Consider the following 132,577-nt stretch of genomic DNA (forward strand, 5'->3'; position numbering starts at 1 on the left):
CTGGTTAAGTGAACTGGTGTTGATCCTGGCTTAATTCTCTTTCCTCATAGTTTCTATCTAAAGGTTCCAGCAGGGTGTGGTATAACTCCGTAGTCTCAATCATCTAGAGGTGGGAGGACAGACATCATATGTTCAGAGCAATTTTCAGCTACAGAACAAGTTCTGGGCCACGAGGCACTGCGAGCCTCTGGAGTACTCTGGCATAAATTCCAAACCAAACCCAAATAAAACCCATATGGTGTCAGAGGCAGTACTCTTAAATTCGAGGTCAGCCTGGTCTACAGAGGGAGTTCTTGGACAGCCAAGGTTACACAGAGAAACCCTCGCTCAGAAAAACCAAAACAAAAATCCACACAGGCAACTAGCCATGACTGAAAACTTTCTCATCACAAAGCTTGAAAGAGCAAGGAAAGTTATCTCTATCCAGCTTGTTGCTCGGAGTGGGAGTGGGATTAGGGGACCATTTCCATGCTGCAAGTGAAACGAAACAGAACATAAAGGAAGCCAGGACATAGAGTCCATGAAGGAAGGAACTTGCCGAAGTGCAAGCGCCTGGTAGTTACTGTCTATTTATAATTATTATGTGGGATTATGGTCTTTACCACTGAATTACAGTCCCAGTCTTCGGATCACTTAAAAAAAAAACCCACCTTTTTTCGCTTTTATTTCCCCTGCTCCTAAGAAGCGTAGGATCAACTCCCGACACGGCACGTGTCTCTTTGGGTCTAAAACTTTTTAGCATCCGAATAAAGAGACTTCCCGAGAAACTGGGCGACCGCAAAACTTTGGGTTCGCCGCTTGCCGTAGCGCGCTCATTGGTGCCCAGGTTACCGCCCCATTCTCTGGAATCACGTTAGTCTCCACGCATGCGCAGCGTAAACCCACGCCTCCTCCTGGGTCTAGGACGCAAGCGCGCGCACGCTCCCCCGCAGGGGTGGGCGGAGAATGGGGGAGAGTAGGAGGGAGGGGAGGAGCCTACTCCGGTGAGTAGAAGGCGGTGGGACGCTGGGATCGTCCGGGCCTGGCTGCCTGGTGGGGGGAAAACGCTGCGCCAGCATAGAACCCGCGGAAGGGAGCGGAGCCAGTCAGCGGAACACTCGCGCGGCACGATCGGATCGCTGAACCCCCTCGATCCTCAGGGCGCGAAGCCCTGGCCTAGGCCCCGCGGAGATGTCCAGTTGCGGCGCTTGTACCTGCGGCGCTGCGGCCGCCCGGCTTCTCACCACCTCGCTCACCTCCGCGCAGAGAGGTAACGAAGTAGTCCCGAGCCGGTGCCCGCTCTGGGCTCTCGGCGAGTGAACCGGTGGGGATCCCGGGGGGAGAGGAGGGCTTGAAGGCTGCGAGGCGCTGCGAGCCTCTGGAGTACCTGGCTGTCGGATTGGAAGGAAACCCGGTGGGCTATCGCTCGCCTGTGAGCTCTCGGGCCTTCGGAGTTTGGGGGCTGGAATGGGGCCATCTCGCCTCAACTCAGGGAGAAGAACCGAGTGCGACTCAACACTCGTTAAAAGTGTCCCCCGTGCAGCCCTTCTTGGGGCCTGTCACTTTTGGGGAGTCTGTGTGCCCGGTTGTCGGGCTAGTCGCCTGGATCGGCAGGGCAAGGGTGTCACTGACATTGTGCGGTCGGGGACGACAGGACGTAAACACAGCTCGCTGGCCTTCCAGATATTTGGGAAACTTGGGGTCCCAAGAAAGCAGCGGGGAGGTGGGGGGAAAGCGACCGCTGGAATTCCTGAAATACTTAAATTTAGCAACAGTCATTCGCCCGCTTACCCAGTTTGACAGCTGGGATCAGCCTCTAAGAGTGGAGTGGCTCTTGTTTACTTTGCTTCTCTATTCATCAGGACCTGTGACAGAGTGCACACCTGCCAAGAGATTCCGGGAATGAAACCCGTTTTTCTTTCCCACAAGTCTATGCATATCAGATTGTAAGGCTAGGTCTTGTTAGGCTCTGAACTTACAGATGTATTTTCATGACGATCTTTGGACCAATACAAGCAGTTTTCCTTTTTTTTTTTTTTGACTAATTCTAAAGTCATCATTGTCTACTAACTGTATAATTGGCAGTTTAAATACACATGAAATGGAGTAACATAGGCGGAAGCATTTAGTATTGACATGTAAGTGTAAGATTTAGTCTTAAAACATTGCCACACCTCAAGTAGATGTCCCAGTTCCAGAGGTTTGATTTGTAAACACTGGAAAGAAACATAATTTTAATGTATTGCTTGACCTACATTCGTTGAGGGCTTAAGGTATTACAGTTTGGTACTAGGGGTATTAAATTCGTCATGCTTAAATTTGGTTGACAACATCATTGAAAAGGGTATGTGTTTTAGACAGGAGGGGTTCTTGATAAGATTTAGTCAAAGAATTCTAGAGTTAGCCCTGAGGTTATAGCACATGACTTTAGTTCCGGCAGTCTTTAGGCAGGGGCAAGCCAGGTCTCTGGAACTCTGTAGACCAGTCTTGGCCTTGGATTCAGATTAAAGGCCTGTGCCACCATGCCCAACTGATGTATATATTTTTTAAATGGACTTGACAATGGGTTGGAAAGATAGCTCAGCAAATAAAAGTATTTGCTGCCGAGTCTGACAACCTGACTTCAACCCTGGGCCTATAAGGTAGAAAGAGAGAATAGAGTCCTGCAAGTAGTGAAGAGCGGACAGACAGACTTTTTGTTTTTTTCACAGCAGGGTTTCTCTGTATAGTCCTGTATAGTCCTGGCTGTCCTGGAACTCACCTTGTAGACCAGGCTGGCCTCTGCCTCCTGAGTGCTGGGATTAAAGGCTTGCACCACCTCAGCCAGCAGACAGACACATTTTAGATATGCTTGGTTTGTATGGGGTCCCTTTGCATTTTAAATATGTACTTTCAGAAGTGCTTCAGCATTTCACTTCTCAGGGACACAGTGGACCCTAACTTTGAGTAGGAGAATTGTAGAATTGATGTAACTTCTTCAATTTCTGACTTCCTTCCATTCAATCTTTGTACAAAGATGTCACCTTAGTCAGTCTGTCATGTCACGCCTTTCATCCCAGCACCCAAGGTGCAGGCAGGTGGATCTCTGAGTTCCAGGCTAGTCTGGTCTACAGAGTGAGTTCTAGGACAGCCAGGGCTACACAGACATCCTGTCTTCAAAACCAAGCCAAACCAACCAACCAACCAACCAACCAACAAACAAGAAAGATAAAGAGTGTTTGTCATTCCATAAAAAGGTCTGAATGAAGAGGTCAAACGTGTTGGCATCCAGTTTTCTTGATTATATAGTGCACCTACCTTAATTTTTAGTCCTATTTCTCCTTCCTTCCTTCCTCCCTTAATTTTTGGTAGTCAAATATAATAGATTAGATAGGTCAGTGTGAATAGTTGACACATTTTTATTTTAGCAATTTTGCTGGGTAGACCAGGCTGCTTTGAACTTGAAGTGATGGAATCAGCCCTTCACAGGCAGGCCTACTTCTTCAAACGTCTTTTTCTGTACTGAGGATTGAATCCAGGGACTTGAGTGTGCCAGGCTGGTGCTTTTCCCTTGAGCTGTATCTCTGGCTGTCAAAGAATTTAAGATTTCATTTTTTCTTGATTAGCAGAATGGAAAAATGAATTAAATATTTTTAAACTTAAGGAATATTACAGTAATGATGTTATGTGTTCTTATTAAACAGTATTTAGAACTCAAGAAACTATAGTGCATAAAATAAAAATCTAAGCAAAATTAATAAATGTAGTAAGCACTTGTTAAGTTGCAGTTTCAGGCTCTTTTTTTTTTTCAATTTGTGTTAGAAGTTAGAGGCTGCCGGGCAGTGGTGGCTCATGCCTTTAATCCCAGCACTTGGGAGGTGGATTTCTGAGTTGGAGGCCAGCCTGGTCTACAAAGTGAGTTCCAGGACAGCCAGGGCTACACAGAGAAACCCTGTCTCGAAAAAACAAAAAACAAACAGAAGTTAGAGGCCAAACTTGTAAGAGGATATAGCTTTATTTTCTATTTCAACATTTTTTTTCTTTTATTGAATATTTTCTTTATTTAATTTCACCAGTTATACACATTTAAAATACTGTTACTAAAACAGATAATTTTTCGTCATTTTTGGGACTGTTCTCTGCTATTATTTATTCTTTCATGCTAAGTAATATAGATTTTTTGTTTGTTTGTTTGTTTTTGTTTTTCAAGACAGGGTTTCTCTGTGTAGCCCTGGCTGTCCTGGAGCTCACTTTGTAGACCAGGCTGGTCTTGAACTCAGAAATCCGCCTGCCTCTGCCTCCTGAGTGCTGGGATTACAGGCGTGCTCCACCGCGCCCGGCTAGATTTTTTTTAAAGCTAGATTATTTGTAAAGTTTTGTAGACTCCTTAGTTCAAAATGAAGAATCCAGGGAGGATCTGGGACCCAAGGCCAACATCAGCTGCATAGAGAGTTCACATTAGTCTGGATGACATGAAAACCTGTCTCAGAAAACAAAAAGTTAGCTATGGTGTTGGCTCATGCTAATAACCTCCACACTTTGGAGGGTTGCCATGGTATTTAAGCCAGTTTGGGCTATAAAGTGAAAGCTTATCACCCAAAAGAAAAAAATCATTTAAATATGTTATATATAATACACACACACACACACACACACACACACACACACACACACATATATATATATATATATTTTTTTTTAAAGCTGAATAAGTTGTGACTGGAGATACTGCTCCAAAGAGAACTGACTGCTTTTCCAGAGAACCTAAGTGCAATTCACAGCAACCTTATGGTAACTCACACCATCTTTACACTTCTAGGGATCTTAACACCTTCTGGCCTTCACAGGTACACATGTGGTAACAGATATGCATGCAGATAAAACACCCATATACAGTTTATAAAATTTAAAAGTAAATTACATCATTGTTTCACTATGTAGCTGATGCTTTCCTGGAACTCTCTGTGTATTTGAGTTGCTGTCAAACTCGTGGTCTTCCTGCATCAGCTGTGGACCACTCTTTATATTTCTGTTTTTGCCATAGCGGGACATTGAACCAAGGGCCTTACCCATGCTAGGCAGGTGCTTAGCCCTTTAAGAATATTTTGTTTTGAGACAATGCTTCACCAAGTTCTCTTTGTATCCCTTGCAGGCCTTGAACTTGCCATTCTCCTACCTCAGCCATCACAGCAGCTGGGACTCAGTTCCAACTTTCTTATACTTCCTAACAGCCTTAAAATAGATGTTCATTATTTTATTATTTTAGAAGGCAGCTGCTCTGAAACTCAAAAGGCTTTATCTGTATGACATGTTCATAGATGGTTTAACTTTCTTGTGTTTTTGTTTTTGTTTTTTGAGACAGTTTCTCTGTGTAGCCCTGGCTGTCCTGGAACTCACTCTGTAGACATGGCTGGTCTCGAACTCAGAAATCCACCTGCCTCTGCCTCCCGAGTGCTGGGATTAAAGGTGTGCACCACCACTGCCTAGCTAATGGTTTAACTTTTAACTGGCATTTATCATTACTGCCAAACAGTGTTGCAAAATGTACAGAGATATCTCCCTAGCTTTCAGGGTTTTTTCACCTGAAGTTCACAGGTCCTTCAGGGGTCAATAGGTAGGATTCAGGTTTCTTAAACCTTATTTCCACTAATCTTTAACTAGAAAATGGCATTTTCTTTAATTATCAAAGTAGACCATAAGTCATAACAGTCTTTCAAGTGTCTGTGACTTTGTCACCAGTCAGAATCACACATTTTCATATTACAGTCTGGGCTGGTTTAGACCTAAACATCTTGCATTTTTGCCAGCATTTTCTTTTTTCTTTTCTTTTCTTACTTTTTTTTTTTTTTTTTTTTTTTTTTTGAGATAGGGTTTCTCTGTGTAGTCCTGGCTGTCCTGGAACTCACTCTGTAGACCAGGCTGGCCTTGAACTCAGAAATCCGCCTGCCTCTGCCTCCTGAGTGCTGGGATTAAAGGCATGCGACACCACACCAGGCCCTCTTGCATGTTTTCATCTTGCCTCTTCATGGTCCATGATTCCAACAGAGGTTGTCAGCACAATGAAACCAAACTGCCGTGATGGGAGCAGTTTTGCTCTGCCATTTCTCTAGGTCTTTGAGTTGGACATCAAATCTAGGGCTTATAACTCCACTCTTGTTGAACCTTCCTGTGAGGTTCACAGCAATCTTCCAGCTCTGTGATCATCAATGATCTCAAATTCACCAGTGTAGCAGTGCTTCACCATCACAGTTAGGAACCGAACGATGATTCTGGAGAGCATCTGCCAGAACATTCATTTGCTCCATGGTGATGGCGAGGGAAGATTACAGGAAAAACATAGGCTTTTTAATCAAAGGCCATTCACCTCTTTGTTCAATCTCAGTTTGTTCCCTGAAACTGAGCTAAAGTCAGGAGGGCTGCACGGAGTTGTCCTCTGACCCCCACATCCACACCATAGCATATGCACCCCCACATACGCATCACACACAGATACACGGCAATGATCCACACCATAGCATATGCACCCCCATATACGCATCACACACAGATACACGGCAATGATCCACACCATAGCATATGCACCCCCACATACACATCACACACAGATACACAGTAATGATAAATGAAGAAAAAGGGAAAGATAGGTGTAGCGGTCAGGTGTAGCCATGCTTCACCATCACTGTTAGGAACCAAATGATGACTTTAGAACAAAGCCTGATGAGGACCTGGCATTTGCCTTCTCTTCTCAGTGTAGCAGAAGATAAACTTGAGTTGATCTGCCTCTATCTCCCAAATGTGGAGAATGCCAGCATATGCTATCATTTTAGTTTTTGTTGTTGGTGGTGGTGGGTTGTTTTTTTTAAAGATTTATTTATTTTATGTATGTGAGTACACTGGTGGTCTCTTCAGATACACCAGAAGAGGGCATTGGATCCTATTACATACAGATGGCTGTGAGCCACCATGTGGTTGCTCGGAATTGAATTCGGGACCTCTGGAAGAACATCCAGTGCTCTTAACCTGCTGAGCCATCTCTCCAGCCCTTTTGTCGATTTTTTTTTTTTAAAGATTTTTATTTATTTACTTTGAATATTTTGCTTGCATGTATGTCTGCATCATATGTATGCAGTATCCTTGATGACCCGAAGTTTCAGATCCCCCGGAACTGAAGTTACAAATGATCCTTAGCTTTGAACCCAAAGTTGGTAAGTTAGTACTCTTAAACTCCTGAGGCATTTTTTTCTCCCTTTCTTTTTGAAATATCCACACACACACCCACTGTTTGTGCATGTGTGTGTGTGTGTGTGTGTGTGAATGTATATGTCTGTCATCTGTGTCTGTGTGAGTGCATGAGGTGCCTCAGGCTAGAAGGAGGGTGTTAGAGCTCCTGGAGTTACAGACAGTTAGGAACTGTACTTTGGATCTTCTGGAAGAGGAGCAAGTCCTCTTAATCATGGAGCCATTGCTCTCTAGCCTTGTTTTTAGTTATTTGAAACAGTATTAATATAGCCAGGCTGACTTCAGACACAATATGTATCTGAGTATGACCTTGGGCTGATCCTCTTGCAACACCTGAATACTTTAGGATTATAAACCTGTGCTAGGATTCTAGCCTGCTTTTATTTTTTTCTCATTGTATAGCCCAGGCTAATCTCAAGCTACGAATTCTCCTGCCTGGTTGCCTGAGTGCTAGAATTACAAGCTACAGGCATGTGCCACCTTGGCCTTGCCTGGATCGGGGAACTCCTGTGTATATGTGTGTTTCTGAGTGTGAGTGTATGTGTGAGTGTGTGTGTTGTGTTTCTTTGAGATGAAGTATTAAAAGTAGCCCAAGCTGGCCTTGAACTGTGACAAAGACTGGGATTAAAAGTATGCACCACTTAAAAATGTATACTCTAGTAATATTAAATACATATTAAATATTTTTTAATTATTATAATTTGAATGTATCTGTGATGTGTGCTTATTATGGGTTTAGATGCCATAGCACATCTGTGGAGTCCAGAGGACATCTTTGTAGAGTCAGCTCCTTTCTTTCTTTCTTTCTTTCTTTCTTTCTTTCTTTCTTTCTTTCTTTCTTTCTTTCTTTCTTTGTTCTTGTTTTGTTCATGCTGGCCTTGAACTCTGAGATCCACCTGCCTCTGCCTCCCTAGAATCAGTATTCTCTCATTTTCATGAATTTTCATGAAGGTTTCAGGAGCCAACCTGAAACCTCTGTTCTTCAGGCTTGCACATCAAATACCTTTATCTGCTGAGCCATCTTGCCAGCTGTACATTTTACAGTGTTCTTAAACCATTACCACCATCCATGGTCTATAGCTTTCTTATGTAAAACCAAAACACTGCCCAACCAAAACTGTCATTCCTCCACCCCTCACAACCTCGTTAAGATTACTGTCTTAGATTCTTGACTGAGAACCCAACAACCATATAAGTGGAGAAGCATGCAAATTTTGAAAGAAATGATTCGATCTTCAGGTAACCAAAGAGACAAAAGCTGTCAGGATATATTTATCTTCAAGGTACAAATAGTACACAAAAAATATATAGTACGTGAAAGACCTTTTTTTTTTTTAAAGATTTATTTATTATTATACATAAGTACACTGTAGCTGACTTCAGATGCACCAGAAGAAGACATCAGATCTCATTACAGGAGGTTGTGAGCCACCATGTGGTTGCTGGGATTTGAACTCAGGACCTTTGAAAGAACACTCCGTGCTCTTACCCGCTGAGTCATCTCGCCAACCCGAAAGACCTTTTTTAAAACCCCGGCAGGTACAGTATGTTTAAATCCCTGTCATGTTTTAAAAGAGCCACAGGTGGGTATGACCTCTATGATCTTGCTGTTAAAGAATTGATCTGAGCCGGGCTTGATGGCTCACGCCTTTAATCCCAGCACTTGGGAGGCAGAGGTAGGCGGATTTCTGAGCTAGCCTGGTCTACAGAGTGAGTTTCAGGACAGCCAGGGCTACACAGAGAAACCCTGTCTCGAAAAACCAACTCCCCCCCCCCCCCCAAAAAAAAAAAACAAAAACCTTTTTCTCTTGGTGTGTAGCTTTTCTGGGAAAGCCAGTATGTTTCAACCTTTTTGTGTTCAACCTTTATTTACCAGGACTTTGTTCATTTTAAGATTTTATTTTATGTGGGTAAATATTCTTGACTGAATGTATGTGTGCCATATACTTGCCTAGTGCTTGCAGAGAGTAGAAGAGGAACTCTTGGAACTGTGGTTGCTAGGACTCCAACACAGGTCCTGTGGGAGAACAGCCAGTGCTCTTAACCACTGAGCCTCCTGGGAATTTATTGAGACATGCCAGCATGGGCATGAAAACTAACAGACTTCCTTCTCCCTGCAGGTATTTCGTGTGGGCGCATTCATGTGCCAATGTTAGGAAGACTGGGGACCTTGGACACTCAGGTTCTGCGCAGAGCTCCTCTTAGAACCTTTTCAGAAACACCAGCATACTTCGCCTCAAAAGACGGGGCAAACAAGGATGGTTCCGGAGATGGAAATAAGGTTATTTTTGTCTTATTGGCATCTATATATTCCCCATCTTTAAAGAGCAAATATAATAATAGTGTTCTGTAGTCTTGTTAGTTTAAATGTGCTCTGTAGGAAATATGAGTTACATAAAGTGATTTGAAGAGTCTGGGTTGATCTTATTTTGCATTTTGTTGGTTAGTTTTGTTTTTTTGAGGCAGTTTTTTTGTGACTTAGGCTGCCCTGCAACTTGCTGTGTAACCTAGGCAGCACTAGAGTGGGATCCGCTTACTTTAGCCTCCTGAGTGTCCACCATGCCCAGCTTATTCAGTGCTTAACTTGTATTATACTTATATACTCATTGTACTTTTTTTAAAAAAAAGATTTATTTATTATATGTAAGTACTGTAAGTACACTGTCACTATCTTCAGACACACCAGCAGAGGGCATCAGATCTCATTACAGATGGTTGTGAACCACCATGTGGTTACTGGGAATTGAACTCAGAACCTCTGGAAGAGCAGTCATTGCTCTTAACCTCTGAGCCATCTCTCCAGCCCTACTCACTGTACTTAGTAAGCAGAGAGTAAAGTGCTAATATCCTAAGCATCAACTATCATTAAATAGTGGCATGATTAGTCAGATGGAGTGAGGAATACCCATTTTTATACACAAATCTAACTGCTACAAGTGTTTAAGAAATGGCTGCTGGTGGTGGTGGTGGTGGTGGTGGTGCACACCTTTAATCACAGCACTTGGGACATAGAGGCAGGTGGATCTTTTAAAGTTTAAGGCCAGCCTAGAACCACAGAGTGAGTTCCAGGATAGCCAGGGCAACACAGAGAAACTCTTGTCTTGAAAAACCAAAAAGGAGGAAGGAGGAGAAGGAGAAGGGATAGATGGATGGATGGATGGAGCTTCAATTCCCAGCGTCCACATGGCAGCTCACAACTATCTATGACTCCAGTCCCAGGGATCTGATGCCTTCTTCTGTCCTCTACAGGCACTACACATATGTGGTGTGCAGACAAAAACGCCAATACATATAAAATTTTAAAATAAAGATTTAAGCTGGGTGGTGATGTGCATATCTTTAATCCTAGCTCTTGGGAGGAAGAGGTAGGTGGCTCTCTGTGAGTTCAAAGCCAGCCTGGTCTATAGAGTGAGTTCAAATATTTGGTAAGTCTCCTGATCCAACCTTTTGAGCATTGAGATTATAGGTATGAACCACCAGCCTGGATTATTCCTGTAAGTAACTTTTTAAAATCTCATTGAAAATGAGACTCATGAGCTGCACAGTGGTGGTGCACACCTTTAGTCCCAGCACTCGGGAAGCAGGGTAGGTGGAGCTCTGTGGTTTCGAGGCCACCTTAGTCTACAAAGTGTGTTTCATTGTGCTACACAATGAAACCCTCTCGAAACACCAAAGAAATATTTGTGTGTATATGCACCATACATTATATATATATTTTAAATATATTTTTAAAAAATGGCTTTAGATAAATAGTAACTAGGACTGATTTGATTTTTATGGTAGATCTTATAACACCAGTGGCTATAGATACAAACCATACTATTATTTCCAGCATGGAAATTGTAAAAAAAAAAAACTTTTTTTAAGATTTATGTATGTATTTATGTATGTATGTGAGTGCACTGTAGCTGTCTTCAGACACAGCAGAAGAGAGCATCTGATCCCATTACAGATGGTTGTGAGCCACCATGTGGTTGCTGGGACTTAAACTCGGTTCTCTTAACCACTGAGCCATCCCTCCAGTCCGAAATTGTAAAAATTTAAGATTAATACAACTTGTTGTTTACAGCTAAACTCCATGGAACAAATGATTTACTATCTTTTTCTCCTAAATGAACATTAGAAATCGGTGACTGAAGGAAGCAGTAAGAAATCAGGCTCTGGGAATTCTGGGAAAGGTGGAAACCAGCTTCGCTGTCCTAAATGTGGTGACTTGTGCACACACGTGGAGACCTTTGTGTGTAAGTATTTTGATTTTCTTTCCTCTTTTGCAATAGGCCATTGAATGTATAGAAATCGTATATTATATAAACCAGAATTATTTTTGCCCGACATTGTGATTCTCTAAGTGTTCTAAAGACACTAAAAATTCCTAGGACTGGTAGCACTTTGCATTCTGAGAGGAAGAGAGAAAATATTTGCTTAAATATATTCATTTCAGATTTGGATTTTGTGAGTTTTCCTGAGTACATTCACTGGTTTTTAGAAAATCTAAGATTTATTTATACTATATTGCTACATCTTTCAAATGCTTTTGTCTTGGTTAGGGTTTTATTGCTATGAGCAGACACCATGACCAAGGCAAGTCTTATAAAGGACAATATTTAACTGGCTGGCTTACAGGTTCAGAGGTTCAGTCCATTATCATCAAGGTGGGAGCATGGCAGCATCTAGGCAGGCATGGTACAAGCAGAGCTAAGAGTTTTCTACATCTTCATCTGAAGGCTGCTAGCAGAAGACTGGCTTCCAGGCAGCTAGGATGATGGTCTTTTTTTTTTTTTTTTTTGGGTTTTTCGAGACAGGGTTTCTCTGTGTAGCCCTGGCTGTCCTGGCACTCACTTTGTAGACCAGGCTGGCCTCGAACTCAGAAATCCGCCTGCCTCTGCCTCCCAAGTGCTGGGATTAAAGGCGTCTGCCACCATCCCCAGCGATGATGGTCTTAAAGCCCACAACTACGGTGACACACCTAGTCCAACAAGGCCACACCTTCTAAGAGTGCCACTCCCTGGGCCAAGTGCATACAAACCATCACAACTTTGTTAAGTAACTCATATGCCAGGAAGATCAGCCATTTATGTAATAAGGTAATTTCTTCTGGGCCCTGATGTACCAGAAGCGAGAACTCTCAATTATTGAAATTGTTTGGTGATTATTAATGGTTCAGGCTACTTCTGATAGTGCTCTGAACTGTAAGACCAAAGTGCATTACACCAAATGACTCATTGCCTATGAGCTTTAGAGCTAATTATAATCAAGGGAAATTGCACTGTACCACGTGCCAGCCTTTCCGTGCCTCTGTCAGGTTTCTTTCTTTGATTTTCTTTTTCCCTCCCACCTCATTCCTTTATTCCTATTGTTTTTCTTTTCTTTGCTCCTCCTTCCTTTCTTTCCCCAAGCTTTGAGAGAGTCTTGCTGTATACTCAACTGCCCTTGATCTCCTCCTCCTAAGTACGAGGATGACAGGCATGCCTCACTGTACATTTTAATGTCAATACCTTAGTTACATTTGTATAGTTTTGGGAAGCCTTTTTTGAGACAGAGTCTCTACATAGCTCCTATTGTCCTGAAACTTACTATGTAGACCAGACTGGCCTCAAACACACAGCTCTGCCTGCCTTTGCCATTTGAGTGCTGGGACTAAAGGTATGCATGCATCACCAGCCCTGCTCATAAAATAATTTTAAAGTAACTCTACTGGACAGTTTGACTATAAGAGGTATTCTGCATGGTTTACCTGGTGAAAGAAAGAACCAATTAGAATATATTGTAATTTGGATTACCATATGAAATGAAGGTGGTAGGTAGACCTGAACATATTCTAGACAAATCTGACATGATGAAGTAAAATTCTAGAGTCTGGGAATTTTTGTCACCCCCCTCTGTAAAAGCATTAAAGTTTTAATTTGTGTTTGGCCAGTAACCTATATATAATGTCATTTGGCCATTCGTGAATGTCCTGTGGCTAGATGATTATTTGAAGGCTTCCTTCATTTCTAACTGAGGTATCTAATATTGAAGAGCTCCATATGTATTCTGGGTACTAGATCCATGTCTTCACAGTTCTTTTAAAAACAGTATAGCAGGAGTCTGCAAACATTTGCTGGAAAAAGCCAAACAGTAACTATTTCAGGGTTTGTGGACCATGTGGCCTGTTGCAGCTATTGTAGGCTGCACTTGTGTCAGGTACTGTCCTTGTTTTTGTGACGCAGTGCTGACAGAACAACTTAAAAAGAGGAAGTATTTATTTTGGCTCATAGTTTCAGAACATTACTTGGCCTTGTGTACTTGGACAAGAACACGATGCCAATGGGAATGTGGAAAAGAACCGATCTTCTCATGGCCCAGAAACAGAAAGGGAGTACCAGCAGCCTACTGACTCTCTCTCTTTCCTTCTCACTACATTACATTCATCTCTCTCTCTCTCTCTCTCTCTCTCCCTCTCCTCTCTCTCTATCTCTCTCTCTCTGTGTGTGTGTGTGTGTGTGTGTGAGAGAGAGAGAGAGAGAATTTGAAGGAGGTGGGTCTCTCCACTTTTATGTGGCTCCCAGGGATCAAACTGCGGCCATCATTCTTGGCAGCACGCACTTTTACCCTCTGGGTCACCTCACTGGCCCACTTTTCTCCTTTTTGCTCCACCCAGGCCTTCAGTCCATGGAAGTGTGTGACCCACTTTAGGGTATTTTTAAGAGTTAAAAATTATGCCTTATAAATTCATGTCACCTCTATAGTATTTCAATAAATAAAACTGAGTCATTGAATTTGAGTATATACCAAACCTGCTTCATCATAAACTCGCATTACAAATCCAGTATTCAAGTTAAATTTAAGCTGCCCTTCGGTATCAAGTACAGATGAGACATGGTGGTGTTTAATCTCTTTCCCTTTGACCTAATTTCCTTAGAGAAATATTTTGGTCTTCTGTTTTCAAGCCAGCTTTTCCTGTCACACAGCCTGAACTAGACGAGAGGCGTCTCTGCCCTTTAATCCTTGCCCTGTTTACCATCAATAACAGCTGTGAACTTGTACCTCATTAGAGAATAAAGACGCTCACTGTTCACTCTTCAATGGGAAATGGTGGTTACATATTTGAACTTGTGTTAATTTTTTAATTTGATGGCTTGAATTTTTTTCTTTTAGCTTAAGTGATTAGTAAATACAAAGCATGCAATAAGTCAGTCCTCTTGTCATTTAAAGTTTGCTCCTAGGTCATCCAAAATGTGTGTTTATGTGTGCTCATTCACGTGTGTATGCTTTATTGTTTCCATAGAATATCTTTTTAAAGTTTTTTTGAAGGTTCATTTTATATTTTGAGAATAATTTTTAAAAATTACTTTGTATGGATATTTTGCCTGCATGTGTATCTGTGTGCAGTCCCCACAAAAGCCTGAAGAGGGCATTGGATCCCCCAGAACTCAAGAGTTAAAGACGTGTGGGTGCTGGAGAATGGAACCTGGGTCCTCTAGAAGAGCAGGCAGTGCTCTTAGCTATTGACTCGTCTCTCCAGCCCATAGCATTTTATCTTAACAATGTATAGGTGTGTATGTATCTCTGTGGGTGATGCCTGAGAACAAGTACCCACAGAGGACACAGGCATTGGGTCTCCTAGAGTTGGAGTTACGGGTGGTTGTGAGCCCTCCTGACATGGGTTGTGTGAGCAATGTCAGTTCCACTATTAAGAGATTATATTCTCCTGTTCATTGAGCTGGCTCTCCAGCTTCTAGAATAACTTTTTTTCCTTAATTAAAATTATTTCCATCAAATTTGTTCCCCTTCCCCAGTTCCTCTCAGATTCTTCCTATCTTTCTACCCACAAAACAATTTTAAAAGTTTTTTAAAAAAAAAAAATCTCCATAACAGCACTTGGGAGGCAGAGGCAGGTGGATTTCTGAGTTTGAGGCCAGCCTGGTCTACAAAGTGAGTTCCAGGACAGTCAGGACTATATAGAGAAACCCTGTCTCGAAAAAAACAAACAAACAAACAAAAAATCAAGAAACAAATATATTGGGCTGGAGAGATGACTCGGCGGTTAAGAGCACTGACTTTTCTTCTGAAGGTCCCGAGTTCAAATCCCAGCAACCACATGGTGGCTCACAACCATCTGTAATGAGATCTGACGCCCTCTACTGGAGTGTCTGAAGACAGCTACAGTGTACTTAAATCTTTCGGCTGGAGCGAGCAGAGGTCCTGAGTTCAATTCCCAGCAACCACATGATGGCTCACAACCATCTGTACAGCTATAGTGTACTCATATACATAAAATAAAAAAAATCTTTTTTTTTTTTTCGTTTTTTGAAACGGGGTTTCTCTGTGTAGCCCTGGCTGTCCTGGAACTCACTCTGTAGACCAGGCTGGCCTCGAACTCAGAAATCCGCCTGCCTCTGCCTCCCAAGTGCTGTTATGGTGATTTTTTTTTTTTTTTAAAGAACTTTTAAAAATGTTTTGTGGGTAGAAAGATAGGAAGAATCTGAGAGGAACTGGGGAAGGGGAACAAATTTGAACTCAGAAATCCACCTGCCTCTGCCTCCCGAGTGCTGGGATTAAAGGCATGGGCCACCATGCCTGGCTAAATAAATAAATCTTAAAAAAAAAAAAAGACAAAATAATGCCAAAGCAAAACAAAAGAAAAGGCCACAAAAACCCTGTTGAGTTTGTTTTATGGTTGTCAACTTCTCCTGAGTGGAGAAAACTGGTTCTCCTTTCCTAGCAGGTACCAGTCAGTTACAGATAGCTTCTTAACCCTGTGCCTACTCTTACCTTTCTGGTTAAACCTGCACAGGCCCTGTCCGTGCTGCCACACTGCCTCTGAGTCACTGTGCATCCATCCTGTTGTGTCTGGAAGACACTGTTTCCCTAGAGTCATCCAGATTCTATTTCCCAGCTACATGAGGGAGGGCTCACAGATGTCTGTAACATTGAGATCTGGGAGATCCGATGCCCTCTAAAGGCTCTGTGAGGACCGCACACATGTAATGCACAGACAAACATGCAGGCCAAATACCCATACACATAAAATAATTTTTAAAAGTTATTCTCAAAACGTAAAATGATATTCTACCAAAACAGTAATAAAGTTGTGCGTCTGCCTCCCAAGTGCTGGGATTAACCTAACCAGTTAGTCTTTGGAAATGTTGACTGATCTTGTTGGCTCTATAGTGTACAGGTAACTAAAGTTGTAGTGGATTCACAAGTACAGTGGTAGCTATGTCATGTTCTAAAGACAAGACCCTTCCCCGTCTTCTGCTTCCCAACTTTCTTTCTGCCCCTTTTATTCCATCCTTGTTTGGGGGCTGGAGAGCATTGATGTAAGTGTCTCATTTAGTGCTGAACACTCACTAGGCCTTTGTTCTTAGCACTTTGACCATTAACTGCTGACCACCACAAAGAAGCGCTTCCCTGTGAAGGTTGAGGACAGCAGTCATCTATCTATAAACATAGTTAGAAAGCAGTTTGACAGCATGTCCATTTAACCAGACAGAAGTAGCAAGTTCTGCCTCTCCTACCCCAAGGACCTTTGACCTCTGAAGTCCTGGGGTTCTGACCTAGTTTAGAGGACCTGGCATGAGTTCCGTCCTGTGAACAGGCTTAGTCAAGTTGGGCAGAGTTTGCTTATTACCATCACCTTTGAGCCACTGCTGCACCAGCGGCTGCATGTTCCCTGGCAGCAGATCAGTATTGTGGCTTGCAGTTTGGCCAGGGTGGTGAGTACCCCAGTGGCCTACATAGCACCTTTTGGCACTATGAAAGCTAGCCAGTAGGGAGGAAGATTTCATGTTAGTTCCAGCTTGATTCCTCTATGTCCTGCAACCCAGTGTGCTGTGTTCTCAAGCATTACGGCAATATCCTCTTGTTTTCGTGGTTATCCAAGAACAGTGGCAATGGCATGTGTTATTTTGGGGTCTTCTGGGCTCTCCCTGACCAATTCATAGTGGGAGGTAACCCTCCACCTGGCATTGAGATACCCTTTAAAAATTATACTTAAGACTAAGATTTTAAAAAATTGTATATGTATGTGTGTCTCCTTGGGCTTATGTGTGACACTAGTATACAGGAAAGTAGAAGAGAGTCTTAGATTCCCTGGGAATTTGGTTATAGACTGCTGTGGACTGCCATGTAGGTGCTGCAACTAGAACTTAGGTCATTTGCAGGAGCAATAAGCATTTTTTTGTTTGTTTGTTTGTTTTTCCGAGACAGGGTTTCTCTGTATAGCCCTGACTGTATGGAACTCACTTTGTAGACCAGGCTGGCCTCGAACTCAGAAATCCTCCTGCCTCTGCCTCCCAAGTGCTGGGATTAAAGGCGTGCACCACCACTGCCTGGCGGTTATGGAGGAATGTATGTATATCTTACATTTTTAGCAATTAAAATCACTTTCAGTACTGAAAGTTTTCATAAAAATAATAGAAAGTCTACTCATAGCTTTGTCACAGTTCATTCAGGTAAGGTATTTCAGTAAAGTAGATGATTCCATTTGTATTCTCAAACTAGGTTTAAAATTATCTTTAGGAGCTAGAGAGCTGGCTCAGTGGTTAAGAGCACTGACTGCTCTTGTGAAGGTCCTGGGCTCAAATCCTAGCAACCACATGGTGGCTCACAACCATCTGTAATGGGATCTGACACCCTCTTCTGGTGTGTCTGAAGACAGCTACAGTGTACTTCCATGGAAACTGGATTACAACCAGGTCTCTTAATGAATATTAGGTCAGGAAAAGAAATTAATAAAATGTTTTAACTGCTTTTTATACATTTATTTATATGTATGCATGTGTAGAGATCAGAGAATAGTTTTTGGAAGTGCAATCTCTCCTGCCATGTGGATTCCAGGATTGAACTGGGCTTAGAAGCACATACCTTGACCTATTGACCATCTCGCTGGCCCAGTTTTCCTGTTGGGTTTTTTTCCCCCGTTTGTTTTTGGTTTTTAGTACAAGGTCTTACTTTCTGGCTTATGCTGGCCTGTGACTATGCTCAATATGACCTTGAATTTTTTTTCTTTCTACCTCAGCCTTACAAGGGTCGAGATTACAGCCATGTACTGCCACATCCAGTGGACAAAAAGTCACATCCCCAGCCCTACAGTGAGTTTTAAGATGAACACTATTGAAATTATTTGTAAAGTTTTCCTCTTTGAACCTCTTTTTCAGCTTCCACTCGTTTTGTTAAGTGTGAAAAATGTCATCATTTTTTCGTTGTGCTGTCGGAAGCAGACTCAAAGAAAAGCATAATTAAGGAGCCCGAGTCCGCTGCAGAGGCTGTGAAGTTGGCATTCCAGCAGAAGCCACCTCCACCCCCCAAAAAGGTAGAAACAAGCCTTCTCTCCTGCAGACATTCCATTGCCGCCCTTCCTGTTTGTTAAATCCTGTCAGTGTCTAGATAAGCTCATCCGATGTTTACCTTCTTTCTTGTTTTGTTATGTTTTATTGAGACCCATGTCCTGAGTAGCCTGGGGTAACCTTGAACTCTCCAAGTAGTTCAAGATGAACTCGGGATCCTCCAGTCTTCACCTTTAAAGTGCTGGCAGTGTGGCCATATGCTACTGTTATATTTTCTAAATATGCTTTATACGTTTGTAATTTTTAATTTAATTTAATGTGTGTGTGTGTGTGTGTGGAGTGATTATGCACATACACATGCTCTTGGTATGTGTGTGGGGATCAGAAGACAACTTCTAGGTCTGCTCTATGTGTGCTGCCATGGCTCTGATGGTATGAACTCTTTGTACACGTTTTAGGTAGTGGGATTTGGTCTTGAGAAGGAATGACAGTGTGCACTGGTTCCTCTGACAACACTGTGTATTTTTGAGAGCCCAGAAGCCAGTACTTCTTGGCCGGTGTTCTCTGTCCTGGCATGTACTGGTAGTCTGCCCACTTGGACTCTTGTCCTCTGTGTTCAGGGTATTCATGTGTGTCTGACTCCATGCCTATTGGGGCAAATTTAGTATTGCTGAGATAGAAAATGTGAGGACTGAGTAAGATCTGAAAAAAAAAACCTAAGGCTAAAGAAATGATCATGTAAAATAATTTAATAGTAAGTTTTATATCTTTGCTAATTTGTGAAGATTTTAGACATTGGATCAAAGTTCTAGAAAATACATAAGTGATTTAACTTCTTAGGAATTGATCAATAATAATAGCTTGTGCGTGTGTGTTTTTATTACAGAGACAGGGTGTTACTATGTCACTCAGGCTGGCCTTGAACTTGATCCTCCTGCCTCTACCTCCCACATAGTAGAATTAAAAGCATGGGACACCACGTGCAGCTCCTTCTTTATACAAACCCAAGAAATTGATGCTGGTTCCAAACAGTTGGTAATATGAAGTGTGAAACAGCTTTAATCTTATTAACAAAAGTGAGTTGAGGGTGTGGTTCCAGGGCAGAACACTGAAAGCAACAATCAAGCCCTGGGTTTGATCCCAGGCACTGCCCTCCCCTACAAAACAGGAAAGAATGAAATTAAGTTGCTGCTTGGGTAAATGAATAACTTTTTAAAAAGATTTCTTTCTTTCCTTCTCTTATGTGTAGGAGTGGGTGTGCCTGTGTCTGTATCTGTGTGTGTTTTGGGGGGTGGGTGCCTGCCCAGTCCAGAAGAGGGTGTCAAATTCCCTGGAGGTGGAATTAGAAACAGTGCTGAGCTGTGGGTGCTGGGAACTAAACTCTAACCCTCTGCAGGATTAGATGCAAGCACTCTTAGCCACAGAGCCATCTCTCCAGCCCCAGACACTTCATTTTTAATGGGAACTTTTTTTTTTTTTTCAAATTTGACACTCTAAGAAAATTTGTTTAACTTGTAGTTTCGAAATGTGCTTGTTTTTATGATGGCTCATAGTAAATTGTTAATGCCTAATCACTTTTCAGATTTATAACTACCTCGACAAGTATGTTGTTGGCCAGTCGTTTGCTAAGAAAGTGCTTTCAGTTGCCGTGTATAATCATTATAAGAGAATATATAATAATATTCCAGCTAATCTGAGACAGCAAGCAGAGGTTGAGAAGCAGACATCATTAACACCTAGAGGTCAGTGTTTTTGGTAATTGACCACAATGCAGATTACTATGCCTAATCTTTATGTGTAACTCTTGAAATCTTCTTACCATAGTACAATATTTAAATTATCTCACAGTAGATTATGAAATTATTTTGGTGCCTTACCAGTAGCTTTTTTTGTTGTTGTTATTAAGTAGGTGAGAATAAAAAATGTCAAAGTACATTAACTTTTGTTTAAGTATTGTTTCTTAAAACAAAGTAAAATGTGGGGTTTTTTTTGTTGTTGTTGTTAAAAAATATTTATTTTTATTATTATATGTAAGTACACTGTAGCTCTCTTCAGACACCAAAAGAGGGATCAGGTCTTGTTACGGATGGTTGTGAGCCACCATGTGGTTGCTGGGATTTGAACTTAGGACCTCCAGAGAGCAGTCAGTGCTCTTAACCACTGAGCCATCTCTCCAGCCCATAAAATGTTTCTTTAAGATCTCTTTAGGAAGCGTGTGAGAAGCTCAGTTGTGGCAACCCTGCTTGGCCCTCCCCGCTTGCCTTTGCCTTTGATAAGGAGCATCACAGAGCCAACAAGACCTTGAAGGCTGCTGGAGGGGAGGTTGAGTGGCTTTGAAGGCTTGATTACTGTGGACAGATCACTGCAGCGCTCTGGACAACTCTAGTTTTTTGGGTTCAGGATACAGAATTTGATTTGCCTAAGTCAGAGGTGATAACTTAAGAGCATATTTAGCATTTTTTTGGCAAGGGAATTGGATGCAGCTACAGAATATGAGGTTAAGGGCAAATTTGTAAGTAATTTTCAGTATATTTCCTATTAGTCTGAGGTTCTAATATATAATTGTACTACACAATGTCAATTTACTGTAGGCAATAAAGTATAGCAATATAATTTATTTTTAAATATAAATTATAATACAAATAAAATATAAATATTTAGGTTTTTATTTTATTTTCTAGGGAGCCCTGATTTCTGATCTAGATCTAAAATCCAACAGTTTAGGTTCTTTTAGTCATTATCCTACAATTTGAGAAACTTCTACTAATGCTTTTAAGTAGCTACTAAAAATATAACTGCTTTAATGAAGACAGTGTTCACCTGTTGAGCTTTTTGTAAGGGAGTTATGTGGTAATATGAGTTGACCTTATTTTTAGAAAGTGGAAGTCATACCTAATGGTGGTCATAGGACCTTCAGTTTTATAAGCTCCAAAGCGTACAGTCTTGTCATTTAGCAACTATTTTCTAGTTCTTTTATATTAGCCATTAATATCTAAATCGTAGGAGATGCTAGAAGAGCAAAAAGTTTCACATTTATAGTATGAAGAACTTCAATTCATGATGCATAGTTTATTATTCTTTTAAAATAGACAATAGTTTTAATAGATAATCATTTAAAATTCTACTATGTGACTATGAGTACCTGGGCAACCATCATTAAGCTTGGTTTCAGGTTTTTTGTTTGTTTGTTTGTTTTTGTTTTTTTTTTAAATTTATTTATTTATTTATCTATCTATTTTATGTATGTGACTACACTGTAGCTGTCTTCAGACACACCAGAAGGAGGCATCAGATCCCATTACAGGCTTCAGGTTTTTTAACATAGAAAGGATGTTGTACAGAAATTGTTTCATAACATAAAAAATGGAAAACTGAATACATCCTTTAAATGAATTTGGAGGAAGGCAGGAAGTAAAGATTCATTCTTACTGCCCCAAACTAAACACATATATAATATTTCATATTGCCCTTTTTATCTCCTTTCTTAGAGTTAGAAATAAGAAGACGGGAGGATGAGTACAGATTTACAAGTAAGTCCCCTCCCTCAGGCCCTGGCTGTACTCTGTTCTGAGATGGCCTCAGTGACGCAGCTCAGTGGGAGTGGTGATCTGCTCGTCTGTGTGTTAGGTACCAAGAAGGGTTATTTAACTCTCTTGTGCATCATTGAAATGTCTCTTTTATATGTAATATGTAACTTTGAAATAAGGTTTTTGGTTTTTTTTTTTTGTTTTTTTCAAGACCGGGTTTCTCTGTATAGCCCTGGCTGTCCTGGAACTCACTTTGTAGACCAGGCTGGCCTCGAACTCAGAAATCCACCTGCCTCTGCCTCCTGAGTGCTGGGATTAAAGGCGTGCGCCACTGCGCCTGGCTGAAAGGTTTTTTGTTTTTTTAAGATTTATTTATTATTATACACTGCAGCTGTCTTTACGTGCCAGAAGAGAGCATCAGATCTCATTACAGGTGATTGTGAGCCACCATGTGGTTACTGGGATTTGAACTCAGGACCTTCGGAAGAGCAGTCAAGTGCTCCTACCCAATGAGCCATCTTGCCAGCCTTGGAATAAGTTTTAAAAAAGATTTTGCCAGGGGAAGGTAGTGGTGTACACCATTAATTAATCCCAGCTCTGGAGAGGTAGAGGCAGGCAGATCTCTGAGTTCCAGGCCAGCCTGGTCTACATAAAATGAAGTTCAGGACAGTCAGGGCTACACAGAGAAACCTTGTCTCAAAGCAAGCAAGCCAACACACACACACACACACAAATGAGAACAGGTATCCATGGAAGCCAGGGGTGTTGGATCCCCTGCAGCTGGAGGTCCAGGTTGTCGTGCACTGCCTGTTGAGGATGCTGGGAACCAAACTCAGAAACAAATTTCAAGAGCAATATGCATTCCTAACTCTTGAGCCATCTCTCTAGGCCCTTATCTTTTGTGGACCAACAAGATGGCCAAATGAATAAAGACACTTGATGTGCCAGCTTGGTGACTGAGTCAGTCAGTACTTACATAGTGGCTCCACACAGTGGACGAAATGGTCTCCCACTGTGCCTTCTAACCTCAGCATGTGTGTTGTAACACAGAGGGAAACCAATCTTATACAAAAATCAGTATGTCTAATTAAAATTTTTTGTTGCTGTTTTACTTTTCTTTTTTTTTTTTCAAGACAGGGTTTCTCTGTGTAGCCCTGGCCGTCCTGGAACTCACTCTGTAGACCAGGCTGGCCTTGAACTCAGAAATCCGCCTGCCTCTGCCTCCCAAGTGCTGGGATTAAAGGCGTGCGCCACCCCGCCCAGCTGTTGTTTTTCAAAACAGGGTTTCTCTGGGTAGCACAATGGCTGTCCTAGAACTGGCTCTGTAGACTAGACTGCCCTGGAATTCAAAGATCCGCCGCCTACCTCCTTAAGTGCTAGATTTAATGACGTACACCACTGACACCCGGCTAGATTTAATTTTTTTTTTTTTTTCCCCGAGACAGGGTTTCTCTGTATAGCTCTGGCGGTCCTGGAACTCACTCTGTAGACCAGGCAGGCCTCGAACTCAGAAATCCATCTGCCTTTGCCTCCCGAGTGCTGGGATTAAAGGCGTGCGCCACTGCACCCGGCTAGATTTAATTTTTTTAAAAGAGAAAATTATATTGTCTCTGGTGTATGACTGCATAGGTCTGTGCATGTCTATGCTTGATACAGTGATCTAATTGTGCAGCCAAGGCTGGCCTTGAATTGTAGAGTGTTGAAGTTATAGGTGTGTGCCACCATATCTTGACCAAATTATTTTTACATTTATGGAAATACTAATATTCAATAAGTGACACAGTAAAATTAAGACATACTCTCAGATGAGCTGGAGAGATAGCTCAGTGGCTAAGAGCACTGACTGCTTTTCATTGGCAGCTCACAACTATCTGAAACTTCAGTTGTAGGACATCCAGTTCCCCTTTTGGCCTCCAAAGGCAATAAGCAGGCAAGTGGTGCACAGACATACATGCAGGCAAAATACCCACACACATAAAGATTTTTTAAAAAGACATACAGTTAATGCAATAGAATTAAGTTATGTAGAAGAATATAAGATCTAAACCAAGTGTGGTCTTACATGCTTGTAATCCCAGCACTCAGTGAATTTAAGGCCACTTGAGTTATACCAAAAGTCTCAGGCTAGTTTGAATGTACATAGATTCTCAAATCTAAAGATATAATCAACTATGCAATCAATACTAATAATTTAGGCTGATACCTAGTGAAAGTAGTATCAATTAGTAGAAGAAAGTCTATAGTGATTAGTGACACAGACACATGTTTGTTGAGCTGCGTGTCACTGATCATCACTGTAACCTCTCTGCTCACAGCTGTCATTGTGGAGAACGGCTTACAGAGTGAGGCCAAGCAGAGATGGAGGGCTACCTGAAAGTAGACTCCTCTCAAAGGATAATCTAGGACACTACTCCTAAAATAGAGTAATCCACATCACCATTGCCAGCTTGTTGTGTATGCGGCCAACACAGCACATGGAGGTCAGAGGACAACTGCCAGGAGCTGTACTTGGTTGATGCTGAGTCTTTCTTGTTTCTGCTGCTGCACTGTGTATACCAAGCCAGCCCTGCATCTCTGAATAAAGGCAATAGATTTCACATGCATTCCAGGGATCAAATTCAAGGTTGTCTCGTTATCCAGCTAGGGCTTTTACCTGCTGGACCCCCTCTGTAGCTCCCTGAATAAATAAAACACATGTGTATCATATAGCTTTATTGTAACTTATTTTTCTCTTGTAATTTAAAAAAATTATCTAAATCATTTTTTCTATTGGACAGAGATAAATCAAAGTCACGACCTTTTTTTACTACAGTTCCTAATTATATTTCCCAGAAATTAAAAATTTTGCCAATAGCAGCTAAATTCAGACATGCACATTCCCTAATGTGGCTAATAATAATGTGAATTACCAACTCTGATGTTTACAGCTAAAGTTCTGTGTATCGCACTACTGTTCTTAAGACTAGACTAGCGTTAGCTATAAGCATTAAAGTGATGATTGATGATAGACTAGGAGAAATGATAACTGGATGACTGCTGAACTGTTATTCTGTCTGTTGGCTTGATTAAATGGTCACCAGACAGCACGATGATATCCTTAACTCATTTCTTAGAAGCAGCTTAAAAGGAAACCCAGGGCCCCGAAGATATGTCTCAGTGGCATAGAACAGTTGATGCTTTTGCAGAGGACCTGCGTTCACTTCCCAGCACTCACATGATAGCTCACAACCATCTGTAACCCCAGTTGCAGGGAATCTAATCCCCTCTTTTTGACCTCGTGGTCCACATATATGCAGGCAAAACACTCATACACATAAAATATAGTATAAAATTCAAAATTATATACAAGTAAAATGTAGTCACAAATACCTTAAATGATGAGACCTGGGAACAATTTGGTTATTTACCAAGGCGGAAAATCTTTAAAGACTCTGAGTTATTCTAGTCAAGTGGGAAAAAAAAGAAATAAGCATTCATTTTTATAAACTAGTTAGATATTTTGTTTGTTGAAGGGACTAGAAGGATCCTGTTGATACCCAATAAAATTGGTTATTCAGATAAGGCCATTGATAGTGAGATTTACCACACTTGGTTTCCTGCTGCACTAAAAGAAACATTTTTACAGGAAGATGAGACTAGAGAAGGCCAGTGTCACAGTATTTTCATAGTGTAGCTGAAGTTAGGAACTTTCCATGCTTCCATAAGCAGGAGGCAGCCAGACTAAGACTAGAACTCGTTCCTAGTTCCCTGTTCCTCCTCTTCCTCCTCCCCCTCTTCCTCCTCCTCCCCTCTTCTTGTCCTCTTATGTAACTCTGGTTGGCCTGGACACCCACTATGTAGTCCCGACTTCCCTTGAAATCAGAGATTTGCCACCCTTTGCTTCCTGTACTTGAAAAGTGTGTTCTCCAGTACTTGGTCTCATTGTTTTTGTCTATAGTCCAGCCTTTCATTTATACAGAAAGTAAGAAAGATGGACAGATAGATCTTAATTTTACATAGTATTTTAAAATCAACTATGATTATCCTTAGAATATCCAACTATGTGTTTGAAATTAATAGGACAGGTGATAATGCTGTTTTATAGACAGAGAACAGAATCAGCAAGTTTCTGTGACTTGTACAGGGTTATTCAGCTCTTTAGTGGCAAGGGGAGGCTGGCAGCTGAAGCACTGTTGTGTTGTACGATAGTCTGAAGAGCACACTTGCACACTGATGTAACTATGGACAAGAGTTCTCTTCTAGTTCCTTTTTTTTGAAGCTCATTGCTTTATAATCATGTATTTATTAGCATTTGCCGCTAGTCAATTTGAAATTCTCTTTTTTGGGTAAAGCAGTGCTGAAATATTTGAGTTGTTTTTCATTAAGTGCTTCTTGTTTCTGGATGTAGGATTGTATGGAACATTTTTCAAGTAAATTCAGGTGCAGCTCTTGTAACCCCTGTGTTCTTTTGCCCAGAGTTGCTTCAGATCGCTGGGATCAGCCCACACGGCAATGCCTTGGGAGCCTCTATGCAGCAGCAGGTAAACCAGCAAATGCCTCAGGAGAAAAGAGGAGGTGAAGTGTTGGACTCTTCTCACGATGATATAAAACTGGAAAAAAGTAATATTTTGCTGCTTGGACCAACTGGGTCAGGTAAATAACATTTTGGGAAACTTTACTATGCATTTTTAAAAATAGAGGATGATACTATAACCTATACCTTGTAATAATAGTAGATTCTGGCTCTCATGCCTGCATGTAATCCTAGCAGTTGGGAGGCTGATGCTAGAGGATTGTCACAAGTTTGAGGCCAACCAGGTGTACAGCATGAAAACCTGTCTCAAAAAAACAAAACAAAGCAAAATCTAAGATTGCTCTGGTTGTATGATTATTGTTCACTGTTAGACTGTAAACTGAATTTGAGATATTAGAATACCCTTTGGGCTAATACCTAACTTTTTAGTTAACATATTAATCACATCAATCTATAACTTTGTAAAAGGAATAATAGAATAAGGTCTGATTATAGTAGAGAACATACGTAGCATTTCAGTTTCATTATATACTTTATGATTTGGTGGATTTTTGGTTGTTGGTTTTGTTTTTTTTTAAAAGAAAAATTGTAAGACAGTATATTTTTAGTTACTATTTTTTTGTTTGTAGGTAAAACCCTGCTGGCACAAACTTTAGCTAAATGCCTTGATGTTCCTTTTGCTATCTGTGACTGTACAACTTTGACCCAGGCTGGATATGTAGGTGAAGATATTGAATCTGTGATTGCCAAACTACTCCAAGATGCCAATTACAATGTAGAGAAAGCACAACAAGGTATGTTGTAAGTGTAGCTTGTCTGTCTCCAGATGAAGTGTCTTGAGAAGACCATCTAGTATTACAAAATAACATGATTCTCATGTTGAGTCAAGGGCTGACATTTTGTAATTGTAGAAAAGCACACAGCCTTACCCACTTTCAGGCAGGCTGTGTGCTTTGTCTTATGGCTCCAGAGACAGCTGGTAGAGTGAAGACAGGCTGTCACTCTCCACTTAGGCCTCAGTGTTCTCAGTGGTGTTTTGTTCTCACTCATCTCCAGATTTTTAGGGGTGGGGGTGGGGGGAGGTTGGGGACAGGGACAAGGATGAGAGAGTTTAGAATGGATGATAAAGAAAAATGTAGCCTGTTCTCCAAGGTTGTCATAGATGCTTCATTTCCTTTCTCTGAGTACTTCATGACGATCCTAACAGCTTCCTGCTCAGAGTCCTCTGAGGCAGTGAGTGGTTCTCAACCTGTGGGTCATGACTTCTTTGGGTTCTCATATCAGATATCCTGCATATCAGATACTTACACTATGATTCATAACAGCAAAATTAAAGTTATGACATAGCAATGAAATAATTTTATGGTTTGGGACCCCACAAGATGAGGAACTGTATTAAAGGGTTACAGCATTAGGATGTCTGAGAAGCACTCAGTGCTTTAAGACAAATCTTTCAGTGATAGGCCATCAAAGTGGGTCAGCAGACAAAAGCCCTAAGCTCAGTCCTTAGAGTCCACATAGTGGAAGGAGAGAACAACTGCAAGTTGTCTCCTGACCTCCCCGTGTGCTGTGATACATGCATGCCCATAGACACACAAACATACATACACACACTGATTACTTAAATGTGTGTGGTGTGGGGGGATAGATGTGGGGAAGAATAAATTGAAGTTTTACTAGTGCTGGCAAACGCCTCATGCTCTATCTCTCACCTTACCATAAGGAAAAAGATTGAATACATTTTAATATAGATAATTGTTGTCAGACAGTATTTAAGTTATTCTCAAATTGTATGCTATAGAATCAATTCCATAGTAGTTATATAAAAGATGAATAAGAAAGATCTTATATTCTTAAATGACTAAGCCTTTACATGTTATGTTAAGTGTTAAAAAAATTGTAATAACTTTGCTTTGTAGCTATGCAGTCTTTTAAAGCTGAGACTGTCTTGTGCCTTTCTTTTTCATATTGTAAATAGAATCCTCCTTAAATTATAGGAATTGTCTTTCTGGATGAAGTAGATAAGATTGGCAGTGTGCCAGGCATTCATCAGTTACGGGATGTAGGTGGAGAAGGCGTTCAGCAAGTAAGCAGTTGAATATTTTGTTCAAGTCCACTAAAAGGAAGGGAATACATCAGCTTCCCAAGTATTGTACGTTTGGTTTCACATTCAATTAGATTCAGTTTTATTTCTCCCACCCTAAACTTCATATACACTTTTTTTATTTGTTTGTTTGTTTGTTTGTTTTGGGATTTTTTTGAGACAAGGTCTGTGTAGTCCAGGCTGCCCTTGAATTTTCATCAGTATTCCTCCCTCAGTCTGCTGGGGTTAAAGGCCTGTGCCACCATACCTAGCTTCACATACTCTTTTAAAGTAGGTCAGATCCTAAAAAGAGGTTTTTTAATGATTTTAAATAAGAAATTACACTTCTTGGGGCTGGAGAGATGGCTCTGTGGTCAAGACTGCTCTTCCAGAGGTCCAGAGTTCAATTCCCAGCACCCACACGGCAGCTCACAGCTGTCTGTAACTTCAGGATCCAACACCCTCACACAGACATCCATGCGGGCAAAACAGCAATGCACATAATGTAAAAATAAATGAATTCTCAAAAAGAAAGAAATGTTACTTAGGAAAATTAAATGATTTTAATCTGGTTTATTTTTATTCTTCAATGACCCTCTTAAACATTTCCATAAAGTTGAAAACTAGATACAAATACCCCGTGCATGTTTCTTCATATAGGATTAGCATAAGAGCCCAGATGTCACTTGGTGGTAAAATGCTTGCTTGCCTTGTATGCTCAAGCTCTGGGTTCAATCCTTAGAACTAAAAGAAGTAGAGGAAGAAGAGTTGAAAAGTAAAGGAGAAAAGAAAGAAAAAGAAAAGAAAGCAGACATGGCGGCATACCTGAACTAAAAGAAGTAGAGGAAGAAGAGTTGAAAAGTAAAGGAGAAAAGAAAGAAAAAGAAAAGAAAGCAGACATGGCGGCATACCTGTCGTCCCAGGGACTGTGTGGGACAAGGAGGATCAAGAGTTGAGTGTCGGAAGCCGGGCGTGGTGGCGCACGCCTTTAATCCCAGCACTTGGGAGGCAGAGGCAGGCGGATTTCTGAGTTCGAGGCCAGCCTGGTCTACAGAGTGAGTTCCAGGACAGCCAGGACTACACAGAGAAACCCTGTCTCGAAAAACCAAAAAAAAAAAAAAAAAAAAAAAAAAAAGAGTTGAGTGTCGGGCTGGTGAGATGGCTCAGTCGGTAAGAGCACCCGACTGCTCTTCCGAAGGTCCAGAGTTCAAATCCCAGCAACCACATGGTGGCTCACAACCATCCGCAACGAGATCTGGCGCCCTCTTCTGGAATGTCTAAAGACAGCTACAGTGTACTTACATATAATAAATAAATAAATCTTTAAAAAAAAAAAAAAAAAAAAAAAGAAGAGTTGAGTGTCATCAGCCACACAGTAAGCTTGAAGCTAGCCTAAGCTCCATGAAACTGTCTCAAAAAGATGGTATAAAATAAAATAGCATTTCATTTTATGCAGAATCATAATTAAAGTCATTGGTCTAGTGACCACAGTAATAAACTTAATCTATAATGGCAATTATTGTAACAAACCAAAATGCTGCTGCTTTCTTTTTTTGACAAATACAGAGAATTATGTTTTTGTCATACTTATCAACTATTTTTTATGAGAACTAAATATACTCTTAAAGGTGACTATAGAATTATGTTAGAATTATAGCATTAATGTAAAAGATTGACTATGTTTCAAATTTGAATATTCTCACTGTTCATTACTATTTTGTAGAGTCATTATTCTGTCTGCATTAAGAGTTTGCCGTCAAACTAGGTATAGTGGCTCTTCCTATAATCCAGCCTCCAGGAGGCCGAGGCAGAGGATCTCTACTGCTCAAGACTAGCCTGGGCTACAGAGCTATCAGGGGAGTTGGGAGAGGAGGTGGGATGGAGAGAGGAAGGCTTTATCATTAAACTCAACCTCCTTACATGACTGTTCACTGAATTACAATTAATTCATGAAGTACCAAATTGATAAATTCATCTGATTTTACTTTGGTTTTAGAAATGTGGGAGTTTTCATTAGTTACACTCATTGACCATAACCATATATTGTTTTCCCCTATTGAATCTTATTATTTGATGTGTAATAATGTCTTTACATATGGTAATGCTACAATTCATTCATTATCAGGGTTTATTAAAACTTCTAGAAGGCACAATAGTCAATGTTCCAGAAAAGAATTCTCGAAAACTACGTGGAGAGACAGTTCAAGTTGATACAACAAATGTCTTGTTTGTGGCATCTGGTGCCTTTAATGGCTTAGACAGAATCATCAGCAGGAGGAAAAATGAAAAGGTGAGTTTTCCTTGAAATTCTGCATAAGGTAATATGAAATTACACATGATGGACACTTAGCTTCTGTTCACATGTCTACTGGTTACCAGTCATTGGATTTTCTTAGAAAGATCCAATGTATATCCCTAGTTGTTTGAATTTTAGAATAACAAAAAATAGAATTAATAATTGATAGTACCTATGAATTAGCTATGCTCGAGGGCACAGGACTTTTATCCTAGCAGTTGGGAGGCAAAAAGATCACTGTGCATTTGAGGCCAGCCTAGGCCACACACTGAGTTCTAGGACATCCAGGGTGACAGTAAGACCCTGTCTCTCTCAATGTACCTGTGGATGAACAATTTTCCCTGAAGTGTAACTTGATGAGTTTAGTTTTATATTTTGTCTAAGGAGCTTTCGTACTGTTTGAGATTAGCTGCAGGAGGAAAAAATGGGCTAGAGCAGCTGTGGCTCAGCAAACAGCTAAGTCTCATTGCCCTTAAAACCTGTCATAAATTACTGCTGGGTTTTCCAAATAGGAGGAAGAACTTAGAGGAAAGAGGGGTAGGAAAGGATTGTGATTTTATTGTGTCTTATTGGTGTCTCTTGTAAAACATTTTTATACTTTAAAAGAAAAGATGTATTAGTTTAATTTATACATATGGGCACTGTATTTGCACGTGTGCCTGCATGACAGAAAAAGACATCAGATCCCATCATACATGGTTGTGAGCCATTATGTGATTGCTAGGAATTAAACTCAGGACCTCTGAAAGAACAGCCAGTCCTCTTTAAACACTGAGCCATCTCTCCAGGCCCCTTCTTGCAAAACATTCTTATAAGCCATGATTTTAATTGGGGCTTGGATTTCAGGGTGCACGTCCTGTACCAAGTAGTTGATTGGTTCCAGTAAGATGTAATGATAACATGGTGGTGAGAAACCTACAACACTGTGTGTTTGTCATGCTTTGGGGTTTATCTAGCAGCCACTACTACATTTTGTGTCATTCCTAAGTGAGTGTATTATAATTTGCTTTCCAAAAGTTTGCTTTAAGTTGTCCTTGCATTCTTTTTGTTGTTGTTGTTGTTGTTGTTGTTGTTGTTGTTTGTTTTTCGAGACAGGGTCTCTCTGTGTAGCCCTGGCTGTCCTGGTACTCACTTTGTAGACCAGGCTGGCCTCGAACTCAGAAATCCACCTGCCTCTGCCTCCCAAGTGCTGGGATTAAAGGCATGCGCCACCACGCCTGGCTTGTCCTTGAATTCTTAATGTACTAATTCTCAGTAGTAATTTAGTAGAGGTTTCATAGGCCCCACCCTTGTTACAGGTACTGAGTCATGTATTCAAGCTTGGATGCAAGTTCAGTGCTTAGTTTAGTTTATTTCTTGCTGTTGAAATCTATATAAGTTAAGGAACATTTTTTTCCTTCATATGTGACAAACATAATAACAGATTAGCTTGTATTTAAGTTTCTGTAACCAAAGGAAGAAAGCTATGTTCTAATAGGAGTAATTATTAGTGCTTCTTCAGACTTCCAAAAAAGGCTTTGATGGTAGAGATATGTAAAATTAAAAGTAATGGTAAAGAATCAAGGACATGTCAAAAGAGGATTGGCCACAGAATTTTAACCTATTGGGATTTAGGACGTGGCCGTGAATTCAGATCTTGGCTTTGCTTCTTAGAAAAGCAAAGTACTTAACCTCTATGACTATTTTATATGGGGCTTGTAGTTGTAAAGCACTTTTGCAACATCCATCTATTATTTACATCTGTCATTTCTTGCACAGTATCTTGGCTTTGGAACACCATCTAATCTGGGAAAGGGCAGAAGGGCTGCAGCTGCAGCGGATCTTGCTAACCGAAGTGGAGAATCTAACACTCATCAGGACATTGAAGAGAAAGACCGGTTACTCCGCCATGTGGAAGCCAGAGATCTTATTGAGTTTGGCATGATACCAGAGTTTGTGGGACGGTTGCCTGTGGTGGTTCCTTTGCACAGCCTAGATGAGAAGACACTTGTACAAATACTGACTGAGCCACGGAATGCTGTTATTCCTCAGTATCAGGCCTTGTTCAGCATGGATAAGGTTAGGTTTTGAGTTTTCCTCTATGATTTTTTTTTTTAATATCAGAATTCTATTTTGTTAGCCCAATGTATTAAGAGAACCATGTCTACCTGGAATACTAGCCTGGGTATAGATGTAGGAAGGCACAGTGTGTTACATTCAGCATTTGTGAGTTTTGCTTTTTCTGAGTTAAAATGAGTATAAAGTACAACGATGAGAGAGAAGTGTCAGCCTACTGTCAGCATCCACACCAAATGCTCAGAATTGTTCTTTCCGCCTTGGTATGCTAAGTGTTTTTGCTGTTCATATACTTTTATATTCATATATAAATATTTTTGTTTTTCTTCTCACATCCAAAAATGGAGGTCACTGTAACCAGCACATCCAATCAGATAAAAGACACTTTGCATTTTGAGACCTTAGCATCTCTCAGTATAGTTTTCTCTCTGTTCCCATGCAGTCACCTCACCACTGAGCCTCAGACCCAGCCAAGGCTCCCGGTGGTTAATTGATTAAACATACTGCTTGAGGATGACATTCTTAAACATCATGAAATGACAAATTTGTCTTACATCTTGCCTTTTTAACTTTTTCTTATACATTGTGAGTGTTACACTTTTTTTTGAGACAGGGTTTCTCTGTGTAGTCCTGGCTGTCCTGGAACTCACTCTGTAGACCAGGCTGACCCCGAACTCAGAAATCCATCCGCCTGCCTCTGCCTCCCAAGTGCTGGGATTAGAGGCGTGCACCACCACGCCCGGCTTCTATTGTTTAAAATGTACTTAGACAGCTAGGGGTGTGGCTCAGTGCTAGAGTACTTGGTTCTAGGTTTAGTCCACTGTAGCAAGGAGACTTTAGGGTGCCAATGAAAGTCATCTGTAGGGGCTGGTGAGATGGCTCAGTGGGTAAGAGCACCCGACTGCTCTTCCAAAGGTCCAGAGTTCAAATCCCAGCAACCACATGGTGGTTCACAACCATCCATAACGAGATCTGACTCCCTCTTCTGGAGTGTCTGAAGACAGCTACAGTGTACTTACGTATAATAAATAAATAAATCTTTAAAAAAAAAAAAAAAAAAAAAAAGAAAGTCATCTGTAATGAGGTCTAAGTGGTAAGAGATAGTCTAGTCTGAAAAGGGTTAAGGTCTATCAAGAGATAGAGACCACAGGGGCCTTGCCTTCCTCTCTGGCTTTGTTCCTGAGTCTCAGTTTACTTAACTTTCTGGAACTTGTTTATCTGTGAAATAGCTATTGGTCCCATTGTTTATAAGGATTTGTGGATCTGGAAAATTAATAAGAGTTGTTACAGTTAGTACATCATGCTGCATGTCTATATTAAGAAAAGATCGCTGAGGACGTGCTTACGTTTCCATTTCTCCTACCCATCTGCAGTGTGAGCTGAATGTTACTGAGGATGCTCTGAAAGCCATAGCTCGATTGGCCCTGGAAAGAAAAACCGGTGCCCGAGGTCTTCGGTCTATAATGGTAAGATGAAATATATGTGCACGAGGCTTCCATTGGAATCCCCATTGTAGACGGTGACACAGTCTCAAAAAAGAAAGAAAACAAAAACAACCCAAAACTGTAAACAAAAAGCTCTTTAGGTCTGAAAGTTGAAGGTGTTTCCAACCCAAGGGCACACATACTGTGACAGATGAAATACATAGTGTGAGTCAGCTGGGTGGGATGGTGCACATCCCTCCCAGCAGTTGGGAAGCAGTTAGGCAGATCTCTGAATCTGAGCCAGCATGGTTATGTGAACTTTACCAACTTCAGATCTCTTTCTCAGACCTGTTGAAATCCCCATTTTAGCCTCTATGCTTCAGTGTACTATGAGTTTTTTCTTAGAGACCCTAGGTTTAGGACATGGGCTTCCTGGTACCACCCACTCTTTTTTAAAATTGTTCTCCAGATCTGGCATTGATTACTATTTCACTGCCTGCTCCTAAAGCAAGTTATCTTCCCCTGTGAGGATTTCACTGCTCATCTCAGTATGATTTCAATTGTGTAACTATGCATTTACCAGAAGCAGCTTGACATTGGTAAGGCTCTGGTGGTAGAGTATTACTTAGGACAGATAGGCAAACTGGAAGAACGGGTATTCAGTTTACATTTGTGGAAATTTGATGTGTCAGCAATTTCCTTTAACCCCCCTACCTATAGGAAAAACTGGCTTTTCTAGTTTTCTTAAGGCCTACTGCTGCACTTGAGGCAAATACTCATTTGAATCACAGTTTTAAATTGAATAGCTGGGCAGAGGTGATTTTAAGATTAATTGACATAAAAGTGAGGACTGTGACTCAACTGTCTTGGCCATAGAAAAGACCAGGCACACTTTGGAGGTAGCATCAGAGTGTGAACTACAGCTTGTACTTCTGCTGCCGAGATTGACAGGACAATAGGCAGTTGGCTTATTTATAAAACGACCTGAATGTAATGAGAAGCCGCTTTAATATACGGAATATGAAAGTTTTTACACTGATTAAAATTGAAGCATTTTTATGGACTCAATTTCCTCCTAATTTATTACCTTTTCTCTTTTTTTCTTTAGGAAAAGCTGTTACTAGAACCAATGTTCGAAGTTCCTAATTCTGACATTGTATGTGTGGAAGTTGACAAAGAAGTAGTAGAAGGCAAAAAGGAACCAGGATACATTCGGTAAAGCATGTTCTCAAGGCCAGAATAGCGCCAAAGTTAGGGTCCCTACTGCTTGAGTTTATTGGTCTGTCATTGAAATTCGTTTTTGTAAGGAAAGCAATAATCTCCCGAGTTTTCTACAAGATAAAAGTAATATGGTTTTATAAAATAATTTTGTGACTCATTTTGAAAACTGATCTTTGAAACAGCCTCTATTTTTTTCTCCAACTATCAGTATACAAAAGAGAGACACACCTGCTGTATACAAAAGAGACACACACCTGTTGTGTGTACCCCCTTGCCCAGAAGCTCCCACGCACTGGCCCCTCTTGGCTCCCTTTGTCCCACCCTGCTTAGCTTCTGGCTGGGTCGCAACCAGCCCACTTTGAGCTTCCTTTTCTACCTGCCAGTGCTCCTGGAGAAGTCAATTACCAGACCACTCCTGAGACCCTTAAATCCACAGATAGAAAACACACAGACAGCTCCATTTTAGAATGATGGTGTCTGAGTGGTAGACAAGAATCCACTATTATGAGCCGGGCGTGGTGGCGCACGCCTTTAATCCCAGCACTCGGGAGGCAGAGGCAGGCGGATTTCTGAGTTCAAGGCCAGCCTGGTCTACAGAGTGAGTTCAGGACAGCCAGGGCTATACAGAGAAACCCTGTCTCGAAAAACCAAAAAAAAAAAAAAAAAAAAAAAAAAGAATCCACTATTATTTTAGGAATTCTTGGATTGATCACGCACTCAAGTGATACAGTCTAGGAAGAGGGAAAAATTGGTTTCTCAGCAAGAGAAATGAGTTACTTGTTGGCACCAGCTCAGGAACCTTAAAGAAACTCAGAAGAGCCTCAGCTTATGGCTGTTGGAATCCCCTGCTGTTAACTGAAAGAAGGCAGAGAAAGGCTGCTACCTCTAACAGCAGATAAAGGATAGATTAATGGGCTGGAGAGAGGACTCAGCAGTTAAGAGCACTGACTGGTCTTCCAGAGGTCCTGAGTTCAATTCCCAGCAACCACATGGTGGCTCACAACCATCTGTAATGGGATATGATACCCACTTCTGGTTTTTATGACAGCTACAGTGTATTCATATAAATAAAATAAGTGAAAAAAAAAAAAAGAGGATAGATTGAATAAAGAAAGAAGTCTTACAGAATTAATCAAATTCTTTGAATGTGGGATCCACCAGAATTCTGGGTTCAGTATTCCTGGCAGGACAGATTAGATGTCTGAGAACAGGCTTATACAGTAAGCAGAGGGTTTTTGGTTTGGTTTGGTTTGGTTTGGTTTTTCCGCCTGCCTCTGCCTCCCGACTGCTGGGATTAAAGGTGTGTGCCACCACGCCTTTGTTTTGTCTTTTTAATTGGACAGAGGGTGAGGTGTAAGGGTTCAGAAAAGAAAAACAGAAAAGGTTCTGTTGCTAAGGTCTTGCTCCCAGTTGGTTTTTGACTTGCCAGTAAAGAAGGGGGGATGGGGGGCCACTGCTGAGCAGAAGATACAGGTGGGACTTCTGGGTCCCAGGAAAAAAAGACTCAGGGAAAGAGAGGAACTTTTCTGCCATGCTTTGGAATGAGAAGAAAGCAAGCAGTCATGTCCCGGGGCACCTAGGACCTGCAGCCTTTGCTATGGGTGGGCGGAAGCCAAGGATGTTGGAGGGGGCGGACTAGCTGATGCAAACTACTAAGTTTAGGAGGAGGGAGAGATGGAGATAATAAATTGAAATTGTGCCTAGAGGCAAGTTGTAAAAGTAATGGACCAGTGTGTGTGTGTGTTATCTAAGGATTCAAGGGTCTTGAGAGTGGGGTGGTAACACGACCCTTGCAGGAGCAAAGGCAGGTAGAAAAGAGAAGCCCGGGTCAGGGCTGGTGGAGGAGCTGATCCGGGAGGAACAAAAGGGAGCTGAGAGGGGCTACTGGCCAAGGCAGAGTGTGTTTTTAAAACTACACCCAACCTACACCCATTTGCTTGGGAAGGGAAATACCTGCAAAAGGTTCAGGAGTTCTTCAGCAACTTGGAGGCCAAGCTGGACTATGAGACATTGTCTTAAAACAAAACCAAGGAGGCAGAGGCAGGCCTAACTACAGCCAGGGATACACAGAAACCCCAAAGGGCTGGGTGTGGGGAGAACAGGGAACAGATTAGAGAGATTAAAATGAATTTTGATGCTGATTTTCTAATTGATGGATAAATTTTTTTGTGGCTTGCCTCTTTTGGGAATGTATGTTGGCCTTGGAGGCACTAAGTATCTGGGAATAGCCTTGAACTCCTAAATGCTGGGATTACTGGTGTGCACCAGCACAGTCAGCTCTTCTTAATGGCTTTCATAAAAACAACTTTGTTTACAAAGTTGTGTTCTTCAATATCATAATATGACAAATTTGACATAGTTGTTGCTATCTTTATTGTAGGAACCAGCAAACTTTCTCATATAAATGCTTCAGAGCCATACTGTCTACAGCAACTGCTCAAAACTGCTCCCAGCACAGAAGCAGCCATAGGCGGCACATAAATGGATGAGCATTTCAGTATCCCCAGGAATCTTGTTTACAAAAGCAGACATTGGGCTGGATTTGGTTCACCATTTGCAGTCCGTTTGAGCAGGGCTTCTTTAGGGAAATCACTAGACTCTTCTATAACTAAATCCCATATTTCAGCACTAAGCAATGCTAATATTAAAATGTTTTGTTTGTTTTATTTGGCTCATTTAGCTATGAAGTCTAGTTTACTATTCTGAGTCCAATTTTGTTGAAATACAAACATGGCTTTTGATTACAGGGCTCCCTCAAAAGAGTCCTCTGAAGAGGAATATGACTCTGGAGTGGAGGAGGATGGATGGCCTCGTCAAGCGGATGCTGCAAACAGCTAAACCATCAGACTCTCACCTGTACATACAGCTTTCCCTGTTCTTTAGGGTCATAACAGTTTCCGCAGTCTGGCATTAAAGGTGTTGAATCTATCTTGGATATCATACATGGTCAAAAGCCTTTAAGATAAGAATCGGATCATGTATATTACTGTAACATCACATTGATTTATACAGAAGACAGTATATGGACTTTAATGACACAATGTTTAGAGATAAAAATGTACATTATTTTGGTTCTGTTTTTTAAAAATATACTTTAACAAAATTCTTAGGAATTCTCTTAAGCAATGCAGATGTTGCAATAACTTTACAATAATGTTACTCTAAAGATGAGAAAATAAAATCTTTAAAGTTGAGTACTGGGATCCCATTGTTTAGTGTTACCTTTTTCTACCCACATTCCTTGGAAATATTTGAATTTTAATTTTAAAAATTGGATCAGGTAGTTTTTAGATAAGTAAGAATACCTTGAAAACCCACATTTTGATGACATGTTTATATTTCTGGTCTCTTCTGCTAATGGAGAGGCATTGGTTTCCCAGCTGGTACCACTAGTAACAGACACATTCCATTGATGACTTGTCTGACTTATTTGCATCTCTGAACCATTTTTTATCACCATCAGTGAGCAAATGGGATTAATAATCTGGTTTAAATATTTAGAAGGCTATAGGCAGCTAATCTTACAGAGCTTGCTGTCAGCCATGTGCTAGACTAAATAAAATATCTTATAGTGTGCACTTTTTCTAAAGTCCTCAATTTGGTTTTTTTGTCTGTTGGTGCTGAATATGTGCCAAGTTTTTAACTCTATAAAACCATTAGTCAGTGTCCTCATTGGCATATAAATGACTACTTTGTATTATACTGCAGAACTAAGACTTAGGGGTGAGGCAGACTCAAATGAGAATTGTATCTGCGTCCATAAGGGAGCTTCCATTATACGTTTCTTCTGAAATGTTCCAAGTTTTTATAATTTTTCAGGTCAATCAGTGTCTGTAAGTTTTTCCTCCCCCTCTTTAAGAGTTACTTACTGTATTATTGTATCTAAGTACACTGTAGTTGTCTTCAGACACACCAGAAGAGGGCATCAGATCTCATTACAGATGGTTGTGAGCCACCATGTGGTTGCTGGGATTTGAACTCAGGACCTTCAGAAGAACAGTCGTGCTCTTAACCGCTGAGCCATGTCTCCAGCCCTTGGTTTTCCTATAATACAATGGATGTGAGTTTCCTTGGTATGGCCAAAGAAAGTAGGGTGGGGCCAGACGTTGAATTTTGCCGATCTTTAACCCTGGTGGTTGTAGTAAGAACCAGAAACAGATGTCCCTGCTTTCTATAGTAATTGTTCTGGACCTCATAAGGTCTTTTGTACTATGATTTTATTATCCTTTCCTTATAATCATTAATTCCATTTTAGAAGTAAAAATGGCAGTTTCTAAATTTATTAAAACAATATTGAACTAGTAGACAAACACAGCCACATACAATTTACCTTGGAACTTAGGATTGGCACTGGGTAAAGCAGACTAAATAAAAGCTACTTTGAAGCCGGGAGTGGTGGCGCACGTCTTTAATCCCAGCACTCGGGAGGCAGAGGCAGGAGGATTTCTGAGTTCGAGGCCAGCCTGGTCTACGAAGTGAGTGCCAGGACAGCCAGGGCTACACAGAGAAACCCTGTCTCGAAAAACCAAAAAAAAAAAAAAAAAAAGCTACTTTGGCATGTTCATGCTACAGTGGTGCAGTACTCTGCATCAGCAGTGCCAAGGGCAACCATATTGGTCCTTTTTTGAGACAGTGATCACCATATATAGCTATAGCCTGTCCTGGAACTCACTATATATACTAGGCTGAGCTTGAACTCACAGAGATCCACCTCCCTCTGAGTGCTGAGACTAAAGGAGTGGGTCTGGCCACTGGTGTCATTTTAAAGAGCACAGGTGTCGCATAAGCTGTTTATTTCAGAATTGGTTAATTCATCGCACTTCAAAGTCACTTTTCTGTTTCTAGTTGTTGATCCCACTAAGTAAATTTTACTAATGTTTGTTAAATGATAATGAAAATTCCTAAATGTCCTGTTCGGAGCCTGAACTGAGGACATAGACCAAGCTTTTCAAGGATCTTGTGAGCTTTGCAGGGAGCAGATATAAACTTCATCGGTAAGTTAAACACAGGATGTGGTAGCCCAGATGGGTTTGGAAGAACAATTAGGAATTAACCAGAAAAGATTGGGTATAAAATCAAAATCTCCAAAGTAAGATAAAACTAGGGGCCCTTGGGAGTTCAGGAGTAGACAGTAATTTTGTCTTCCTGCTGTCGCCCTACCCCCGTCCTTTGTCACTTTTATTCAGTAGTTTTCCCCCTTGTTTTCAGTACCACACGTGGCAAAACGTGACTACAGCCAACTGTGATTAAAACATTTGTTCACAACACACACCTCCATTACCACAGACGCCAGACTCCCCATTCATTGTGTGTGCTTTTGTTCCTAAGGAAAAAAAAAAAATGCCATAACCAAGACCAGGTGGGAGAAGCAAGAGTTAAGATCCTGGAGGGGAAGAGCCAGGGAGGAACTGAAGAGAGGAGTGTCATTACAAATGATATGAGTAGTGGGATAAAGCTAGTGAGGAGTGTCATTGCAAATGACACAATCCCAAAGCATGACTGAAGGCGGTCACGAGGTTGGGTGACATCACAGTGGATCACAGTGGAAGGCATAAATTGTTGAATTCATTGGTGCTGACAGTCTGCCTTTGCCATCCTTTAAATGGCCAACAGACAACGATACGTTCTAACAGTCTATGGTGCATTCACACTGCTTTCTCTATTTGGCTATCAAGTGCATTGTAGAATTGGAAATTCTATAGATACTCAATATTCAATTGGAATATTCAATAGAATATTGAGAAGGGGTGTCACTGTGGACTGTTCTGTTCCAGGCAGTGCTTGGTTTCATTGTCTTGCTAAGTAGGAGGTGGCTCCTGCATGGAACGCCAGCTTAGTTTACTTGGTGTTGAAATATGTTTAGATTATGTATGGTCAGTCCAGTATGGTGTTTCCCTTGGGGTGCCAGGCTCTATGAAGGAAGGATTTCCTTTTGAAGTCTAGGCTGCCACACTTAGTTCACCCTCACTTGCCGCTAGCGTAGACTTCACATGTCTTCAATGCTATACGAAGCTTAGGGTTTTCCTCTGGACCGATTCTTTCTTAGAAAATGGAGATGATAAACTTTTGTTTGTTTAAAGACAGGATTTCACTGTAGCTCTGGCTGTCCCAGAATTAACATTGTAGACCAGGCTGTCCTTGAACTTACAGATCTGCCTGCTTCTGTCTCCTGGTTGCTGGGATCAAAGGCGAATGCAATAATCACCTGGCTATTTCTGTTTCCTTGGGATACTTCTAGAGTTATATCTTGCTTTTGTGTTTCTTCATTCTGAAGAAATCATTGTACAATCCAGTGAAGACAACACTGTCAGGTCCATTCCCTAAAATGCAAGTGTGTCACATATGCAGTTGTTATGCTGTGTTCAAAATTTGCTTCTGAGGCATACATGTACTTGATATGTCTCCATAGGCTCGTTTTTTCATTCTGTCCCAAATTCTGACTGACACTGTCGTCAACATATAGCAATCCCTGTGGCTGAATTTTACATCAGAAATCTAGGATATGGTTTCAGAATAAAATAGCTTGTTTTGTTGTGCCTTGAATTCACAGAAAACCCAGTCGAGCCCAAGATTTGCAAAGTATGCTGCAACTCACAAAAGAGTCTTTTTTTCTCTTTGGTTTTTCGAGACAGGGTTTCTGTATAGCCCTGGCTGTCCTGGAACTCACTTTGTAGACCAGGCTGGCCTCGAACTCATAAATCCACCTGCCTCTGCCTTCTGAGTGCTGGGATTAAAGGCGTGCACCACCACGCCCGCAGGTCTCTTGTCTCTTAACTTGTGAGTCACTGTAATAGCAGCTAGGCACTGTTTAGTATTCTTTTCTCTAGTACACCTCCCAAGCTTACCTGCATCTTTCTAGCTACACCATAGTTTTACTAAGGCAAAAAAAAAAATCAAACTTTGTTAATTTCAGCCAGCAGGTACTAACTATAGTGCTTCATATATTTAGTTGTCCCTATCTTTAAAAAGTTGTGCTGAAGAAACGGCTCAGTGTATGTATGTATGTATCTATGTATGCCTTGATTTAAAAAAAAAAAAACTTTTAATAAGAGTTCCTAAATGTTTTAGCCTCCCTGCTAACCCGCTACCCACCAGAGGTAGTGGGAAAGGAAGGTTATTGGGATGTGGGGGAGTGGGCCTATTTAGAAATTGTTATTTGGAGCAAATCCAATCTACCTTGTCAGGAAATCAGTTCAGTTCACAGGAATCAGCAGAAGCAGCTCAGTCCACTGGCAAACGCTCCGAATATACGAGCAGTCCAGTTCAGTAGTGTCAGAATGGCAAACAGGAGTGAGCAGCGTTGGCACTGAAAGACCCACAACGTGAGGACTCCCTCACGTTCTGACTCAGGAGAGGCGACACCCCAAAATCACCCACAAGAAACGATCTTGCTGCAACTGCAAGAGGATTTTTATTCGAGAGCGTTCTCGGGCCCATGGTCATACACCACGCAGGGGTAGAGGACCATGGCGCCCCGAGTAGCTGAGTAAGGGGGTATTTAAAGGAAGAAACCACAATTCATGGAGGTGGGGAGGGCGTTGTTGGAAAATACCAAAAATACCAGTTAAGAGTCACAAGGAAGTATAAAGTCACAAGTGTCAGGTTATCTCTCAAGACAGTTTCTAAGAGCCCCTAACAATCTAAGAGCCCCTAAAGATAGCACATTTGCATTGCAGGTTCCAGTAATGGTCAGGGTGCCATTCTTTGAATTGAACCCAGGAAGCGGGTAGGTGGAGGAATGTCGCTATCTGTTTTATGACCAGTACTTGGAGCACTAAGCCACAAAGGCTACACTCCCAAGCCTGGGCCCAAAAGCCTCGAATTTTGTTTTTACTTTGCTATACTTTTTTAATACTTCTTCAGCACAACCTAGCAGAAACAGCCAGACCTCAGCCAAATGGGCAAGACCAAGACCACCAGGGATGTCAGGAGTTCTCTGTTGTGCCTCTCTCAACAAAGTGAAGATCAGAAAAGACGAAGACGCGAGAGACCAAGAAGTGTTGCAAAGCTAGCTATGCAAGCCTCCCATCACTGTCTGTTAAGTCCTATTTATACTCTCTCCAAACATCAAGTGTCTTCCCATGGGTCTTGCCTCACCACCTGAGTCTGTCTTAGCAAAACTCCTCATGAGTCTGTATCAGCTGACATCACTCTGCCAATCAGCTGGGTCTGCTGAAGAGGCAAGAAGTCACCAGCACACCACCAGAAGTTTTTTGGTGTGTTTCTCTCTATGGAGTCATGATAAATGGAGTTCAGCAATGCATTGTAAGGTGAACCAGTATGTAGGAAACCTACAGACCCATCCTTTGTTTCAGCTGGGTTGAGTTGCAAAGCAAGCTCAGCAGGTAGTCAACTCCTCTAATCTCCAGTAGGAAATTGCAAAAGTGAGGCCAGGCGACTCCAGCTAGGTTGCAAAACCATTGGGTTTGTTTTGTCTACTCAAGGCTGAGGAAAGGACACACAGCGTGCTTCCTTTCACATGCTTATTTTAGCAAAAGATCCTTTCACCTGTGTCTGCTTAATGGAACACATTCCTTTACTTTGAAACTTAGAATACCCAAGATATAGGATACAATTTGCAAAGCACATGAGATTCAGGAGGAACGAAGACCAGGGTGTGGACGCTTTGCCCCTTCTTAGAATTGGGAGCGGAACGCCCATGGAGGGAGTTGCAGAGACGAAGTTTGGAGCTGAGACAAAGGGGTGGACCGTCTAGAGACTGCCATATCCCGGGATCCATCCCATAATCAACCTCCAAACACTGACACCATTGCATACACTAGCGGGATTTTGCTGAAAAGACCCTGATATAGCTGTCTCTTGTGAGACTATGCTGGGGCCTGGCAAACACAGAAGTGGATGCTCACTGTCAGCTATTGGATGGATTACAGGGCCCCCAATGGAGGAGCTAGAGAGAGTACCCAAGGAGCTGAGGGGATCTGCAACCCTATGGATGGAACAATAATATGAACTAACCAGTGGTCCCCGGAGCTCCTGTCTCTACCTGCATTTGTATTAGAGGATGACCTGGTTGGCCATCAGTGGAAAGAGAGGCCCATTGGTCGTGCAGACTTTATATGCCTCAGTGCAGGGGAACGCTAAGTGTTGCCAGGTGAACCAATGCAAGAGCATGTTCTCATTCATGATGGGGTTATATTTATATGCTTTCTAAACATCACACACTCTCAAGCCGTCACTCCAGCAAAACATCACATGCCCTTTCACAAGACAACTTCCAGAGAAACATCACATGTCTGTTCTTAGCTAAACAGCCTCTCATGTGGAATTCTGTGTTTGTTATAAAAAGAACTCAGGAAACTGGAGGATGTTAACAGATTTAAGAATCACAAACAAGATGATCCAGCCAATTAGCTGTTTACAGCCTGGAAACCTTTTGCCTTCTTTGTTACCTAAGATAAGATCCATGATAGTAGTTGATTTAAAAGATTCCTTTTCCACATTCCCTTTCCATGCATATGATAGGGAAAGGTTTACTTTCTCAGTACCTACTTAAAATCATATTTGTCCAACAAAGAGATATCATTGGAAAGTCTTATCACAAGGAATCGTAAACATCCATACATGTGTCAATATTTTATACAAGAGCCATTAGAAATAATTCATAAATAGTTTCCTCAATCTAAAATTTACCATTATATGAATGATACTTTCTTGGCTGATTCAGATGCAGATACCTTAAAAAATGTTTGATGAAGTAAAGAAAATCTTGCCTCACTGGGGGATTACAAATTGCTCTTGAAAATATACAAAGAGGAGATTATGTTAGTTATCTAGGATATAAAATAGGTCTACAGAAAACCTGACTACAGAAAGTACAAATCAAGAGAGCTCAATTATAAACTCTTAATGATTTTCAAAACTTGCTGGGAGATGTTAACTGGCTATGGACCAAAATTAGATTAACTACTCAAGATCTAAGTAATTTATTTCAAACCTTACAAGGAGATAAGGACTTAAATAATCCAAGAAAATTATTAGCTGAGAAGTGAGGGAGAATTGGCTTTTGTAGAATAGAAACTACAGGATGCACATGTAGATCGTTTGAATCCAAAGCTATATTGTATTTTGTTTTTTGTTTTTCTTTTGCATGCTGCTTTATTGTATGCTACAGCCAGTGTATATAAAAGAGTTAAACCTTGTGAGACAGAAATCCATGAAGTTCAGAGAGGTAGATGTTAAGGACTGGCGAGCAGAAGATAGTGTACTGTGGCACATGATAAACAGGAGCTTTTGTACAGACTTCAAACTTAGTTCTCTTGAATAGTCACTGGTTCATAAAAAGTGGTTTGACTACAAAAAGGAGCAGACTTTCTGGGGTCTGAAGAGATTTGTACTTGAAGACACTCCAGTCAGCAGAGGGTCATGTTGAACATTCTGCAGACAGAACTGTTTCAAGTCTGCAGCTGCCTGGGAAACCTTCACACAGTTGAGCTTGGCCTCCAGCTGGAGCTGTTGAACCACCCACTCAGGACCTCTGGGCCTACTCGTCAGTCTGGGTAGGGGGCCATATCCCCCCCCCCCTGCTCATTCTCCCACAGGAGTTTTTACAGAAATAAAATAATACTTTAGAGTGAATATTTTTAGCACACAAACAGTAAAAAATTAAAAACCTATGTGTAGGCCGGGAGTGGTGGCGCACGCCTTTGATCCCAGCACTTGGGAGGCAGAGGCAGGCGGATTTCTGAGTTCGAGGCCAGCCTGGTCTACAGAGTGAGTTCCAGGACAGCCAGGGCTATACAGAAAAACCCTGTCTTGAAAAAACAAAAAAACAAAACAAAAAAAAAAGTAAATGTACCTTATTCTCTGTATTTGTTGTGATCATTGTCTCTGAAGCTTACTGCTTCCATCTGCTAACCTAGGCCTAGTCCTGGAAGTTTCTAGACTTCTATAAAATCTAATCTAGGTATAGAATGATTTTCAGACCCTGAGATGTAGTGCTGAATAAGCTCACCCTTTCTAGCTTTTCTGTTTTTTTTGGTTTTTGGGGTTTTTTTTTTTTTGGTTTTTCGAGACAGGGTTTCTCTGTATAGCCCTGGCTGTCCTGGCACTCACTTTGTAGACCAGGCTGGCCTCGAACTCAGAAATCCGCCTGCCTCTGCTTCCTGAGTGCTGGGATTAAAGGCATGTGCCACCATGCCCAGCTGCTTTTCTGAATTTTTGATGGCTAGTTCAACTTGGCTGTTCTGGCTCAAACTCCTCTCCATACTATCTGATTCAGTCTGGTTTCTTTCTCTCTGATTTTCCTGAATTCTCTGTTTGGCCTCATACTAACTCTGGCAATATGTTCTATCTTCTATCTCCTTCTCAATCTTCCCACTCAATTGGACATCATTTTCAATCTTTGATGCTTCCTTCTACAAATTGATTTTACCTTCATTGTTTGGGGTTAAAGGTGTATACTAAGGGCGTGTCTGTATTCCAGCCAGGGATTATTAAAGGTGTGTGCTAAGGGTTGAGCCACACCACAACTAGAAACAGGGTTTTTTAGTAAATAAAACAATCTCAGGTTCACAGTGTGATTATCTTGCAATACTTTGTCAATGAGCAGGAATAGACCCAACAGACCCAACAAAAATTGTGGTACCTTTTACTAATGCTGAAATTGTCTCAGTATGGGCAGAAAATGCTTAAATGCTTTAGTCTCCCTTCTAGAACACCATCAGGAGTTCTTTTTATATAGTCCCAACAAATGAATACCAACAAAGAATGGCAGGGTGAACCAATACCATACAGTGCCATCCATTCATTGTCTGTTGGGTTATATTTATACCCTTTACAAATATCATGTGTTCTCTCAAGCATCCGATCTAGCAAAACACCACATACCCCCTTTTCAGGCTGCTTCCAGAAAAACACCACATGTCTGTTCTCAGCAAAACACCCTCCCTTGTTTCTGCTTCAGCAAAAACATCCTCTCTTAAGAGTTTCCAGAAAAACATTACATGACACAACTAAGTCTCCATAGAAACCAGAAATTTCCAGTTCAGACATTTTTTTTTTTTTTTTTTTTGGTTTTTCGAGACAGGGTTTCTCTGTGTAGCCCTGGCTGTCCTGGCACTCACTTTGTAGACCAGGCTGGCCTCGAACTCAGAAATCCGCCTGCCTCTGCCTCCGGAGTGCTGGGATTAAAGGCGTGCGCCACCACGCCCAGCTCAGTTCAGACATTTTTGATGTTTGGTATTAAAAACACATTTAAGAGATTTAAAATATTTCAAGTAAATTCAAAGAGTTACTACAGTTCAAATTTTGTTTTCCAAATATCCAAGAGCTGGTGTGTTTTGGAGATAAGATAAAATATTTGAGCAGGGCTATGGTAGATCGTGCCTTTAATCACAGCAGAGGCAAGTAGATCTCTGTAAGTTAGTAGTTTTTTAAATTTTAGATTTACAGTGAACAAGGTGGCAGTGGTACATGACTTTAATTCCCGCCCCCCCCCCCCAGGAACAAAATGACCAAACAGAAGTATAAATTCATTTTATGGGATCCTGTCAGGAATAATACTAATAAAACACGGATAGATAAATCTCCAGTTCTGATAGCACACTGCGCTCTCTCAGCCTCCTTGTGAGTGCACTCCTGGATTAGTGAACACACAGACACACACACACACACTCACACACACACAACTCTTTTAGTATGTGGATTAGTGATGACTGAGATTTCAGAAGGTGGATTAAGGGATAAAAATGGTGTGGCTCTAAAAGGGAAAATGCACTGCAGCTTTGTAAGATGTTGCAAGTTGGGAAACCAGGATAAAGGACACACAGGCTCCTTTGTATTGTTTCTTACAGCTGAATGTGAGTCTTAAGTTTATACCAAAGAAGTTTAACTTTTTTAACTAATAAGATGGAAGGATTTCCCTTTACAATTCTGGCTTATAGCCATTAGTCAGTTTCTTTCTTTCTTTCTTTCTTTCTTTCTTTCTTTCTTTCTTTCTTTCTTTCTTTCTTTCTCTTTCTTCCCTTCCCTTCCCTTCCATTCCTTTCCCTTCCCCTTCTTCCCCTTCCCCTTCTTCCCCTTCCCCTTCCCCTTCTTCCCCTTCCCCTTCTTCCCCTTCCCCTTCCTTCCCCTTCCCCTTCCCCTTCTCCTTCCCCTTCCTCTTCCCCTTCCCTCTTCCCTTCCCTTCCCTTCCTTCCTTTTAAAACATGACAACCTGGCTCAGCACTGGGGAGGCAGAGGCATGCGGATCTCTTTGAGTTTGAGGCCAGCTGGGTCTAGGGAATCAGTTCCAGAACAGCCAGAAAATCAAAGCAAACCAAAGATATTGAAAGAAAGATGAAATTTCAAGACCTGTAAGTCATATAAAATACTCAGAAATTGCTGGTTGTTTGTGAGCCTATAGGCTGCCTGGGGCTGAGAACAAAGAAAAACAAACCCGGGCATGGCCCGTAGTTAAAACATTCCTGGGAACGGCTTGACCATAAAGATAAAGAGGAATGTGAGGAGATAACAGGGCTATCTGAACTGAGTCAACAACTCACAGAACTCTGACACCCTGCATGTACATGTAATTTTTCTGCTGATGTTTGAAAAAGCCAATTGTGTATCACTATGCTGAATTCCATACCCCTAAGCCCCTTACCCCATAAAAACCCCTAGCTTTCGAGCCTTGTGGCTGACATCCGTTATCTCTTGTGTGGGATGCATGTCGGTTGGAACTCCGGAACTCCGTCATTAAACTACCTCGTGTGTTTACATCAAGACGGTCTATTCGTGATTTTTTTGGGTTTTGGGTGCACGCCAAATCGGGAATTGAGTGGGGGTTTCCCCACTAGGTTCTATCAATATGACATATGGAAACTGTAACATCTATCTCTCCAAGACCACCTAGCTTCTCTTTGTGTTTCTGTGTTCTACACCCTGTGTTCTTTCGACCCCCAGCAGACATACTGCAAATCACTAGCACTTGCTGCTTTCATCCTGTGTTCCTCTCGTAACTTTTTCTTTTCTTTCAGATCTTAGCCGGAGCTTCAGACCGTGTCTCTAGTCCCTCTAGAACGTTCAAAACCGTTAGGATTTCTGAATTCAAGACTGAATTGCAGAGGCCAAACCTACTCCATCTTGGGACCATCCTCCATCTACAAGAAAAGAAAAAAAGCCGGGCGTGGTGGCGCACACCTTTAATCCCAGCACTCGGGAGGCAGAGGCAGGCAGATTTCTGAGTTCGAGGCCAGCCTGGTCTACAAAGTGAGTGCCAGGACAGCCAGGGCTACACAGAGAAACCCTGTCTCAAAAACAAAAAACAAACAAACAAACAAAAAAAAACAAAAAAGAAAAGAAAAAAAGCCTGAGAACTTGACGTGCAGCAGAACTCAAGCTGCACCAAAAAGAAGAAGAAGAAGAAGAAGAAGAAGAAGAAGAAGAAGAAGAAGAAGAAGAAGAAGAAGAAGAAGAAGAAGAAGGAAGAAGAAGAAAGAAGAAGAAGGAAGAAGAAAGAAGAAAGAAGAAGGAAGAAGAAGAAGAAGGAAGAAGAAGAAGAAGAAGAAGAAGAAGAAGAAGAAGAAGAAGAAGAAGAAGAAGAAGAAAGAAGAAGAAGGAAGAAAGAAGAAGAAGGAAGAAAGAAGAAGAAGGAAGAAGAAAGAAGAAGAAAGAAGAAGAAAGAAGAAGAAGGAAGAAGAAAGAAGAAGAAAGAAGAAGAAGAAGAAAGAAGAAGAAGAAGGAAGAAGAAAGAAGAAGAAGAAAGAAGAAGAAGAAAGAAGAAAGAAGAAAGAAGAAGAAAGAAGAAGAAAGAAGAAAGAAGAAGAAGAAAGAAGAAAGAAGAAGAAGAAGAAGAAGAAGAAAGAAGAAGAAGAAGAAAGAAGAAGAAGAAAGAAGAAAGAAGGAAGAAGAAAGAAGAAGGAAGAAGAAGGAAGAAGAAGAAGGAAGAAGGAAGAAGAAGAAGAAGAAGAAAAAGAAGAAGAAGAAGAAGAAAGAAGAAGAAAGAAGAAGAAGAAGAAGAAGAAGAAGAAAGAAAAAGAAGAAGAAGAAGAAGAAGAAGAAGAAGAAGAAGAAGAAGAAGAAGAAGAAAAGAAGAAGAAGAAAAGAAGAAGAAGAAAGAAAAAGAAGAATACCAGAAAGGACCCCACGGCTTGTCCTTGGCTAGAGTTACTCCCTAGCGACTTCCTAGCAACAGTTAATCAAAGATTAGTTTGATTGTTTCAGATGTACTTTCACACTGTTTGTGACCAAATGCACGCTCAGGGCACCCAACTGTTAGCTTATAGTCATTCTGTTTGATGCTTGCCAGACTGGACACCCCCTCCCTCGCTTCTATTTTTCTATACAAAATTGTTCTACTGAGGGTTCAGGGCTGCTCCGACTTCCCTTCCTGTCCTGCTGTTTTAGGGTCGATTTGGAGGAGAGCCCGAGCCCGAAATAAACCCTAATGCTATTACATCGGAGACGGATCCTTGGTGGTTTGGGAGGGTTCACGCTTCCTGGCACGACAAACCAAGGTCCTGCACTACGCCTCGCTTCCGGGAAGTGAGTCAAGCACCGGTCGCACCTTATACACGTCACTTCCTCCTGGAACCCGGATAAAGAAGTTCCCAGATTACTGTCACTGCTCCCAACCGCTGCACTACAGACATGGCTCTGCCACCTTTTTTCGCCCAGAGCCGTCAGGGACCTCCGCCTCCGCAGCCACCGCCTTCCGCTCCATTCGGCTGTCCGCCCCCGCCGCTGCCCTCTCCGGCTTTCCCGCCGCCCCTTCCCCAGCGACCCGGCCCCTTCCCGGGGGCAACCGCCCCCTTCCTCCAGCCTCCGCTGGCCCTGCAGCCCCGCGCGCCAGCCGAGGCCTCCCGTGGCGGTGGCGGTGGCGGCGCCTTCTTCCCGGTGCCACCCCCACCGCTGCCGCCGCCGCCGCCGCCGCAGTGCCGGCCCTTCCCGGGGCCCGACGCCGTCGAGCGTCCACGGCCACCGCCTCCAGGTCCCGGGCCGCCCTGGAGCCCGCGCTGGGCCGAGGCGCCGCCGCCGCCCGATGTGCTTGGAGACGCGGCCCTGCAGCGCCTGCGTGATCGGCAGTGGCTGGAGGCGGTGTTCGGGAACCCCCGGCGGCCCGGCGGCCTCCGGACCCCGCGCACACCCGCCGGGCCCAGCCTGGGCGAAGTCCGCGCGCGGTTGCGTTCCGCTTTGCGTTTGGTGCGGCGGCTACGCAGCTTGGGGCAGTCCCTGCGCGAGGCTGAGGCCGACGGAGCGGCCTGGGCCTCCCTGCACGCTCAGGCGGCGCCACTGCGAGCGGAGCTAGCTGAGCGGCTGCAGCCCCTGGCCCAGGCCGCCTATGTGGGCGAGGCGCGACGGAGGCTGGAGAGGGTCCGGCGCCGCCGGCTGCGGCTTCGTGAGAGGGCCCGGGATCGGGAGGCTGAGCGGGAGGCGGAGGCCGCGCAGGCCATTGAACGGGAGCAGGAGATTGACCGCTGGAGGGTGAAGTGCGTGCAGGAAGTGGAGGAAAAGAAGCGGGTGAGAACCAGTATGCGCTCGGTGGTTGGAGCTGTAGTGACTGGAACTCGAATCTTCGTGCTAGTTAACTTGGATGCTTATCCGTGAAAGCTAGCCTTTGCCACTTCTTTGCTCTGTATTCCTTGTTGACGATGTGTGGTGCATAAAACTCTAGAACTTGGACTATAAAGTCCCTTAAACACGCGACAGGTTCACACTGGTGCATTTCTGGGAGGAGACACCTCCTGTGTCCTGCTTCAAAGTTGGATCCACTTACTGAGGGTGCAGTGCAGTATCTTTTATACTGTCCTAAAGCATGCAAATGTAGAGGACTTGGACCACACTTAGAAACCTTTATAACATAATTGGCTGATGAGGTTGATAATAGTTCTCTCCGGGGTTCATTTGTTTTGTTTTGGTACTATGAATACCAGTGTATCCGGTGGTATGGGTCTGTCTGGATCAGGTGTTTCCAGGTACTTGACCTCTTACTCAAATGGTTGAATTAAGGACTCACACAAAATTGCAAAAATAGCAGGAAAACTATATTCAAAAACAATGCAGTAAGTAGCAAGTGCAGATTAGAAAGGAAAACACTGTCAACAGATTGGCAGCCACAAGGCCCATGCGATACTCCGGTTATTTTTGGAGACTGCATAGCTCGGTCCCACTGGTCGGTCTCTCAGGTTGCTGTGCTGTTCTTGTCCATGCCTTCCTTACCCCTGTTCAGTACTCACATCTATAGTAGACACTACACTAGTGTCCTGCACACAATCCCGAGGAATTCATTACCCTAATTTTTCAGACGGAGACTTAAAGCAGCTAACTTGACAGCAGTCACACAAGTCTGTATACCAGTATTACCTCAGATTTAGTCCCAAGTTGTCTGACTTCAAAGCTTGTCTGTCTCATGTTCTTCAGTAGAACCCGGGAGAAAGTAGGATTTGCCAAGTGTTGGTTGAAGACATCCTCATTTCCTTTGAATGCTATTACTATTGTTATTGTTGTTTCAGAGTTATTTATTTTGGGTTTTGTGATTGTTTTGCCTGTGTGTGTGTATGTGCACTGCATGTGTGCCTACTGCCTATGGGGTCAAAGAGGACATTGGATCCCCCGGAACTAGAGTTACAGATGGTGATGAACCATCTGTATGGGCGCTGGGAATTGAACCCTGGTCCTTTGTAAGAGTCACAAGTGCTCTTAACTGCAGACCCATTACTCTAGTCTCACTGCTGCTTTATATATATGTTAGTTTTTATTTATATATACATATATATGTTAGTTTTTGAAAATATAATTACATAATTTCCCCCATTCTCTTTCTTCCCTCCAGCCTCTCAATGCATCTCCCTTGTTCTCTCTCAAATTCATGGCCTCTCTTTCTTTACTTATTGTTACATGTATACACAAATACAACCTGACTAGTACATTTAATGTTACTTGTATGTATATGATTTCAGGGCTGACCACTAATAATGAATTGAGGTGCTCATCCCTGGGGAAAACGGTTTCTCTTGCTCTCGGCATTTCCCAGTTGCCCATAGTTGTCTTGGAGCTGTTCCACTTCCGTGCTAGCATGTCTGTTGGTGGTTTTCAGGTGTTGTTGAGACAGTGCTGAGGGCCTTTCTGCCCTTCCTACTTTGTACAGTCAGCAAGCACTTATTTTAGGTAGGGTTTCTAGTGCTGGGATGAAATGCCATGAGCAAAAGCAACTTGAAGATAAGGGTTCATCTCACTTCCACATCCACATCCCAGTGTATCATTAAAGCCAGTCAGGGCAGGAACCTGGAGGCAGGAGCTGACACAGAGGCCATGGAGAAATGTTGCTTGCTCGCTTGCTCTCCATGGTTTGCTCAGGTGCTTTCTTATATGCCTAGGACCACCTGCCCAAGGGTAGAACCACCCACAGTTTTACTGGGCCCTCCCACAGCAGTCACTAATTAAGAAAATGCACCATAGGCTTGCCAAGTGGCCTCTCTGGTGGTGGAGCTGGGGATGGCTTCTCAATTGAGTTTCCTTCTTCCCAAAGGACTCCAGCTTGTGTTAAGTTGACATAAAACTAGCCAGCACGCTGGACGTGGTGGCGCACGCCTTTAATCCCAGCACTCGGGAGGCAGAGGCGGGCAGATTTCTGAGTTCGAGGCCAGCCTGGTCTACAGAGTGAGTTCCAGGACAGCCAGGGCTACACAGAGAAACCCTGTCTCGAAAAACCAAAAAAAAACCCAAAAAAACAAAAAAAAACTAGCCAGCACACTCTCCCTTTTTCCAGTGTCTACCACTGCCCTATAGGCCAATATGGCATTGCTGGAAAGTGTATTGATAGTGAGATTTAGCATTGTGCCCTCAGGAATGTCAGCACAAGGAAGGCAGTACTTTAGTCTGAAAAAATTTAGTCGCTGGGCAGTGGTGGCGCATGCCTTTAATCCCAGCACTTGGGAGGCAGAGGCAGGGGGTTTTCTGAGTTCGAGGCCAGCCTGGTCTACAGAGTGAGTTCCAGGACAGCCAGGGCTACACAAACAAAAAAAGCAGTAGATCCAGCCAAGGGTAGTTTTCCTAGCAGAAGACTGAAGGGGCGTGGTCATTGGCTGTAATGCTGGAATTGCAGGCACTTAATAAGACAGATGGGAGAGAGAACTAGGTGAGCAGATGAGGATATGGAAGGCAAATAAATCGTAGGAAGATTGGCCTCCTATGTGTGAAAGATGATTGTGTGGAAGCCGTCTTTAGGAGCAGTGAAGGGCAGACTTAGAGTATTACTCTGAGGCATTGTAGAATCCTAGGCTTTTCCAGTTCCATTCCTTACCCTGCTTGCGAGCAGGATCTTTCAGTTCTGTTAATTTGCATTTTTAGAGTTCCAGCTTGACAAGGTAAATTCGATTCAGGCATTCCCTGTACCATCCCTTAGGAGACCCTGAGGAGCAAGGGCTCAGTACAGATCCTGAGGCTGCTGCAGAGAGGGTCTCCTTAAGGAATGTTATGTGGAGCTGGGTGGGGTGGCTCACGACTGTGCTCCCAGCACTCAGGAGGCTGAGGCAGGGGAAGTGCTGCAGTTTGAAGCCTGCCTGGCCTACAGAGTGAGGTCATCTCTCAGAGATAAACAAAACCAAAAAAGGGGGAGACATGAGTATGACCAGCTGGGAGAGGCGGATCACACCTGTGCGAGGCTGAAGTAAGATAGCTCTCTTTTAGTCCAACACAAGGCTCTTTCTCTTACATTAGTAAAATATACAGGAAGAACAATTATGAAAACTATCAGGTAAAGTTACATTCACAATGTCCAGTTCATTTGTATTTAGCAGCCTTGGAGAAAGTACTCTACTATCTGTCCTGTCTTGATGAGTTCAGAGTTCTGCACTTAAATCACTTTCCATCATAACTTGTATTTACCAACCTACAAATACTGAATCCTAAGCAACGTAAGCTTAGGTGTGAGACTATAACTATCTACTTAAGCTTAGGTATGAGACTATAACTACCTACTTAAGCTTAGGTGTGAGACTATAACTACCTACTTAAGCTTAGGTATGAGACTATAACTACCTACTTAAGCTTAGGTGTGAGACTATAACTACCTACTTAAGCTTAGGTATGAGACTATGACTATCTACTTAAGCTTAGGTGTGAGACTATAACTACCTACTTAAGCTTAGGTATGAGACTATAACTACCTACTTAAGCTTAGGTGTGAGACTATAACTACCTACTTAAGCTTAGGTGTGAGACTATGACTATCTACTTAAGCTTAGGTGTGAGACTATAACTATCTACTTAAGCTTAGGTGTGAGACTATAACTATCTACTTAAGCTTAGGTGTGAGACTATAACTATCTACTTAAGCTTAGGTGTGAGACTATAACTATCTACTTAAGCTTAGGTATGAGACTATGACTACCTACTTAAGCTTAGGTGTGAGACTATAACTACCTACTTAAGCTTAGGTGTGAGACTATAACTACCTACTTAAGCTTAGGTATGAGACTATGACTATCTAGTCTTCAGCCCCACGAGAGACCTGAGATGGAGTAAATACTACCTGAGTAAACAGGAAATTAGAGTTTGGAAGCAAGCAGCTTCCAGAACTATAGAAGTGACGGACAGACACCCACGGCTCCGCTGCTATGTAGGAGTGTCTATCTTTGGTCTTCTGTCCCAACGTAGGACAGACCTTTCTGTGAAGCAAGAATCATGAAAGACTTGCCTACCTTTTCCTTGCAAGTCTGGCAGTTGGCTGCTTCTGTGTTCTGCTTGCCCACAGCTTGGACAGCATGCTGTCTGCAGTAAAGACAAGGGCAGGTTCTTGCCCAGTGGCAGCTTGCCAAATTTGAGGCAAACTCCATATGAAGGGTCTTTGATGCTCATCTTATTTGAAGTAGAATAGGGGCGCTGCCAGGAAGAGTCATGCTTCACTGTCATGAAAGGCCTTTATTAATAAAACATCTACATCTAAAATTCCATACTCTGTAAATCTCTGAGGTTTTTTGAAGATCGTTATCTGTAGTATATCTGAATAGGAAATGTTGCTTGTTTCTAGCTACTTACTATCTGTTCAACTTTGAAAACTCTACAGGAGGCTAAAGAAAGCTTATTTTTGTAATATATTAAACTAGTACCTAAAATGACTATAAGTTTGACTGACTACTAAGTTGTATTTCTTTCTTTCTTTTTTTTTTAAGTTTAGAATAGAGTTTATTTAGGGCATGGGGAGGGGAGTTAGGAGGGCAGTAGAGGTGGAGAAAGTTAGAGAGAAGGAGAGAGTAGAGAAGTAGAGGCAGGCCATGGCCATGGGGAGAGAGGGGGAAGGGGATGGGGAGAGAAGGGGAGCAAGGGAGAGAGGAGAGGAGAGAGTAAGAGCAAGTCGTATTCCTTAATTATCCTAAACAGTTTGCAGTAACAGCTTACAAATGCACTAGCACTTCACATTGCATTTTCAAATAAGTTGCATAGGTACAATACCTTTAATGAGTTAAAACATAGATACAGTATTTGTAGCAAAAATAACCTTAAATTTGTATCAATATACAGAATCCATATGAAATATAAAATATTTTGTCTTGTTAATGCTATTTAGTCTAAAAGGAGATTCAGTAATCTGCCCTTTTATCTTTTCATTCCTTCTTTCTACCTCTTCCTGTAACACTAGGTAGGAGGGAAAGAGGATAGAGGAAAGAAGAAAAAAGAGAAAGAGATCTCTGAATCTAACTTCCTCTACTTTGTTTCCTCTCTGTAATAATAGTTCCTGAGGCCTCTCTAGACAACAAGATGTATTGGCCATGTAGAGGTATTTCTCAGCCAGCCTTACAGCCGGTCCCACGTAGAGGGATCAGCATTTACCACTTGCTTTGTTCTTCTAGTTTCTTTCTTCATGACTGCAGCCAGAATTTTCAGGGTGTCCCCCAGTCAAATCTGATCTTTATTAATTTTAGTAGAATCCATAGCTTTTTATCTGCTGTTGAAACAAAGACAAAACCTCTTCTCTAATGCAACACACTTCCATTCTGAGGTCAATACATATATAGGCGGGCTTAATTCTGCAGTCCTTTTCTAAAATCCAGTGCTTTTCATTCAGCAGCTGTGCTATGTGTCTTATTGACATTTAAAATTTTTAAATTCAATAGCATCATTTAACCTGCCTTTGGGAGATCCTGTATCTTCTGTTCTATGAGCATCTCCTTTAAAGCATAGCTAGATCCTTTACAGTGCCTGACCTGTAGGGTTGTAAGGTATATCTGTAACATGTTTTATGCCAGAATGTCTAAGAAAGAGTTACATTCTACTGTATACATATGTTGGGGCATCATCAGCTTCAATCTGCAAAGACATCTCCAAAATAGCCATCATTTATAAATGGGTGACCTCAGAATTGTCCTTTTCAGAATTCAAGGCAAAGCCCATTGGAATTGTATCAGTTAAATGATATATCAGCATATATACATATTTTAAATTTTCAAACTCTACAAAATGAAGCACATAGCTATTGTATGACATTGCTCTAAGGTGGCCTCAAATAGACTCTGTACTCTTTTATTTATTTATTTATTTATTTGGTTTTTTCGAGACAGGGTTTCTCTGTGTAGCCCTGGCTGTCCTGGCACTCACTTTGTAGACCAGGCTGGCCTCGAACTCAGGACTCTGTACTCTTAATTCAGAATATCACATCTCTATGAGTTGCCATTCTAGTTCTTCAAGCTTTTGTGGATTTTCCTCATGTTGAATCCTCTGATCTTTGTTCTGTGGCCTGTAAGCTAGCATCCCATCTTTCAGTCCTTATCTAAGTCTGCTTTATTCTGATCTTAAAGAGCATATGTAAAATGACAGTCACCTCTGAACATAGGATTATTTACTTGTATGCTGATAATGAAAACAGAACTCTGTGGGCTGCAGATGCCCTCATGTGCTTTCCCTTTGCTCATTGTGTTATCTGTTTTTTAACACAGAAAATATTTTCTTCTTAATCTCTAACTCCTTCCTTTGGGAACCTATTATTTTCAAACTTTTTTCTACGAACACAGGCTTACCTGACCAGACACTCGTCTGTGCTTGGGATTTCAGCTTCTCTGATTGGGCCTGGCTTCTGCACACCTTTAGGGTTCTCTGACCATCTTTAAAGGGTGACTGGCCCCAGGGGCAGTCTCTCTGTGCCATGAGTCATTCACTAGATTTTCAGCCCTCCACCTTACTGGCCTCAGCATGGCCTGTGTTCCTGTGGTCATCTTGGGCCCATGTGCCACCATGGGCTGGGCTGCTGTTTGTCAGCTCACACTAAGCCTGCCAAACTTTACAGTGGCTTCAGCTCCAACCCTCCATCCCCACAAGTGCAGTCTTTAGGAAGTTTTACCACCGCGCAGGGCCTTGCCTCCCTCTCAGAGCAGCATGAGGCTCTGGGGAGTCCTTGCCTTTTGGGCCCTACCCAGTGCCTCTGGTTCCTGCTCCCTACCAGCAGCCGCTTTGATATGAAGGGGGGAGATGTTAAATATGGGGGGGGAATGTGTGTCTAAAGGAGCCCTGCTTTGGTATGATGTGGGCAGGGGTCTTCTGCTCCTGTTCCTGTGGAGTGCTTGTTCAACCTTCCACCCAGGACTTCTCTTAACCCTTAAGCTTTGATTTCTAGCCCCATGTTGGGTATCAAATGTAAAACTAGGAACTTTTCTATGTGTGCCCTTGCTTTCAGTAATGATGCAGAGACCTTTATAATTAGTAAAAGCTTTATAAATTATTAAAGGCACTACAGTTGAGCTGGTTCCGATCTATTGTAAGCCACCTGTGCTGACTACCACCTACTTCCCAGCCAGGTGGTCCATTGCCTACCTGTCACCTTGTTCTCACTTTGGCCTCCTTCAGAAATGTCCCAAATGTGCCTTCCCAGGCCGCACCTGAGATCCTCTCCCTTTCTCTGGGCTCAGAAGTCCTGCCATTTCCTCTCCTGCCTACCTATAGGCTGTTCAGCTCATTCTTGACCAATTAGAAGATGGTGGAGAACAGCATTTTATAAAATACTGAGTCAGGAGACGCTTCATAATAATGACAGTGCCGAAGTCCAGACTGCAACCAGATCTGTAGGTACAGAAATCAGCATTAGAAAACCGCACACAAAAACATCCTCCAGCAAAGATGCAAGGATAGGAGTTCAGTCAAGGCCAGCGTGGACTGCATAGGGGTAGTCTTTGCGCAAAGCAGCAACACAGTTGTATAATTGATCAGCAAAAGGAAAGAAGCCCTTGGGCAGAGCCACTGTATCATGCTACATCTAGGCAATTGAAATATAAATTCAGTAGGCTGTGGTGTGCATGGCTTGGTCCTCTGAAATCTTGTCTCCAGGGAGGTCTGAGCTCTCAGGTGGTTCCTCTTACAAGTTCTTGTGCGCTTTTTCCCCTCCAGGAGCAGGAACTCAAAGCAGCTGCTGATGGGGTCTTAGCTGAAGTAAGGAAAAAGCAATCAGACACCAAAAGGATGGTGGACATTCTGCGTGCTTTAGAGAAGCTGAGGAAACTGAGGAAAGAAGCTGCAGCAAGGAAAGGTAAGAACAGCTCGTACTCACCAACCGGTTGGTCCCATTGGTCGCTACGCCTAGGCCTCCCATGGAGGTCAGACTCCTGTGACCTCACTGAGGGTTTGTTAGGGCAGTTGTTTGTAAGGGAGAAGATTAATATTTGCTGTTTGAAGCTCTTTATCTTATGGAGAACAAAACAGAAGCCCCCCCCCATTTGTTTGTTTGTTTGTTTTATGGTGATTTCAAGATTTTAGTGTGGTCTGCTAAATGAACAGCAATGGCATTCTTACTGAGACGGAAACAGGAGGAAGTCTGGAGTTAATTGTTTGATTTTAAGGGACTTATAGTCTATCCTGGATGAGAGTTCATCAGTAAGGGGTTGGGGATGGCTAAGTGTGTAAGAGTACCTGCGTTGGAATCCCCAGTACCCATGCAAAAGGCTAAACCTATAGTCCCAGTGCAGGGACCAAGGGGATGCTTAGACAGGAGGATGGATGGCACTTGCTGGGTGCCAGCCTAGCTCCAGGTTTAATGAAAGATCCTGGTTCTCCTTTCTTTTCTTTTTCTTTTCAAGACAAGTCTCATCTTTCTAGGTGACCTGGAACTCACTGTGTGGACTAGGCTGGCCTTAACTTGTAGACATCCTCCTGCCTCTGTCTTTCTCCTAACTACTGGGAAGCCTAAATGTTTTTACCCCCTCAGTGATTTATTTATTTATTTATTTATTGGTTTCTTTTTCAAGACAGGGTTTCTCTGTTATCCACCTGCCTCTGCCTCCCGAGTGCTGGGATTAAAGGCATGCGCCACCACGCCCAGCTGATTTATTTATTTTTATTTTATGTGAATTGGTGTTTTCCCTGCATGTATGTTGGTGAGAGTGTTGAATCCTCTAGAACTAGAGTTACAAACAGTTGTGTGCTGTCATGTGGGTGCTGGGAATTGAACCTGGATCCTCCGGAAAAGCAGCCAGTGTTCTTAACTGCTGGGCCTTCTCTCCAGCACTGAGAGACCCTGTTTCAAGGGAAACAGACAAAGGGTGATAGAACAGAACACCTGATGTCCTCTGGCCTCACACTGGTGTGCATGGGATGTAAACATGTGCACATGCCACATACACACACACACAAATTTGTTAGCAAGTAGCATGAGCTGGAATGTAATGAGTGAGGGCCAAAAAGACAAACTTTTGGGAATGTCAAAGTAAGGATTGATGAAGAAAGCAAAATAGGATGGAGCGATAGAAGGAAAAGGAAGCCTCCTAAGGGGGTGCAGACCTCCTGCTTCTTCTCTGAGAATGTAGGTAAACTGTGTGTGTCGGGTGTCTGCTCTGCCCACAGCTCATGCTGCACTGCAGTGGGTGTGTGATGCACATGGCAGGCACTGCATGCACAGGTGTGCCCCTTGCACTGCTTCGCCCTACCTAGGATGTAAAGGCAAAGGAGCAGCCATTCGCTTCTTTTTGCACAGGGGTCTGTCCTCCTGCTTCAGCGGATGAGACTTTTGAGCACCATCTTCAGCGGCTGAGAAAGCTCATTAAAAAGCGCTCTGAACTGTATGAAGCTGAAGAGAGAGCCCTCCGAGTTATGCTAGAAGGAGAGCAAGAGGAGGAGAGGAGACGAGAACTGGAAAAGAAACAGAGAAAAGAGAAAGAGAAACTTCTACTACAGAAACGGGAAATTGAGTCCAAGTTATTCGGGGATCCAGGTAAGTTTATCTTTGCCAGTAGAGATGAGGAAAGATCTAAGTTGATAGTTCTTTATTGTCAGTAACCCAACTTAAGCCAAAAGGAAGACCTGATTACAAGTTGAGATTCTTAACTGCATGGTAAAAGTCAAGGCTGCAGAGGAGATGAGGTTTATCTTACTGTCATAATCAGTGGCTCAGTTACCTTGCCTTGCGAGTGCACTCCTAACAGCAAGCAGACGTGGTGACGGGCTGTGCCTTTCTCTTCCAGATGAGTTCCCACTTGCTCACCTCCTGCAGCCATTCCGCCAGTATTACCTCCAGGCTGAGCACTCCTTGCCTGCGCTCATTCAGATAAGGTCAGAAGGGCACCCTCTGCTGTCCCTTTTTCTTGGGTACTGGAAGCTCTTGAGGTCTATTGCTGTATCTTTTTTAAAAGTTCCTTTTGGGTGTGCAGTGTTGCCTAGTTTCAAGGGTGCCACCTGTATCTCTAAAGTCCTCATTAATTCTTGGAAGTCAGTGTCTCCATTTGAACAGGTAAAGAAACTGAAACTTGCCTGTGACTGCTCTGTAGATTATGTTGTCCTTGAATTCAGAGATCTACTTGCCTCCCTTCATTGCTGGGATTAAAGGCATGCGCTACCATAGCTGGTCTTGTTTTCTTAATTTTAGTGCTGAGTCAACCCAGGAAAAGAAACCTTTTCTCCTGAATGGTTGCCCATGGAGGCAAAAGCCCATGCTGACCCTTGCATGCCTGCAGGTTGGAGCATAATACTCTCAGCTGAACTGGCTACAGCTGAACTGGAGTTGGGTGATTCTTAGCTGTGTAGGCTGTGACGACATCTTTTCTGCATTCAGTCTTTTGAGAAGCCAGTGATTGGATGCCCCAGGCAGTGGAAACTTGCTGCCTAGAAGCATCTCTTTGTTTTCTAGGTCCAACATCTTAGGACCTAGGGATCTCAGAAAAATGGCTTGAAATACTGGAGACTTCTTCCAACATTCCAGCAATTTCTGAATATTGGAAAGGAATTTTCTGGCATATCGAGTTTATTTTTCAGAAAAAGTTCTAACTTCATTGCACAAGTTTTAGCCTTTAAAGGAATTATTGATGGTAGGTAGGTTCTGTCAAGTTACGGTGAATATTGAGTCACAGAATATTAGACAGTGCATTGCTCCTGAAGGAGACAGGGCCAGGTAGACAACTGAGCCTTTTGTCTCACAGTTTTTTGGGTTTTTTTGCTTTTTTTTTTTAAATGTGATTTGGATATTTTGAGTGTGTGTGTGTGTGTGATCACATGTGTGCCTAGTGGTCATGGAAGCCAGAAGAAGCTTCAGATTCTCTGAACTGGAATTACAGATAGTTGTGAGCCACCATTGTAGATGCCTGCAATCCAACTTAGTTCATCTATAAGAGTAGCCAGTGCTCATCACTTCAGCCTTTGTCTTACTTTTATTGGCTGATCACTACCTTGTTCCGTGTGTCAGTTTGAAGATGCCTAATTTCATGTATGCTGTTGGTGATAAGCATTGCATTGGGGCTAACTGTACTGTAATCTGAGTCTCACGAAGCTTGTCTAGAGTACAAGGTACCTCACAACTCGCTCACTTGTAGTAACATTAGCACTTCACCAGGACACTTGGGTGCCATTTAAAGCATAAAGTCACCAGTAAGAAGCACAAAACTGAACAACTGAACAACTGAACAACATGGCAGAGAGCAGACAGGAAAGGAAGGGTACTGATTTATACCAGAAAGCTGAGGGCCTTCAGCTAGGAATGCGCATTTTGGTGACAGATATTTTTTTCCACTCTGCATTTTTTAGTTTCCATGAAAATGCCATACGGGATGATTTAAATTTGCTAATATAGCCAAGGGTCGTGGCTCATGCCTGTAGCCTTTCACTTGGGAGGAGGATATGGAGTTCAAGGCCAGCCCCAGCCCTGTCTCAGAAAGAAAGAGAAATTATAAACATAAAATATGCAGATAATGAGGATCGATGTTTTTCCATAAATGTGTACGTTAATGTGACCCTTGGCATGCTTTCTATTAACCCAGTTCTTTAGCAGGTTAGTACATCTGTCATTTGAAAACAGTATCCTAGATATGAAATATAGTTTCTGAATATCTTGCTTGGAGAAAACCAGAAATAAACATTGTTCTTTAACCTTCTTATTAAGGCACGATTGGGATCAGTACCTGGTACCATCTGATCATCCAAAAGGCAACTCGGTTCCCCAAGGATGGGTCCTTCCTCCGCTCCCCAGCAACGACATCTGGGCAACGGCCATTCAGCTGCATTAAGATGCTCCAGGAGTGTGGTCCAGCGGGCAAGCACTGTAGCTCTAGATATTAGAGATGCTGTTGTCTCACGCTCTAGTCTTCTACACAGCTTAACTCTGTGTGGCATTGTCCTAGCTGGAAAGCCTGTTTCTTTTGTTCTGTGCCCTAGGCAGGGGTGCCTCTGGAGCCAGAGATTCATAAGGTTCTTCTGGAAAGGGTCTAGATGAACTGAGGTTATTAGCATGGGCTGTAGCCTTGGCTCACTAAATCTGCCTCTGTTTTGAGAGGCTTGGTTCAATGTGGCCTGCTCATTTGCTCTCAGTTTGTTATATATTGGTGGGTAAGAACAGGCGGCACACTTGGCGACTGCTTGAAGGTGTTCACTGAGTAGAGTTAGCAGCTACTGCTCCTTATCTTCCCATACCACCTGCCCTCCAGCTCCCAGGAGCACCTACAGTTTCCAGTTTCAGTGCAGTGTGGGAGGCTGCTACTGATGGGGCAGTGGCTGCCAGGATCACTGATGGCTTAGAACTGTTGTCCTGTGGAGAGCTTAGAAAACTTGAAGAGTTAGCAGAGCCAGGGTTGCTTGTGCTCTGACAGACAGTGCCTGTTTTTCCTCATGAAAGTGCCAGTGCAAGAGTTGTGAGGGAACTAGTTGTGTGGGGCCTCCAAGAATAGAAACTTATTTCCCTGTGGGACTGTAATCTCAGTCACATGGTAGGGGCTGGATAGCTCAAGCTTCTAAAAACATCCATGTCATAAAAGCCGGGAAAAGAGCAAACATGAATGATCAATTTTATTTTTATATTCATTAGTGAGTGCTGTTGTATTTGGGCATGATCAGTCATATGACATGTCATGGGTTTTGTTTTGCCTTATTCTGGTTTTGTTATTTAATTTCCTAAAAGTTGAATAAATACCATTTTTGCTTTTTTGTTTGAGCCTTTGCCCCTGATTTATTCTCTCTCAAATCATTTGACACATTTCATCTTCACATTGCTAAAGCATTTCACTCCAAAGTTCAATTTTAATATGCAGGTGTTTGCTGCAGGAAAAATGAGTCTTCAACACAAATTTGTCTGCAGAATCTGACTCTGGATAGCAAGAAAGGTCCCCATCAGCTTTGGAAATGATGTGGACTTGGGAGCCCTTAGGTGTAATATGCTAACACCTTTGTCCCTTTCTGTAGCCTACCGTACACTGTCCCATTTGTACATTATAGCACTGTACTGTACAGCTAGGGAGTGGGGCTATTTTTCCCAGCATGCCTTAAGGTCTGCTATGATTAGCTTCACCTGCCCCACAGGCCTGTGCTCCTTTGTTGAACTCTGCACTTCCTGCTATGAGATGAGCTGCAGGAGGAGCAGAGACTAAAGATGGAGTGTGAGTGTTGGTGTCAGCCTTGTCACTGGATGCCAGCAATGGTGGGTAGAGACTCGGAAGGGTCAGCAGCTCACTCAGAAAAGGAGGTGTTGAGTCCTAGGTGGAGAAAAGCTGTTCCCACTCTACACTCGGTGCCAGTGAGACTTTTATAAAGTGAGTTATTTTTGTTCAGTTTTTGTTTTCTAGGTTTCCTGGTGTGTTGCCTGCCTGTGAGTTGTAGCGACACCAGCCACTGTTTCTTTCCAGGCTTAGAAAGATGCAGGTGACTGCTTCACCGCTGACCACACCCCCAACCTAGTTCTTTCTTCATCTTTTCAGTCCTCAGAAATCGGATCAGCCCATTACCAAATCGTTTTTTGTTTTGTTTTATTTTTTCACTTTTACCTAAATTCTCCTTATATTAAACATCAATGAATAAAATGGAGAAATAAGATTCAAAGATTAATCAGAAAGCTAACTAATTGTTAACTTACCACATTTTTTTATTTAAAAAAAAAAAAAGATTTGCTGTGTATGGGTGTTTTGCCTGTATGTGTGCTTTTGCACTACATGCATGCCCAGGCCCAACAGGCAAAAATAGAGAGCCAGATCCCCTGGAATTGGAGTTACAGATGATTCTGAGCCACCATGTCAGTACTAGGGATCAAACCCTGAGTCCTCTGGAAGAGCAACCAGTACTTGTAGCCACTAAGCCATTGCTCCAGCCCTAGAAGGATTACATTATATGAACAAAATAAAACAAAGCACACACACACTCAGGACTTGTGCGAGACTAACAGGAGCAATTGGATAAATCTGCAAAGAGTAGCAGGCCATTGGAGGAACACTAAGTATTTAGTTGGAGTACCTGAGCTTGTGCTGTCTGGGAGTTAGCTGCAACAAGCCAACTGGTTTAATCACACTAAGAGCTTTCATGTCTCTGTGTCCATGTGACTTCTTAAAAAGCTTAGCTGGGACTGCTCCATCTGTTGTACGGCTCACATCTTCATATACTGTCCACAGAGAAGCCCTCCTGCGAACCACAAGGTCAGTACAACTTACGTATTATTTCCAATTAGCTTCTTGTTTTGAATGACACGCTTAAAAAACACTTCTTCCAGCTAGTTCATCATTCTGCTTCACTTGTGAGTGAACTTGAGTGAACTTTGTACTTATGCGTATGTCCACACAGAAGTTCCTGATGCGCCACGCCTGGCTGCAGCTGAAGATTTTGTTTCCAAAGCAGATTCTGGTTGCCTTTGTAATACACTTGTTTTCTCATAATCTCTGAAGCAAACAATGAGGGTTTGAGGCAGATGGCTTGTATAGACTTGTATATCTGCATATCAGGAGACAGCTGTCGACTTTATTAATTCATGTAAGGATCAGGAAGCCAGGATTTGAACTGTGTCCTTTGGAGGATGACTTTTTGTTTTCCATTTTTCTGGGTACTGTAATTTAGGTGCTAAGAGGATAAGAAGGAGTGGCCAGGCTTCCTGGCTTCCTGGTATTGATGGCTCTCCATTTTATTCCGTCAGACTAGCCTTCCCTGATCCCATAGCTGCGAAGATAAAGCTCTCCATCGTCACTGTGATTGTGCTGAAGGGAAGTGCTAACACCTCTGTAGTTTCATTGTCCAGATAGTTCATGCTAAGTGCCTGTGGATGCTAAGAAACACCCTATCACCCCACAGAGAGCACAGGTTAAAGGGAAGATGCTCATTGAGACAACCACCAACACTGTTTTGAGTACTTGAAGGTTCTACGAGATCCTTAAGTAGGAATTTTCTTCAGACACAACACATTTAACTGTAGTGTAATAAGAGTAAGTTACTGTTGCATCTATATGTGTGTCCTGGTTCATGGAGTACACTGTGGGTCAGAGAAGATAAGCAGGGGTGAGGTAGAAATGTACATCAGTTGGCAGAATGCTTGCCTAGCATGCATGAAACCCTGGCTTCAACCCCAGGCACTCCATAAACTCAGATTCCCATGCTCAGAGAGTGAAGGCAGGAGGATCAGAAATTGAAGGCCTTCCTCAGCTGTTTAGAAATTCAAAGACAGTCCGGAGGAACTGCCTCTAACATGATTCAGGAAGGTTCCTGGAGAAGGCTGCTGGTAAGCAAGCAGATGATGTTTCAGCTCTGGAGAAAATAAAAGCTTTTAAATAGCATATGAAAAGAGAAGCAAACACAGGCAGAATCAGGAGTAGCTAGCAGGGATGTGGTGGGGGCTGAGGGACCACTGCAAACAAAGATCACTCAGGCTGGAGTTGCTTGGGTAAGAATCAGTTGAGCTATTGCAAACCTCCAGAAGTTTAATTTTTATTTGGAAAGCAAGGGCTATGGAAAGAGGAAGGCTTGGAGCTAATTTTTTTGCAGCTTGAAATGATAATTGCTTCAGTGTGTGGAACAAAAATACAACAATGGCACATGAGAAGATAAATGGAGGTGAGTTGTCCCAGTGAGGTACCACCAGCATGGGTTTTCATGGTAGCCATGGGCATAGGGGGACACAGACAGCCTCTTAAACTTCAAGGAGGATTTGGGGTGGTAAGAGTTACTGTCTGAGTGAGTCAGCACCTGGAGTGGGTCATCACACCGTGAATAGAGAACTCTGGGGAGGAGAGTATTTGGGGGAAGAAAGGTAAAATTCGCTTTGTGAGTACATTAGAGGCACTCTAAACTTGGGAGGAGCCTTATCGGCAGGTGTTTGAGTTTGATCTCAGAAGAGACAGAATGTAGCAATTGTTGGCAGGTAATTGAAGCTCTAAACAAGGAAGGAGTCCTTTAGAGTGGGGAGTCATTCGGTGTCACCCCACCTAAGTCAGTCACTGTGACTAACACCCACTCCAGTGTCCAGCCCCATCCTCAGATGGGAATCTAAGATGTGCTGGGTTATAGTTTGCTGAGGCACTGAAGCATACACCCCCTTGCTTTTCCTATGCACCTCCCACCCCCACCTTCACCCCATTCCAACCCCTCAGGGCTTCCTCCACCACCTAGTGTTTGGAGTCAGAACTCAAAATTCAGAGTCCTCCCCAGGAGGACCCCAATCTACCCTGAAGTCTTGCCGCAGACTGCACATAGCATTTCCATACCTGTGACCCATCGCCCCATCCTGCAGGGTCCTGATCTGCTTCCTGCCTCAAGCTGTTCCTTCTCTGGATGCCTGTTCTTTGATTCTTTTTCTGCTCACAATTCTTTCTCCTACCCTTTGATGCCCAAGTCAAACCTGATCTGTTTCCTAAAGCTTTCCCAAGCCCTACAAGGACTAGGCTGCCCCTTCCAGAGGCGCTCCTTGGTACACTTCTAAATGTTCTAATTAGCTCTGAATCCCATGCTTGCCCTTGCTGTTCTTCAGAAAGAGATCCTCAGAATATTCAAACTAGAAAGAAGCCGTTCAGGACTGTGCAGAAAACAGGGATGCAAATGTCCAGTGGGGATGAGGAAAGGGGTTGTTACATCAACAAGTGGACAAGAGCCTCAATAGCAGCTGGGCCCTTTCTTCTCTGTGATTCAAAATTCAGTGATAGCTGAGACTGAAAGATAAGTTCGAGGGTAGTAACACCTGCTGAACTTTGCTGAGCCTCCTGTAATATCCTTCAACCTCACTGGGGCCCCGTAAAAATGAGCCGGTAAAGCAGATTTTGGTGGCTACCCCAAGATTTGCTTGCTGTTGCCCATAGAAGGGCATAGAGAGCCACCCACTGATGTGCAGGGATGCGAATTCAGGCAGGAAGACGCTGATGAGAACAGACAGGTCAGTGGAGGTGATGAGGGAATTAAGGGCTTTGGGCACCGGACGTCACGTGACCTGTCTGTTCCCAGATTACCCACCTTAGCTCTCCATGAGGTTGTCCTGCTAGGGACAGGATGACCGACCAGTGACCCCAAGCAGCAGGGTTTTGTTTCATCCTGTCTGTGATGACAGATTGTGTGGAGCCAGAGCCATACCCTGGTCCATGCTCCTCTCATTTGCAAACTGCCAGGCTATGTAACATACGATCAGGAGTTTACTTTGTATTATAGGTAGTTTTGAGCTTGAATTCCATGTGAAAGGGTTTTTGTTTGTTTGTTTGTTTGTTTTTTGCTTTGTTTTGTTGCTGTTGTTTGTTTGCTGTTATTTTGTTTTGCTTTTTCCAAAGCAGTGAACTTCTTGTATTGCTAAATCAAGGGCAGATAACACTACAGTGCTATCCAAAAGACAAGTGATATGAAGACGGGTTTTTAATTCTAGCATTTCTGCCTCGGCAGGCACTGTGGACTGGTACTGACTACTTCCTTACCGACAGTGCATAAATATGAGTCTCCCGTTCTGGTCTTCTCTAAACTCTGATGACTAGGACGTCTAACTTTAATCCAGTTTATCAGTATTGTCTTCATGGCTAGTCTATTTCTTTGTATTAATATACATGTGATACTGGGTGTTAGCCAAGGGCTTCCTGTCTGCTAAGCAAGCACTCCACCACAGAACTCTGTAGCCCCAGCCCTTCTCTTACCTTTATGTTAAGACAGTTTTACTAAATTGCCCAGGCCTGATTTAACCTCATTCTATAACCCAGGTAGGCATTGAACTTGTGATCCTCCTGCTTCAGACTTCTGAGTGCTGAGATTATAGACCTGTGCCACCCAGGCCTGTGCCACCCAGACTGGCTCTGCATCCTTGGTCTTTTATAAACTTCTTTATGAAGCAGCCCCATACTCCTAGCAGTCTTCTTTTATTTTTTTGCAACAGGGTTTCTTTGTGTAACCACCCTAGCTGTTCTGGGCCTCAAGTTGTAGACCAGGTTGGCCTCAAATTCACAGAGATCCACCTGCCTCTGCTTCCTGAGTGCTTGGATGAAAAGCACCACTGCCCAGCTTCCCCAGCAGTCTTTACCTCCATCCTGGGCTGTCAGAGATAACCAGAGTGTGATGGTGGACTTGAGCCGAAGGATTCCTATATGGGTGTTGAAGTCCAGAGCAAGAAAAGCATCCTGACTCTGAAGTATCCCCTAGAACAAGGCACCTGGGTCGACATGGAGATGATCTAGTACCACACCCTCTACAATGAGGTGTGTGTAGCCCCAAAGGAGTACCCCATGGTGCTCTCTGAGGCTCCACCTGAACCCTAAAAGCAACCATAAAAGATGACCTAGATCATGTTCAAAACCTTTGACACCCAACCCATTACATAGCCACGTGGGATGTGCTATCCCTGCATAAGCTTGATGGGACCATGAACTCTGGAGACAGAGTCACCTGCGTTGCTACCATCAACAAAGATTACACTCTCACCCACACTGTGCATCTATGAGGGCTATGCTCTTACCAATGCTATGCCCTTCTGCAAGGGTTGCTCTCTCACCCACACTGTGCCCATCTATAAGGACTGTGCTCTCATCCACACCATCCTGCATCAGAACCTGACTGTCTTAGACTTGAAAGATTACCCCATGAAGATCTTGACTGAGCATAGCTACAGCTTCTGCCACTGCCAAAGGGGAAGCTTTGTTATGTTGTCCTGGACTTGGGACAAGAGACAGCCATTGTTGCACCCTCCTCCTCCCTGGAGAAGAAGAGCTACTAGCTAGCTACCCTACAACCAGGCCATAACTGTTGGCAAAAAGAAGTTCCATTTCGTCGAGGCACTCTTTAGCCTTCCTGGGTATGAAATCCTGTGACATCCAGAAAACTGTCATTTCCATTGTGAAGTGTAATGTAAAAAACCTCCATGCTAACTAGTGATGTCTGGTGGTACTACCACGTACCCAGGCATGGTCAACAGGATGCAGGATAGCACTGCTCTGGCTCACAGCTCTGTGAAGATCAAGGCCATTGCCTCTCTGAGCACAGATTGGCAGCCACATCCTGACCTCACTGTTTACCATTCAGCCGATGTGGATGGACAAGCAGAACAGTGAGCCACTTCATCAGCCTCCAACAAGGCTTCTGGGTACAGCTTTCCTTGACAAAACCTAACGTGCAGGAAAACATAAGACAACACTGGCATGGCTTTGTGCTTTGTTTTAAATTTTTGTTTGTTTTGTTCTGGTGCTTTTGACTCGGGATTCAAAAACTGCAACAGTGAGGGCGACCACAGCTGGTTGGAGAAGCATCCTTAAGTTGTACTTTTGTGGCTGAAGACTGATTGAACATTTTTGTTTAATAATAATTCCAATAAGATACTTGGTTACAGGAAGTCCCTCTTCCTCCCAAATGCTGCCTCCTACTCTAGAAAGGAGGATGACTCAGTCTATGTTCTGAGTTCATGCAGGAGACATGGCAGTATTGCTTTTGTATAAATTATATTTATTGCATATTTTTAACTTTTTTCTGCCTTAATGCTTATTAATTTTTGTTTTTATTTTCAAATAGTCAGTCATCATGGCCCCCTTTTGGCTTTTGGTCTCCCTGGAAATGGGCTGAGATGGTGACACAGCCAAAGGCTTACCTGTGCACAGTCTCCAGACCAGTTTGATAAAAGTGAATGCCTTACAAACGATCAAAGAAAAGAAGGATTTATTTTAGAATAGAGAGCTGACTCACCTGTTAAGAGCCCTTGCTGCTCCTTCAGTGGACCTGGGCTTAGTTCCCAGCACCCACATGGTGGCTCACAACTGTAACTCAGTCCCAGGGGATCTGATGTCCTCTTCTAGTCTCTAAAAGCACAAGGCACAACATGCAGGCAGGTAAAACACTCAGTTTAAAAAAGAAGTGTTTGTTTATTCCAACACGATGGCACACACACTTTCAGCTTTGTTGCCTTGCCTGCCATTCACATCTAGAACTATAGGGCTGAACTTAGTGCATGAGGTGGGGGAGAGGCCAGTGGTTTCCAGTTCTGAGGGTCTGCCATGCTAAGCAAGGATGCTACCGCTGCACTATATCTTCAGACCCAAGATTGTTTCTCTTTTCCCTCAAGATGGGTATCATGTTGATCCCGAACATTTATTGAAAAGTCTTTCTACTGTTCTACAAAGCAGGATGTCTCATTAATCAAGGGTTTCTATCATGTGGTCTGCCTCTGGGCTATTCACTCTTCTGGTCACCTGCCACCACTTTGTGCTGTTTGTTCGTTAGTTGATTGGGGGATGTTAGCGGTTGCTTGATTGGTTGGTTGTTTTGTTTTGTTTTGTTTTGTTTTGTTTTGTTTTGTTTTTTTAGTCGTTGAGAAAGGGTCTCACTATGTAGCCCTGACTGGCATGGACCTCATTATGTAGAACAGGCTGACTTGAACTTACAAATATTCTCCTGCCTCTGTCTCCCAGTAGTAGATCTCTGATTGTCTGTCTGTCTGTCTGTCTGTCTGTCTGTCTGTAGTCTGTCTCCCACATCCCTCCCCTCTCACCTTTTTTCTTTAAGATTGCCCTGGTGCTAAGGAAATGGCTCAGTGCTTAAGAGCATTTTCTGAGCTCCCAGAGGCCAAAAGTTAGGCTTCCAACCCTGTGTCGAGCAGCTCACAACTGCCTATCTCCATCTCCAGGCAACCCAGCACTCTTGCCTCTCTGGGAACCTGTACACACATTAGTTGCATTCATGCAGACAGACATCCAAGGTAAAAGAAACTGTCCTGGCTTTTCTTGGTTCTTTGCATCTCATTTAGTTTTAGAATTAGCATACCAATTTACATTCAAAACGTGATAGAATTTTGATCCTTGAGATCTGTACATTAGATTTTCGAGAATTATATATTGAAGTTTATCTATCATCTTCGACCAGGGTATGCACCTCTAGTTAATCTGATAGCTTTTGATTTTCTTTCTTTTTTTTTTTAAGATTTATTTATTTATTATGTATATGTAAGTACACTTAGCTGACTTCAGACACCCCAGAAGAGGACATCAGATCTCATTACTGATGGTTGTGAGCCACCATGAGGTTGCTGGGATTTGAACTCAAGACCTTCAGAAGAGCAGTCAGTGCTCTTAACCGCTGAGCCATCTCTCCAGCCTGCTTTTGGTTTTCTCTATAGAGGTCTTACACATACTGTGTTAGATTAAGTACTTGTTGGTAGATATAATCTCAGTAAACACCAGTTGTCTATTTTTAATAAGTCACTCTTTGATTAATTGTATGTATTTATTTATTTTGGTTTTTCGAGACAGGATTTCTCTGTATAACAGCTCTAGCTGTCCAGGAACTCTCTTTGTAGACCAGGCTGCCCTCGAACTCTCAGAGATGGCCGCCTCTTTCTCCCAGTGCTGGGATTAGAGGTGTGCACCACCAGGTCCTGCTTCTTTAATTACACTTAAAAAATGCGTTTACATGGTTTGTTGTTTGCACAGAAGGATACGGTTTACTGTTGGTGTTGACTGTGTCTCCGGTGTCCTTTGTAAGTCGTGTTACTAATTCTAAGAGTTCTGTTAGATTCCTTTGGACTTGGCTCCTATAACTGTTTCATCTACAAATAATGGTTGTTTTTTCCTTCTTTGCAATATGTATCTGTATGAGCTTTCCCCCTTTGCACAAGCTAGCATCATGCTGAACAGAAGAGCCGGTGGTCTGACCCCCTTGTGTCACCTCCAGTCTTGAGCACACCTTTCATTATTTCCTGTGGAATGGGGTGTTTGCTGTAGACGGTTAGATATTCTTTCCTCAGTTGAGGACGTTGCCTTTTAGCCTATAGAGAGGTACATTTTATTTTGTTGTTCTTTAAAAACCTTACATTTTATTATTGTGTATATGTTCACATGCATATACACCACAGCATGTATGTGGAGGTTAGCGGACAACTCACGAAGAATGACACGGGTTTGAATTATCAAACCAAGGCAATAATTGAAAAATAATCTCATAATGTTTTAAGTATGTTTCTAGTTTTCTATTGAGTCCTGTTCATAGCTATCTTGGGGTGCATGCAGCCTATGGGTCTGGATTGGGCATGCCTGATACTGTAACTTAGACAGAAAGCAGCCAACGTGGATGCTGTGGGGTTTACTAATTTCTTCTCTGTACAACACTGGCCGCTACATCTTTTCCTTCCAGCTGTGAGGGCCACCACATAGAGTGTGGCCTGAGCTCAGTTCTGAGGACTCTACAACCTCTCCCTGCTGTCTGGCCACTTACTTCTGAGACGGTCCCACCATTCTCTGGAAGAATGAATGCCCTCGATGGTGTCCCCTTCAAGGTATCCAAGGGCTTTGTGATGGACACAGAGCCCCACCCCGTGCCTGAGCTCAGTGTCCTGGACTGTAGAGAGCTCCTGCTGGGCACAATGGTAAGTGAGTGTCTAGCTTTGCTCTTGGCTCTAACGCCTGAGGCTGAGCCCCTGGGGCCTGTCTCATGTTTGTAAAGGGAAGCTTGGGTTGCTTTCCAATAATCTAGGGAGTGTGAAAACAAGTCACTAACTTCCATGGAGAAGACTGGTGTCTGGGCGGTGAGGTTGTTTCCCTAGGTCAGCTGGGAGCTGTGTGAGCGACCTGTGTGAAGTGCTTGTCGCTGCCAGCATACTTCGGTTCGTCTCCTCTTCTCATCAGCTGTTAGAGTCCCTCTTGATAAGACTCGATCTCCAGAATCCTCTGTTAAAAGTACAAGCTAGCTGGGTGCACAGCTTTAATCCCAGCACTCGGGAGGCAGAGGCCAGTGGAGCCTGGTCTACAGTCAAGTTCCAGGACAGCCAGGGCTACATAGAGAGACCCTGTCCAAAAAAAAAAAAAGTGCAAGTAGTTCTGTTTGCACATTAGGACAGATTAGTAGTCCACAGACAGAGCCCACTGCTGGAGGCCTGAAAGCTTCTTGTGCTCTGCAGGGTGGGTGCCACAGGCAACCTCAGGATAAAAATGATTTAACTTTCTATGGAAATGAGTTTACTTAAAGATATAGGGGAGATATATATGTTGCATTTATACTAAAACATAGGGCTGTAACAGTAGCTAAGGTGGAAGAGTTACCCATATTATAGCATAGATATATCATAGGGTAGACACAGATTTTAAAAATTAAAGTTCCCAGGAACTTGGAAACTGGTCTGGGGCTCCTGTGCATGGTAGCACGTGCTATTCAATCCAAGTGTTTAGGAGGCTGAGGCAGGAAGAGCTGGGTTCCCATAAAGCCTGGGCTACATAGTGAGACACATGTCAAAAACAAGGCAGTAATAAAAAGGAGTCCAGCTCTTAACAGTTTTGCTTATGAGAAACCTGAGGTCCAGAGAATGAAGATTTATTCAGTAATTGCTGGGGGGTTTTTTGAGACAGGGCTTCATGTAGCCCATGGTAGTCTTAAATCACTATGAGGCCAAGAAGAACCTTGAATTCCTGGTTTCCAGCCTCTGCTTCTCAAGGGCTGAGCTCACAGGTGTGCACAGCCATGCCCCGTCTGTGTGGTGCCGGAGTTGGAACCCAGAGCTTTGTGTGCACTAAGCAAGCACCAAGCCATCGGAACTAAGCCCCCAGGCCCCAAGAACTCTAGTGAAGTGTTTTAAGGTAGCTATTGCTCGGTGACATATTGAATGGTGAATGGTTTTATTTTATTTTGTGTGTGTGTTCAATTTTCTGTGCATTGGTGTTCTGCCTGCATGGTATATCTGTGTGACAGTGTCAGATACCCTGGAACTGGAGTTATAGAAAGTTGTGAGCTAACATGTGGGTGCTGGGAATTAAACCAGAGTCCTTTGGAAGAGCAGCCAGTGCTCTTCACCACTGAGCCATCTCCCCAAACCTTGAGAGGAGGGTTTTTAAATATTGGCATTTTAGCGTGATTATTAATTCACTTGATTTGACCTTCTTGCCAGGGTTTATCACTAAATCACTTTGATGTCTGTTGGCCTCAGAAATATCTGTAAGGGAAGATGGAAGTGGGCTCTGAGGATACCTGAAGTTTAGAGCCAGGAAATTTCCCCAACTGACAATTGAACAGGGTCCCCAAGCCAGCACTGAGGGTTATGACCCCATGGCCGTGGCTTGCCACAGCTGAGCCTCATATCGTTCATCTCTCTGCAGTATGACTTCAGCTTGGAAAAGAAGGCTCTCTTCTGGGTAGAAGCAGCCATCCGAGGATCTTGCTCCCATCAGTGCAATGACCTGGGGATTGCATCAGCCCCTCCAGCCTGGTTCTTACTAGCCAGTCCAAAATACAGTCAGGTGCCTGCACCTGCTCAAATCAGAGACCCAGAGGCTAGACTGCAAGAACCTCCTGAAGAGGAGGAGGAAGAGGAGGAGGAAGAAGAAGAAACAGAAGAGAAGGGGGACGAGGAAGACACCTCCTCTGCCTGTGAGGAGGGCATGGACTCCAGCAGCCCTCAGCCCGGCTCCCCTACAAGCCATCGTCGCTGCTCCCTGGATGTGCTGCGAAACATGAGGTCTGAGCTGGCTGACGCCAGGCGGCGGCTCTCGGAGAGTAGACTAGCCGCGTGTCCTCGAGCCCTCCTGCACCGCTTCCGCGGCCATCGCACGCTGAGCCTGAGCGCCAGCCCGGCTCCAGACGCTGGCCCAGCACCGCAGCTCCCAAATGTCTCGGAGCTGCCTCCACGACCCTCCACCGCCGGCGCCATGCCTCCATTGCGGAACCACAAGCCCACAGTTGCTGTAAGAACTCTCCTCCAAGGCCACAGGCTCCAAGCCAAGGCCTCCAGGTTAAGGGTCCCCAACCTAGGGTCCTTCTTCCATACAGTGCTCCCCCCCCCCCAACCCCCCATACAGTGCTTTTTTGTTTGTTTGTTTTTTGTTTTGTTTTGTTTTGTTTTTCGAGACAGGGTTTCTCTATGTAGCCCAGGCTGGCCTGGAACTCACTTTGTAGACCAGACTGACCTCGAACTCAGAAATCCGCCTGCCTCTGCCTCCCGAGTGCTGGGATTAAAGGCGTGCACCACCACGCCCGACTCATACAGTGCTTTGTAACCTTCTCCCACCCGGCCCTGTGGTCCTTCCTGCAGTCTAGTATATTCTACCTGGAGGCTCCCCCATCTCTTGATTTCACACAGGGACGCACATCACAATAATTAATAACCTCAGTTTCTAGTCCCATCTTTCTCTTGCAGTGGAATATGAATTCTTTTAGGTGCCGGGTGGGATAACATTCATTTTTGTTTCCTGGGCACCTAACAGTAGGTCTTACCGACAGGGGGCGCTCAATGAATGCCGGTTGAAGACTCAGATCTAAGGTTTCCCCAGTGGAGAAGGCCTGTAGAAGCTTGGTGGCTCAATCAGAAATAATTCAGTAACTCCTTCCATGGGTGTTTTGTTCCCAATTCTAAGAAGGGGCAAAGTGTCCACACTTTGGTCTTCGTTCTTCCTAAGTTACATGTGTTTTACAAACTGTATCTTATATCTTGGGTATTCTAAGTTTCTGGGCTAATATCCACTTATCAGTAAGTACATATCATGTGAGTTCTTTTGTGATTGGGCTACCTCACTCAGGATGATGCCCTCCAGGTCCATCCATTTGTCTAGGAGTGTGGCTGGGGAGATGGCTCCTCTCACTAAGTCACTGGGTCTGGCAGCCTCAAGGTGGATTCATATCACAAATGTGCACTGTGTGTTGGGTCACTGACTCCTCTGAACCTGGCTTTCAATCTTATGTAGCCCAGGTTGACCTCAAACTTGCTATGTAATGGTAGCTGAGGATAACCTTGAACTATTTATCCTCTTGCATCTGGGATTACAGTATATACTGCCAAGCTCTGTGTATGAGATACTAAGGACTGAACCCAGGACCTTGTGCATTCTAGGCAAGCATGCTACCAACCGAGCTATATACTTGGTCTGCCTTTTGTCTTTCGTCCTCATCTGGCCTCTCACTATGCTACCCAAGCTCAACTTGAATTCCGGGAGTCAAGCAATCCTCCTGCCTCAGCTCCTAAGTAGCTATGATTATGGTCATGTACCACCACATCTAGGCTACCGGTCATATTTCATTTGCACTGTCGCAAGCCCTAAGTGAAACAGTAGCTTTTGCTGACAGCTTCTGCACACTGGGCCTTTGCTAAGTAATCACCTTGCTCGTGTTCAGATTTATGCCTCCTAACAGTCTGACGAGGTAGTTCTAAGATGGCTCTGTTGGCATCCGAGAAAGGGAACAGAGATGGAGACCTGGAGCCTGCAGGACCCAAAGCTCTCTACAGTGTAGAAAGTAGGACACAAAGCCACATCTTAAGATGTTCAGCCCAGCTGACTGTGACCGCCTCTGGTTGCTGACATGCCATCCTGTCTGTATTTCAGTCCCTCAGCCCATACACCTGCTTGCCACCTCTGAGGGAGACACCCCAGCCCCTCGTCTCCTGTAGACTGCATCCTGATTCAGCATCGGACCTGCTGTCTGCCCTGACCAAAGAGGAGCAAGACCTCATCGGGCCAGTGGTCGCCTTGGGCTATCCCCTGGGAAGGGCCATTGAGGCGCTGCAGAAGACAGGGAGGCAGAGCCTGAGCCAGGTGAGTGGACCTGGGGTTGAGGGGTGCATGCTAGAGTCAGGAAAGGTCAAATGGCTTTTCCCCTCTAATTTGATCAAGGTCTTGCTTCCTCTTCCCCCCTCTCCTGTGCCCCCTCTTGCAGTGTTGGGGATCAACACAGGGCCCTGCACATAGTAGGCGAGCTCTCTCCTACTGATCTAGAGGCCCAGCCCTTTCTTCCGTCTCTTTAGTGGTAGAACTTCAACCTGGCACAAATTACCAAGTTAGTGATTGAATTTTTAGGCCTTATTGCTCTCTTTTCCACAGGACTTCCCAAGGAATCCCTGTGACCATTTAAGGATCTCCATGGTCAAACCCTTCTCCTAGTCCATGTACCACATACAGGATTCGGAAGCTTTAAGCAGTCAAGAACCTCTCTAGAACTGTCCAGTAGGCCAATCTCTATGAGAACATGTATATGTGTATTTGTCCATGTATGTGCTAGTGTGTATGCGAATATGTGTAAAGGCCATACAGAAGTAAGTCTGCCTCAGGTATCTTCCTCAGATACTATCACATCTTTCCAGATAGTCTCTTACTTCTATGTGATATTTGCTGATTCAGTTAGGACGGCTGCCTCAGTCCAGTGATTGGTGATACTTGCCAACTAACTGGGCCACATTTCTTCAGAAAACTAGTCCAGTTAGTTCCAAGAGTATAAGAGCAAAAACTTCAAAGTCACCTGGCCTAGCCTTCACATTGCACAGTCCTTTCCACCTCACAGACTAGTCCAGGTTTAAAGGACTAAGACTCCTTGACAAGCTGTCAGCTCTGCCAGGCTGTCCATGTCCTCAGCCGTGAAAGGCGTTGGGGGTGAGTGGCTTTCAGATATGCTGAGAGCCAGGTCTGGGTGTCCCGCAGTTCCTCTCTCAGGAGCACCCGGCTCTGTGCGTCTGCAGCTATTCGGCCTCCTGTTCCAGGCAGCCTGCTCTTAGCTGCTACTTGCTGTGCTGGGACAAACAGACCAGGAGCTCCAAGAGTTTGAAAACCACATGGCTGGCTAGACAATCTGTGCTCCTGCCAGCCCCGAAGGTCAACAGAAACCTGACCTCCTCCTTCCCAGCCACACACACGGCTCTCACGGCCTAGAGCCTTTGGTGGGCACCTGTCCCTATAAAGCCTGCTTTGATTTGCCCGGCACTGGCATAGTCTCCCATGTCTGGTTTATCTCCTCCACTAAGCTGTGAGTTCCTTGCCGTTCTTAATTCGTTTTATGCACATGGCTCCTTTGCCTCCCCTGCTGGTGCAGTGGTGATTGACTAACCTCCCCCACTGTGGGACAGAAGTCAGTGGGCACAAAGTCAGAGCAAAGCCGTGTGCACTGCACTGGGTGGATGGAGCCTAAGAGCCCCAAGGATGGCCCAGGGGAGACAGAGTCTGCAGAGAGGCCTCCTGGGAGGAGAATGAGGCCAGCCTTGGATGGAGAGTTGGACAGAGGCCTTGAGAAAAGAAGGGAGCTGAGGACATGAGCAGGCCAGGGTATGGTGAAAGGCGGCACATTTGTTTTGGAGGCACAATTTCATGTGGCCGGGCTGCCTTTAAACTCACTATGTAGCTAAGAGTGATCTTTAACTTATTAGCGTGTGTGTCTGTGTGTGATCTAGTGTAGTATTTGTGCATATGTGTGTGCAAATACAGACACGATTGCTTGAGAGACCAGAGAAAATACCATTCTGTCATTCTCTGCTCTGTTCTCTTGAGACAGCTCTCCCACTACACCCAGGGCTAGGCTGGCAGCCAACAAGCCCCAGGCTTTCTACTTCTGCCTCCTACAGTGCTGAGGTTTTAGGCCCGCATGTGGCAGCATCCAGATGTGGGGGATGCATCCAGATGTGGGGGGGGGGATGCAAGCACTCTTACCCACTGAGCCAGCTCCTCGGCTTTGATCTTGAACTTCCGACCCTCCTGCTTCCACCTCCCCAGTGCACCATCAGAACCCAGTTATATGTTGCTAGGGACTGAACCTCATACACAATAGGCAAGGGCTCTGCCAACTTCGCCACCTTAAGGCAACACTTAGTTTGTTTCTCGTTGTTGTTTGTGTTTTGAGTCGGGTCTTACTCTATTACTGGCTAGCCTCAAGCTCCCTATGTAGGCAGGCCAGCCTGGATCTAATGGTCCTCAGGTGATGCTACTTACCCTGAAGGCCAAAGAACCCTGTCCCCACAATGAACTCGGGGTGATTAGAACAGGTTTTCAGCACCAGGCTGTATGCTCCAGAAGAAACTGTCCTGCCTCGCTGCCCCCTCCCCCAGCTGTGGTGCAGGCTGAGGTCTGGTGTGAACTCCACTCACCCTGGGTGACAGGTGTGTCTGGGGTGGGGTGGGGGGTTGTATAGAGATGGGCGAGGAGGGTCCTTTTGCACTTAGGTGCTCCTCTGGCTAAGCTGGTGGTCGTCCGTGCGGTGGCTGAGGTGAGGAGGTTGAGTTACTTGCTTAAAGCCTGTCCTGGACCCCACCTAGGCTCTGTAAACACATGAACAGCTCTTTTCTTGGATTCTATCCCTCAACTTGGGACATTTATTGAGGAACCTGCTGTCACCCCTCTGCTGGTTCTCAAGGGAAGCCTGTTCCAATTCTGTTGGCTTCCTGTTACCTATGACGGGTTGTTCAGGACTCATTGCCTTTGTGGGATTCTTGGTTGGCCCCATAGCTTGCCCCTGACACTCTTCTCACTGTCTCTCCATCTCTGCCCTCTTTGGCCCAGTTTCTCGGCTACCTCAGTGCCTGCGACAGGCTGCTGCGGCAGGGCTACGACGAGGCGCTGGTGGACGAGGCCATGGAGATGTTTCAGTTCTCCGAGCATCAGGTCAGCTGGGCCTCCTGCCTGGTCCCCAGGGAATGGGAGCATGGGGTGCAGGGGTGCGGTGGCCCCAGAGCTGGTCAGAAGGGACCTGGCCTGCTCACACAGGGGAGAAAGTACTGACCTAGAGAAGTGGAGCACAGCCAAAGGTAGGAGTCAGCGAATGAAGAGGTGGGGAGGGAACTGGAGGGTGGAGGAGCAGGGGCTTCACTGTAGGTAACTGTGTCAACAAAACACCTATCACTGGATGCCTGCTGGGTTTGAGACTTCCATGTAGGAGCAGTCTGAAGATGCTTGAACTCAGGGAGTTTGCTGCCCTTGGCATCCAGGGAGCTCTAGGCACTCAGAAAGTAACTCGAACCATGACAACTCCAACTGCAGTCACAAGGCGGCAATTCACAGAGCTGGGACTTGCAAGAAGGACTGGGTACCAACCAGGAGAGGAAAACTCGGGGGGGGGGGTTCTTTAGGAGAGGCTGAGCTGGGTGAGCCCAGCATGCCAGCTCATAGGAGATCCCCCTGTGCATTCTCCTGGAGCTGCTGCCCTAATGCCAATCACAAGGAGCCCAGAGTGAGCCACATGAGAGCACCTCAGCAAGGCTGGCACCTTCTTTCCGAACATCCCCAGAGGAAGAGGAAGATGACAGGCATTGGCCCAGGGTCAGGCGTCCCTAGGGAAGGGAGCACAGTTTTCTGGGCTGTTTTGAGGGTCAGTAGGCACCAGGGTTGGGGATACTCAGGACTGAGGCAGCCGTGGTGGTAAAGTAACCTTTGTGCCTCCTCTTCAGGCAGGGGAGTTCCTGCGGCTCTGGAAGCAGTTCAGTGACATGGGCTTCCGGCAAGACCGGATCAAGGAGGTGCTGTTGGTCCACGGCAATCGGCGCGAACAGGCTCTGGAGGAGCTGGTGGCCTGTGCCCAGTGACAAGCTGGGACATTGGTGCATGGCTGACAGTGAAGGGCCAGACCTGCCACCCATCCCAACTGAATCATTAAAAGATAATGCCAGTGGTGGTGGCACACACCTTTAGTCCCAGCACTAGGGCTTCAGAGGCAGGAGGATCTCTGAGTTCAAGGCCATCCTGGTCTATACAGTGAGTTCCAGGACAGCCAGGGTTGCATAGAGAAACCTTGCTGTAAAAAACCAAAAACAGTAATTATGATAAAATAAAATAAAATAAAATAAAATAAACAGAGCTGGGCAGTGGTGGCGCACGCCTTTAATCCCAGCACTTGGGAGGCAAGAGGCAGGCGGATTTCTGAGTTCGAGGCCAGCCTGGTCTACAAAGTAAGTTCCAGGACAGCCAGGGCTACACAGAGAAACCCTGTCTCGAAAAATCAAAATAAATAAATAAATAAATAAATAAATAAATAAATAAATAAATAAAAATAAATAAATAAAATAAACAAAACCTAGCAAGATCAAAGCCAGGTGTGGTGACACATGCCTTTAATCCCAGCACTCAGGAGGCAGAGAAAGAGATTCTTGAGTTCGAGTCGAGCCTGGAGAACCAGAGCTGCACAGAGAAAACTGATTTCAAAAAACAAAACAACAACATTAACAACAAAGCTAATAAGACTCAGAAAGCATCTTGGGCTCACCGAGAAGCACAGAGAAGACCAAGGCAGCAGTAGATACAAACAGCCGCCTCTCAACGTTTAGAGGCAGCAGGTGGAGAGCATGGTGGGGTTGGGAAGGTCAGGGCAATTGTCTCCAGCCACCGGAAGCCTGTGTTTAAGAGACCTCCAGAGACTGAGAGGACCAGCCAGTGGAGTGGCCTGTGACTCAGGCAAGCAGAGGTCAGAGGCCAAAGGGTTAGTGCCCTGCTTCTGACTGCAGCCAACCCAACGTTCTTGGGTTCACTCTCTCTCATTCTCTTTGGTCTATAAATCAAGCTGGAGCCCAGGTCTGTGGAAACCTCAGGGAGAGTGCCCTTGTCTGTCAGGGCTTCATTCCCCTGTTCAGCGTGAACTGGGAACCTCTACAAGCTGAAACAGCAAGTCTGGGGCAGCTACCCAGGTCTCCTGAGGCCCACAGAGCCCCTTTGCCCTTTCCACTAAGTTTCAAAGCCACTCGGCTTGACATGGCATTGAGAATACTCCCTGGCCCTCTACCTGACTTTGAGTGGGTTGGAGGCAATGCACAGAGAAGTATTTGGGAAAATCAGCTAGTGAGCATGCAGGTGGCTGTGAGTCTATTGCCAAAACCAAACTAACTTGGAAAAGATGGTAAAATTGAAGTGTGAACACTGAGATGCTGTGGCGGACCTGAGGCTTTTCCTGTTCTAGTTAAGTTAATCTGGCTCAGGTGCCACTTGTATTAAGGCCTTTGAATGAGAGGTGACCTGCAAGGCTCTTGCCACTGCCATCCTTCCTGCCACAAACCCTTTCATTCCCATTCCTGGGAAACTATTGCTTGATTATGAATGAAAAATGGTTAGTTTGCAATAATCGTTTTCTAGATTTTTATTTGCATTCATTTATATAATGACTTCCTAAGTTTAATTTGGGTTGTTTACCAAGCACGGGGAGATTTACCAGTAACTACATCACTACATCTCTCCTTCAGTCATCAACTGCCTATAGGATCTATAGTGTAGCTCCTCAAGGAGGGGTGGCACCTCTTAAGTCCTATCCCCTTCACTAATTATTTTTAGGAGGTGGAAAAAATAAAGTTTGAGGCTTACACTCTGAGATCAGTAGGAGCCTTATAGCTAACTAGCTGTGTGATCTTTTGAAAGTTACTTATCTTCTCTGTGCCTCAGTTTCTCATTCATAAAATACATGTTAAAACTTTTCAATGACTCTGGTTGAGTGGGATCATGCACGGGATGCTTCTGTCACTCACTGCATCCGCCAGCCTGTCACATGTGTCTCCTCCCTTGTTCTGTAGCCACTACCCTTCTCTGTTCATTCTTCCCGTCATCTAATGAACACCAGCTCTTATATGTACGTCCCCTAGAGGGTCACATGTTAAAGACTTAGTCTCCAGCTGATGGTGCTGGTGGGGACTGAAGTGAGGCCAGGAAGAAAGGAGCCGCACCATGCCCTTGGGAGGACCCTGGCCTGCCTTCTCTTCTCTGTTTCCCGGTTATCATAATGTGAGTCATTTTGCTGTCTCATAGACCACAATGCTCTGCCTTACCACGGCCCTCATATGACAGACCCGAGCAACTGTCAGCTGGACACTCTCAAACTGTGGGTCAGAAATATCCTTAAGGGCTGGAGAGATGGCTCAGCACTTAAGAGCACTTACTGTTCTTCCAAAGGTTCTGAGTTCAATTCCCAGCAACTACATGGTGGCTCACAACCATCTGTAATGAGATCCAATGCCCTCTTCTAGTGTGTCTGAAGACAGCTACAGGGTACTCATATAAATAAAAAAACAAATCTTAAAAATAAAAGTCTTTGGTTTTCTTGCCGGGCTTGGTGGCGCACGCCTTTAATCCCAGCACTTGGGAGGCAAGAGGCAGGCGGATTTCTGAGTTCGAGGCCAGCCTGGTCTACAAAGTAAGTTCCAGGACAGCCAGGGCTATACAGAGAAACCCTGTCTCGAAAAACCAAAAATAAATAAATAAATAAAAATAAAAATAAAAAAATAATAATAAATAAATAAATAAAAGTCTTCGGTTTTCTCATTCATTTCCACAGCTTCAGAAGGGAACAGCAGCATTCTGCACCCAACCTCAGAACCCCTGAGCAGGCCTGTCCCTCCCAGGGACCACGCCTCTCTGATCAGCAGAGTTGAAGAAAGCATCCAAAATAAAGGATTATGGAAGGATCACCTGGGGAAATGGTGCCTCTATGAGTCCTATTCAGAGTCAGGTGGCTACTGAGGTATCAGCAGATGACACACACAGGCTACCTGAAATCAGCCTCTGAATACGATGACCCCCTACAAGGGAGACCACAAAGATGGTGCAGTCTAAGCCCCACGCAAAGCCAAGTCTGGCCCAAATAGCAGATCCAGTCTTGCTTCTCATCACCCCCGTCTTCTTTTCCGGTCCCCTCTAAGTTCCCTGGGAGATGCATGCCAGCAGGGTAAAGAAAGAAGACCCCCAATCTGACAGGACAGTTGTCTTAGAAGCCACTTCAGGCTGAGCTCTCAAGCTCATTGTGCCCTCAGGGAACAAAGTGCAAACTGTCCTCTGTCTAGCTCACCCTTGGCCACTTCCTCTGAAGCACCCCTGCTGTTTATCCCAGGCCATGGGACTAAGCCAGGGTGATCTGCCTTCTCAAGGTGCCCAGTCCAATCCACATGCAAAGTCCACTCTACATGGAAATGACAGGTTCGCAGGTGCTAGGGATTAGGACAGAACCTCTTGGGGCATCATTATCCAGGCTGCCTCACGTCACAGTGCTTCCCCCATATAATTCGTGATGAATGGTTACAAACTGTGCCTATGCCATATGTGGGACATCCATCCCTATTTTAGAAAGGAATGAGAGCGAGATGGGGTTTCTGTGTAGCCCTGAGTTCCTAGTTCCATGGCTGATGTGCAGGGAGGGTGGCCCCTCCCAGAGGCCAGGGCAGAGGCAAGGCTGGGCCGCCAGGGCACTGCTCCCCTCTCCATCCTGCTCTCGCTTGGGTGTGAGTCTGCCTCCTGCAGCTGTCATGCTTCTCCTGCCACGGGAGGAGTGCTGGCCAAGGTGCTGCCACAGTCTCCTCTCAGCCTTGACCTTGGCATGCAGGGGACAGTGGAGAGGCACACCCCTAGATCTCGGTTGGTTGGGGTGGAGAACTCAGCCTGGGATCTCTTCCGGGACTTCTCCATCTGTCAGTCTTTTCCTTCATTTCCTGGGTCCAAATCTGCCCTGTAGCCCCCCTGTCCTCCTGTCTGCCTGCTGTTGGAGAAGCCTCAGCTGGTCTCCTCAGAGAGCACACGGCCCTTTGCTGATCTTAGACTATGATGAGGTTTTAGGCACCGTGAAAGACAGCCAAGGTTGGAAGGCCAACTTTCCAACCTTGACCATGAGTCCCACCATAAGGGGGATCTGGGCCTCAGGGGCTCATGGGAGTCTTTCCTAACGAGGGAGGGTCACCTCAAGGACAGTAACCTCTCCTTCAGACCCTAGGGGCCAAACCTTAGTTCCTATGTATGCTGATGTCACGGGAACACTTGGGCAATTTGGACTCTCTAAGAGTATAGTCCCCTGTCCTGTCCCTGCCCCATCCCATCCCCCTATCTCATCCCCCTTCCACCCTCCATCCTCAAACCCGTGTTCCAGGAGTTGCTGTCCAGGTCATGAGTCAAAACTGCCACCAAAGAACAACTCATTTGGCTATGGCTAGGGTGTGGCCCAGTTGGTTGAATGCTTGCCTAACATGTTCAAAACTGTGGATCCAAACTCCAGTACCACACAAACCAGAAGTAGGGTTTCATACTGGCAAAGCCAGCACTGGGGAGGTAGAGGCAGCACTGGGGAGGTAGAGGCAGCGAGAGAATCAGAAATCATTCTCAGCTACAACTGGAGTTTGAGGCCAACCTGGGCTACATAAGACCCTGGGTTTTTTTTTGTTTGTTTGTTTGTTTTTTTGTCTGTTTGTTTGCTTGCTTGCTTTTGTTTTTTAATACAAAAACAATCCACTAATTTTCCCACTATATGTAACTTTATTGCCTAACATCCCAGCTGGGCATGGGTCAGGGTGAAAGTGGATGGGGGAAAAAAAACCAAAAACCAAAAACCAAAAAACAGGAAATGGTCTCAGCCCTTCAGTGACCTGCCAGAGTTCTGACTTGGGAGGCTGGTGTAACACAGATTGCTGCCTGGGCTGATGATGACAGCAAAAAGTGCTGGGGTGGGGGTGGGAGATAGGGGGTAGGGGTAGGGTGGGGAGCAGGGGTTCCTGGGCTGCATTTGGCCAGCTCCCCCTGTAGAACTGAGTCCTAGCCAAGAATGCCTGCTTGTTCCATACCCTGCCCAGTGGTGGGGCACCCACCCCCAGCCTCCAAGGCTACTGCCACTGCTGGTGGCCCTCCCTCCTGCCCACTCTCCGCCTGAACCTGCCCTTATAAGGCCACCCACTCAGGAGATGCAAGCTCTGTGTCCCCTGGGCAACTGCCCACGTGGCGTCATCGGATGTTTCTCTGCTCGAGATTTTTAACCTATGACTTGGTTTATTTTGTCACTAAGAAAATGTTTCCAGGTTGAACAGAGACATTCACTGGGTTCCAGATGAGGATACAAAGATAGAAGCTAGGGTGCTGGGGAGCTGGGGGGCCCGGGACAAGCCCCAGGGCATGGCTTAGCCTCATTCCACTTTCCCTAAGTAGCTAGGCAATTCCAAGAACTGCTCTGTGCTTAGGTAACTCCCAAGCACTTGGGGAAGCAGCCCCTCCCCCTGCTGTGAGCCATCTTAGTGCACTGTCAAGGTGCCCTGTCCTCCCTTGATCAGGAGTGGACACATGTCATTGCTTGGGGCCAGCTTACTCTGGCATGTACTCTTGGATCCTTGAGAGCCCCTTCTGGTCCTGGCCTTGGACAAGTGAGATCTGCTCCTGCTGCAGAGCCTGTGCCGCTGAGTGCTGCCCTTGCCCGTCCCAAGGAGCTCGGAGTAAACCCAAGGCCTTTCAGTTTGGTCCTTAACTCACTGAGTTCCAGTCTAACTTGTGCTTCACACGGCTAAGCTCCCTGATGGATGTGGTAAACACACACCGAGAGAGAGAGAGAGAGAGAGAGAGAGAGAGAGAGAGAGAGAGAGAGAGAGAGAGACTGAGTACTCTAGGGACAGTTCTGAGTTGGTTTTGGGTAGGGCTTGGGGGAGGTAAGGAGGCAGTTAGTTTCAGGGTAAGAGGCTGATGGTAAAGGATGTATTTTGAGCTTCTCCAGGCTGCAGGGCCCTCAGGAACAGGTCAGAGGTACAGCATATTCTTGGTATCTGCAGCAGGGCAAGCCATCTGCACAACCCAACTGAGAGGACTCCTGTCTGGGAAGCACTATCCCAGATCCCGACAGTGGTGAGGGAACTGGGTTTGTGTTCTAGAGACAATGCGTTGGTGGGAGAAATGATGGCAGATGCCTCCCAGGCCAAGAGCCCCTCTTTGTGGCTTCCACTCTTGCCACAGTCAGTGACTGCCTTCCTCATTTACAGCCAGCCCAGCTGCTTGCTACTGCTAAGATAACCCACAGCCCTTCCTTGAGGTTGAGAGCTTTCTCGCTTATTGACATGAGCCAGGCACTGCTGGTCTGACCTTTCTGTGTTCCTTACAGCCCTTGAGTTTAGGCATTGTTACTGTACGCACTACCAGATGCCCACTTGATGTTCTGAGGCTAAACAGCTGGCCAAGAGCACACAGTCAGGAGGCCCTGGAAACGGATTTAAATCCAGAAAGTCTGAGCTGGCAGCTGGAGCATCCCACCACCCAGCTTGCTCTCCCCCCTGTGGGCCTGCACACAGCTCTCTCCCTGACCCCATCACAAAATGCACAGCAAAACGGTTATCCTGGACGGCACTTCCTAGGCCACAGTATGAGCCTCCAGATCTCTTCCTGGAGACCCTGAAGGAGTCCATAGTTAAACTTGGCTACCTTCAGACCTAGCCAGGAGGAGAGGGCCAGGCCTAACCTAGAGGCTGGAGCTGTGGGCCTGCTCGATCCCTTACCTAGCAGGCATGGCTCTCACGTTGTCTTGTTCCCATTCCCAGCCTTGCCACTTAGGGGTTCTAAAGATCATGGTTTCCCCTCAAAGTGGCTTGGGGAGGCAAGGCTCCAGCTTCCGGTCATGGAAACACCACCCCTACCCGGAAGGCATCTCTCTGGTTCCAGTCACTGTGAGATCAGGCCAATCTTTGAGATGGACACTTACCAACATGCTTTACTGTGCCTGAATTTAACTGCCGGGTGATTGGTGCCCGGATTGCAGAGGGCCAGAGGGGACAGGCACTCAGCCAGCCAGCAGGCTCTCGCCAGGGAAATGGCTTACTCAAACTGGGTTGTTAGAAGAAACCTACTGACAGAGGCTGTTTATGAAGGGTGAAGGGACAATCCACAGCAGTGAGAGGGCATTCTCTGCACCCCTACACCTACCTGCACATATAGGTCAGTACCCCAATCTGAAGCCAGAAAGGACTACCTGGAAATAGCCACCTGACAGGGCTGTTGTCCAGAGCAATGGGGGAAAAAAGCCGAGGTAAAACTGCTGGAGGAGGGAGCTGGAGAGAGAGTCCTTGACTCACACTTCCTCCACCAACCGGGCCCCCTCTGCAGAAGCACCCAAGTCACAGGAGCCAAGTGAGCCACAGGTGTCTCAAGGGTTTTCACACATCTCTGCTTGTCACATTCATAGCCTTAGAAACGAGCTGCAGCTCCTGTTTCTTGAAAAACAGAACCCAAGTTCTCCAAGCTGCACCCTCGGGCTGGGCCTCATCTGTGGGCTCACAGCCTGGGTGCTTGGCCCAGCCCGCAGAAGCCTTCAGCTCATTCTCACCTCCATCCCTGCTTCAGACTGAAACCAGGTTAGAGCTGGGCTGGGGGTGTATGCCGAGGCCGAGGCTGCAGGACCCTGAGGCTGGAAGGTCCAAGGCTAGCCTGGACAACATAAGATCTCATCTCAATAAATACAGAATTGGAAGACACACTGCAATCTCAACTCCAGTACAAGTGGAGGATAAGAAATACAGAAGTTCAAGGTCAGTCTTGGCTTCATAACAAGTTCAAGGCCAGCCTGGGCTATAGGAGACCCTGTTTCTAAATTAAATGAATGAATGAATAACTACCCAGCCAGCAGGGTGCACACACACACAAATAAAAATAGATCTTTAAAAAAAAATCCAGGTAGTTTTGGTGAGATGGCTCATTAGTTAAGAGCACCGACTGCTCTTCCAGAAGACCCGGGTTCAATTCCCAGCAACCACATATGCAGCTCACAGCCATCTGTAGTTCCACTTCCAGGGGATCTGACCCTCTCTCCTGCTCTTTCTGGGCATCAGGCTCACACATGATGCACAGATACACATGCAGGCAAAACACTTACACAAATAAAATAAAACTAAACTAAAATGTTTAAAAAATACACCACACACACAGACACACACCCTACCTTTAATCCAAGCACTCTGGAAGCAGATGCATCTAGATATATAATTGAGTGGAAGGACAGACTGGTTCATACAGAGAGTTCCAGGTCAGTTAAGACTACAACATGAGACCTTGTCATTTAAACAAACAAACAACAAGCCAGTTGGAGCCAACATTTGACTCTAACACCAGCTAACTGGCAAGCAAGCAGGCCTGCCCCTCTACAGAGTGAGCCGCCTGAAATCCTCTCTAATAGTGCCTTGGGTTTTCACTGGTCTCTCACTGGCACCTGTGGCTTCCCAGTTAAGTGAGGCTGGCTGACAGGGAGCCCTAGAGACTTAATTACTTTTGCTTTCTCAGCACTTGGATTATAAGCCCATGGTACTGTGCTTGGCTTTTGTTGTTGTTTTGGTTTTTGGTGTCAGGTTGGCCTCAAACCCACTATGTAGCCTAGGCTGGTCTTGAACTTCCAATCCTCTTGCTTATGTAGGTTCTAGGAATGTAAGAAGTAGAAAGCAAAGTCAGGTCCTTGTGCTTACAGGGAAAACCCTTTAAGGACTGGATTCTCCTCAACTCCCCTTATGTTTCTTAGCTGCTGAGATACCAGAGCCAGGGGTCTATGTTTTCATGCTTCCTGACTACCGAGACAGCACTGAACAGTGCTGGGATGAGACTTCCCCTTGGGGTCTTGTCCCCATGCTCAGAGGTAGCTTGTCTCCCAACAGCTGGGTCTTACAGCAGCACAGTTAATTTGCTGCTGCTCCTGAGGAATGACAGCAACTTGAATAAAGCAATTAGGATGAAAAAGGGGCCCAGCTGCTTGGGGCCAGAGGAAAATAAACAGACTGGTTCTTTGTGTACTCCACCGCCAAGAGGAGCAATCCTTCACTAGTGATTAGCCTTTCCAACCACAGCCTCTTCCCCTCTGGGGAGGAAGAGAAGTGCGGCTGCTGTTCTCAGATCCCGTTCCTCCCGGTGTACAGCTCATCCTTGCCTCCTGAAGTCTTCTCTGCCTTTACAACTCCCCTCAACCCTACTGCCCTACCAGAAACTCCTCTGAAGTCCGAGGCTTGCTCCATACCTCTCCCAGGGTCTTTTCTATTGGTCTATTGACTCATCTGGTTGTTCTATTAGAAGACATCATTAAATCCGCCCCATTCATCTAACAGATGGTATACATCTTTGCTACATTGTAGACCCTGGTCCTGGTACTAGTGATACATCAGTGAATGACATAAACAAAAGTTTCTACCCTGGAGCTGGGAACATAGCCCAGGGGTAAGGTGCTAGTCTAGCACGCTCAAAGCCCTGGGCTCAAACCCTAGCAAGCATGGGTTAAGATGCCTGCTCTCATAGAGTTCAAATTTTAGCAGGGAGAAAAAAATAATAGGTGAAAATATAGCAGAGAAGATGATGTTAAACGCTATAGAGGAAAACAAACAGTGACTGGAGAGAAAGAGAGAGAACTCAGAAGTTAAGAGAACATACTGCTCTTTCAGAGAACTACATTGGGGGGGGGGTGTATATGTGTTAGTCAGTGCTCTATTGTTGTGAAGAGACACCATGACCATGACAACTCCTTCAAAAGAAAGCATTTAACTGGGGCTGGTTTACAGTTTTTTTTTTAAAGTTTAATCCATTATTATGGTGGGAGCAGGGTGGCACACAGTGGGAACTAGTTGGAAGTTCTATACATGGATTTGCAGGCAGCAGGAGGAGAGAGAGCCAATGGGCCTGGCTTGGGCTTTTGAAACCTCAAAGCCAACCCCAAGCAACATACTTCCTCCAACACCCATTCCAAGGGCTACACCCATTTCAACAAGGGCACTCGCTGATGGCTAAACACTCAAATATATGAGCCTATGAGGCCCACTCTGATTCAAACCACCACAGTATACCTGTGCACATATATGTGTGCAAGAGTTTGTGTGCATGTGGGCTTAAGTGTGCTTACACACATTCCAGTGTGCACATGCACTTGCTTATAGGCCAGGAGACTGTTGTTATTTCTCATCTGTATACCTTTTATTTTTCTTCCTGAGAAGGGGTCTCTCCTTGGCCCGGAACTCTCCATCTAGGCAAGGCTGGCTGGCTAGGGAGCTCTGGGTACTTCCAACATCTCTGCCTCGCCAGAACTGGGATTGCAAGCCTATGGTTCTACATCCAGATTTTTAAGGTAGATGCTGGGGGGTTAACTCAAGTCCCTGTGCTTCCAAGGCAAAGATTTTTACCAGGTGAGCTATCTACAGTCCCCCTCATTACTTTTTTTTGTGTATATATATATATATATATATATATATATATATATATATATTTAAACATAGGCTCTTGAGACAAATTTAGGGCCTTCTATTTGCAAAGCAAGCACTTTACCAACTGGGCTATCTCCTCAGTTTTGCTTAAAATTTTTTATTTTTTATTTTTATTTTTGAGACAGTATCTATGTAGCCATGGCTGTCCAGGAACTTGCTATGTAGAGCTCTATCTTCCCCTATCTCCTGAGTGCCGGGATTAAAGGTATATACCACCACACCTAGCTCTTGCTTAAAATTCTCCAACACTTAAATAAGTCAACTTAGGGAAAAATGCATGAACATCAAATAATCATTACTATACATAAAGACACTTCTGAAAGAAGGGGCCGCTCTCCACGAGCAACAGTCAAAGTGTAGAGAGCCAGTCCAGCAGGCCCAGCAGAGACAAATCTAGAGTTCACTGAGTTGAGAAAGAGCCCATGAGCTGACAGACCTTACTGCTATAAATGACATGTGTTCAGTATTGGTCAGGAGGCATGCATGATCAAAGAGGCAGTGCTCTGGCTGCTGGGGAAAATGTTCCATCACCTGGAATTAGAGTCAAAGGAGCCCAGTGGGTCCCTAACAGCATCACTTTGGGGGCTGAAGAAATGAATGCAAAAACGTTTGCCTAGAGTCCATAGGATACAAATGTCAGAGTTTATTGTTGTGATTCATCAGACTAGACTAAAAGGCTAGACAATTCCACACTCCCAAAGGCAACTTATTTCAAGTTTGGGATACACATCAGGGAAGAGGCATGCTCAGGAAGTACCATGCCAAGGCTGCATTCTCGACTTCTGAAGCCAGGGTTTTCTATGAGCCTTAAATCCTGGAGGATGGAGACTATACCGGACCATTGAGATATTTACCTGGGATGTGGCCAGGCTGTAGTGCTGAAGCAGGCATCTGTAACAGAAGCTGGGTCTGGGTATTGCTTTTAAGATGGCAGCTGTTTAACAGCACCTGTCAGTTAGTAGCAGACCCCTAACTAGTGGTTCTTGTAAGACTTCATTTCATTCCGCAGGCAAGAGGGTGCCTGGCTCAGTTAAAAGTATTGGACCCCTACGCCTTCTATCTGCAAACAGGTATGGCTGCATATCCAACACAGAGATCAATGAGCAATGCTGGCAGCCAAGTCAGGAAAACAGGAGCTGGCTCAGCCAAGCCTGCAGAGAGGAGGTGGGTATGGAACTGACAAAGAGGAAGAGGGATAGCACTGTAGGCTCAGGGAATGGCCACAGCAGAGATTACAAGAGAGGTGGAGCCTGTGGCACATCTATGAAGGCATGCCCTGAGAGGTCAGCAGGGCTAGGCTCCATCCACCGTAAGTAACCGGAAGTCAGGAGATTAACAGTCTATGGTTACAGTGATCACAAAAAAGATAGGTCAAGGATTTACACCCGGGTACTCCCTTTCCATTCCAGTCCTTAAAGCTACTGTAGGGAACCCTTGCTCCCTCCCACCTTCTTGCTTCAGGCTCAGCTGAGTTTCTTTTGCTATAATTTAGTCCAGCCTCACTGCCGAAATGTCTCCATCTTCTGCTGTTCGGCTTAAAAAGGCTGGAGCTTACCAAGACCCTGTCTTGTCCAGCCTTCCCCCTCTCTGCTCCTGAAACGCTCAGACTCTGTGATCTGAAGCTGTTCTTCCAGGCTGACTGCTTCAGTATTCTTCTTACTGCACGGTGTGTTGTTTGCTTTTTAAAATCAGCATGGTGCTGTCAGCTTGTGGGTGGAGGCAAATTATGTGTAGACCTGTTTTCTCATCCTGACCTTTGTGTTAAGAAAGCTGGTATTGTCTTCAAGCTTCTCTGTGCCACAGCTGACAACAACAGGCCAACGTTGTATTGACATTTTGTGCCTGCTAATTAGCAGATTGATTTAACATCACTTAACCCACTTCTAGCTAGAAGTATAGTAGCTATAGCTAGACTTGTATTCGCCTACAAGTCTGGATTGTTCAAATTGTAACCCCACCCATTTCCCTGAGATTGTGACCCACCAGCTCTCAACAGAGCCCAAGAGATTTAAGGACCCAGGCACCTACGTTGCTCAGGGCTTCGTGGACACCTGAAAGCAAACCTGAGTGTCTTAATAGGGAAAAAAGAGTTCCCAAGAGCTCCCCAATCACACAGCCAAGGCTCACGAGGACACCGCCAAGGCTCATGGAGACTTGTGTTATCTTCTGAAGTCATTCCAAGCTCACAACTCTGGCAGTGCGGTGGCCACAGGTCCAGTAGTGCCAGGAGGCAGCCGCAGAAGGAAGGTCTGTAAAGAGCCAGGCCGAGGAAAGCCAGCCTTTTCCCTGAGCAGCCGCCAGGTGCCATCTTCAATGGCATAGACCAACGTGGATACACGGTTGACAGTATAAACGGTGTCCCCACGCACTACAGACGTGAAGAGTGCTCCCTTGCTGTTGACAAATTGGCCAGGTAGCGACGTCCACTGGCCTGTGACCAGGTTGAGGCAATCGATGGCACAGTGCAGGAAATCATCGGAAGGTCCATTTCGTACTACATAGAGACTGTCGCGATGGGCCACCATAAAGTGACCGTAACTCTGCGAACGACACAGTTCAGCCACCGGCAGCCACTTGTCCATTTGCACCACATACTCGACAACGGCAGTGATGTCTGCCGGCCTCCACAGGCACACGAAGAGGCGGCCACGTGCCTGGGCACAGGGAGCCCCTGTAGCCGGCTGTGGCAAGTCCGCCACGAAGCTCCAGCAACCTGTGGCCGGGTCATAGCACTCCACAGAGCTCATGGGTGTCCTCTGAAATTCGCCACCAATGGCATAGAGGCGGCCTTCGAAGCCAGCCAGTGCCATATCATAGCGCGGTTGGTGAGGACTGGGGAATTCGCACCAGGTGCCACCCTCTGGGTCGTAACAGAAGCCTAGCTCCACTACTTCCTTGCTGGCACCACACACGCCACCCACGATGTAGAGCTTGTTGCCCAAGGTGGCCACACCCGCCAGCAGTGTGCTGGCCTCCAGGGGCAGCGCGGCCAGCGTGCGCCACGCGTCCTCCTCCTCGTCCAGGAAGCACATGGTGCGCGACGCATCCTCTAGGAAGCCCGGTGTGGGCGTGTGAGTGCTCACCGCCACGTAGGTGCTGGGTCGCAGCGCCGCCACGTAGGCTCGAGCCTCGGGCAGCTCCAGTTGTGCCACCAGCTCGTGCGATCCGTCGCGGATAAAGAGCGCAGCGCTGTGGAGCACGTCGCTCAGGCCGAAGGCGGCGGCCGCGTCGCACAACAGCGAGCAGTTGTCCGACGTGACGCTGTGCTCCAGGAAGCGCGCGAGCGCGGGCGCCTGCAGGAACGCGGCGCACTCCACCGCCTGCAGCAGCTCGTCGTCGGCCGCCAGCGCCGGCCGCTCTCCGCGCAGCACCCGCAGCGCCGTGCCGAAGCCCGCGGCGCTCAGCGCGCCCAGGCGCACCTCCGCGGCGCGCGCCTCCCGCATGCCAGAGCGGAAAAGCCCGCGGAAGAAGCCACAGTGCTCCACCAGCAGCGACTGCTCCGCCTGGAAGAGTTGGCCGTCCACCCACACCTGCACTGGGACCTCGGGGCCTGGGGACATGATGAGCCAGAGGGGCGGAGGCTGCGGCCGCTGGGGGGCCTAGATTTGCCTGGGGCCACTGACTCTGGGGCTACCCCGGGGCGGGGAGGGAAAAAAAAAAAAACTTCCCTGGGGGTTATAAATACCTTCCTGGCTAAAGATAGGATCTGCTCATGTGATGTGGCCCGCAGGCTTGGATAGCCTCCGGGCCCAGAGGGCATCTGGACACCTGTGTGGTCATTCAGTTCCATTAAGAGACTAGTGACAGGGCCAAAGAGATGGTTCAACAGGTTCTTGTCTAGAAGCCTGGTTGGCCTGGGTTCAACCTAGAACCTACATAAAGGTTTCGGAAGGAGGAACCCCCTTCACAAAGTTGTCCTCTGACCGCTGTATTCACGCCATGGCGTTCATCCCACCTCCACAGAGACTCAGATAACTTTTTTTTCTTTTAAAGAATGAATTCGGGCTGGTGAGATGGCTCAGTGGGTAAGAGCACCCGACTGCTCTTCCGAAGGTCCGAAGTTCAAATCCCAGCAACCACATGGTGGCTCACAGCCACCCATAATGAGATCTGATGCCCTCTTCTGGAATGTCTGAAGACAGCTACAGTGTACTTACATATAATAAACAAATAATAAATAAATAAATAAATAAAATTAAAAAAAAAAAAGAATGAATTCTGGGCCCTGCCAGGCCTGCTTGTAAAGATATCATATTTAACTGACACTGTACCAAGCTGTGTATACAACACATGTACCTCCTTGGCTCTGTTTCCTCGCCTTTAAAATAGGGCAAATAGAAACATCTATACACAGTATTAGGACAAATTCCATAAGGGTTCTGAATGAGGCCTGGAGAGTTTATATGACTTGGCTAAGGTCTTTCCGATGAGGACAAGCATTCATCAGCTCAAAGGAGTGGGGAAGGCAGGTTGAAGGGAGAGACCAAAGAGGACCAAATTGAATGGGCAGCCCAGGGATCTCAGATACATCTGTGCTTATGCCTGCTGGATAGCCCAATCTATTCCCATTTTGCCTGCATGTATGTAAGTGCATCACAGACATGCCCTGGGCTTGGGTGCTGGAAGACGATCTCAGATCCCTTGGAAATGGAATTGTGGGAATGGAAAAGAAAAAAGAAAAGAAATTATGGGAATAGAGCCCTGTCCTCTGGATGAAGAGCAAGGGTTTGCTCTTTTTGTTTTGTTTTGTTTTTTTTTTTTTGATTTTTCGAGACAGGGTTTCTCTGTGTAGCCCTGGCTGTCCTGGCACTCACTTTGTAGACCAGGCTGGCCTTGAACTCAGAAATCCGCCTGCCTCTGCCTCCCAAGTGCTGGGATTAAAGGCGTGCGCCACCACGCCCGGCTCAAGGGTTTGCTCTTAATGTTGAGCGGTCTCCGCAGCTCCATCTCAGCCTCTTTTTTGAGCCCTTTCCTTTCATGTAACAGAGCATCCAGTAAGCCCTAGAGGTGGAAGCTGCCCCTCTTTTGGAATGGAAATGGGAAGCTAGTATTTGGTTTTCACTTGCCTGACCCCTCTGTGGCTGCCACCATGGGTGATACGTACTTTGACTCCTAACCCTTGCGACATTCATGAGTAGTTACTCTGGCCCTCTGCCCAATATCCTTGGTGAATAGACAATCTCCACTTACTTCACAGCAATACTGTGAGCTGGATTTCTTTTCTAGACCACATCTAGTATATCCTAAGCTGGCTTCAATTTTGCTGTGTAGTAAGGATGACCCTGAGCCTCCAGCCTCCATCTCCCAAGTTCATGTTCCACTATGCCCAGTTTATGTGGTGCATGCTAAACAAGAAGTCTGCTTGCTGAGCCACACCACACAGCCCTGAACTAGATGCTGCTAACACCCCCATTTGCTAGACAAAGAGACTAAACTAAGAAGGGGTTTACCCCATGACCAGCAGGTGGCAGACTTGGGGCCAGAATGCACCCGGTTTGTGTATGTGCCTTAACAGTGCTGCCCTGGTCCCTCCTGGGCAGAATTCAGGGCAGTGAAAGGAACCTCAGGTTCACGAATTCCCAAGAAGACCTGGTGAAAAGTGTGAGAAAGAGATCCTGCCCAAGATCTTGCAGCTTGGGACAGACAGCCCCAGGCCCTCCTGCAGCCCTGGCACTTTTCCAACTGTCCACAGCTTTCCTGGTTGACCATCTAATACTCGGTCCCAAGATGTCAGATGAGAAGGAGTTTGATGACTGCCTTTTCCTTCCACTTCACTCTGAGGACCAGGCTTTGATAGGATGGTGTATCCGTGTGGAAAGTGTTCATCTGGGTCCTCGTTTGGGGATGGTGGTGGAAAAGCTATCCATTACCAAAAAGGCAGCAGGAGGAGGGTAGGAGACTTCTCTTCCCTGTTAGGACACAGACATAGACCCCACAGATAAATCTGCAGACCCACGGCAAATGTGCTTCCCTTAAAACACACTCTAGTTCACCCCATCAAAACAGGCCCAGGATGTGGGGACCACTTGTGTGAGCCTGGGAAGCCGGAGGCCTGGAGGACACTGCCAGAAATATCTCAGATGCTCTGCCCCAGGGACCAGGCAGGAAGAGGGGAAGGAGATGGGGGTGGGGTGGGCAGAAATCCCATGAGTACTATCCCAGGCCCTCTGCCAGTGTCTCTCCTTCCTTGAGACCAGACATTGGCTGGAAGGGCCCAGAATGTTCCAGGCAACAGGTATGACAACCCTTTCTTGGGGACAAGTGGACACTGTAGTGTCAGCTCTTTACCTGTATCCTTGTTAGGCCTTAGTGACAGGCAGAGTGTCTGGGAGGCGTCCAGATGAAGGGGGCTTTTCCTCAGTGTGGGACTTGACTGAACTGTCTACTGGCCCTATAGGCTATTCCCCTCCCTAGACTGGCATCATCTCTCTACCTGCCTAGCCTTGGGTCAGAAGGGAGAGGGGATAGAGAAAGCAGGTTGTCAGGCCAGGGCTGCTGCATAGTTGCCATCAGCTAGCCTGTTCCTGACACCTAGCGGAAGACAGGCAGAGCCAAAGAGAACCACCATAGGCTTCTCCTAAGAGCAGGAGACAAACACCACAAAACCCTTCTAGACGGACGTTTATTCTCCAATCCATAACCTCCCACTTCAAGACCTCTTGAGTGGGTGGAGGCTCATGCACACACCCTGTTTCCACCTTCCACAGCCTGATGATGGGGAGGGGTCCACACAGGGTAGAGATCATGGTTCTGCATCTGAGCTGAGGCTTTGCCCTTTGGTCCTCCTACCCTCAGGGCCCCAGCGGGTGGTGTGTACAGCTGGGAGTTTCCTCCTCTCAGATCCTGAGTGGCCCTCTGGGAGATGGAGAGGACAAGGAACCGTCTTGGCTGTGGGCAGCCCACAGAGTTCCCAGGCCCTGCCTGATCCTTGTCTGACCTCTAACAAACCCCCCTCTCCAGTTTGTACTCCAAACACTGAGAGAGATGGGGGTAGGGACAAAAGGCAGGCAGGCATCAGGCTCTGAGCCTTGGAGGAGCACAGACCTAAGCCTTATTTGTATCTGCAGCTACATGGTCAGCACCCAGTAGGGTCTTTACCACCCCTCCTTTTTTTTTTTTAATTAAAAAAATGTTTAAAAGATGTATTTAGGGGATGAAGAGATGGCTCAGTGGTTAAGAGAACTGACTGCTCTTCAGGAGGTCCCGAGTTCAAATCCCAGCAACCACATGGTGGCTCACAACTATCTGTAATGAGATCTGATGCCCTCTTCTGGTGTGACTGAAGACAGCTAGAATGTATTTATATATAATAAACAAATACATCTTAAAAAAAAAGATGTGTTTATTTAATTTTTAAAAAGATTTTATTTATTTTATGTATGAGTACACTGTAGCTGTTGCCAGACACCAGAAGGCGGCATCGGATCTCATTATAGATGGTTGTGAACCATCATGTGGTTGCTGGGATTTGAACTCGGGACTTCTGGAAGAGCAGTCAGTGCTCTTAACCACTGAGCTATCTCTCCAGCCCTATTTATTTAATTTTTATGTGTATGAATATTTTGCCTGAATATATGTATGTGTACCATGTGAATGCCTGGTGCCTGCAGAGGCCAGGTGTCAAATTCTCTGGGACTGGTGTTACAGATGGTTGTGAGCCACTAGGTGGGTGATGGGAACCGAGACTGAATCTTCTTCTACAAGAGCAATAGGTAACTGCTGAGTCACCTCTCTAGCAGGGTCTGTTCAGTGGAATCCTGAACCCCAACCTATTGGAATCCCTAGTGAGCCACGGGAAATCCAGATTCTGTCCCAGAAGAGCACTGCCTGATGGGAGGAGATATAACTCTTGTCTTGGGAGAAAACACCCTCTGGTCTGATGGTGGAACCTCTTTCCAGCTGTAGTGAAGACGGTACACGGCAGGGCAGGGAATACCTTGCAGCTCCCGGAGTTGGGAAAAGGATGCTTATCTGGGCCTTCAATGCTCTGTGACCACCAATTTGCCAAAGCTACACAGCCTCTCCAGTCCTCAGTTCCATGACTGTGGAGTGGGATTTGCCAATGACTTCTAAGGTTCTACTAGGTTTTGATAGTGTGAAACACCACAGAGCAACAATAGAAGGCATGTTGTGCCGTGACCCAGGAGATGTCACAGAGTTCCCCAACAGCTTAGCTCTATGTGTAATTGCTTGTGGGTATCTTGGCACCAGGAAAGACTTACAAGTCCTACACTCCTCACCTGTTCATCCCTTACCTACTTTGCACATCTACTGAACACTGACCGCATGCCCATTGCTGGGCCCAACAACGCAACCTCCACATTTTGAGTGTCTGAAGTCCTCTATAAGAGCTTTGATTGAAGGGGCTAGACAAGAAGAGTTGAGCTACTTGCCCGAACAGAGTAACCTCTCTCTTGAGCGAACCTTTTCGTTTTGCGACAGGCTCTGACATAGTGTAGGCTCCTCCTGTTCTCCTGATCTCGTAAGAGAGAATGAACTTGAACTTCTGATCCTCCTGCCTCCAACTCACACCAGCTGGACTTAGAGGCCTGTACCATCAGTCACTAGAGTTTACTTGGTGCTGGGTGGGGACTGATTCCAGGGCTTTGTGTGAACTGAGCCCCAGCCCAAGACAGACTCTAAGCAACTCTCCTACTTCACACAAACTCAGAAGTGGTAAACCTCTCATCTGCTAGACCTGAGCTGGCTCTCCCTTGACCTTTGCAGCACTCCTGCAACGAGACAAGTTTTCTCCTCATGGGCTCCATCTGGAATGTCTGCACAGGACTTTAGCCAGCCCGGGGATGTGGCTACAAGGTGGCTCCTACTTTGCCAACTCAGAGGAAACCCCTTATGCATCAGCTGCTCAAGCAAGTCTAGTCTGAGGTATAATGTAAACAAATCCCTCTGGTACCTCACAAGCGTTATAACAGCTGGTTTACTGTGAATCCCTCAACAGCTAGACCAAGTCAGAATTCACATCCTGGCCAGAAAAATGTTTTTGTTTTGTTTTGTTTTGTTTTGTTTTGTTTTGTTTTGTTTTGTTTTGTTTTTTCTTGCTTAGGAGGGACGCTGCCATCCTGTTTATACCCTGGACCCTCTGCCTGCTGGCCAGGTTTCCATGTTTTTTTTTTGTTTTGTTTTGTTTTTTTTCTGGCTGGTATAACAGGGCCCCCCAGAACTTAGTCAGGCCCAGACCTTAACAGAACTGACTCCATGATGGAAGTACCATATTCAGGCCACAAAATGCGGCTCATATAACAGCACCACCTGCCCAAACAAGAACAAAGACCTGATTCATCAAAGCCCATAGTTCTAGGAAAGTCTCTAACTGCTTTTCTGGCTTCTGTAATTCTGATTCTGGCTAACTGTTCTTGCTAACTGATATGTGTCAACCTGGGAAATGGTTCTGTGCTGAAAAGCTCACCCTGAGAAAGGCCCAAGTCTACACTGGGATCCCAAACACCCAGTGTAATTGCTGCCTAACTAAGACTAACTAAAGACTTTCTATTGGCTTAACAGCTATGGGAGCAGGTGGATTCCCCTCACAGTGGGTGAATGGGTGACAGCTCACCATTATGGTCCAGGAACGGGATGGAGCTAGTATGCCCTTCCCTCTCCAGCATCAGTGTTTTCCAGAATACAGGCCTTCAGGGTTCTAGAATTTACTCAGGCCTGCCAAAATCACACCCGAAAATTTTGCATTTATCTGCCCATTGGTATTTATAGACAGGGACATCAAAACCCAAAGAAGGGCTGGTCCATTGCTGCTATTGTGTTGCAAAAAAAAAAAAAAAAGAAAAAAGAAAAAAGAAAAAAGAAAGAAAAAGAAAAGAAACTCAAAGAAGTGGGTGATTTGCTCAAAGTTATCTCAGCAACTAAGCTCTTGTGCCCTATCTCCAGCATAACCTGATCTGAGACCCCAGGGAATGACCCCTACTTCATCAACCTCACCACCAAGCTCAGAACTGCTGTCCACTCCAGAACATAGAAGACACATTCACATTTTACTTCTGTCTGGGAGAAAAAGTATTCCAGGATGGATTAGATTTCTGGAAGTCAAACCTGTAGAAAGTTTTACGTTTTAGTGGCATTTATCAATTATACATAATAATGAGTCTTGATGTGACATTTTCACACATGCATCTAATACATTTTGATCATATCCACAGCCCCCATACTCCCTCTCATGTCCCTACCACTCACTTATCCCCTTCTTCTTCCCAATTACCTTCCGTTCAATTGTCATACTTTTGATTAATTTTTGGCGAGCCAATGAGTTCAATTAGGATTACTTACAGGAGCGTGGGTGAGGTGTTTTATGTTTGGTTTGAGACGGCCTCACATGTAACTTAAGCTATCCTGGAATTCACTAGGTAGCCCAGGTTGGCCTCCAATGCACCACTGCCGCAACCCTTCTTCAGCTTCCCAAATGCTGGGACTAGAAGCATAAAACACCTGGCTAGGTTATGGAGTCTTAGCAAGGGGCACAAATCCTTTGTCCCAGGAGCCTGAGTTCTGCAGCGATGCTACTTGGAGTCGCCCATGCAAAACACAGAAGATAAGTACTGAGGTTGAGCTGGCTGTGGTCTAAAGTGACCTGGTGGGTCACTTGACACAGAGACCCACCAGGAGGCAAGGAGTGCAACCCTGGTTGCAGGGTGCTCTGGCCGTGGCTCAGCGGCTTTTAAAAGGCGGTTGGAGCATGGAGGCCACGCCCCGTCCACGCCCCTCCTCCAGCGGGCGGACACGGATGGGTCTGCCGGAGAGTGACTGGGGGCGTGCAACTAGCAGCCCAACGGGCCGGGAGACCGGCGTGGCCATCTGCAGCTTCGCCATGTCGTCGGTGTTCGGCAAGCCCCGAGCTGGCAGCGGGCCGCACAGCGTGCCCCTGGAAGTTAACCTGGCTATCCTTGGGCGCCGCGGAGCGGGCAAGTCTGGTGAGTAGCTTGGAGAGCGGAGGATGAGGGCAACTTCATCCACCAGCTCTCAGGGACTTGCTTCTCCCGGTGGTTGGGTGAGTCCTTAAGACTTTGCTTTTTGCCTTAGTTTCTCTGTTGCAGGCTATCACTCTCACCTTGCTTCTCCATCGCTTTGGTTATCTTTAGCTGCTTGCCTACCTCTGCCTCTGTTCTCGGTGCCTGTGACTCCTGTCCCCCACAAAATTCTCTCTGTGTTTCTCTTAGTTTCTCTACTCCTCTGTATCCCTAGGACCAGCAGCCAAATCTCATCAGCTGACACTAAGGAGACCTGTTGGCACTGATCTCCAGTCCTGGGTCCCCTTTGAATTCAGTGGCATCCTTGCTACAGTGCTGTCCACCCACCCTCTCCACCCCCTCCAAGAAACTTAGTAGAAGTCAGTAGAGATTAGAATTTCTCAGGCTTGGGCCACTCCTCCACTGCCAACCCTTGGGACTCTGAAACAGACTATTCTTATCAAATGTATTTGTTTCAAGCCAGACCCCTCTTGACTTTCTGGAAAAAGACTATAGTCCCAGATGCCAAGACCTTGTCCTTGGGAAACCTGGGATCTTGGGCTACTACTAAGATAATTTCTGTCATCCTGGACCTTCATCGCTTCTAAAAGTCATCACAGAGACCCCAAAAGGAGTGTTTGGCCTGCTCTCTGACACTTAAAGACCCAACCAGCTGAAGATGGGTAGCCAGAAGGGGCTCCTCTGGCTACCCAGTTCCAGGCACAGTGAATGGCCACCAGGCCTGTGAGCTATGACTTTCTTTCTCTTCCTTTCTCTGAGATTCTCTGAGGAAGTTTGAAGTCAGCACTCCTGGTTCAGAAGTGGAACCCAGAACACGGTTTTCCTTTGAAAACCAGCCTGTTCCCAGTGACTCAGCCAATGGTCAACTAGTGACTACATGGATGAAGGAATTCTTTTTTATTTTTGAGGCAGTCTCATGTAGCCCAGGCTGTCCCAGAACTTGTTATGAAGGGAAGGATGGCCCTGTATTCCTGAATCCTCTGCCTTCCTCTTCCAAGTGCTGGGTTTGTAAATGTGTACCACCATTCCTGGTACTGGTAAACCTGGGGATGGAACCCAAGGCTTCGTGCATGGTAAGCAAACACTGTACCAACTAGGTAACATCTTCAGCACCAGAAAGTTTAAAATATGTGTTCCCTGGCTAGTAGTTTGCCAACGGGCAGTGTTAGGAATCCTTCAAAAGAATCTTACGTTTATTTTTAATCCTATTGAGAGTCCAGCATAATATATTTGGCTGACCCTTGGTTTTATGTGCTGAGCTCTGAACAGAAGCAATCCTGTTAGTGCACGCTACAAGGGAAAAAGAACTACGTTTTTCAAGTCTTACATTTTCAAGAGCTAACCAAGAGGGGTGTGGAAGTCCCACTGAGAGCTCAAGGTGTAGAGGGCCCAGACTAGAGTGTTTACTTGGGACACAGTCTGTTCTGGACCTTGCCTGGAAAATCATGCCCTGGGGTGGAGGTGGGGGGGCGGGTCAGACTCTTCCTGGCAATAGCCAGTCCGTTCTTCATGCACTGCAGTGGTTCTCAACCTTCCTAATGCTGCAGCCCCTTCATACAGTTCCTCGTCATCACCAACCATAAAATTATTTTTGTTACTACTTCATAACTGTAATTTTGCTACTGCTATGGAGTTTAATGTAAATATCTGTGTTTTCTGTGGAAGGGTTATTTGGCTTCCAAAGGGGTTGTGACCCACAGTTTGAGAACCACTGGGCTGGCTTACTGTCTCTGGCCTGTAGCCAAAGCTGGAATAAATGCTCCCATACTATAAAAAAAAAAAAAAATCGGTGAGACCTGTCCAGGGGTGGGAGATGTGTCCCTTGAGTTGGGGGACTCACCAGACCCCAGGATAACTAGACATATGGTCTTGACCCTGGACTTGGTTGTTCACAAATACTCTTAGGCATGCTTCTTGCTGACTTTCATGCTCATAGAAATTTTCAGAAACTAATTCCAGGGTGCATGCAGTTAATGGGGCTTGGCACCCTCTTCCCATGCCTTCTGAGCCAATTCCTCTGCTCTGCAGCCTGGGGCGTTCAGAGAGCCAAGCTTGGTGTCAGCAGAGATCACAGAGGTCAGTTAGGCCTCCTTAAAGTGACAGGGACAGTGACCTCAGCTACAGATACAGCAGCAGGAACCTGAGCCTACCTCTTTCTTCTTGCAGCCCTGACGGTGAAGTTCCTCACCAAGAGGTTTATCAGCGAATATGATCCCAATTTGGGTAAGGAGCAACTCCTCTCTGGGCTTCCTGCTGCCTGGGACCCACCTGGGTGACCCGGGGAGCTCCCCATGAGTGGGCTTCGAGTAGCCCCGTGGATCTTAAGGTAGAAGAGAAGGATTCCTGGGATGATTCAGTGCACACCAGACAACTGGGGGGATGGTCCTGCTCAAGGGACCGAGACCATTTGCCCTAAAATATGCAGTGCAAGGAGACTTTAGAAGAATGTTTTTCTTAAATAGCAGAATGTCCACATCCAAATAGACACAGTTATTCAAAATGTTCACTGAGTGTTCTTTCCAGGACAGCCAGACATACTATTTAAGGGATTCTCTATTGGTGCTGGACATTGACATTCTTTGAACCAGGAAGAATTTGTTTTGTTTTAGAATTTTAAATGTATTGTATTTATTGTATGTATATCAGTGTTTTGCCTGCATGTATATCTGTGCACCATGTGTGTGCCTGATAGCAACAGAGTTGAGAAGAAGGCACTGGATTCCCTGGAACTGGAGTGACGAATGATTGTGAAGTACCATGTGGGTGCTGGGAATGGAGCCTGGGTCTTCTGCAAGGATAGCAAGTGTTCTCAAACCACCAAAAGGACCACCCTTTGTCCACCCTTTCCTACACTTAGTTGTGTAGAGTTAAGTGTGGATGCTGGATCTGACATTGATTGGCTGGGTAACTTTGAGACAGTCACTTAACCTCTCTGAGCTACTATTTCTTCATCTGCCAGAGGGGCCTAGGCATAGCTGTAACAGAGACCTGCTGTGAGGTTTAAAGACATGGTGCACGTTAAGCTACTGCGTGACCCCAGCAGATGCTCAGAGAATATTTACCTCTCCTCAGATGGCTTCCTGTGCATACTGCCCATAGTCCCTCACATTCATCAGACCCAGGCTGTGAAACTTATATCTAACAGAAGGATTGTCCCCTAAAATAAACCCTCACATGGGACCCTAATACCCAAGACAAACAAAATTAGAATCTGATCAGCACCAAAGCCACTTCTCGCCCATGTCTATAACACTTTTATTTGTGACAGTCCATTGAGAACAACGAGGTGTCTGAATGAGGTTAGGTTTTTGAAAATGACATTGAGTTGTTTTCCCATTCATTAAAATCAAAGTATTGGGGCTGGTGAGATGGCTCAGTGGGTAAGAGCACCCGACTGCTCTTCCGAAGGTCTGAAGTTCAAATCCCAGCAACCACATGGTGGCTCACAACCACCTGTAATGAAATCTGATGCCCTCTTCTGGTGTGTCTGAAGACAGCTACAGTGTACTTACATTAAATCAATCAATCAATCAATCAATCAACCAATCTTTAAAAAAAAATCAAAGTATTGGTGCCCCAAGCCCCCTCCCCCCGCAAGGATGCACAGGACTCTGGGTCACAGGATAAGACCCCAGCACTACCCCCAAGAGGCCAGGAGCTCATGCTAGATTAGAATACAGTGGAGGAAGAGCTGCTCAGGGCTGAAGCTACCATTTTTATTTTGAGACTGGTTGTCATGTAGCTCAGGCTAGCCTTTGAACGATCAGTGTGGCCCAGGATGACCTTGAGCCTCTGCTCCTCCTGCATCCACCTCTTAAGTGCCGGGATTATAGGTGTGTGCCACCTTTATGTGCCTGCTTTATTCCCTGCTGCTGGTTGGACCCAGGGCTTTGTGCATGCTCGGTGACTGCTCCAGCAGCTGAGCTGCACCACCAGCCCCTGTATTTACTTTCTCCTCATCTTCCGTATCTGGCATCTCCTCTCCCCTGCTTCCTGTCCATACCCTTCCACGGGATTCCACCAGATGATTCCAAGACAGGAGTGATTTGAGCGTCCTGATTGAGCAATTTTGGAATTCTGATCTGATGATGAAACATGTGGTCAGACTGTCTGAGGTGGGGGACAGACAGCAGCCTATAATGTTTAACCACCTCAGTCTTTGGCCTTCTGTTCTCCTGAGAGCCTGTGAGCTGGAAAGTAGCTGCTCCTAGTACAGACACCCTGGTAGGCCAGACTGGGGGACCCAAGCCTCTCCTATGGAGAGAAGCCTGGACCTACAGGAGGAGGGTGTGCTCAGGCACAAGTGGCTAAAACAGCTCTTTAGCCCTTTGCAGGGTCTTCCAGGAGCCTGAGCACACGTTGGGACTCTGAGGTGAAATGCCATCCCCATTTTCAGCCTGAAGTGTGGTCTTAGCTATAGCTTTACTCAATGGTCTGTTCTGTGGATTGAATTGTTTTTTAGTTCTGTTTCAAAGGATTATTATCAGCCAGGCTGTGGTGGCTCACACCTTTAATTCCAGCACTCAGGAGGTAGAGAGAAGTGGATCTCTGTTAGCTTGAAGCCAACTTGGTCTACAGAATGAGTTCCAGGACAACCAGGGCTACACAGAGAAACCCTGTCTCAAACAAACAAACAAACAAACAAACCCTAACCAAACAAAAAAGAATTATTACCATCTTCATTTTCTAAGAAAGAAACTGAGGCAGGGTGAACACAGTGAGTCTCCTAACATCACAGAGGCCCCTCAGGTTCAATGGAAGGAGAGGTTTGTCCACCTTCTGTGAACTGCAGTTTATGGGTCCAGAGGTGGAGGTGTGTGGGGTCCTGGGCTCTCTGAGCCTCAGTTTCCCTCTATGGAGACTAAGACTGGATTGTCTGTGTCTTGTGGGCTGTGGCTAGAGCTGCTAGGAGCTAGAAACTTGGCACAGAAGGCGTTTGCCCTATTCTCTGCCATGGGTGGGCAAGGAGCTCCAGTGAGAATTCTTTCCTACAGGGGACAATGCCCACTTGTTACCTCATTTGCCTTCATCCTGTTCCTGCAAGGACAAGGGTGCTCACAGTGTCTGAGGTGCCACCTGTTGTACAATCATACAGACCTTCTTTGGTGCCTTATGTAAAATTACTATTTTAAAGAAATCGAAGTGCCCATAGTCGAGATAGGCTCTATACCACTACGCCTGGGTGAGAAGCTGCTATTATAGCTCCCGAGGCCAGTCACCTGATGACCTGAGGCTTCATCCAACTTGCATATCTGTACCAGAATTCCTACTAAATAGGATGCTTCATGTCAGATGTAGTTGGAGGACCAGCAGAGCCATCATTAGTTAAGGAGCAAGGGAGTCACAGTGGGAAGGCAGCCCAGAAGGCCCAAGTTCAAGTTCATGCCTCCACACCTCATTACTGGAATTAAATGAACCCAGAGTGTCTACCATGCATGCTAGGCAAGCCTTCTACCATTGAGTTGTATCCCCAACCCCCCACCCAACCTCGGTCTTACAACAGGGTCTCACTACAGTGCACAGACTTGCTTTGAACTCATTCTGTAGCCCAGGCAAGGCTTGACATTGCAATCCTCCTGCCTCAGCCTCCCAAAACAACCTTGTCATCTTTCTAAAGTAGAGATAACAGACAATCTCTCTTGAGTAACAGGAATGAATACCAGGAAGACTAAGGTTAGAGTAATAATTGCCACTGGGCTGGGCAGGACTTTGCCTATTAGGGGTCAGTGCCTAAAAGGCAAGTTTGGCAGAAAAATAAGAAGTATGAACACAAGATAGGCCTCCAGCAATAGCTCTTCTTGGGCCAAATATAGTTAAGCATTTGGAGCATATTTTCCATTATTTTTTTTCCTTCTTCTTCTTCTTTGGATAAGAGCAGCTATTTATCCAAGTCCCCAAAGCAGGCTGGGGACGAGGAGCTGTCTGTGACTCAAGTTGGATGCTAGTGGACCTGGCATGTGTCCAGGCCTGTTTGGCTGCCAGCGGTCGTCAGAGAGAAGTGTGTGACTGCATTCCCCTCCCCCCCAGGGGTAAGGGTGCCGTTCTCAGAGTGGCCACAGCCAGGATGGCAGAGGACACCTCAGTTTTGCCTAGAAGGGTCACCCAGGGAAAGGTGGGGACTGAGGGTACACACGTACATGTTCCAGACACACAGGGACAGCAGGGGGTTGAGAGAAGTAACTGCCAGCGTGCCAGTGATGGTTTCTGTATGCCTGGCCACATTCTGATTTCTTGGGTTTAAAGTCATAAGAACTAAAAAAAGAAAAAACACAAACTGGTGAAATCCAAATAAGGTCAGTAGTTTAGCTCATAGTGCAGACCCAGCATCAACTTCCAGGTTTGGCAACTGTGCTGTGGTTATCTAAGGTGTTAACGTTGAGGGAAGTGGATGAAGGGCATGCAGGAACTGTGTGAGGCTGTAACTTCTATTTGAGTTTAAAATTATTTCTCTATAAGATAAGAAGGTTGTGGGGGCTGCGGATATCACTCAGTCAGTAAAATGCTTGCCATGCAAGCACAAGGGCCCGGGTTCAGACTCCCTGCACCCAGGTCAAAAACGAGGTCTGGTGGCCTGCATCTGGGGAAGAAGAAACAGGTGGATCCCTGGAGCTCAGTGCCAGCCAGTCCGGAACAAATTGGTGAGCTTCAGGTTCAGTGAAAGAGCATGGCTCAAAAAGAGGCAGAGGAGTGGGGCTGGAGAGATGACTCAGTGGTTAAAAGCACTTGGTGTTCTTCCAGAGGACACAGGCCCTGTTTCTAGCGCCCATACTGGAGGCTCACAACTACCTAAAACTCTAGGGCCTGGGAATTCAGTGCTCAGTTCTGATCTCTTTGGGTACCAGTATACGGCACATAAATAAAAATAAATGTAAGACATCTTTTAAAATAATAAAGTAGAGGGCTGGAGAGATAGCTCAGCAGGTAAGAAGAGCACTGACTGCTCTTCTGAAGGTCCTGAGTTCAAATCCCAGCAACCACATGGTGGCTCACAACCACCTATAATGAGATCAGACACCCTCTTCTGGTGCGTCTGAAGACAGCTACAGTGTATTTATGTATAATAATAAGTAAATCTTTGGGCCAGAAGGAACAGGAGCTGAGTGAGCAGGGCCGACCAGAGCAAGTAGGGTTGATAGGAGCAAGCAGAAGTCCTAAATTTAATTCCCAACAACCACATGAAGGCTCACAACCATCTGTATAGCTACAGTGTACTCACATAAATAAATAAATAAATAAATAAATAAATAAATAAATAAATAAATAAATCTTTAAAAAATAATAATAATAAAGTGGAAAGAGGCTGAAGAAGACACCGATGTCAAACTCTGACCTCGACACGAACATGCACACACAGACTTGTGTACACACACACATACACACACCACATCCTCACCCAAATAAATAAAAACAAAAGAAGAAAATAATTACCTGGGAGTATGGACCTGTCCTGTTAACTTAGGAGCACCTTCACGTTCCTCACCACCATTTCTAGATACTTATTATGAGCCAGGCCCCAAGCCCAGAGTCCTAAATAGTCTTTCCACAGTCCTGGAAAACAGGGAGGTTAAATGTGCTAACTCAGGGGCGATCCAAGCAGAGTGAAGGCTTCAAAATTGTTAGCTCTGGCTAGGCAGGGGTATGGCATGCCTTTAGTCCCAGCACTTGGGAGGCAGAGGTAGGTAGATTTCTGAGTTTGAGGCCAGTTTGGATCCAGGAAAGCCAGGGGTACATAGAGAAACCCTGTCTCAAAAAAGGAGGAAGAAGAAGGAGGAGGAGGAGGAGGAAGAGGAGGCAGGGAAGAAGAGGAAGAGGAGGAGGAGGAGGAGGAGGAGGAGGAAGAAGAAGAAGAAGAAGAAGAAGAAGAAGAAGAAGAAGAAGAAGAAGAAGAAGAAGAAGAAGAAGAAGAAGAAGAAGAGAAAAGAGAACTGTTAGTTCAAGTTATAATAGTGTTTCTGTTTTAAAAGGACACACTCCCTGAGAACTGAAGTGATGTGACCAAATCAGGTAGCTGAAATTGGCTTTGGGGGAAGTGTGCAATGTATTGTGTGCTGTGTGTTTTGTGTATGTGCATGCTGTGTGTGTGTGTTCTGTGAATATGTGTGCTATAAGTGCTGTGTATATGTGTGCTGTGTGTGTAGTCTCTGTGTGTGTGCAGTGTATGTGTGTGCTATGTGTGAGTATGCTGTGAGTGTGTTGTATGTGCTCTGTGTATGTGTGTGTGTGTAAGTTTGCATATCTGTATGCACACAGAGACCAGAAGAGGCATCAAACACCTTGCTCTGTCACTTTCTACTTTATTCCTTGAAGAAAGGGTCTTCAGGAGTCCAGGCATAAGCTGAGAGTCAGCAATCCCCAGAAATCCTCCTGGGGTTTTTCTGGGGTTACAGGCATGTGCACGTCTATGATTAGCTTTTTAAGTGGGTGGTTGGGACTTGAACTCAGGTCTTCATGTTTCTTTAGCAATCACCCCTCCCCAGTGAGCTCTTTCCCATTTCTCTGAAGTTGGCCTGGATTCTACATCACCTTGTCTATTGGATAAGGATGACTTACAAAACCTTGGAACTTCTGAGTGAGATCTGGCTGCCCTCTCTTTGTCATATCAGAAGTTTCTCTTGTCCCTTGTCTCCTACTGAGGGAAGAAGTCTTTGGGGATTCCCTGTAGGCCAGGTGCTATGCGAGGAAGAGAAAATTGAAATTCTTGGAGGAAATGCCAAGCCTCGGCTGCTGAGTCTATGGGCCACACTCCACACCACAGGCTTTGTGCATGGATCCAGAAACAGCCCATCCCCCAGGGCACGGTATATAGTGGCCTCTGATGCTGCCACCCTGACAAATGAAGAGGGACGGTAGCCTGGTTGCAGCTCCCAAGGACCAGTCCAGCACAGGAGGAAGCAGGGACATTGACCTTGTTCTTTATTGTGTGGCCTGCCGTGCTGCTGACCCGGTTGACCATCTGTGTTGCAGAGGACACCTACAGCTCTGAGGAGACTGTGGACCACCAGCCTGTGCACCTGAGGGTCATGGACACTGCAGACCTGGTAACATTAACCCCCTTCCTTCATCCCCCAGAGAGGGCAGACAATCAGTGCAGCCCCTCCAAGTCCTAACCTCGCAAGGGAATCTAGATTCCTTTAGTCTCAAGTTTGCTGTGTGCCCTTGAATGGGACTCTGACTTTTCTGGGCCTGAATCTTTCATTTGCCAAATTAGAAGAGTGACTGCTGACATCTGCCCAGATATCTTAAGCTGTAAGGCGTTCTGAGCATACACAGGTACATGCCTGTTTATGCCAGCACTCCTACAGAGAGCCTGTGAGCCCAAGTCTCCCCAGTATATATCTCCATGTCCTCTCTACCCAGTGCTGGAGTCAATTCTTAGAGGCCAAAGGGGCAGTGTGGACCTGACCTGAAACCAGCAGTATTCAGGGACAGCAGGTCCTTGGAGGGCCATGCCAGAATCTTTGACTGGGTGCCCAAGGGGCCAAGGTCTCCAAGTCTCTGGCTGGGTGGTGGGAGGGAGGTTCATGAGACAATGTCTCTTTTCACACCAAGCCAAACCGACACTGAAGTGCTCCTTTGAAAAGAGATCTTCTGGGGAACAATATACAAAGACTCCGAGGTGGAAAGGGCAGCCCAGGTGAAGGCCTTTCCCCCCAAGTTCTTCTGCCTCTCTCAGTTAGGGTCCTCCCCCTTACTCCAGGACACCCCCAGGAACTGCGAGCGCTACCTGAACTGGGCCCATGCCTTCTTGGTGGTGTATAGTGTCGATAGTCGTGCGAGTTTCGAGGGCAGCAGCAGCTACCTAGAGCTGCTGGCCTTGCATGCCAAGGAGACACAGCGTGGCTACCCTGCTCTGCTGCTGGGCAACAAGCTCGACATGGCCCAGTACAGGTGAGTACAGGCATCTTAGCCCTCTTCTCTAGAGCTTGCTTGCCTATGGACATCAACCAGGAACAACAGTGCTCTCAACTTCATGTAGAAGAACTATGTTGGGAGAAGGGACTGGGAGTTTTGTCTTCTAGGCAGCCAGTGACAGGAAGGGAAAGACACCTGGGCTACTTAGGACATAGGCTGGGTCCCCAAAAGGCAAAACATGCACCCCTTCCTTTTAGGTGTCTCGGTGGTCGGTCTCTTGCACCCGCCTTACCTAAGGCTGTGTGACATTCTGGTTGCCCTCCCAGCAGCCGACTAGTCATTTGGTGACCAACTCCAGTGCCAAGGAGAGGGTCTAATTTGCTCGTTGGATCAGGTGACTGCTGTGGTCCAAGCAGACCTTGGACCTCATCCAGGCATAGTATCTATCCCAGGCTCGTTGCCACAGTTGGCTGCTAAAGGCAGGCCTCTCTGAGGAAGGGCTGGATTTGAACCAGAGGTCACAGACTGGGCCAAAGGGCAGGTCACCACAGAATGCTGCAGCCGTATTTTGCTTGGCTGGCACTATGCTTTAAATGACTTCAACTTGGAATGCTCTAAGGTGGGGCCTGCTCCCTTCAGCTGACCACAGGCCTGCCACTCCCTATGGCTTCTACCTCCACCCTCTCCACATATCCAAGTCATCAGCCTGGCTTTAAGGTCCTTGACATGAAGGCCTGAGCTTGAGCAATCCCACTGACATTCTCTAGTGTGGACATTGCCCCTTGGGTCCAGCACACCTGCTAGGTGTGGCACCTTCCACTTGTCCTCTTCTACTCTAAACTTGTTCTTGTTCTCCCAGGGCCCTGAGGCCCAGGGACCGATGTTGGGTGTTTTTGTTTTTTGTTTTTTTTTTTTGTTTTTTTTTTTCAGAATAGATCATACAGGCAGAGGGAGGAGAGAGTTGTGGTTTCCTTAAAGGTAACCATGGTGGTGGTGGGGCTTTTCTTCATGGGTGGTCCAACCTTCAGCCCAGGAAAAATTGCTTCTTGGGGAATTAGGGAAGTTATACAGTGGGTAAGTCGCTGAAGGTGGTCTTTGAAATATCTTGGAACCTAAGAGATGAGAAGACTTCAGTATGGTGGGTGTGTTTCTCTCTCTCTCTCTCTCTCTCTCTCTCTCTCTCTCTCTCTCTCTCTCTCTCTGTGTGTGTGTGTGTGTGTGTGTGTGTGTGTGTGATTACAGAATATTGTTTTGACCCCAATGTTTACTAAAGAGACTGTTGAAAAATGGTTTGCAAGTGAGTGACCGGGAATCTAGGGCTTGAATGAACAGGCCTGTTCCCTGGGAATGAAGTGTGGTTGCTTGCCCTGCCTCCTTTTCAGTTGAGTACAACACTAACAGGTTAGGGTTCTGTGGCAAACTATGTCCCCTGACCCCTTGCTCCTGCCCAGTAAGCCTTGGCTCACTGTTTCTTACCCTGGCATCTCCTCCCATCTTGGGCTGATCCATTGCCCTAAGGAATGGTGACTGGGGCAGCTCATGGCGGGGGTGGGGGTGGGGTGGGGGGTGTGGGGGGGTGAGCAGGATTCAACAAATGTGCAACCTTGGCCTCAAGACCTGAGGAGTCCTCGTCCCTCCCCTCTCTTGAACAAGTCAGTCTTTGTTTTTATCTCTGCCTCGGTTTCCATGGGCTCCAGTCAGGAGCTCCTCTGGACCTTCCACTTGCAAACATTTACCCAGTCATCACGGGAGGCTGATAGAGCCACACAGGAGCCAGGACATCCCTCAGTGAAATGGCGTCCTCATGGCTGTTCTCTGCTGGCCCTCAGCTGGACAAGCAGACAAATCACCTGGAAGCCCCAAGAGTCTGCCAGTCACAGGCTTCCCATGTAATCTGAGGGGTGCTACCACCTTCATTGCAAACAACTGCTCAAGCTGAAGGTAGCCATTTCCTGAGGAGGTGGGCAGTGGCCTTCTTCATCTGGCCACAGGCAGGGTCTAGCATGGGAGAATTTGATTCAGCCTTTCTCTCTTCCTCATATTCATTCCTAAGTTCCATTTTTGGCCATCGCGGACTGAGTCTGTGCCAGGTACTACGCTAAGCACTCCACTCAAGTTGTCCTTGTCCTAACAGCCTCTAACAAAAGTGGGTACCATGATACCATTGTATGAATGAGCAAACCGACTCAGAGGATGAAGATGGGTTCAGACTACTGGGTGGGGAGATGGGTGTGGGACCCTCTCTGCCTGACTTGCAATGACATCCTCCTGACTGCCTCGCCCTGCTTCCTCTCCAGGCAAGTCACCAAGGCCGAGGGTGCAGCTTTGGCAGGCAGATTCGGGTGCCTGTTTTTTGAGGTCTCTGCCTGCCTGGACTTTGAGCACGTGCAGCACGTCTTCCATGAGGCCGTGCGCGAGGTGCGGCGAGAGCTGGATAAGAGTCCCCTGGCCCGGCCCCTCTTCATCTCTGAGGAGAAAGCCCTGTCCCACCAGACCCCGCTCACAGCCCGGCATGGGCTGGCCAGCTGTACTTTCAACACTCTCTCTACTGCCAGCCTGAAAGAGATGCCCACTGTGGCCCAGGCCAAGTTGGTCACTGTGAAATCATCTCGTGCCCAGAGCAAGCGCAAGGCACCCACCTTGACTCTACTAAAGGGCTTCAAGATCTTCTGAGGACCCTTCTGCAAGAACTTAGGCTCAACTGATGCTTGGGGCTGCAGGGAATAGGCTGGGCTGCACTCTGATGAACCAATGGCCCTTACCCTCTGGTAGATAGCAGGCTCCACTTCCAGCACCAAGCAGGGTCCCTATGTGCTCACTATGTGAGCCAGAAGGACAGGCAAGGATGCTGCTCCTGACTGCCTCACCCTGCTTCCTTGCCAGGCAAGGGCCTGGGCTCCATGGTAACCTCTGCATCCACCACCCTGGAAGGAAGCTGCCCCTGTTACAGACAGGAGACCCAGAGTCAGCTGCAAGCAGAAAGGAACTGCAGTACAAATCCTGTGTCATGACTCTTCTGCTCCAGCCACTGCCAGACCAGCTGCAGCCCCGGTTCAAAGAGGCTTTGTCTATGTGAAGGCTTGCTAACAGTCTACAGGATGGCTGGCCCTGACGTCCTACCATCACCTGGTGGTAGAAAGAGGCCAGCTGTTCAGAGGCCCAAAGTTTATCCAAGAAAATTCTAGTTAAAATAATCCTATGTGAAGGCTTGGATAGGGCAAAGACACTTGGACAGGAGACCTTCAGCACTTGCCTCTAAATGAAGGGTACAGAGAAGGTCTGTGGGTTGTCCAGGCTAGAAAGCCTCCAACATTTTTTTCACTAGCATTTGGGGGACTACTATGACCACTTTGTTAGCAGACCCCCCCCCCCAGGACTCTTTTCTTGAGCTTGATGACCAAGGCTGCAGAAAATCATTCTACCCAGGCACAGTCCTCAGGGAGTCCACAGCTAGCGGGATTAGACATCCTCTGGTGGGAGCCACTGGCCTGCCCACTGTAAAGTAGGTACAGTCTGGTTTGGTTGGACCTAGGACCTTAGCAATGGGATTGATTGTTCAACACCTATTTTGATAAGATAGATCCCAAAGCATTTGAGATTAATATGATAGAATTTTACATAAACTATTCAGTATTTTACCAAGGCTCACGTGTAAGAAGTCTGTCCCAGGCAGGGCTGCAGCGATTTCTTACTGTTTACCACAAACTCTGGATGAGCAGGCTCAGGAACAGGGCATGAGAAGGCCTGGTCTGGGCACCCTAGGAAGCCGGCTCCTTTGGCTCCCAGTTAGCAAGCAGCCCAGGCGCTTGAATGGAGAATATCTCTAACCCAGTCTTCAGCTCTAGTTGATAGCTGGAGAAGCTGAGGTCAGAGGGAGGCCCTGACCTACCCAGGGGCACATCCTACAAGTCCTGGCCCTTTGTCCTGACCAAAGGCCAGCTCTGAACTTTATACTTTTAAGACAGGGTCTCTTTATTATGTAGGTCTGACTGTCCTGGAACTCACTATGCAAACCAGGCTAGAGTTGAACTCACAGAGATCCACCTGCCTCAGCCTTCTGAGCGCTGGAATTAAAGGCTTCCACCTCACATGGCTGAACTTTGTATTTTCAATGCAAGCCCCTAGTGTGTGCTTTGTAGACACCATCGTCTGAACCCAGGGCACAATTCCAGCTGCCCACCTGGAGAGGCATTTGAATAAAAGACTTTTTTTAAATAACAAATTTTCGTCTGATTGTAGTTTGTTTATTGAGTCTGCTAAAAATAAGTTAGCGGCATTATGGGGTACTCTCAACGCTCCCTAGCTCTCGGTTTCCTGTGGGTCTGGCAGAAAGACAAGTGATGAGTCTTTCTCTTTCAACTCAGTTTCCCCCGGGGCCAAGTCTGGCTTCTCTGAGATCAATGTCTCTCTTAGGAAGACCTGACTGTTGTTCTCTTTCATTATGGAGTCATCAAGATGCAGGTCTTCTGGTGTTTCTTTGTCTTGTGGCTGCTTCTTTCGATTTCTGGGAGGAGAAGAAATAGTGTTGATCTGGGATATTGAGTGGCTGGGTCAGGACCCAATAGCTTGAGGGGAGCTCTTCTGTTCTGTTCTGTTCTGTTCTGTTCTGTTCTGTTCTGTTCTGACAGTGGCTTCCAATGGCTCCCACTCTTACACCTGTCATCTCACTGCAGGGCCACCTGGGAGCTAAGCTTTGATTGCCAGCCCTTTCTCTTAGAGATGAGCAAACATGGCATCAGAGGCCAATGAAGCACATATCTGCATTGTACATCTAAGTCTACCCATTCTAAATCCTGTGACCTTTCTCCAAAGCACACGATCCTGACCCCAGGGCTGTCATCAGCCCTGTAGTACAGGTCCCCGCCTGCTCTCTTTTATCCCTAAGATGCTGCCAGAAACCCCTAACTAACCTTCTATCTCTCACTTTGTTTCTCCAAACAGGTTTACCCACACCACTGGACATGCGTGTAAGACCCAATCCTACGCTTGGCTCCCACTGCCTCCTCAACCTGACAGTCCTTCTAGTAATCCCTGAAAGTCTCTCCTTTCTCTCAGCTGGTTTACCCAAGGAACTCTTGGACTCCCTGTCTATGGGGGAGGAGCTGAGTCCCTGGCCCACAGGAGAGCAGACCTGTATGTGCTGCTCTTGTGGACAGCCACCCTGTCCCTCAGTTGAGTTTGCTGTAAGGGATGCTTTCTGACAGGGTAAGAGGGGCCAGGACCACTTATCAAGGGTAATACCCTTCTGCATCTTTCCAACCTGCTGGCTAAGGGTAGGGGATAGTGGGCAGGGGAGGGGGCAGCTGCTGGGTTGTTTATTTCACAGTGGTCCTTGATGACTACCACCAAAAGGTGAAGAGCTAAGTTCACTAACGTGACTCCTGCTTAGATTGCCATCCACTGCTCACTATGGAGACCCACACCAAACCAGCTCCTCACCTGTTTGCCAGGATGCTCCTTCTCAGGAGGAACATGCTTATCATGACCACCAGGACTGCCAGGACCAGGATGGAATAATTCCAAGGAGCCGCTGAGGAGGGACACACAGAGAGACAGCTCTTTGAGCAAAGGCCAGATGCCTTCAGGCCCCCTCATCCCTGGGGCTCCGGCTCAGGCCCATCTCAGAGCATCATTTGTCCCTTCTATGGAGACTCCCACCAAGACCCCTGCTTTAGGAGATCTCCCCAGCTGACCAGTGGGGTTGGGGTGGAGACAGGGTTTCTGCTCTGGACCAGCACTGATCCCATGGAGGGGGGTTTGGGGGGGATGAGACAGTGCTATGTTTGCATAATAGCTGGGTAGAGGGGCTGTGAGTGGCAAGGAGGAAACTTGAACTCCAGCCTTCAATTTTATACTGCCTTTAGGAAAAGGAGGAGGAGGAGAGAGGAAAGGGGCAATGACAGCCTGACTGGATGCAGTTACTGCCTACTACAGGTGAAGTGGCAGATTGGGTGGTGCGTGCTCCGGACAGATCAGACTGTGACATGTGAGGCAGGCTCCAGGATCACAGCTTTTACTCTCCTCCTGTAGGGATGGTCCCCCACCAAAGGATCTGAGAGCAAATTCCTTCCTTTCTTGCAAGGGTTTCCCTCCAGCAAGTCTTTACCAGAATGTCCTGTTAGTGAGACTTCCCTTGATTACTTTGTCTTTCTTGATGCATACTCCCTTCACTCCATGCCATATTGAGGGTTCAATTTAAGATTCCTGACATGCCTGGCAGGGGCTCCACCATCAAGGCTCCACCCCTCCTTCTTTGTGTAATAGCCCAGGCTGGCCTGGAACTCACAGAGAACCACCTGCCTCTGCCTCCCAAGTGCTGGGATTAAAGGCATGCGCCACCACCACCTGGCCAGTTTGCTTCTTTTTTTAACTATGTGCCAAGAACATGTTATACTCTTAGCTGTTGGTTTATTTTCTGTCTCCTCTACTAGAATGGACACTCTGTGTGGGGCAGAGACTTGGGTTTTGCTCACTGCTGTATCCCAGTGCTAGGACCAGTGCCTGGCACTCAGTACAACTAACTTAATAAATAGTAGAGGTGTTTGAGAGTCGAGGGAGTGGCCCATACCCTGAGAAAAGGGGAGTGAACGATGTACCACTTGTTGGAGAATGATAGACAGTGATGAACTGCCCCGCTCACCCGCCATCACCTACCATCTTCTGCACGAAAATACCAAAGCATTTCTTCCAGCAGTTCCTGGGGCACCTCGGCATTGGCTGCAGCTTTCTCTGCACTGTGGTCCATGTTCCTGTTCCTGATTGAGATGTTTCTGCCCTGTAAACAGACAAGTCTTGAGGCCCCAGCTGCCCACCTGGCCTTCCAGGTTCTGGCCTCTGAGCAGACAACTCCAGAAACAGCAGGAAGCACTCTTGGTTTACCAGTCCTTCTTGTCCAAATCAGCAGGTCTAGATCCCAGTTTTAGGGCTGAAGGGGCCTGAACCATGTCAGGAGCCATCTAGGACAAGCTAAAGGCATACAAATGACCTCCCTGGAGATGGCAAGGCTAAAAGAGACTTTATCTCAGGACTGCTTCTTGCAGCTGATATGCCTTTCCTGTCACTATTAAAATAGTATAATAATTCCTGGGCATTAGCTCACCCTATTGGGCAGGTATTCTGCAGATCAACGAAGATGTACTATCTTATAGCAATGCTATATAGACAAATTGATGATTTCATAATTCCTAATAATGATTCCATAGAATTCTTAAATTTATACAGGCAATTTTGAGCTCTTTACAATATGAAGGCTGAAGTTAGGGCTCTGTAAACTTTCATGTGTCACAAGCTAATTGCATTAGGATAGAAAGAGGGCTCGGAACAGATTTGAGATCAGGGAAGGCATTCATTCTGGGCTGGCTGGGAAACTATTGTCTGATAACTAAAGGGTGTAAACCGGGAGTGGGCAGTTTATTGTAGGTGCAAGGACAGAAGTTTGTTCATCCAGAATGAATGAGTTTTTTCATTGGTGTTTGCTCAATGAACTTGCTCATGGGGACTTTTACTGCATCCACCAAATGTATGTGTGTGTGTGTGTGTGTATGCATGAACACTTGTGGAGTAGATAAGACAGATGGTCAGCCCCGACAAGAATATGTGTGTGCATATTTTCTATCTGCAAGTGTGACTTTCTTCTCCTGGTTCACAAAGAGTTAATAGCTCCAATTCCCCTGCTGCCTATGTTAATCACCAGAAGTCAGCACTTAACCAAGCACAGAGAATTATAAAGTAAATAAGAGTTAAGCTTCCAGCCGGGGAGGGGCGTGGTGGCGCACGCCTTTGATCCCAGCACTTGGGAGGCAGAGGCAGGTGAATTTCTGAGTTCAAGGCCAGCCTGGTCTACAGAGTGAGTTCCAGGACAGCCAGGGCTAGAAAGAGCTTCCTACAAGGTTAGAGATCATCTGTCTTCTGGCGCTAGTGTTCCACCTCAACTGTTCCCCAGCTGGAGCAGGCCTCCAGCAGAACCAGAGCTGACCATGGCAGTGAGCCCAATGGAGACATTCACGAGACTGAGTCAGGAGGATCGTTAGGCTAGTTCGAGGCCTGAATAACATGGAAGGGACCAGGCCAGCATGAGCTACATAGAGACACCATGTCACAGTAAGTGATTGACAGGCAAGCAGAGCGAAAGTCCCTTGAAAGAAGCACACCTTACAAAGCCCATCACTGACTAGAACTTCTCTTTGGAAAGGTTGGAATGTTACAAGTTCAGAGCCAAATAATCTTGAGCCATCTTTAGTCCCCTCAGTAGCCATTCTCTTCTCTAGGTATGACCTAGCGTCTCTGGGACTATCAGGTACATCCTTTAGAATGTGCAAACAGACCTCTAGCTTGTACCATCCAGAAGACTAAGACTGTGGTCCTAGAGTATCTGATGCTTTTCTGTACCCCTATGCTTTTAACAACACGCTTAGAAACTGTCTTGACTGTGGTTTTCATTCTTCTATTACTATAAAATATCACGAGACTCTTGAGAGCAGGAGGATCTCTGTGAGTTTGAGGCCAGCATAGTCACCGCAGCAAGGTCCAGGACAGCCAGGGCTCCATACTGAAGCCCTGTCCCAAAACAACAATCATTCATCATGAAACGGCTACCATTTGGAATATGATATTTAGGGTAGCTGAGATTTGTGTCCCCAGGCCATGGACACTTATATTTGGCTTTGAGGTGAGATTTGTGAGGGGTTTATCCATGATAGCTAGCTGGTAGATAGATAGATAGATAGATAGATAGATAGATAGATAGATAGATGAATACATAGAGAGATAAATACATAGATAAAATGAGAATGTGATCTTAGGAGCAGGTGGGGCCTGAAGTCAGGAACCACAGAGGAAGGGATGAATCAAATCTATTAAAATTCATAGTGTGCAGGGAAGGGGCATAGATAGTGTGAGGTTGAGTGAGCCACTGGTGGGCTGAGAGAGCCCTTGCAATTAACACCCTCACCCCCCCCACCCCCCCCACCCCACCCCACCCCCGCATCTCACAGCCGGGCAACTCCATCACACTTTTAACCTAATTATCCCACCCAACCCACCTCTCGCCCTGCCCCCAGCCTCCCGTAGCCAATCACAGTGGCCTGTGATTGTGTGTGTCTCTTCACACGCCCAGAAACCTAGCTTAGTGTAGTCTCCCTCTGGGGATTGATACACTGCTGCCCTGCTCTGGTCAAGAAGCTGGAAGAGTCCTAGAAAGGCAGTTGCAGGGAGATGCTGCGGAGAGATGTTGAGCACTAGGCTGCATTGGTAAACCTTGTCTGTGACTCGCTACTGGAGTCAGCTTGACAGGCTGAAAAAGTCTGTAAGCACTCAACGAGGAAAAGAGTTTCAAGAAAGCTCACCTCCTGGAGTTTTGGCGTTCTCATTTACCCATATACTCATACCCTATTCCCGAGTTAGTCTGGTGTATGGATCTACGAGCTCTCTTTTAATATTCTATTATAAATGCCTTTTAAGATTATATTCTATTATAGTTAAGTCTCCCCCAGTGTTCCAAGGTCCCAGAAGCCTGTGAGCTTAGAATCCTATAAGAATGCAGTAAGGAAATTAACCTATTCAGTTACTAATTAAGCATTACAAAAGACAGCCAGTGGCTCAGAGCTGGTCTGCAGAAAGAGCCAGGGAATCTCACTCAGATAGCAATGTACAGGCTACATTGCTTATTAGAAGCAAGTTAGTAAATTCTCCTGACAAGTGGAGATTCTCCAGATACTTAAAAGTTACACTCATATAAGAATTTAGCAAGCCCTAGGAAATTAGGGGGGCTGTGATGTTGCATTATTCTTGAGGCCTGCCAAGAGCAGAACCCCCTGGTGCTGGCCTTCACAAGGTTCAAAGGTATAACACTATAGAGTGTGAAATCCTTGCCTGTCACTAAGCTGACCCTAGGCAGGACTGCTTTATCTTTACTGTAAACATCTACCCGGTTCCTGTAAATCCTTTTGAAGTCATTCCTTTGTTTTGTACCTGGTAACTTCAATGTACCTTGCCTGCTGTGACTTCCGGACCCCTTGTATTTTCTGTACTATAAAAAGTTTGATACTGAAAATACATTCAGATTCTACATAACCTCTTATGTTAGTCTGTCTGTCAACCGCCGACGCTTTACCCACCTGCCCCAGAGACCCTTTCCACGCAGACAAAGGGACCCAAGAGGGTCTGCGGCAGAGGCTCAGGGGTTAAACGCTGGTACTGGTCTGATAAAGCAGCAGTGGGTCAAGACCCTTCAGAGGTTGCATGTCAGATATTTACATTGCAATTCACGACAGCAAAATTACAGTTATGAAGGACCAAGGTTGGAGGTCACCACAACCTGAAGAACTGTATTAAAGGGAGGCAGCGTTAGGAAGGCTGAGAACCACTGCTGTGAGGGAGCTGAGTTCAGTTCCCAGTCACCTGGTGCTGTAGTTCTTGAGGATCCAGCACCCTCTCCTGGCCTTTACAAGTGCCTGCACACACATGTACATACTCATACACACACACACACACACACACACACATACATATAATTAAAATTAAAAATAAAGACCTTTTAAAGAAATTTGGGGACCTAGATGCCTACTTCCAACATCCTTGATTGAGGGATGTGATAGAAAAGACAAGGTCGTGAGATTAGCTAGCTGATGAGATCTGCATTTAGCTCCAGCTAACCGTTCAGAATGCCACACTGAGGAAAACGAGGCCAGTTGCAGTGCCTGAGGTAATAATGTCAGATTATCCCTTGCTCCCCACACCCATAGTGAAGATCACTGAGGTCTAAGTAGCAGATACTGTCTCCTTCTGAGGACTGTGATAGAACCAAGAGACCAGCCCGTGACATTGACTTTAAAGACCTCTGTGCTTATTGCTTTCAAGTATGCCATTCATTCGTAAAAGCAATGTGTGTGATCCTGTGTGTGTGTGTGTGTGTGGTGTGTGTGTGTGTGTGTGTGTGTTGCTGGAGATCACGCCAAGGGCCTTATACAGGCAAGTAAGTACTCTACCCCTGACCTACAACACCTACATTTTCTTTCAGTTGTAGTTATTTCATGTATATGGGTGCTTTTCCTGCATGTGTGTCTGTACATAGCTTGCATGCCTTGTGCCCATAGAGGCCAGAAGAGGGTGTTGGATCCCTGGAACGGGAATTGCAGGCAGCCATGAGACACCACATGGGGCTGGGAATCAAACCCCAGTCCTCTGGAAGGGCAGCCAGTGCTCTTAACCACTGAACCAACATCTGTCCAGCTCAACCCCTACATTTGTATGTGTGTATATTCTGCATACTTATGTGGATGTTTCAGTGTAATGCACATTATACTTTTTTGAAAGAGAAATTCTGATTTGAGATATTTAATTTGTGGGAATAAGTGTATGGAGATGAATGTCTGCTTGGGCTGAATCTCAGTGGTTGAGCGGACTATCATAGCATATATGAGTTCCTGGGCCAGAATCCCAGAAGAGAAAGGGCTGGGGTTAGGGACAGAAATGGAGGAGGAGGGGGGAGCAAGGGGTGAAGATGGAGATGGAGAGAGAGATGGGGTAAGAGATAGAGCAGGAATATGTCAGAGAGTCAGGGGAGAAAGGAGAGAGGAGGAGAGAAAAGATGCGTGGAGGCTGGAATCTAAATGGAATATGAGTTCTAAATGTGTATCACATATATACTAATGTTGTGATAAAGACCAAAAGCCCAAGCCCTCCCACTCTGAGATACCACAGCAGCACAGACCCGTTCACATCCATTGACATTTAAAAGGTGTGTCTAGTAGCTTCTGTAATCACATTCCATGTATGATGGCTGTATGCATTTTATATAGCGTGTTATTCCTATCTAAGCGGGAGGGGATTAAGTTTAATGTTTGTAGGCCCTACTGGCTGTGACCCTAGTGGCTGTTACTCCCTTTACACTGTCAACTCAGCATAGTAAAACAAGGTCCTTTCCTCCTGTAGATGACAGCACAACTAATTTCTTTTTTTAAAAAAAGATATATTTATTTTATGTCTATGAGTACACTGACTTCAGACACACCAGAAGAGGGCATTGGATCCCATTACAGATGGTTGTGAGCCACCACCATGTGGTTGCTAGAAAATGAACTCAGGACCTCTGGAGGAGAAGTCAGTGCTCTTAACCTCTGAGACATCTCTCCAGCCCCCACCCCAACTAATAACTGCAAATTATGGGTTTATGTGGGTGGGTGGGGAGAGAGAGAGAGAGCAAGAGCATGGTAATAACGATGTATATGTATCAGTAGCAGCCCAAGCTTTTCCAGGTTCTGCAGTCATCTGAGCAAAACTGTAGGGACACCCAGCCTATTCCATTAAACAAACAAACACAAACACACAAAAGTAAAAACTGGGAGCCAGTGAGATGGCCCAGCAGTTAGGACCACTTGCTGCTCGTGTAGAGCACTTGGGTTTGATTTCTAGCACCTAAGTAGCAGCTCACAACCATCTGTAACTCTGGTTCCAGGAGATCCAGGTCTGGCTTCTGACTTCTGAGAACACTGCACATGCTTTAGTGCACAGACAGACATGCAGACAAAACAGTCATACACAGAAGATCACTTTTTTAAAAAAAGGAAAAATGATATTCCCAGAAATAGCAATGTTCAGTTGTTCTTAAGGTACCTGGCACACACTATCATTTTAAAAATATCATTATTAAATTAAACTCCATCTTTCTTTGGATGTCACTTAGTGGGCATGACATTGCATTCAGGTGTCATGGTCTCTTTGGCCCTTCTACCAAATCCCTTAATTTTAAACAGAGCTTAAACCATTGGTGTGATTCCTGCCACAGGCCCTGCTTCTCCCACCACACAGCAGGCTGAGAGTACTCACCCTGGACCCAGGATTCCTGGGACTTGAGGCTGGGTGGAATGGCCCTGGTTTCTGTGTTTTCCCCTTCTTCCTCACAGGAACTCTTCTGAGAAATGCAGTTGTAGCTAGGCAATCCACCTACAGAGCTCACACCAGCAGGGGCCCATTTGGTAGCTCTGCCCTTAGCACACACCCAGGCCTGATGCCTTTGCTGCCAGTCCAGGGTGAATGACCCCTCGAATGCATGACCTCCAGTGACAAACTGACTCCACTTGACTCACAACCTGAAAGCGCCAGGAGCCCAGTATGATCTGCCATTGTGGGGTGCCCACTCCAGTTCTCTGTCTCTTAATTATTATCCATCATTAACCATCCAGGAAGGAGTCAAGGCTCTTTCCTTTTATAACCAGTGCTTTCTCATGGCGAAGGTCATGGTATGAACTGAAAGGAACCATAAAGCCAGACCTTGGAAGCTGGAGACTGCGATCAGGGCATCCGCAGAGGAGGAAGCAGGCCCAGGAGTGAAACGTTTCACTATCGAGGCAGGCCAGACCAGGTCAGTTCCCACAGTTGTCAGTGCACACACGGAAACAAGCTGGATATGGGTCAGTGCCAAGTTCAAGGTCCTCTTTGACTTAAAAAAGTGGATGGCAGTGTAGTTTAGAGGGAGAGAGCCGCAGGTCCTGGAGCTTCACTGGATGCCACACCCTGCACTTTATAATGCATCCATTCAGTAATTGTTGATTATCTGCTGTGTGGGTAGGTTGTGGACTAGGCAGGCAGAGATGCTGCTGGCCCAGATCACAAAATCTAGGGAGATGAACAGGCAACAAAGGATAAGGACACCTGTGATGATCTGAGCTACGTCTCCCAAACCTACATGGTGGAAAAAAAGAACCAACAACCAAAGCTGCCTTTTGTGTTACCTGTGCTCTCACACTCACAAATACCTCAGACAAACACACAATAATTACAACCAAATAAAAAGATGGGCTGGTGAGATGGCTTAGTGGGCAAAGGTGCTTGCTGCCAAGTCTGATAACAGGAACTCGATCCCCAAGACCTACATGGGGAAGGGTAGGAACCAGCCCCTACAAGGTGTCCTCACCCATACAGAAGTGCCACGACACACATGTCTCTCTCTCTCTCTCTCTCTCTCTCACACACACACACACACACACACACACACAGAATATAAATTAAAATAATAAAAAAGAATAAAGAGATAGGTCTGCAGAGCCACCATTGTATCACCCGATCACTGTATTAAAAAAAAAAAAAAAAAAAGAAAGAGAGAGAGAGAAAGAAACAAAGAAGAAAAAAGAACGATGAGTTAAGCATAAACCCCCAAGCAGTGGCAGGAAACCAGGAATGTAAGGAGTTTGAGAAACAAGAAGGTGGCCAGAGAGGAAGGAGGAGCCCTGCGATTAGGAGAACTGGTAAGAAGTCAAGTCAAAAGATGACAGGGACATTTCAGGTGGAGAAGTGATGTGGTCCTGTTGGCCTTGCCCTAGGACAGCTTGTCCTGCTGAGTAGGCAGTGGATTACAGGAAGCAGAAGAGAGTCAGGGGAGGGCTGCGTGGTTTCTGCCCTCCAGGCTGGTGGCCTTGGAGGAGCAGAGGAGAGTTCTAGAGAAGAGTCGTCAAGGTGTGTTCAGGAAGGAAGGTCTCTGAGCAGAGTTCTGAGAAAGGGGAAGTCAGCACGTGCAAACAAGGAATTTATTGGCTCATATTACAAGGAAAGGCAGGGTGGGGCAGATGTCAGGGAGGTCTGGAAGCATGGCTCTTAGCCATTTCCTTCTCTGCCTCCCTCCTTATAGGTTCATTACCTCACATTGGCCATCACCAGGAAGCCAGGCCAGGCTACAGGAAACCCAAGTCCACACTCTTAGACCCAGAGGGGAAGTGGTCCATTTGCTTAGTTCTGAATATTCCTAGGGAAAGACTACCACTGTCTTGGTCTGTGTCTTCTAGAAGTCTTGGACCAATTGCTCCAGCTGAGGAGGGAGAGGTTAGGGTCCTCAGATGGACAGCTCAAATGTCAAACCCATCAGGTCTCTAGGAGGAAGAGGCTGTGTGCTGGCCAGATGCTCCTATGTGATCCCTGCGTGACCACCTGATGGGTCCTTTCTGAGTGCTGCAAGGCTCTGGCGGGTGTACCCCTTGAAGCAGAGCCTGCTGCAGAGTCTCCTCTTCTGCTGGATTCCCACACCCCCTTTTTTTCTGACTCCTCTAACTCTAGCTCTTCCGGTGTCCCCTATCCGGTGATTATTGTACCAAGCTGCTCTGGCACAGGAATTATTCATTCACTATTGTTGCATGGCATTTGGTGAGTCCATCACAGGATTTTTATGTATACACTGTGGGATGTCGGTTTTGCTAAGTTTGAGGTGATGGGGTCGTTATTATTTGGTTGTTGTTTTTAAAAACAAAGTCTCATGCAGTCTAGGCTGGTCTCAAACTTGAAATATATCTGAGGCTGTCCATGAACTGATCCCCCTGCTGCCACCTCCCAAGTGCCAAGATTAGAGGTGTGGTTGCAGACAGGACCTTGATATGTCACCCGGGCTAGCCTTGAACTCACAGAGATCTGTCTGTCTCTGCCTCCCAGAACAACAGTTTGTTTGTTTGTTTTAATTTATATATTTTATAGGGCTGGTGAGATGGCTCAGTGGGTAACAGCACTGACTGCTCTTCTGAAGGTCCTGAGTTCAAATTCCTACAACCACATGGTGGCTCACAATCACCCACAATAAGATCTGACGCCTTCTTCTGGTGAGTCTGAAGTCAACTACAGTGTACTTATTTATAATAAATAAATCTTTGGGCCAGAGGAAACAGGGACTGAGCAAGCAGGGACTGAATGAACAGGGTTGAGTAGAGCGAGCAGAGGTCCTAAAAATTCATTTCTCAACAACCACATGAAGGCTTACAACCATCAATATACCTACAGTGTACTCACATACATTAAATAAACAAATAAATATCTTTTTTTAAATGTATATATTTTATTATTTTGTGTATGGGAGTTTTGCCCACATGTATGCCTAGTGCCTGAGGAGGTCAGAAAAGGGCCTTGGCTCCCCTGGGACTAGAATTAGATGGTTGTCAGCCACCATGTGCTGGGAACAGAACCTGGATCCTCTGCAACAGCGACAATTACTCTTAACAGCTGACTCAACTCTCCAGCCACAGTTTTTTTAATACAGTTTTTTTTTTTTTGCATTTATTTATGTGGAGGGTATGGACATGGGTGAGTATGTACGATTGTATGCATGCTTATGGATATATATGTATTATTTCACATACATGAAGACCAGAGGACAACTTGGAACCAGTTTTCTCCTTCGACCACTTGAGAACCTGGTAATGAGCTTAGATCATCAGTCTCAACGGCAAGTGCCTTTGAACACTGAGCCCCTTGCCAGCCCCTAGAAGCCAACTTAATGTTACCTTTCAAACAATAGTTTCTCCAAGTCCCCAGTCCCGGCATGTTATCCTCTCAGCAGAGAAAACTTCATTGGAAATAAAGTTAAATAGGAACGAGCTAATACAAGAAGATGACCAGGCAGACCAGAGATGTACGCACAAAGCTGTTCAGTGAAGCCAGGTGTCACAACACTCCTGTAAATCCCAACCTTCTGGAGGCTGAGTCAGGAGAATTGCTGTGAGTTCAAGGCCAACCTGGGCTACACAGCCAGTCAGGACCAATATAGCAAGATCTTATCTAGAGATAGTAAAATAAATCAATGTTTAAAAGGAGAGGCCTGGAGGTACAGCCCAGTAGTTGAGCAAGTCTAGTGTGCTTGAGACCCTGGCTTCAGTGTGTAGCTCTAGAAAAAAAATCTACAAATGACTTCTGCTGCAGCAGCACACACCTGTTAGCCCAGTACTTGGGAGGTGAACGACAAGAGACTCATCACAAGTTTTAGGTCAGTCAGCCTGATAGAAAATGTTCCAGAGCCGGGCGTGGTGGCGCATGCCTTTAGTCCCAGCACTCGGGAGGCAGAGGCAGGCGGATTTCTGAGTTCGAGGCCAGCCTTGTCTACAAAGTGAGTGCCAGGACAGCCAGGGCTACACAGAGAAACCCTGTCTCGAAAAAACCAAAAAAAAAACAAAAAAAAAAAAAAAGAAAGAAAATGTTCCAAGACAGCCAGGATGGCCTAGTGAGATCTTATCCAAACAATAACAAAAGACGGAGTGTTGGTGATAGGTGCCATTAGTCCCAGCATTTGGGAGGTAGAGACAGAAGGATTTCTATGAGTTTGAGACCAGCCTAATCTACAGAGCCAGTTCTGGGAGAGCCAGGGCTATATGGGGAGAGAAAACAAAAATGTACACGCCACCATACTTCCTTGGGGGACTAATTTTCATGTTAAAGCCAGAGTGGAGGGAGGAATCAAACAGTGGAATGTGTGAGATTTTGATGAACGGGAAGCGGGGGGGCAGTAACGGAATCCATCATCATTGGTTGTAGGCCCTGACTTGATCTTTACACATGAAGGGTCGTGGAGGGCTGCTGTCACATATTGCAAGGCAAGCTATCTTTGTGAAGAAGTAAAATGATCTTGGTAAAGCCAGGCGTGGTGGCGCACGCCTTTAATCCCAGCACTTGGGAGGCAGAGGCAGGCAGATTTCTGAGTTCAAGGCCAGCCTGGTCTACAAAGTGAGTTCCAGGACAGCCAGGGCTAAACAGAGAAACCCTGTCTCGAACCCCCCCTCCCCCCAATGATCTTGGTGAATGGATTCTTGTCCAAGAAATGCTATTGAGATAGTTTACTGGGGAAATTGGTGGGACACACTGGAGACTATCTTCAGTGTGGAAAGTGCCTTCCTCTTGTTTGTTTTATCTATAGTGCTAGGGACTTTCTATGTCATTGACCTCAATTTATCATCCTCATTTCTTTCTATTACTGTGGCTCCTTGATTCTGGTTATATTATAACTAAATATATTCTTCACCTGCCTGCTGAATCAGAGTCCAAATGTAAAAGAAACTCAAAGTCTAATAGCCTCTAAGTAGCCCTGGGCTGTCCTAGAAGTTTAATCATTGTAAGAAACAGCAGTCTTTGACTAGTTTAATTTTAAGACTAAGTGTACAACACCGTGCTTTAAGAACAATAAGCCATCTGTCAGTGAGCACTGGGTATTAAGCTGTGTGCATTCTTTGATGGGTCCTGTTTAGTGTGCAGTTGACCATAGCACTAATGAACACGATACCAGGCATGGTGACAAGTGTCTGTAATCTAAGAACTCAGGAGATGGAGTCAGGAAGATACAAAGTTCAAGCCCCTTAAAAGTAATCAGAAAATATGTAGAAACATTTTTATCAGGCATCATAATTTCTTTCCAGAAGGAAGTTGTCAACTATATTGTGTGTGTGTGTGTGTGTGTGTATGTGAGAGACAGAGAGAGAGAGAGAGAGAGAGAGAGAGATTCTGTCCAAGATTGAACTTGGCATCAGATCTGTCCTGTTTGGGGAGATTGCTTGGTTAGTAAAGCGTTTGTTACATAAGCATGCTCCCTAGAACCCATGTAAAAATGCCAGGCTTGGAAAAACCCAGGCATGGTGGAACATGGCCTTAATACCAGGACGAGGGACATGAAGACAAGCAGATCCTTGGGGTTTTCTGGTCACTCTAGACTAATCGGAGAACTCCAGGCCAGGAAGAGACCATGTCTCAGAAAACAAGGTGAATGACATGCAACCGTGACCTCTGGCCTTCACACGTATGTATCAAAGATCTGTCTTGGTTTAAAAGGAGGAAAAAAAAAAGATTCTCTCTTTATATTTGTTAGATCTGCTACCTAGTTGATCACTTGTTTTTTTTTTAGATTTATTTACTTATTTTATGTATGTGAGCACACTGTTGTTCTCTTCAGACACACCAGATAAAGGCATCTGATCCCATTACAGATGATTGTGAGCCACCATGTGGTTGCTGGGAGTTGAACTCAGGACCTCTGAAAGAATAGTTAATCTCTCTCTCTCTCTCTCTCTCTCTCTCTCTCTCTCTCTCTCTCTCTCTCTCTCTCTCTCTCTCTCTCTCTCTCTCTCTCCAGGGTTTCTCTGTCCTGGCTGTCCTGGAACTCACT

General features: G+C 45.3%; 6 protein-coding genes and 1 pseudogene across 8 annotated transcripts; 4 read left to right on the plus strand and 3 right to left on the minus strand.

Annotated features, from left to right (window-relative positions):
- Nucleotides 1-942: 942 nt before the first annotated feature.
- Nucleotides 943-38,780, plus strand: Clpx (caseinolytic mitochondrial matrix peptidase chaperone subunit X). 2 transcript variants are annotated; one of them, XM_021172135.3, is made up of 14 exons: nucleotides 944-1,249; nucleotides 9,318-9,478; nucleotides 11,321-11,438; nucleotides 18,339-18,493; nucleotides 20,050-20,209; nucleotides 21,956-21,997; nucleotides 26,450-26,626; nucleotides 27,137-27,301; nucleotides 28,505-28,593; nucleotides 30,716-30,880; nucleotides 32,645-32,944; nucleotides 34,315-34,407; nucleotides 35,474-35,580; nucleotides 38,334-38,780. In XM_021172135.3, the coding sequence occupies exons 1-14, from the start codon at nucleotides 1,171-1,173 to the stop codon at nucleotides 38,422-38,424; spliced, it is 1,902 nt and encodes a 633-aa protein (XP_021027794.1). In that variant the 5' UTR covers nucleotides 944-1,170; the 3' UTR covers nucleotides 38,425-38,780. The 2 variants fall into 2 exon arrangements, with proteins under 2 accessions (XP_085700841.1, XP_021027794.1); XM_085844715.1 differs by lacking the exon at nucleotides 21,956-21,997 and having other exon boundaries at nucleotides 943-1,249.
- A 7,117-nt stretch (nucleotides 38,781-45,897) lies between these two features.
- LOC147002052 (guanine nucleotide-binding protein G(I)/G(S)/G(O) subunit gamma-5B pseudogene) lies at nucleotides 45,898-49,667 on the minus strand (annotated as a pseudogene).
- A 1,452-nt stretch (nucleotides 49,668-51,119) lies between these two features.
- On the plus strand, nucleotides 51,120-64,915 carry Pdcd7 (programmed cell death 7). The gene is made up of 5 exons (XM_021172199.2): nucleotides 51,120-52,044; nucleotides 59,899-60,037; nucleotides 61,478-61,714; nucleotides 61,965-62,052; nucleotides 63,872-64,915. Exons 1-5 carry the CDS (start codon nucleotides 51,175-51,177, stop codon nucleotides 63,993-63,995), a joined length of 1,458 nt encoding a protein of 485 aa, XP_021027858.1. The 5' UTR covers nucleotides 51,120-51,174; the 3' UTR covers nucleotides 63,996-64,915.
- A 9,458-nt stretch (nucleotides 64,916-74,373) lies between these two features.
- Ubap1l (ubiquitin associated protein 1 like) lies at nucleotides 74,374-82,660 on the plus strand. The gene is made up of 5 exons (XM_021171188.3): nucleotides 74,374-74,536; nucleotides 76,257-76,841; nucleotides 78,474-78,683; nucleotides 81,408-81,509; nucleotides 82,292-82,660. Exons 1-5 carry the CDS (start codon nucleotides 74,417-74,419, stop codon nucleotides 82,424-82,426), a joined length of 1,152 nt encoding a protein of 383 aa, XP_021026847.1. The 5' UTR covers nucleotides 74,374-74,416; the 3' UTR covers nucleotides 82,427-82,660.
- A 10,812-nt stretch (nucleotides 82,661-93,472) lies between these two features.
- Kbtbd13 (kelch repeat and BTB domain containing 13) lies at nucleotides 93,473-96,390 on the minus strand. Its single transcript, XM_021171221.3, has one exon. The coding sequence runs from the start codon at nucleotides 96,388-96,390 to the stop codon at nucleotides 95,014-95,016; it is 1,377 nt and encodes a 458-aa protein (XP_021026880.1). The 3' UTR covers nucleotides 93,473-95,013.
- A 7,214-nt stretch (nucleotides 96,391-103,604) lies between these two features.
- Nucleotides 103,605-119,127, plus strand: Rasl12 (RAS like family 12). 2 transcript variants are annotated; one of them, XM_021172353.3, is made up of 5 exons: nucleotides 103,605-103,770; nucleotides 105,994-106,050; nucleotides 112,792-112,865; nucleotides 113,525-113,715; nucleotides 118,621-119,127. In XM_021172353.3, exons 1-5 carry the CDS (start codon nucleotides 103,668-103,670, stop codon nucleotides 118,712-118,714), a joined length of 519 nt encoding a protein of 172 aa, XP_021028012.1. In that variant the 5' UTR covers nucleotides 103,605-103,667; the 3' UTR covers nucleotides 118,715-119,127. The 2 variants fall into 2 exon arrangements, with proteins under 2 accessions (XP_021028012.1, XP_021028011.1); XM_021172352.3 differs by lacking the exon at nucleotides 118,621-119,127 and adding an exon at nucleotides 115,977-117,894 and having other exon boundaries at nucleotides 103,609-103,770.
- On the minus strand, nucleotides 117,937-126,894 carry Slc51b (SLC51 subunit beta). The gene is made up of 4 exons (XM_021172354.3): nucleotides 126,505-126,894; nucleotides 120,334-120,454; nucleotides 119,119-119,209; nucleotides 117,937-118,183 (listed from the first exon to the last, which is right to left on the minus strand). The coding sequence occupies exons 2-4, from the start codon at nucleotides 120,422-120,424 to the stop codon at nucleotides 117,979-117,981; spliced, it is 387 nt and encodes a 128-aa protein (XP_021028013.1). The 5' UTR covers nucleotides 120,425-120,454; nucleotides 126,505-126,894; the 3' UTR covers nucleotides 117,937-117,978.
- Between the last annotated feature and the right edge of the window lie 5,683 nt (nucleotides 126,895-132,577).

Source organism: Mus caroli, unplaced genomic scaffold (genome assembly GCF_978045245.1).
Source record: "Mus caroli unplaced genomic scaffold, Mus_caroli_1 scaffold_11, whole genome shotgun sequence".
NCBI classification, from domain to species: domain Eukaryota; kingdom Metazoa; phylum Chordata; class Mammalia; order Rodentia; family Muridae; genus Mus; species Mus caroli.

Excerpts from the sequence above, each read along its gene's own strand:
- Clpx (XM_021172135.3), top strand. The coding sequence starts at position 1,171 with ATGTCCAGTTGCGGCGCTTGTACCTGCGGCGCTGCGGCCGCCCGGCTT. Across the intron at positions 11,439-18,338 it reads ACACGTGGAGACCTTTGTGT|CTTCCACTCGTTTTGTTAAG; the intron begins GTAAGTATTTTG and ends CCTCTTTTTCAG. Across the intron at positions 34,408-35,473 it reads GAGGTCTTCGGTCTATAATG|GAAAAGCTGTTACTAGAACC; the intron begins GTAAGATGAAAT and ends TTTTTTCTTTAG.
- Pdcd7 (XM_021172199.2), top strand. The coding sequence starts at position 51,175 with ATGGCTCTGCCACCTTTTTTCGCCCAGAGCCGTCAGGGACCTCCGCCT. Across the intron at positions 52,045-59,898 it reads AAGTGGAGGAAAAGAAGCGG|GAGCAGGAACTCAAAGCAGC; the intron begins GTGAGAACCAGT and ends TTTCCCCTCCAG. Across the intron at positions 61,715-61,964 it reads CAAGTTATTCGGGGATCCAG|ATGAGTTCCCACTTGCTCAC; the intron begins GTAAGTTTATCT and ends TTTCTCTTCCAG.
- Ubap1l (XM_021171188.3), top strand. The coding sequence starts at position 74,417 with ATGAATGCCCTCGATGGTGTCCCCTTCAAGGTATCCAAGGGCTTTGTG. Across the intron at positions 78,684-81,407 it reads GGAGGCAGAGCCTGAGCCAG|TTTCTCGGCTACCTCAGTGC; the intron begins GTGAGTGGACCT and ends TCTTTGGCCCAG. Across the intron at positions 81,510-82,291 it reads TTCAGTTCTCCGAGCATCAG|GCAGGGGAGTTCCTGCGGCT; the intron begins GTCAGCTGGGCC and ends CCTCCTCTTCAG.
- Kbtbd13 (XM_021171221.3), bottom strand. The coding sequence starts at position 96,390 with ATGTCCCCAGGCCCCGAGGTCCCAGTGCAGGTGTGGGTGGACGGCCAA.
- Rasl12 (XM_021172352.3), top strand. The coding sequence starts at position 103,668 with ATGTCGTCGGTGTTCGGCAAGCCCCGAGCTGGCAGCGGGCCGCACAGC. Across the intron at positions 103,771-105,993 it reads CCGCGGAGCGGGCAAGTCTG|CCCTGACGGTGAAGTTCCTC; the intron begins GTGAGTAGCTTG and ends TTCTTCTTGCAG. Across the intron at positions 106,051-112,791 it reads CGAATATGATCCCAATTTGG|AGGACACCTACAGCTCTGAG; the intron begins GTAAGGAGCAAC and ends TCTGTGTTGCAG.
- Slc51b (XM_021172354.3), bottom strand. The coding sequence starts at position 120,424 with ATGGACCACAGTGCAGAGAAAGCTGCAGCCAATGCCGAGGTGCCCCAG. Across the intron at positions 119,210-120,333 it reads GTATTTTCGTGCAGAAGATG|CGGCTCCTTGGAATTATTCC; the intron begins GTAGGTGATGGC and ends GTCCCTCCTCAG. Across the intron at positions 118,184-119,118 it reads AGGAGCATCCTGGCAAACAG|AAATCGAAAGAAGCAGCCAC; the intron begins GTGAGGAGCTGG and ends TTCTCCTCCCAG.